At 35.0% G+C, this 120,905-nt stretch overlaps 3 protein-coding genes across 25 annotated transcripts; 2 read left to right on the plus strand and 1 right to left on the minus strand.

Moving 5' to 3' along the window:
- The first annotated feature begins 5,423 nt into the window (after window positions 1-5,423).
- lin-28 (protein lin-28 homolog) lies at window positions 5,424-22,740 on the plus strand. Of its 3 annotated transcripts, none has more exons than XM_076114465.1 (6): window positions 5,424-5,605; window positions 7,052-7,204; window positions 17,331-17,461; window positions 18,104-18,261; window positions 19,668-19,788; window positions 20,097-22,740. In XM_076114465.1, exons 1-6 carry the CDS (start codon window positions 5,599-5,601, stop codon window positions 20,172-20,174), a joined length of 648 nt encoding a protein of 215 aa, XP_075970580.1. In that variant the 5' UTR covers window positions 5,424-5,598; the 3' UTR covers window positions 20,175-22,740. The 3 variants fall into 3 exon arrangements, with proteins under 3 accessions (XP_075970580.1, XP_075970579.1, XP_075970581.1); XM_076114464.1 differs by having other exon boundaries at window positions 5,444-5,605; window positions 18,104-18,276; XM_076114466.1 differs by lacking the exons at window positions 5,424-5,605; window positions 7,052-7,204 and adding an exon at window positions 11,333-11,711 and having other exon boundaries at window positions 18,104-18,276.
- Window positions 22,741-23,304: 564 nt separating this feature from the next.
- sif (guanine nucleotide exchange factor still life) lies at window positions 23,305-106,474 on the plus strand. 21 transcript variants are annotated; one of them, XM_076114469.1, is made up of 44 exons: window positions 23,305-23,441; window positions 23,952-24,033; window positions 38,258-38,369; window positions 39,757-39,904; window positions 41,546-41,730; window positions 43,913-44,031; window positions 44,896-45,026; window positions 45,832-45,917; window positions 46,255-46,404; window positions 46,749-46,879; window positions 47,176-47,364; window positions 47,547-47,670; window positions 48,116-48,320; window positions 48,781-48,988; window positions 49,361-49,556; window positions 51,630-51,683; window positions 51,895-51,960; window positions 53,621-53,735; window positions 54,013-54,084; window positions 54,932-55,000; window positions 61,527-61,727; window positions 62,537-62,669; window positions 78,830-78,978; window positions 81,037-81,316; window positions 82,459-82,590; window positions 84,201-84,383; window positions 85,409-85,609; window positions 87,527-87,751; window positions 89,408-89,594; window positions 90,002-90,116; window positions 91,315-91,469; window positions 94,885-94,997; window positions 95,984-96,157; window positions 97,081-97,275; window positions 97,355-97,463; window positions 97,553-97,732; window positions 97,825-97,962; window positions 98,043-98,200; window positions 98,434-98,621; window positions 98,803-98,977; window positions 99,114-99,200; window positions 99,352-99,463; window positions 99,815-99,959; window positions 100,329-103,463. In XM_076114469.1, the coding sequence occupies exons 4-44, from the start codon at window positions 39,795-39,797 to the stop codon at window positions 101,110-101,112; spliced, it is 6,729 nt and encodes a 2,242-aa protein (XP_075970584.1). In that variant the 5' UTR covers window positions 23,305-23,441; window positions 23,952-24,033; window positions 38,258-38,369; window positions 39,757-39,794; the 3' UTR covers window positions 101,113-103,463. The 21 variants fall into 21 exon arrangements, 20 of the variants coding, with proteins under 20 accessions (XP_075970584.1, XP_075970585.1, XP_075970599.1 ...); XM_076114484.1 differs by lacking the exons at window positions 23,305-23,441; window positions 23,952-24,033 and adding an exon at window positions 35,501-35,838 and having other exon boundaries at window positions 100,329-100,432; window positions 103,321-106,474; XM_076114488.1 differs by lacking the exons at window positions 23,305-23,441; window positions 23,952-24,033 and adding an exon at window positions 35,501-35,838 and having other exon boundaries at window positions 49,361-49,544; window positions 98,824-98,977; window positions 100,329-100,432; window positions 103,321-106,474.
- A 243-nt stretch (window positions 106,475-106,717) lies between these two features.
- On the minus strand, window positions 106,718-118,044 carry LOC142972994 (uncharacterized). The gene is made up of 5 exons (XM_076114490.1): window positions 117,270-118,044; window positions 114,120-114,223; window positions 110,896-110,967; window positions 110,557-110,676; window positions 106,718-110,464 (listed from the first exon to the last, which is right to left on the minus strand). Exons 1-5 carry the CDS (start codon window positions 117,478-117,480, stop codon window positions 110,030-110,032), a joined length of 942 nt encoding a protein of 313 aa, XP_075970605.1. The 5' UTR covers window positions 117,481-118,044; the 3' UTR covers window positions 106,718-110,029.
- Between the last annotated feature and the right edge of the window lie 2,861 nt (window positions 118,045-120,905).

Here is a 120,905-nt window from a genome sequence, read left to right on the forward strand (position 1 = left end):
ATGTATGAAAATAATAATTTAATATTGTGTTGAATTAAATAGTCTTAAAAATTCGGAATAAACTGATACTTAACTTGTCTGTAAATCGATCACAAATAGTAGATTTACGAGTATAGCATATTGAGATAAGTAGAGAGAGACAGCGGAAAAAAAATACAAAATTCACTTACCCTAACACAAGATACTACTCTCCGAATCTCTAATAAAAGTTATATTGACATTCCTTTTTAAAAGTACAATTCAAACATATATTTTCCTATCATTCTTTAATGTTTATCTAACACTTGAACGCCGGCATTGTTCACGCCCTAAGTATTATTCAAATATTAGAGCTAAACCTACCAATAAACAAACTCACCATGACTTAAACATGTCAGTTTTGAATTCGTTCATTGTGTTTAGTTTGTTTCGTGAATATGTGACTGTAGACGTGTCTCGATGATTGAACGGATGAGCGGCATTGTGGGCACAGAGTAGTTGGTGCGAGGGTGCAACCGCCCCCATCTCTCTTGTCGTTCGAGTACGCGCCAACGTGACATTCTGCCGATATGATGACTTGTCAGAACTTTTATGTATAAAATATATCTTTATTAGATGAATTTGTTTACTGTTGTTCAATATTCTTAGGAGTATTTAAACCTTATCGTCATTTGTTCTAAGTTATAATGTTGGTTTTTATAAGGCGTGAATATATTTATAAAAAATAAAGTTATAAAGAAATCCCACCAAAAATATTTCATGTAAAATGTTGCAAGACGACCACATAAGGTTTGCTCTGAGAAAAAGATATCAGATCTCATATAGAGCCAAGCTTGTGAATCTCTCTGCCGACCTTAACTTCACTAATACCAAATATCAGTAAAAATGTATGGCTTCGCCGTTTTGCTACCGTCGTGGAGATGATGCGAATATTTAGTACCTGAAGTAAGTTTCGCAACAGTCAAGCCATACATTTTGACATCATATCCTGAGAATATGAACTATTTGGTTCATCGAAAACCAACTCTATGAAGTTTAAAAAAACGATGAAATACTTAGAAAAGGGGTAGTTAGTGCCGAGAAACGTGTGATGTTAAAATTACGCTAATTCAAAAGGATAAATAATTTTATTTAAAATAGATTGTTAAAGAATATTTATGACTAGCTGACCCGCGCACCTTCGCTTGCGTCACATAAGAAATAATGAAAAAAAATCCCCGTTTTTGTAACATTTTTTGTTGCTACTCCGCTCTTAATGGCCGTAGCGTGATGTTATATAGCCTAAAGCCTTCGTCAATAAATAGGCTATCTAACACTGAAATAATTTTTCAAATCGGACCAGAAGTTCCTGAGATTAGCGCGTTCAAACAAACAAAAGAACAAGCAAACTCTTCAGCTTTATAATATTAGTATAGATATAACCTAGTACATACCTTCTGTCAAGATTTAAGTAGATAATCTTGTGATCTTGATTGGGTAACAATACGTATGTATTGTATTTATGGGTATTATTACATACATAAAATCACGCCTTCTTCCCATAGGGGTAGGCAAAGACCAGAGAAAGTCACTTGGTACGATCCTTACTAACAAATATTTATTTAAAATGCCAAGTATATTATGAACGAAAGTAGGAATATTATTTTTTAAAGGATTTTCTATAGATCGACTCGTTTTTAATGTTGTACGAGTATCGAACGTAAAATTGTTTACAAAATATTGTTTTATTGTTTCGATAAATCGATTGCTAATTTTAAAATATATCAACATTTTATTGCCTGTCTGTGGGGTGACACGCGACTCAATTCACTGAATAGTTTTCCTTTAATGTGAGGGTTTATTCGCAATCCTCAAATTGGTTTTTTGGGACCATTGTGATTTTTTTAGGGATTTTTTGTGGATGGTCAACGAGGGGTCAGTTTTTTACAAGCTCCCCTGCCTCGTTCAGATTGATTGACAGGCAACGGTCACTTGCAAATTGCCATCTGCATTTACGTCAAAATAATAAAAATAATCACTCCCTGATATCGGCTGGAGAGATTCTTTTTTGACGTGAAATTGACACTGTAGTAGCGGCTTAAGTCACGAATTTTCTTCACAATGAGGCAGGCACTTTAGGCAACAGTTAAACTTTTGACTTTCGATTAACATCTGATTCATCAATCCATCTGATTCCAAAATTCTCTTCGACAACTCTTTCTATGCTATCTGGCAACATAAATCAAAATGACTCTCAGAATTCATACATTTTCTTCACTTTGGTAATTTTATTCCCATCATATTTTTATCTGTCGTAGGTCTCATTAACGGGAACGGACAGCTCATTGTTATCTGCGAGGCCTATGACACGCGTCTGATCTCTCTTTTTTACGTCCATCTATAGATTTTTTTCACAGCTAATATTTTTGCCTTAATAGATAAAAAACTCCCCTATTTACAAATAACAGGGACCTTTAATCCGGACGCTTATTAAATGTAAATATTTCATGACGCATTATCAGGATGGATTTTTATGGCATTTTTGGTCTTGTTGAGTAACATTTTTTATAATGATGGCCTGTTTTGTATCTGAATCTGATATCATATAAATAAATAACACAGAGCTGAAAAAATATATAATTTTAAAATGTTTATTTGTTATTTACTCGTAAAATAGCAGGACACGTTGTTGAGACATTTACTCATTTGTAAAGTTAAAAGTTGTTAAATCACTTATATCTTAACAATCAACAATTGTTACAGCATTGCATTTTTTGAGTACAAAAATACAAATTGGGCCGATTAATCGGTTGTAATTAAATGACTATTTGATCATTATTCGACTATAATTTTCCACCGAAGTGACAGTAAAGAGCAAAACATATAAAAATTCTGAGCAACTTCAAAGCCAACAAAAATAAAAAAATACATCATTGTGTTTTATTCTTAACTACTACATTACATTAAAAACGTAATTCTATTTGTCCGTTTACTACTATTAGTTCAAAATCCATTTAGATACAATTAACCAAGGTTTATACGCAAAAAAAGGCAAATAAAGTACAGAGTTGGAATCGCGAAAGATATCTGGAATTATTGAGATAAACGTGTAAAACATTAGTTCGTAACTTAAAATCTCGACTCATATGCATGCTGACAGGTCAACGATGTTATCGAAAATGTGCAAATCAAATGCGTTGTATTAGGTTTTGGCAAACTGAAGAGAAAAAAAATTGGAGCATTGACGTACGCGCGCCTAGCGAACTGCGTAGGGTGGGTCAGGTAATAGTAGAGTAGCCATCATTTACTGCGAATGAAGGATCATGAGTAGTTAACTATATAAAATTTTTTAGGAAGATATTTGCATTATTTAGTGTTTTATGGTTTCTGTTTCATCAGTCTCACCCAAGTATTTCTTCCAACTAGGTTGGAGTTGGCTACCGATCTCATTGGATGCTGCTAAATACCCGTACTCCATGGACTTCACAGCCCAGTTCCCTGGGCTATAACACGATGGTAGGGTTTCAATTTCATATCTCTTAGAAATGAACCCATTACTGTTCGAATTAAGTCTAGTCCCGGAACGAGGGATCAGTTATGCCTTGAATCTATCAGGCCGGCCAAGTGTAAACCAATAACTTCCTAAATTGATTGTTTTTGTCTCAATAAAAAGGTTTGCATATGACAGAGGATATCGTCAATTTATGTGCTTGGGCCTGAAGTGGTGCAGTGTGAGTTTTCCTATTTGCTCATCTGTTTCGCGCGAAAATCTTTTAAAATATATTTTCGCTTACAGTATTGCCTTGCACCACGTCAATTTATTGAAAAGTAATCAAACTCTACTATAGCACCACTCTAGAACAGCAGCAGTTTGACATCAATACTAAACGCTTTAATTTTTAATTGAAACAACTTTTACAGAAGATCACAAAATTAGTCCGGCGGGCGCTGAGTCGTTACTTAATTCCCTTAATATATCTATTAGTAACATGGAAAATTTCATTAAGCTAAGGATATCAATCGAATGTTTGAAGCAATTTACAATTAAGATGTTTTGATAGTAAAAAATGTTAAAAAATCAAATTAGCCGATCGTCGTACAAAAGACATAAACGCAGTACGGCGTTGAATAAATAAGGACAATTTAAAATGAATAGAATCGAGTCCATACCGTCGTGTCTACAATCCTGGTTTTTAATATAAAATTTTGGTATTCATAGCGAGCATTGTGTCCACGAGCTGACCAGCAGATGTGCGGCCGGCTGTTTGTATTCAATCGTCGTGTGCAGTGCGCATGCGTGCCCAAGCCGAACATTCGCAAATATGGCCGCCGACCATCTCACATACATCTCATATAAATTATTTTATGAACAGCTTTGGTTAAAAATAAATCACGGTATTTGATTACTACAGTTTTTTAAGTATAAGAAAATGAATTTATTGCTTGCATATAATATTTTCACGTAACCTAAGGGTATGGATGTCACATTGTTTAAAAACTTTCTTTTCGGTAGAATAGGTTTTAAAATGTCTGATGCTGTGCGAATTATATTTATATTTTACGTGCAGGAAGTTAGATATTTTACCCGATGTTCGCAATTGTACAGAATGATAGAGCTATGATTAGTTTAATCATGAAATAAAATATATCCACTAATAGGCTACTGAAGATTTAGTTATAGGGTTGGTATATTTCGATAATGATAAAGATGTTATTTTGACGTATCTTAAATCAACGATATTTGCACGCCATCTACGGAAAAACATGTTGACTCTTTAATTATAACAATCATTTTATAGTAATGATTTTCTATGAACCACACATGTTGAAGCAAAAAATATATATTTTTCATCTTTAAAACAAGTCCTTATTATTACTTCTTCAAACAATTAATGTGTTATTTATTGGCTGCTGTTCAAGTTTTGGGACAAAGAAGGAAAATAGTCTGCACAGTTATCAATGGGACGTAGACTCTTGTGTCATTGTCACTGTCATAAAAGGAGTAATTTAAATTTTGTATACACCACACCTTTCTCGCAAGTACTGATGTATTATATCTTTATTTAACGAAGTTATTACAGGTTTATAAGAATTACTAATCGTTTTTTTAATATTACGCGTGTATCGTTGAGATTTTATATTTCAGTTATAACTTCGCAGAATTTTCGCTAGAAGTTTTTTCTAATATTTTTATTATTTTAGAAGCTATATACTGAAGTGGCATAAACAAAGTGTTACTATTGTATTTACTTGTAGTAAATGTAGGCAGCATCCCCCGTCCATGCGCGTCACCCCAAATCAAAACGCACCACGCAGTCTTTCGGTAATCGCCACGCGCGTCGCAGCTCTAGCATGTATACCACTCGCGATACACACTTACGATACAATAAAAAACCTAATAAATATTCCTTACAATCAATGAGCACCGTCTAAAAAAAATCGCAACACGTGAATTTTATTTTCTTCGCTATTCTTCGCCGGCGCGGGTCACCTCGTCGTGTAACAAGTGCGGTGTTATTGTGTTTTTTATCGAATTATGTTACACCATAAAAAGTCCCATATATGAATATTTTTAAGTAGCAGTGCGTATGTGATACGCTCAGTTGGGGTTTCTCTCTTGAGGGGCGGCTCGCGGCGTACATGAAGGGTGAGACACTTTTATATACCTACACATTAAGTTTGAAGTCAGTAACTTGATCGATTGCAAAATGAGACAAAAGAATGGACTCTAACCTTTGTATGGTTTATATGGATGTTGACTAATATGGTTTTTGTTTAGTATATATCTATTTAAAGAAAGAAAATTTGTCATTTATTGCTTATACACCATCCTACATTTTCATGAGTTTTTAAAAATAATAACAATGTTTATAACGTATATAAGTATCTAATCAGAACTGATAACCTAGAACCGGCTAATTCTCTTTTCACAATATATAAAATGCAATTTATGCATTTGCGATAACCTCTGTTCTAAATACAAGTTAAACCTGAAAATATTGTAGTAAAATACATAATAAAAATAATATTATTATGTGTACGAAATGAATAAGTAACTGATTTAAATACAAAGATTATTATCAAGCGAACTATACATTTCGTAATGCTCTACGATGTTCTTGAGAGTCAACTTCTATACATATATTTTATTTCATGGAACAGCCAGTAGACTTATATTTCCAATAAGGCATCATAATAAGAATTCTAAATAGAAACGTTAAGGAATATACCAATAAGAGCCAAATGCGTAAAACACTTCCATTAAGAATGAAAAAGCATAAACGAAAATTTAATAATTTAAGGTCTGTAAAATGTTAAATCTAAGACTTTTTAAACCATCGCAGCTTATTGTGGTTATATTAGAATTTAATTAGAAGTGCATTTTTATTACATATTATGCGCAAAAAAATATTTAGAATAAAACCTCATTTCATCCTCAAATAATATAGTTATTTTCAAGCATGACATTAATATAAGTATTTCAATGCTATTTTTTATTGTTGATCAAAAATAATTTTAATCTTAAACTATTAATCTAGCCAGCTAAATCATTAGTAATGCAAAATGTTTTTTACAGCAAAATATGGTTGTATTTACGTATAAAGCAAGAAAAAATACAAAAAATGTTGTATAATTATAACTTTAGTGTACTAACTTCTACTACCTACCACAAATAATATACGATCAGTGAATGCAGTTAATTATATAGAGTTGGGTACTAAGTTATCTTCGGCTAATTTTGAACGGGAAATTGATAAAAGTAAAGATTTGCAAGCAATTTCTAGTTGTTAAACCATACCAAAATCAAATTACTTATAAGTATTTTTCGGTTTTAAATAATACCTAGTTTAACGTAAATTGATAATCAGTAGGGAAAATAGAGTCAATAGAAGGCCTGGAAAACTCAAGACGCTCTAGGTACCAAATTGTTTATTACTAACTGGGCATAGAGTATCTCCAGTTTTTTATTGTAAAGTTATCATATCCAGAGGTGGTATCAGAAATTCAGTCACACTCACTCTGATCACCTAGACGCTTTGTATCATTTGATAATATTGTAATATATAGCGTAATTTTAACTGTTCTGTTTCAGAGTGTAGTGTGTGTGCGGCAGCCGCCGCCGCCGCTGCTGCAGCCGCGGCAGCAGCCGCATCGTGGGCAGCGAATCACGCGGCTGAAGTCAGCAAGTCCTCAACGATCGTCACCAATGGCACTGTCAACGGAACACCACAGTACAATGGAAATTGTAAGATATACCGTATAGAGAACGTAATCTTTACTGACTCTACATGCCGATTTACTTATACTCTCGATGAAAAAGCTTATAATGTCAGTCTGTCGACCTGCCTGTAACGCCGACTCTACTTTTAAACTAATTCGGATGAAATTAGACGTGATAATTTGTAAAACTCTCAGCTGCGCGTGCAACCCGCGGGCAATATCTAGATCCGATTGATATTTCTGATTGTATATTATTTATCCAAATTTTGTGAACGAAAAACGTGAAACGTGTTTACCCAATGAAGTGAGTGTATTCCGTTTTAATTTTTTTTTTCTATTTATATACTTTTCGCTGATTGTTTGTAAATATTGCAGTTATTGAAAAAATCTGGAACACAAGCATTTTTCATATTGGCACAACCCTTAAAATAATTATTTTCGCGCTTTTTATCAAAAATATGATGCCGCATATAACAGCGAAAATAAATTTGTGTTTCATAATGTGTATGGTAAATCCTATAAAACGGGGAATAAAAAATTAAGAGGAATTATTATGTTTCCAATAAGATTTTTAACTTTTTCCTATAGGTGAATCAGTCAAACACCATTTTATATAATAAATTTTACGTGTAAGTAACTTATTAGATTTATTGCAATCAAAACAAGGAATAGAGCTCTATCAAATCTCACAAAACTTGTAGTTTTTTACAAATACCTACATTTGTAAAAAACTAAATAAATTGCATATTTTTTTATTTAAGTAACATTTTTTTTTCTTTGCTATAAAGAGTAGTAAATACTCTACTATAACGTAATCCATGTAAAGTTTTGATGAAAAACCTGTTACTCACAGATTTATAATTCAAAAAACTAATTAAATTATTTGGTAGTTCAGATATACATTTTTTTATTATTTTTTACACACACGTCTAACGGTCTACAGCAATTGTAATTTCATGAAATAATATCAGCAACTAAAGCTCCATCCCAAGCCAATAAAAATAAAATAATATGTTTCAGCTTATTAACTTAAAAGTAGTTTAATTTATTTTGTTTAAAATAACATTTTCTGACAAACTCTACATTTATCTGATTTTGTATTTTTACAAACTATAAAGTATTCATGCATTTATGCAAAATTCATCGTAGATTATGTTGTTATTCCCTTTTATAAGCTAATAACTAATTAGACCTTCGGATGTCCAATGCGATTAATAATGTCATACTTTGCCCATTTTCTGTCATTAAAAAATCGGCTAACAATCTATTTAATAATTTCGTTCTGACTGAAATATAAAAGAGATAAGTTAGGAATATAATTGAAAAAAAAAATGGAATTCGAATTTAGTATAGGAGCATAATGACTATGCTTCCGTTCCTAAATTTAACTAAAAGCCGGAATTACTCTTTACGAAAGCTTTGAAAATATAAAACGAGTCAAATACCTACTGCTATATTAAGGGTCTTGTAAGCACCACCCCTCATTGGGAACGCCTCTATTGGAAAGTTCACACAATAGATAATGGGGTCGTACTTACGAACTCTACGTAGAGCGCTCTACGCGGACCCACTGTGCGCTTGCCTTAATTTCGGTTTAAAGTTCTCCCAAATAAATATAGATGGCGGTAATATGTCTCCTCTGGCAGAGCCATCTACAGTTAACATAATGAACTATAGAATTCGGGAGTAACCCAGCATTCGAGGTCGTATTGTGTTTAGACGCTAGATGACTCTATCAGAGACATCTCGTTAATTTTAGCGACACGAGGAAATAAAATTAATTAAAAATCAATCACGCATTTTACAACAAGATTTTTTAAGCAATTATTATGTCAGTCTAGTACTTGGGGTTTTATGGACACAAGTTAAATTTCAGCATCATTTGTACCTATTGCTGAATAGATAAAATGCCTCTAGCACTATGCGAGAACCATTTGAATTATTAATATTTCATCCAAGTTTATACATTGTATTTGATTGACCTTTATTGTAGGCAGAAACATCAGAAGTAGGTACCTATACGTAACTGTGTAGTTATCATTTCAAGGTCGGTAAACCACAGCTAGCCCTTAGATACTTATATGAATTATTATTCATCATATTTATTAAGCAATTTTATACATTATGACTCACATTTCTGAGAAGGGAAGAATAACAATCGATTAATCAGCTAGTTTAAATTTACATCGTGTTATAGAAATTAAAATTTTAACTAGCTTTAAGTTAGGGTGAAAAGATGAGTGAAAGTGAATACGACAATTGGTCGAGTTACATTATTTCCAAAACTTGTTTTTCTTGTGAGGCCGCTATTGTCAAATATTGTTTGTGCATAATCATACGTGGATTAGATCAGTAACAATAGCCCCGGCCGGCCAGGACGTCACAAACTGACGTCTTTGAAGGGGACTCCCGCTTACCGTTTGAGGATACGATGCAAATTTCGCCAAATCTGGTCCATAACCTAAATACAGAAAATTTAACGTGGAACTGTCACACTACAACAATGGACACGCAGCTTACTAATCTGAGATAATTCAGGGGGAATAGTACAGTTAAATAAGCACGTTTATAATAATTGTTATTGCCTTCAAACAATTATATGACGGTTTTGCAAGTTTAGTACTTAAACTTATGAAAATTCCTGATCCTTTCGTCTCACATCTATATCCATGGCTCGATGAACACATTCTCCTGCAGATAATGCATAATTTTTTAGATCACTAGGTGAAAATTTATTTTAGGTTTAAAAATAAAATTTGCTGATGTAAAACGAAAGCTATTATTTTTCTCTAAGTAAGAGTATACTATTCGCTATAAACTGTTGGAACTAATCTGATTTCTCTTCGGAATTCGTTCTTTACTTTGTATATTTAAAAAAAAATTAAGCAAGTAGTTGCATAAAGTAACTGTGACGTCTGAAAACAGAGTTTTGTGGCGCTAGAATTTACAAAACCCGAATACTACGATGATGACTCTACCTAATAAGAGTATGCGGAAATTGAATACTTAGTATATTAGCCAGGCATGTGGGTTGCGGTTTTAAGTTTTATTCAATGAAAATGGACTTAATTTCAGACAGGAGTATCTTTCATTATTTTCGACTTAAAGCACCTCAGTATACATATAACATAAAACCACTGACGCGAACTCTACATTCCGTTTAAAGTACCTTGAAGTGGTCTTCCAAATATTATGGCAACACGTTTCGATACTCGTTTAAATTCTTTGTTATTTTACTCTCTCTCAAAGAGGTAGTCGTCTAATACCGATAATTTTTCACTTCAAAAATCAAGACCTTTGATGTTTTGTCAAAAATACCGATTGCAATAGCATCGATGTAATTTTATTACATGAAATATTCAGACTGAAGAACGGTATTCGCCAGATTTTAGACGTTTTAGCAAGACACATATTCTATGGTATTGTAATCATAACATGGTTCAACTTAATTCTAAAAGTAATAAAATGTGCGCTATGAACGCAATATCTTTCAAATGTTAAATTGATAATGTTTTGTCTATGAACTCTTTATGAGATCATTCGTTAAAATTACACTTTATTATTGTGATTACTTATTACATTGAATATCTTATTATTATGTAATCTTATTTATTGACCTCTTACGGGTAAAATAGCAGCAATTTCAGCAATGGATTTACTACTGAAAACCGCATCCCTTTTTTTGAAAATTGCTCTTTGACAAAGTAAACAATAGTTATTAGTGAGTAAATATAACGTATATTTCATCAGTAAAGCAGATAGGAGCGATATACGATCATTCGAGAAATACTTCATAGAATAATAGTAAATGTGTCCATGGTCATCGATTAAATAAGTTATTATAGACTAGGATCTTATAACCCCCAATTCCGAAAACAGCGTTACAAAAACAACTCAACGTGGATATAAAAACAAAAGGACTTAGAAAGTTGGACATCCCCAACAGATCCCTTCGTAGTGTGTTGTACGCGGCTTCTATTGAGATTTTTTGTCAAGTTTGAAGATGTTGGGTGTTTGTAAGCAATATGTGGTAGGTAGTTGGTGCCGTTCACCCTGCATCGTGCTCGTTTCTGTCGGTAGCGGCAGGGAACTAACGTTCACCACGCTGTGCGCTGCGCCGCGCCAACAAGTGACACATTTTGGGTTGGGGTAAAGCGGCCGGCGCTTTCGGGCGGTGTACACGTTTCGTTAGCTTCTCTATTTTAAAAACTACTTGCTTGACGATATCCGGGAAGGGACCGACCGCATCACCGCGGCGTCGACTCCGCACCACTGTCACTCATTTTCGATGCAGTCGACCTGCGTACGCGTCGTTGGTCGCTTCGCGCGCACGCGCGTTCGCTCTCATGCACTTAACACATTTTGATAGTTAATAAGTTTTTAAACGTGCAAAGGTAAATGAACTTATCCTAAAAAAAAGTGCCTTTTTCAAGCAGAGGATGTATGTTACGAAGAGGTGATATTTGTGGTGCCAGTTGATAATTTAGTTACCATGAGCGGGAGGGAAGGCGGAAATGCAGTTCCCTCTTCGAGTAAGTAACTACTCAAGATTATTTTTTTCTTAGTCTTAATAAGTCTTCCTTATTTTTTTGTTATTGTATTTTACTTGGACATACATTTAATCGTGTAAGGGAACACAATCAACTGACGTTAAAAGCGGCTTCATGTGTTGAAACTTAACATGGCCCTTATCGAACGGATGTGTTGTACGCAGTGCCCAGGGAGGCAATCACAAACAGTTCATCATTGAAATTATTCAAATTGAGGTTAATAGAGTCTCGTTTTACTGATGTCACACATATGTGTACCATGTTTACTGAGTATAACGTTGATCAACAACAAGATATACTAATTATAAATTCGTACTTCCTAATTAGAGATTGTCTTGTATGGTATGACGTCAGGTTATACGCAATATTTTATATTTATAATGGTATTTAATTTTGGAGGAGAATCGCAGTATAATATTTAGTAGTAATCAAGTTAACATATCGTGTGTCACGATCGTAGTACGCAGATATATTCATGAATGAAGTACCACCAGTCCTTGTATAACGAGAGTATCAAATATTGAATTGGAAACATGTGACGTGAACATTTTATCAAACAAGGTCTACGCATCGAGCAGTTAATTGTTTACTATTCCTACGATACCGTTTTAGTTACTCGCATGCGTGCTGGTACGACTTGGCGCCATGGATGCGCCGTTTTCGACCCTAAGAATACCCATGATAAGTTTTATAGTACAAAAATACTTTCTCTATTTATTTGTGTGAGTGATAAAAGCTTGAATGTGTTTAGGTAAGCCGACTGCATTTTAAAAGGACCTTAATCTCGCTCCCCACTCCTCCTGCACTACGTGTTTTTGTCGTCGGCATACCAGAGCTCTAGTGATGAACGCATTATCGATATTTTTATGCTGATTAGAAATTTTGTTTACATTCTTACGCAACAAAATAATATCGGCCGAAATGTATATTTCCACTTCAATTTTATTACCATGTGTTCTAGGTTGTGTTTACCTTTTTATAATAAAATATTAGTGGTCTATTTTACCGTTAAAATAAGAAATAGAGCAGTATAACACTAATAAAACTTGTTATGGAAACTTACAATAATATCTTAAAAATTGTCCACATGCATAACATCATATAAATTAATACCGTGTGAGCGGTATTCCAAAGAGGAATTATCATAGAGAGTTATTGAAGAACCATCCGGAATTTTTAGAAAGTCGATGTAAGGTGACGTGACGTCCCTACGGCAGGGTCCGAGTTCGTAACCAGTCAATTAAATCCGAATGGTGGTACGTTCGGTTGTCTCTTTCCCTCCTAGTTCAAGATACCAAAGCACAAGCGCCACTTGACGATGATTCACGTTCAAATTCCATACCTACGATTGATAACAGCAAAAACTGGTGAATGGCACAATGTTTTAGGTCATTTGATTTGCTTGCTGAACATGCGTCCCGCAATTATATTAGTATGCGTTTTGTTTACTATCGTCACTTTGTGGCAAGTACCTACTTACGTGATATTGAAGTCATGAATGAGTTTTAAACTGACTCATGTAGGTACCTAATGTTATTTTTATTGTGTTGTTTTCTTAAAACATTGCTATTCTCGAATCATTATCAAATACCATATGTATTAAATTGTTATAGGTAGGTAGTTAGTAACAAATAATTCAGTAAAACTTGAGCTTACTTTGTTTACCTAATTGCGCTTAAAAACTGTAAATATACGTATTTCTTTTCACCTTTAACTATGGGTACAACCACTGTTTTGGTATCAATACGAAATCTAGATAGATTTGAGGAAAGAGCCATTCATTTGAATTGAGCGACAATAATAAATAATAGTTAGCGTGAGCCACGCTGCGCGGGCGCATGTCACCACTACTCACCACCGCGCTGCATCTAATGTGTTGCGTTCTCAACGTCTGATACGAATCATCGACCCGCATTGGGGCGCGTACTACATTCACCTCAACAACTACTAGGTAATACTAGGAAATTGTGGTTACGTGTATTAGACGGCCACGTGGGACGATGACATCCGAAAGAGTCCTAGTAAATACAAACAAGAAATGCGCCGGGCGAACTCGATGACGCCAGGGCCCGCGATAAAACTGTACGTATTTTTGTTTATCATTACTTATTTAATCAGAAATTACGTTTATAGAACCTTTATTACGAGAAAAAATATAAGTCAAATACATATATACGAAATAGCACACTGTGTTGTGGACGACAGATGCGCGGGTCAACACGTGTTCGTTTATTGACTACACTTTATTTTCATTCATACCCTTTATCCTTACATAATTTGTGAAGATGATGAATGAAAAGGTTATTGGCATCTCAAGTTAATTGACACTAAATTTTCCGTTATTACTTCCCTATAATAACATCCTGTTATATTGCATCAATCGGTAAACAAATTGTATGTAAAAACGCCAATGTTGAATGAGTAGTAGGTAGTAATATAATCAAGTGTAAACAGAGAAAGTTCAAGCGCCCGAGGCTACGATACATATTCTATGTAAATTATTATAAGTAAGTACTAAGACATTGGGGTGCGCGCGAGCAGTAAATGTTCCACTAAAATATGCGTAGAATTTCCCCTTCCTGTTTTTAAAATACCACGAGCTTAAATTTAAATTCCAGTTTAAAAATAGTGTACCTAATCGCTTTAGGAACTGACAATAAACCAGAAACTTCACGATTTCTGTCTCGTGTTTTGTTATGAATGTTGTAAAGCCAACATTTTTTCGTTATATTTAGTCCAAAGTGGGACATTATAACCTACAGTTCGTTACACAATAGCTTCGAGGGTAATTTAATATGTAGTAGAGAAGGCAAAGTAATGGATAAATATTTGAAGAATGGAGTGAGTGTTGCATTAGACGAATACCGTGTAATGCATCTGTTGCATAGAAATTCCGGCGCATGTTGAGGTGTAGCGTGGAATGTGCGTAGTTGCGGGCGGCGCGGGCGCGCGGGCCGCGGGGCCGCCCGCTCACGCGCACCATGCTGAGTAAACAAAACTACAAAACAGGCACATAGTACACCAGTCGGATGCGCCGTAAGTGCTGCGCTACCACACTCCCAGTCCCTGCGTACATACACCACTACACCACTACACCGTACACGTATATAAATAACATGCTCATAGTTCCCACCAATCCCACCGCACGCTTGCACTCATTAACTGCACACATTATTGTAATCACCTAACACCATTTACATTCGACTACTGGGTAATATTTGTTATCTTCCCCATTATCATCATATTATGCTTATTTTGCAGATGAAAAACCGCAATTCAAGTTTACAAAATTAATTGATAAATATGTGAAACCTTTATTTATTCGAGCAGCAAAATCATTATTATTGTGAATGTGATTGTTCATTGAACTTTCAAAAATCGAATGTAGAGTCTAATAGAAACATATATACTTCTGGCAAGTATCATCAGATTTCGACTTTAACCCAATATTGTATGTACATAAGGGCTTATTTAAATAGAAGAGCTATAAAGCAAACTTTTCTACTGCCATTAGACCCTTAACACACTGTCACGATAAAGTCAATTATCCGAATAAAATATAAGAAGCCGACAAATGAATTTAAGAATGTTTGAAAGAAATGTAGAGTCTGTGCTTTCATTGACTGTGAGCTTTTTGATAGCAAGCTAGTTATTAATGAAAACCGTAAATTCTTGAATGACTATTATGTTATCGTTAAAGCCTTCGAGAATTTACCCATTTTGTATGTAAATACTGTGTTCACTTTTATAAATATTTAAACACAAATATAAAAACAAGTCTTCAAAGAAAAACATATTTTTTTCGGTAACGGCTAATAGTTAAGATACAAGTTGGTTTTGGTATACATATTAACTAAGTGAGTCGAGGTATTGAATTTAGTTTATTGTTTGTAAGTATTAGATACATGTAAAAAGCGATCCCACGTAATTTAGAAACAGGTCTCAAAGCTTTCTCATTAATGTGGATAGGGAATAATAAATATTGAGTACGGGGCGCAAGGTGAGGTAGTGCGGTGGGTCGGCGCGGTGCGAGTGTGCGACGCACGAGGCCGGCTAGGTGCAGTGTTACGGCAATGAATGAAAAAGGTACCAGAAACTCAACCTAAATACCGAACATTCTTCCAGTCCCCGCCGTCGCCACGTGTGCCTGCCAGCACGCTTTTACCGCTGCCGCCGCCCGAAATAATATGCTTAGCTTACATACCAACACATGGAAATGTATATCGAATTAGCAAACCACCAATAAATTCTCATATAACTAACATTTGAGTAAGCCTCTGCGATACTAACGCTCGATTGATGAGAGAGCGTCGTGAGAACTTTGAGCTTGTTATTTAAATGTTGTATGTTATGGTCTAGATTTCACTTATAATATATACTATTGGGTCGTTTTTGGGATTGTGCGGTAATTATCACCTAAACATATGGCGTTTTAAATTAAAATAAACTGCGCAGTATTATCAGATTTAAAATGATGACCAAGTTTCAAAATAAAAACAGAAATATAAATCGGGTGTTTAGTAATAAGTAATGGTGATTAATACTTTCTGGGAAGAAAAAACGATGATAAACAGCATGTAAAGAATCGGTGTTTGTCATCTAAAGTATTTCCGGATTTTTCACTAAAACATGTTAGTCACATTATTTTTCAAGGAAACGCCGTTATATTAGTCATCGCTACAATTGATATTTGACGATAGCTGATCTACTGCGCGCCTACAAGAACCATTCAAAATAATACTTAACATGAAGTACATATATCTACGTTGTTGAAATTTAATACGATTAAATACTTGTAGAATTAATATCTATAGTGTAAAAAGGAGGTATCTTTTATTTCGTTTGGTTCCCACGTTGTTTTTTGTGTTGGTGCCCGATAAGGGGAACAGTGTACCCTTTCTTAGTTCAGTATACGACTGTAGGCCCTTATTTATTGCTAATAGATTTCCGAATGTTTAAATGTCTTTGCTTGTACGTATGTGTTTAGAAGCAAGGGTCTTCGACCTGCCTAACACTGTTTTGTTAGTGATTGGTTTTATGAACTTTCTTTGAGATAATATTGTGTAAATGCAGTTAAACTTGGACATGGTGTGCTTTCACAATTAATGACATGCATAATCTGTATAGATTTATACATATTTGTAGTAATTTTACATAGTAAACAATACCGTCTATATTTTTATGTATAAGTTAATAAAATGTTTAAGCAGTAATTAATCTTTTCGCTATTTATTTATTTGGAGAGTTGAACATTGCTAAAGTTAAGTAACCTATATGTATCAAAGACACCATTACAAACGACCATGACCAAATTAAACATGTCGTAGAGCTGGTCATTACAGAGGTAAAGTACATTGTACCACTAAAGTTATGTGCCGGAAACGGGTAGGTAGTGCGTAAAGGAACTAAGTAGTAAAATTTGATAAAAATTCAATTAGGCGGTGGAAACGTAACAGGTAAAAGGGGACGCGTTGTACAACGGCGTGAGCACAAGCCGTGAGCGTTACGACTGTTGCGAGTTACGAGTAGGCAGTGGAGCGGCAGGCGGCGGCGGGCGGCGATGGCGATGTTGTATTAACAAAGTGAACATATTATTTGCAGGTGCAGCGAGCGCGAGCGGCAGCGGCGTTACAGGGGTGACGCGCCGCGGACGATGCAAGTGGTTCAACGTCGCGAAGGGCTGGGGGTTCATTACCCCTGACGATGGCGGGCAAGATGTTTTCGTGCACCAGGTGATTGTTATCACTTCATTCCACGCTGATGCACGTTCCCTCATCGGTTTGATTCCTTATTTCGCGCCAAAACCAGTTTAAAACAGAAACGTAGTTTATCAAATCGGTCTCTACAATAGTTTAAATCCATTCAGAAAAAAATATTGTATCGTATCTAGCGGTTGACCCGATAGTGCGCTTATTTGTTTGTACGGCTTATCAAGGCCGGATGTTTTTTCTATACATTTGCGCCACCAAACGTGTAGTTGGTTCGGCTGCAGCGACGCGTTAGCTGTAAAACTTGTATTGGGTCAAGTCTATGTTACTGGAGGCCGATAACATTGATTTTTTTCTCATAAGCGATAAGTAAATTTATAGCTCGTTTCTGCTCGAAGGGATCCAGAGTCAAATAATAATAGTTAGCATGAAGTTGTTATTTTTATATTGAACTAGCACCGGCCTTGTAAAGCTCTGTTACAAATATAGTTATAGCTAACTTACTATTCAATTGTGTTTTCAAAACGGATCTGAAAATATTGGAACATGTAAAACATTTGTGTTCAGATCGTATATGCATGGCGTTCAGGCAGTAATTGCTCTTGAATTAGATTCGGATAGTTCAGAAGACATTTCCTAAAAATAACTCATTTATTGTTTTTTCAGAGTGTGATTCAAATGCCAGGATTCCGGTCGCTGGGTGATGATGAGTCAATAGAATTTGAGTGCAAGGAGTCAGATAAAGGCTTGGAGGCAACTCGCGTGTCCGGCCCTTCGTCCGTGGATTGCCAGGGATCACATCGACGGCCGCTCTCCAAAAAACGGTTCAGAAAGATACGGTAAACATTGCTACTCGGGAACAGAAAGTTGGTCAATACGTAAATTTTACACTAATAATATGCTGTTCTCCTTAAATTATTTAATTGTACTAATATCAATAAAACCTATTGAGACGGTTTATAATATTAATAAACTACAGGCCGTCCGCGACTTCGTCCGCGTGGAAACCCTTCCCGTGTAAATCCCGATTCCTCGGAAACTCCAGGATAAAAAACCTATGTGTTATTCTGGGTCTTCTACCTTTGTATTCGGTTCAGTTGTATTTGCGTGAAGGTGTAACAAACATCCATACATACTCACAAACTTTCGAATTTATAATATTAGTAGGATCTTTCTGCTCTACTTTTTTTTTCATAAATCAAAGGCAAGGTCTGTTTAAAGTCACATATGCAACGCTAATTTGAGTGAACCCGTGTTTCTTACGTTACGTTTTCTACAATAATCTTAATTTTAGAAAAGGTCTCATCCATTCAAGCTCAATAAAAACTTTAAATACTTCAAACCTGTTATATGGGAATATTCATGTTACAAAAATAAAATATCCCTTCTAACAACAACATTTTTAAGCGAAATATTTGAAAAATTTGAAGCAAAATAAGTGAAGCAATTTTATAAAATAACAATCAAAGCATATCTAATTGAATTTAACAGAGCTGCCATTAAATTCGGTTTTAATTGCCATGAGCAAACATAGGCAAAATATTTGTGCGATCGACACTAGGAAAATGTTGAGTGCTAATCAGAATTTAACCAAGTAAAATTACAACCTCCGTAAATATTATATTGTTTTACTATAAAAGCATAAAGAGTAACTGCAGTAAGTTGGCGAACACGGCGGAGAACCGTGTCACATTACGTGTGTCTGTATAAATAATACTGTCATGTTAGATTTGTAACTATCTGATTACTTGTTGTCGAGTCAAATAGTTAAACAAAGGTTATCGCATTATCTAAGCATGGGAAAGTCAATGCTTCAAATCTACGTTATTAACTATTCGTAGAAATAAAATTTGACACTTCTATTTTAAAGATAAGAAACTGTTAAAAACGGTTAATGAAACAGCATACATACTTCTTCCTTTAATACTAAGTTAGTTATGTCACAATCAACTTCTCTTGCCAGAGATTGTAACAGAAGTCCTTTTGGAGTTTTAACATGTCACAAAGAATTAATGCATCTTAGGCATATAAAATACGTTTCGTTCACTGGCGGAACTGAGCAATAGCATAAAGGATATATTCTAATTGAACAAAATGTAATCAACACAGGACGACTTGTGCCCTATAACAAATGTATAGACGCTTTTTTCCAATTTGTGGATATTTATATTTAAAGAGAACAAAGCTCTAAAACTATTTTTTTACCTCAACATTATTGTATTATTTTCAGTTGTTACAACTGTGGTGAGTTTGCTAACCACATAGCGGCCAAGTGCAGTATCGGCCCACAACCAAAGAGATGTCACAACTGCAAGAGTGAGGATCACCTCATCGCTGACTGCCCCATCAAGGTATACTTCGATCATATATTATTATGTCTTAGTTCACCACGAATTGATAATCATGACATGTTATAACGATTACCGCCTTTAATTCGAAGGCAATTGATTTTAAGGTAGTAATTGGCTTCTTTGAAGTGCGCATCTCATAGACACCCAATCTGCATTCTGCCCAATTAGAACAAAAACGTCTCGGATCACAAAAAATGCACAAATAATATTTTTTATGGCCACGTTCAACCCTTATATGTAGGTAGATTAGCTGCACAAATAAATGTAGGTAGCATGTCTAAGTGAAATATTTTTTTAATATTTTAAAGGTCGAAAAGAAGAAGGACGAGCCGAAGAGTTCCAGCAGCTCCCAAGGCGGACAGCCGGGCAGCCCACCACACTCGTAATTTCATCAGAAAACATACAATATTCCAAATCCTGACGAAACTTGTAGACTTTCTAACGGCATTTCTTCGCTCTTACTATGACTACGTTGTAATGATTTTATAAGTTTAGAAAAAGCATATTTCCGTCTAGAAACTCCATTCCAAACGATTGACTTGAATTTACTGATAAATTTCACAAATAATTTTAACAATAACATTTCTGATTTACCTAGTTAACATTAGTAACGAATCTACCTCACTATAGTTACAATAAACTAAACAAATAAGTACAAGACTGATCAGTACAAATCCATAACTTGTAGTACAAACTATACAATATATTATACTTTTACATAATAATTTTAATGATAGTAATAGTACAATCTAAGTTTGCAAACGTAACGTAAGTACAAATTTTATGTGTTCGAGTGTCAATATCTTAATTATTTTACGTATATTGGTATTTATCCAAAGTTAAGTGTGTGTTTATATTATTATTATTAATTTTGTTGCTATATTCTATTATGACAAACTTTATGTTATTTTTAGATTATAAATGTAACATTAAGTTAGAAGTATTATGACTGGCTATGAAAAACCGAATGAATTGAAATCATCTTTTTATGTTCTTTAAACAGTGCTTAGTGTCAAGTTCAAACATCAAAGTCTACTTTATACAATGGTTTGATTATAACCAAAACTTAGTAGCGTATAATACCTGTATACCTGTAAGGTAGAGTCTCTGTAGAGTCACCAGGCGCCTATGATGTACGAATTAAGTGTAGGTTTCTAAAGTCTAACATTAGATGGAGATAATTTAGGAAAAAAATATCAAAAAAATATTTGTATATTTTACAGTAACTAGATACAATGTAAACGCTGAAGTTGATGTGCCAAAGTCAAATTAACATTGTTGCAATAATTGTAAAATTATTTTAATTAAGTGTAGTTTCTGTGCGAGATTTATCTTAATACTTGGTGTAGCATAAATTACGCAATATTTTATAGTGACTTTGTCAAAACACAGTACAAATATAGTTTCAACGAACATGCTAGAATTACTTTTACATCTGTCACATGTCTGACATTTACAATTTACGTTTGCTCAAGAGTCTAATTATAACTAAGGAAGGAGATCAAGTTTCGATTGAAATGAGGGTACTTAATCAGTGCTGTAATATGACATTTCAGACTTTTTTATTGTAAGTACATTTCTGATTCATATATGCCCGAATTTAGTAGACAAACAGCAAGGCGTATACTGAACAAAACAATTGCAAATTCACAATTAATTTGAATTTTCGAGGATGAAGTCATTAACAGAAAACTTCGTGTAGGAATACTGTTCTTATCCAACTAATCTATGAAATTAAGTACCTAACTAGCAGTTTTCTTTTACAGCACTTTTACTTTTTGCCTGATATAATGTAAAAACACTGACTGAGCATTTGATAGAAAACAATGCTAACTCTGCAATCGCAGAATTTTGTAGTAAGTAATTATGTTTGCCCATCGATGTTTTAGATTATTTTAGACTTTGCTTTTTACACACAATAACTTAATAGGTAGTTTATACCAGAAATTATAAGGAGTAACAATCTACCTCAATAATTATATATACTTAGTTATTATAGTTAAGAATTCTTCCTGTGTTTGATTTTTAGAATACGAAGCCAATATACATAGTTGTACCAACAAATGAGGGAATGACCGTTGAGATGTATCGTTGTGAACAAAATATTTTATATAAAATACATAAATAATACAAACATAAAAATAGTGTCCTATACAAATGACAAAATAATCATAAAGTTAACAAAACTGGCGTTCTCCGAGTAAGAATTAGTATAAAGTCCGCCTGAGTAATTAGCCAATGAATTCGTAATTTTAGTTTATTAGAATAATTGCCATGAAAGTGTTGCTGTAATAATAAATAATGCCACATGTTACATGCTAATAATTCATCATCTCGTTACACCTCAATAGGCAGCGGTGTCTACCATCTTAATATGATATCTTGGTAATTTTTCTGTTTCTACATACATATTTCATTTATTTAACATTGAAATAAATATATTACGGGTCACTGAATTATAGTAGTTTTAAGATTTCAAAGTAGATATTATAGAGTTGACTATTTTTATTTAAACCGCATTCACTTGTTCTATTAAATAATAATAATGTTATGCCAATGCCAAATTGGCCATAGAGCTGTCATGTAAAAGTACTAAAATCAATTAAACTTAACGAAATCAATAAAAATAGTATGTAGTATGTAGCCAGTGTACGATCATGTTAGAGACAGAATGATTTAGAGATAAATGAATACTACGGGTCTTTTTTGCATTTCTTTATAGCATTAGTTGTAATGTAGTTATTTATAAGATTTAAAGAAAGACTATTTGAAAACATCTACCTCATAATTTAATTACGTTAAATAGAGTTTATTGATAAGTTAATTAACATTTATAAATTCTAGCAATTATTTTTCCATAATTATCTTTGCTGGATGCCGAATTTCTTTCTTAGAGTTTAAATTTTGTTTTTTTTTATTATTATTCAAAGAAAATAAATCATAAAAATCTTCCCTCATTGTTTTCTTTAATACCTTCCTACCCACACTTCCTACACCAAATACCCACATGACATACATAAATTAAAATAATAATAACTAACGAAGGCACTAGCTAGACGATAACAATACCAAGTAAAAGTTCACTTGCCAATTTGCACTCTACAAAACACTGATCCAGTACTATACGAAGAAACAAAACTTAATGTCAAAATATTGTTGTATAATTTAGAATGAACAAATAGTTAAAAAATGAATAAATTAGTTTCAATGTAAAAACGGTATCAGTAATTGCATCAACGTAATGAGTTTCTACAGAAAATGACCACGAGTGAGTGATGGTACGGTCCTTGGAGAGAGATGGAGCCGCGCGGGGTGGACGGGCGAGGGGGAGAGGAGCGGTCGGCGCGGAGCATAGATGTCACGTTTTTCAGCGGAGCCGGGCGAAGATGGGCGCTCGGAGGATGCAGTAGTGCGGGGCTCCCCTAGAGCGGCGCTCCCCCCGCGCGGCCCGCCGCCCGCGCCCCTCGCTGACGTAACGCTGCCGTGTCCGCCGCCCGCCCTAGTGTGTGCCGCGCCGCGCTCCGACCGGGCCAACACGCACGCCGCGCCCTGCACGACATCAGTGCTAATCACTTGACGTTTCCCATTTTTGCGCTCTGGTTCTGAGCTTAAAAAGTGAATGAGGTGCATGACGAGGTTGTGCATAAGCTTATGTACGTCCGTATATTTATTTTCTTATTCGTTATTGCCGTAAACACTCGACACCGCCCTTAAAGGCCGGATGCATCGGTGTCATTCTCAAATGAGTTATCGCGTTGCAAAATCTCGGTTCTTTAATTTTTTTTAAGGCAAGGTAGAAAGTTTTCGTAAATTGGGCGATCGGAATGATTATTTTGAAATAGTATTTGTCTGTGTTAGGCGAGCGGATGCGTTTTAGGGGAACGAAGTGTATATGATATTGGTTTTTTCTGTAATGAAAATGAGAATGATATCTTCTAACGCAAGCTCTTCATATCTCATGTAGTAATAGGTCCGTTAAACATAAATTCGATAGTAACAACACAAGTAAAATGAAGTAGTTCAGTAGAGATGGTTTAGTTGGTAGAGGGACAACCCGCAGAAATAAGTCTTACATATAATACAAATAACGTATGAAATCCGAGGTTGTGCAAGCTTCACAACTTAACGGATGATTATAATTGATCAATTGTGTTTCTCAGCAGAAATGTGTATCAAATAGAGCGGCAGTCAACTCTATACACGTATTGATAGTTGGATAATATTTCGCATTGATATGATCATACGGTAAGTTCGATGTGATCAATCCTGACAAGCGTATGTAGTGTAAACATTAAAGCTTTTTAGTGATTAGAAGCATCATTTACTGCATTTTATATCTTCGAGCTTCCCAGAACGAGTCATCTGGTGACTGCCTCGTGCATACCATCATCCATTTTCATTGTAGTTTTATATATTCCAGCAGCATCGATGGCCTTGAATTTAGATGAATGTATTCGATATTTTTACAAATGTAATGCAGCAATAACTCTGCCACTCGAACTAACTTCGAGTGGAACGATGTTCTCATTGTAGATTTATAACAAATGAAAAGGCAGCGATGAATACGTTTAGCACGAAGACAGTTAACATAGTATCGATCTGTATATCGTTATAACTAACTATTTATTTACATAGTTACCTAGGGTTCTTCGCTGGGGTTCTTGTATTAAAGTAAAACACGACTTGTTGCACTAATCACTATCATGTTAATTGTATACCTATTTACATTTCTGGTTCATCAATTTCTACTTAATCTTGAATGTGAAATTATATCATAATACCTGATAATCTATTAACCTATATTTCATATTATTGTAATGTTACTTGATAGTATCTATTATAATTTCGTGATCTCGATTGTTTCCCATTTTCGCTCTTTATGTTAGGTACAGGATCAATAAGGAGATGTTACGATTTTTTTAAATCTAGACAACATGATTTATTATTCTCATTTTCAGATTAGGTACCATTTAATATTTAGTTGTCATTGCACGTTGTTAACAGAAACTATAGCATGATGCATATACCGTGGTATAGTTGCGCAATATATATTTTTAATACAATATCTAAATGCTTATCCTAATAAAAGATGCGTGTAAATAATGGCGTACTTCACTCGAGTTAGACTTGATGCAGTTTGACATGAAGTAAGCGGTAGGTAAGTGCCTGAAAGGAGAAAATCATTACTAGACACTTACTTCCGTCAGGTGCGGTACTTCAATGTATCTTTTATGAGTTCTGACATAAACAATTGTGTTTATTTACTTACAATATACGTATAATTAGTCTGGTAGTTCGTTTTTTGTTAGTCTATATTTAAGTCAAATTTAATTTAATGACGCATCTACATATCACCGAGAGCTAATCAATATTGTGTAAAATTTAAATGTGACAGAAGTTGAAAATTATGTATGTAGTTCTTATCAAAAAAAACTGTAAACTTGATAACCATTGTCAAGTATAGCCAATTCCATGTATCCCATAATATGTTGTGCAATTTTCTACAACTCAAAGGCTAAATTATTTAAATGATATAATTAAACAACAATTAAAAACCTTTTTTAATAGCGCCATCTGTTAGTTTGGATGGTAACTAAAGCTTTGACATGTTTATAATCTCGACAGTAGAGGTCGCTATGAGCAGTTAATTACTTGTTTAATTCATGACTTGGTAAATTCACAATAAGATTAACCAATGAACAGGAGCGATTTTACTTCCAGTTACATATTGTTATAATGATTCTTTTAAACGAGCACGGGAACAAAATAAAAGGCGACGTAAATTTTTCTGCGCTGATAATTTCTCAAGTACGTATGTATTGTCAAATCTCATGTCTATTTATCTGTTATATCGCGAGCATACCTAGTTCCATGAAGACTTTCAGTTTGGCATAAATACTTAAAAATATTAACCGTCTTTTTATAATATTGATAGACCGAATATGAAAAAAAATACGTTTTGATAGTACAATTACACCTCCCCCTCCTCTTAGTATTTAAGTATTTTAATTGTAACACTCGATGTAACGTCCTTTCTGGCTTTACTCAATCAACTATCGGAACTAATTATGTGATAGAAAAGAACATCCTCAGTAACCAAATGGCTTAAATTATTAAAGCCAAAAACCTTTATTTTTTCATTGAGGTATAAATTATAGAGACAATAGTTTTATTCATAAATGGCCTCACAACAAAAATCATGATGATCACGAGACCACTGTGGTTGTCAATTGTATTCATATAAGTATTCACGGTAGCTGTAGCCTGAACTGGAACTGTTAAGGTGTACAAATGTTTTTAACGGGAGAAAAACATTAAGCTATATTGGTCGACCGTACTCTTGCAGCTTTAAACTAAGGCAAACTTGAAAGCTGCAGGAGTAAGGCAATGTTTCCACTTCAGTTGCCTCTGGAGCTGCAGTCGCTGTAACGAAGTATAACAGACTCCTAATGAATTTGTTGAAAGTCGAGTCATAATATCAGGCTTGTACATCGCAAGCTGATATACATTTGTTATTACGTATTGCGGTCTGTCTGTTAGATATTTAGGTGTTAGTAGTAAAATAAACATGGTCATTTTTACAGTACTTAGGATTGTATAACCCAGTCGTGTCGAAATCAAAATTATAAACCGACGAAATAAAAAATTATTAATTCGGCGCAATTTTTTCAAAATGGCTGTTATTCCTATTTTTAAAGTGAATTGCTAGCGAGGATCTTACTTCTAGTTTTAATTTTTTGATAACCTATAAATGTTATCTCGGAAACAGTTTATAATTCACAATTATTTCCAGGATATGCTCTACATAGAGATCACTTATTGAGTTCTGTTCAAAGCTTATATTTTTCCAACAGTTACTCATCGCTAAAATACGTGTTTTTGTTGGATTCAACGAAACTTTACCTTATCGATCCATTGCATAGTGCAATAACTATTTTCCTTCGAGCCCTTCGGGGAAGCTCCCTCTAGTGATTCTTCTTTGTCCTATTAAATATTTACTGTAGTTTCCCTTTATTTACAGTATTCTTCCGGTGATCAGTTCTAGCTTTGCAATACACTGAGTGGTTGTCGAAGTAAAATACAACACCACGGACGTAATAATTTCAGCGTGATCACATCTGCAACCAAATAAAATGTAGTATAACAATGTATGTTTAAGATCGTTTACTAAAAGAAAATAATAAAAAAAATATAGATTTAACACATAACGGCCCCGCTGCTAGACTAGGATCATAGGAATTAAGGAGAGACCGGGCTTTGAGTTATCTGATGATAATAGGAGTCTATTCTTAATATGAGACTGTTTCTATTCCTAACAGAAGTTAAGAAACATTGCAGTAAATATAGGGAATAATAGGGATGTGATCTTTTTAGTTTGAAATGTTAGTTCTCTTCAAATATCCTTCAAATATAAATTACCGCTCAAATCTACTAGATTTCCCTGGCACAAAAAAGTGTATACAAAAATATTCATGTTTCACAAAGAGTATCCTCCTAACGTGTACTCTGTGTAGAGCATACATTTTTTTATATTAACTATCAGCCTGTTTCAATAACATATCCTCAGGTAGCTATTATTTGGTTGCAATGTTTACCATCTGCATATTCTCTATTTTCATATTATTATCTAAAACTACGTAAAAATATAACATGGGCATTAGTTGTTAAAGGGAGAGACATTTTTGACTTTTGTTTCTTAGTAAAAACACACGTAAAAACAAGGATTCTTTGCGATTTCCAAACCAAGTAGAGAATCACTTTTGAATTTTTGTAGACAAAGCGTGGCAGTAATTCTCCGAATTTTTGTTGTTAGGATTAACTCATTTATATATTATTTGTTATTTATAGTTAATACCACGATAATAGTTAGTTTTAAATAGTGAGTCTAAAAGCGATTGGAAGAGCAATATGATTTTTGTTATTATTAACTATTTTTTTACGACACTACTTGAAAAGTTTTCCTCGGTTTTATTTTTATTTTACTGAAAAATAATAAATATATTATGGAACGGAAAACCTTGCGTCTATTCGGAAAAACATTTTTTATCTGGATTAGTACATTTTTATAATATAGAGGCAGAAATAGTTTAAAAGGTTACACACCAATAGATAGGCCAATGTATCATTTACATGCACTAGATTAATATTTTTTACAATTGTACGCAATATGCTATATTACGTTGCAATATGCAGTGATGTTTTGAGAGGAGCAGATGAGTGAAATGATAGGGCATTTGGGCTTAGCCTTGCGGAAATCGATACTAGTAGCCAGACCTGCAACTCACACATATTTATATCTACTCGTATAAGCGAAGAAATTTGAAAGGCTGCCTCGTAAAATGTATCCACCTCTGTCTACGTAAGTATTCATAATATTCGCCCATATTTTGCTGTATTGGCAATAAAATACAGTAGTCGTATTTTCAATAAGCATTTATACGACACATTTATAATACCTACTGATTTGAAATCTTAATAATATGTGAGTGCAACATATGTTTTCAATATTTCAAACCTAAGGGAATTCCGTGGTCTTGAGAATGTTGCTCGAAATACTACCTTATATTTCCTTGAGATACGTTATCACTTTATATCACTAGAGCAATATATAAGCACAACACAGTGCTTTACGTATTGCAACTTTTGTATCTTAGAGTGCGTGTTGTTAGACTCCTAGCTCGAGATACGGTTACGGTGGAAAGGTTTTAGGTATTTTGATGTTGTTAACATTTTAGACAATGTAATACATAATGGTAGCAACTACATAAAATCTCTGTATTTTTGCGGATTATCGGAATACAGAACAAAATAAAATTATTTTCTATATTTTAAAGGTTTAAAACAGAATTTAAGAAAAAAATGAAATGGTAAAAAACATGTGAGGCAATTAATGAATCTTTTACAAAACACAAATAAAGAATAGTTCCGGTCCATCCGTTGTACTCGTTAAATAAATAGTAAAATGAATAAATACCACAACTAACCAATCAATCTGAAAATCGTTTCTGGCAATATGTAGGTATGGTGTATCGTTATTGAAACCACATGAAACCGCCTGGCGACAGATGTGTTTAATAAAATGCACTGCCCAATCTCTATATTGGGTGAAATTTTATTCTTTAACGTAATTAAAGTTAGTAAATGACTGCCAAATTTTGATTTTGTTTCTGAACCTAAAAAAACTGTTTCTTTTAATAGTTTTCTACGTTCTCTCATCCTAATAATTCAGTTTTAACATTCCAATACCTTACCGCGAATATTTTAATTATACTTAGGCATATTTTTTCTAGTAATATTTTGAAAACTTTCACCAAGCTCAAATAGAGTTACTTACGAATCCAACGACGTAAATTGCAAGATAGTATCTTCACACATTAGTTTAAACCTTAGTTTTCCTATTTTAGAACCAATTCGGCTGTCCTCTACCACATTACTTTGTTTTATTATACCAAGTGCTATATTTGCCGTGAGTTTCGAGTGTGGTGAGGTGTCATATCATACATAATAATTTACTCACTTGCAGTAGAATTCGCTCATGAGTTCATGACTTTATTATTCGTAGTGTACCGTTGACCTGTAACGTTTATCTATGCGGCAATGTTACAAAACTCGGAATCTAGTTGCTACCCACTTCTGTCTGGGTTTCACCTAATATTCAAGAATATAAAGCCAAAGAAATGATTAAGGTGATTCTACATCCAATTAAATAAGTCATGCGTTTGTATGCACTTCATTACGAACTTTCTCCGTTCAAGGTGATGTTTAAATAAGCTTAAAGACGTAGGCAGTAATTGTCATTCAGCCTATGCTAAAAGTGACTGGTAAATATATTATTGATATATCTTTATATCAAAATGTTTCTATTGCTGTCGATATTAATAAGATCAAAGACCATTGCCAGATGAAATAGGTTTTTCAATGCATTTATACCGTGGTTTCGGAGTAGTTCTTGATATAAAGCTGTACAAACAAGATTTTTTTTACTAGTTTTCTACTGGGTATCTTAACTCTGTTCTTACATTGATATATCAGTCTGCTAACGATTATGAACACATATGGCTAGTAGAGCTCTAAAATTAAAATAACTGATACATTTGTGTCTAATAAAAATTTCTTGTATGAACGGCTACATCTTCGAGAATTTTTAGGCCAGTTTCACAGTTTATGAATAACGGCATAGTAGTGGATAACCTATCTGCTAAACACAGTGTCAGAAAATATATGAATTTAATGAACGGTCAAGATTCTATCTGCCAAGCAATCTGATAGATATTTGAAAGTGAAGAAACTGAGCTTTAATATTCTTTGACTGGCACTCTAACTAGTGTTTCATAGCGAGACAAATGTCGTTTATACTGCTCATTTGCAACCTGCGAGTTACTTGCTCGAGATAATTCAAAGTTGCCTTACTGCTTTCAGTTATCATACTTAGTGTTTGACCTACTCGCGCCTGGCTGTATAGAACTATAGAGCAAATGTTTCGAATGGAAACTGGCGATACGATGAAAACAAAAGGGTTTTCCATGTTGTAGTTCATGATTGATGTGGACATTGAATGTGAATAATATTATGCAAGTAATTTAGATGGGACACTCGTATTACCTGAAAAGAAAATACTTTTGCAATGATTGTCATTTTATTAAATATTTCAAACAGTTAACAATTTAAATTTACAATTTGTACTACATGTCAATAACACAGACGATTTAAGGTGTTTCTGAAAAACTGGAGATGCTATTTCACTTTCTTGGTAAATTAGTTAAATAATGATATTTTACGAGGATGAGATAACGATTGAAAAAGATTGAAAGTTTACATATATCAGTCAGACTCTACTCAAATCTAACAATGTTCTGCAGACCAAAAATGGTTCTTCTGGCTTAACTTAAGTGAAGACCTGTTTCTAGTTTTGCTTAATGTAGAAATACATACACTAAGTACAACTTACGAGATCTATTCAGATGTTAACATTAAATTATAGTCAAAACATGCTTTGTCTAACATAGTTATGACTGTAATCGAGGTCCAAAACATTTGACTACAAAAAAACGAATCCGGGATTACGCAGAAATTTAATACTTATCAGTTCTTTTAATTCTGTTTAAGACTATCTACAAAAATACTTATCGCGTATCGTTTTAACACATAAACAACAGATACACAGGTATCGACGAACTATTTGTAAATCCTAATACAATTTTTTAGTCTCATGTCTATTTGAGGATTAAGCTCTCGACGTTTCGCGCTACAACCTTTTAAAACCCGGTACCATGAATGCAGTGCTTTTGTATGAAAATCGTATTATTTGATTCACATTCTGACAAATTGAATTCGTGCTATTTTAGATATCTGATATTAATAGGTGCACTAGGTTGTAACTAAGTTTGAATCTCTGGAACTATTGATCCGATTTTGAAAATCCTAGGCTTGTTCGACAGGCTCTCATTGAGTTCGATCACCGTTTGTTTTATTACTGTAATATTTAGTAATATATTACTAAAATGAAAGTGATACGTATTAAAGAAGTATAGTATTGTAATACTACTATACTAGTACTATAGTATTGTATTGTAGTTATAACAATAGCTAGATAAATTTACCATGCCAGCTTTGCGTTCACAGCCGACATGTAGCCTATTTGTATGTGTAATAGAGAGGTAGGGCCAACAGGCTTCACTGTGCTGTGCTACAGCGATCAAAGCAGATCTATTATGACGCCTCTGCTCTGCCATGTTCTACATATAAGTACATGTATACAACATACGGATAGATGAGCTGTTATTGACTTCGAAATTATAAAATAACTAGCTGACCTGGCAAACGTTGTTTTGCCATAATAATTAAAAAAAAATAGTGTCACTTAGGGGTTTGAAAGATAGATGTTGACTGATTTTCAGACCTACTCAATATGCTCACAAAATTTCATGAGAATTGGTTAAGCCTTTCGGAGGTATACGGTAACTAACATTGTGACATGGAAATTTTATAATAAGATAATATGTACATTTTTGTGCGATATGTGCTATCTATGATCGAAAACTTAAAATGATTAGTAGCATATTGTGAAATTGTGATTTAATATCGTTAAAGATTTATTTTGATATTTTGTGGTAATGTCAGGTGGCGAGATAATTTAGTGTTCACGTAGAGGACTTTTTGGTAAGAGTCACAGGTTGTGCAGATGTCAATTAGTTTGAACATCAGTATGTCATTTTACCTGAGCTGACTAGTGTACTCGAACCGTTTCTCGTAGTCAATCTTCATATTTAGTGTTTTACTACACTGCATATTATTATTTACGAAAGTACAAAAAATCTATCAATAATAAGATTGCTTTAAAATAACAAGCAATAGTCCTAAAAAGCGTGAGCTCATTCCCATTGCGCGTAAAAATAATTCATAATTTAAAAGATTTTTGGGTTAAGAAGTATATAGAATATGACATCGCACAAATAAAGTTTATCATTTGAAACCTTAGCTAAGGGCACTTTCCATACCAATCATCCTTTACAGTCTATAGCTATCATAGCAGGTATTTTACGCATTTTTTGGAAACAGAGGGATGATTTCCTACTATTACTGGCAATGGAAAACCGGTTAGCTAACATAAAATTTTGTATGGAAAACCTGATCAGCGCACCTAGCGGTTGCCGTAGGTACTAATATTTCAGTACATTTTAAAGTCAAATTCTCGATAGTTGTTAGAACCAACTGTAGAGAATTTCGTTACTGCCCTCCATGTAAACTAGTGCGGTTGATTACTGATTTACACAAGCGAATGCAGTGTGACCTCCGCAACCCAATTACCGGGGACCGTCAAACTAAGGTTAGACGAGGTGCCAGAATTTTTGAAGCTCCTTCCTATCTGTTGGTACCTGTCGTAGATGTTTGTATGACAAGGATCGACCGTTTAACGTGTTCATTGAAGCTTACCTTCTCGGCCATCCTTTCATGAGTAAGGATCGCGTCTGTTGTCGAATATCCGAATAGGTTTCGATAGACATAAGTGACCTATAACCGTTAAATATACGTCACCACATAAAACTGGTCATCATGTATCTCCTTTATTAACTTTGGTTCTCTTTGAAAATAAAATTTAAAATATAAGAAAGTCCTTTAAAGTTTTTTTTTGGTTTACTTCACACAGAGCATTGCGACAGCATACCATAAGAATTTTATTAATAAAATGGTCATGCATATCGCACATTGACGAAACGACGATTAATACTGTACGGTTCAAAGTTCAATTGTTGCATAGTAAAGCCACATACTAAAATCCCATATAGGTGTAACCAGAAACAACACAAGTATTGCCCCTATCGGGATTGTCATTTTTTTAAACGTTGAAATATAATCTTTTTTATTAATTACAACGTAGATATAGCGGCCAAGTAGTCAGACGTACTGTTTGAAACAACATTTAGTTAACAGATAAGTAGATGTTAATGCTACCGATAATTTCGACTCAGAAGTATCAGGTATCTACAGTTTTTTTTTATTTATTGTTATTTTTTTATTAGGAACATTTTGCCTAAGTCACGGGAACAAAAATAAGCCTATTCAACCTTTTTGATTTTTTCAATTTTAACCGTGACATTTAGTTTGCCACCCCGTTGACATTCCGTCATATTCTTCTGTTGATGTTGACTTTTTCCAGTCGATTTTGTAAACAAGAAGCGAAGGCAAGAATATGGTTAGATAATTGTTCTTTTATATGATTTCCCTGGGCAAGTCTGAATATTTAGCAGAAAGTTAGTTGTATGGCATTGCTTAAAAAATACTCCTGGATACTGATAGAAAGGTTAATTAAAAAAATAGAGGTCTATGATAATAGGTACACATATGTTTTGACTATACCACACGAGACTTTTATTATCATTATTTAAAATACGCTATACACACTCAGATTGAGTGATATGTTGAGAATACAATTAAAGTACTCCACGATGATATGTGTATTGTACTTATACCTGAACTTTAAAATTGAGCAGATTATAGCCTTTTTTTGTATCGCGCGTTAACACTTCAATTTATCATTGTATGCAGTATAACGATACTTACACGAGTTAAATGTGGTCGAGGAATAGTCAGTCTTCATCTGATATGCATTCTACCACTCTCAACTATGGTCAACCGAGTACTTATCGAAAAATATTATTTGTGAAACCGATCACTTGATTAGCTCCTGTATTTCGCAAGAACTAGATTTTTTAAGTAATTTTGGATATCAAATTTGTACCTAAAGGTACCGAACGTAAAAAAATCTCGCTTGTGGTATTAAAATCATGAATTAATTTGATATGTTTAATATAAATCGACTTGCTGGCCTAACCACTTTAATTTTCGAGTGTAATAAATAATGTATGTGAAATTGATCACCTTCACGAAATAACCAGCTGTGCGGTAACCTGACCTAATTTTGCAAATTTTTGCTGTTCTCGCGAAACCATTCCCGACTTCCGTGCTTGCGCCCAACAGCTGACTATGAAAACTGCCATCAAACAGTTCGGTGAATGGAACATTGCAACTTACTGTTCGAATTTTGATCCTAATATCGATTAAGGCCATCGTTATTGATTTCTTTCGGTAAATTTTAACACCAGTTTTCGTGAATCGTAAAACATTTATGTACATGAGCCTACATTATATTTTCCTTTACATGTGATGTGGTTAGCGTTTCAATTCAATTTCAAAAGCACGAAGGAGTACAACATACAAAATTTTAGGATAGAACTATGAGCTACGTATTATGAGCGTCAATACCACATTGCTGTTCATTGCGTACTTTGTACTTCGGAACATATTTTACTCTCTACATGTATTTGAATCCTAGCCTCATGATGAACCAGTTACTAATAACATAATGATATCATATTACATAGTTTGTAATTAATATGATTTAGTGCAGCATGTTGTGTGTTTCGAAGAAAATGTTGTGTTTGATTGGGGTATTTGAGTTCTTTGCGACGACAGGTATATTAGGTTCTAATTGTATCGTGGTAAAATGATTAAATGGTCGCGTACTCGGTCGTAGTCTAGAATGAACTATTAAAGGCTTCGTTGGGCCACAGTAAGCATCCAACAGTCATGGACCAAAATCGAATGTTGTCTCGGGGAGAGTGCGCGCGCAACTCCCGCCCCACGCCGCACCGCTCCGAACGTCCATTGATGATCTTCTTAATCTCGATACATGTTATTAATACAATTCGTATGCAAACTCGTATAAGGCGTATATCTCCCTATTTTGTCGGCAAAGATTGATTTTATTGAGGAAGTAAGCCGAAATATAGGTACAGTGATACGAGGGCGACTCATCTCAGTGAGATGGAGGGCGCTGGCCACCGTATCGTTTGCTAGGTTTGGGCGTCGCTGCGTCTCGGCTTTCGGCGGGCGGCTGGTGCGCGGCGGCGGCCGGCGCGACTGTGCGCACACAGCGCCGCCACGCACGCTTGTATCGCGACCCAGTCTGCTCTGACGTTTAGCCGAGCCGCCGGTGTCGCCCTGCCGCACCGCGACCAAAATCGTATCACCGCACATTATATTCTGCGCACTTTGAGATATCCCGAGATAATCGAAAGTGTGAGCGCGTCCGGGTGTTAGGTAGGCAGCGCTTGAGGTGTGCGGGTCGGACGGTGGCGGTGCGGTGCCCGTGCGTAGGTCGGGTGCGGGCGTGCGGCGGCAGCGCGAGCAGCCCGCAGCTGCGGAGTGCGCGCCGCAGCCAGCAGCTGGCGGTGTTTACACGCCGCGCCTGCATCCGCGCCGCCCTCGTGCGCTGCTCGCTGCAACATACAACACCCCTCATTTACTATTCAACGCTGTGAATTTTTAACTTTGCGAACGACCGAAGATAGAGGTATTTAAATGCTTATTAAACCCGACTCTCCCAGAGAGACCGGCCGTAGTGCACATTAGTGTCACGAGCTCAGAGCATACGCATCGAAACCGACTTGTCATAGTTCATTCGAGTGATTTCACTACTTCGTAAATATGGGTGCTAAAGAGAGCGTGGAGGCTGCTAAATTTTCTGCGCAAAATTGGAACAATTTCGAGGTTCGTAAATACCTTTAAATTGATTTGCACATGGAGTGTTTGTATACCCCTACCTCCCTCGTGAATGTCTGTATTATGGGGCGTTTTTGCCATTAAAATAATGATAAATTAACGTCATGTGAAATCATAATTAAAATTTCATGCACAGTAAAGTTGTACCGAGCAATCAGTATTATGCATGTTCACACGTTCTGTTTAAAATATAATATTAAAATTAATGACGTGCTAAGCATATGTTAATTACGTATTAATTATTATGTTATATGTAAAAGTATATGTATTATCGCTATATAATATGTATTATATGCCCATTTATTATAATTAGACAATTCCTAAATATATAATTACCGTGTAACACGTAATCTATACTATTACAGCAGCGTAGCGCACCTACTCGCCAGCTGGGGTCACGCGGATAGTTCTGGACAACGTGTATAGATTAAACCTTCGGCTTATTACCTTATTACCCGAGATAACATTATACCTTCACAGATTATTTACACCATTACACGACCAGTAATGTGCTACTACCTTGATGTCATATGATCATTTGCATATAGTGTGTGTACTCTACCGTTGACACATCAATATCTGCATTGAACTATAAAATCTAGTATATTTTTCAAAATTACAGACATTATAATGCCTACCTACTTACTATTAAAAATGCAAACATACAAAATATAGCTCTTATCACTTACATAATAAGTTCAGTTAACAAATATTTATAAGGTGAATATAACGGTAACACACAATGTATAGTACAAAAACTAGTTATGTATTCGTTTGTGGTGTGAATAGACTGTTTTAAATATGAAGCCAAACTAAGCTGACCCACATACAGTCGGTCTAATCTAACATGATTGAAGGCACTGCCGTCGAGATCGAAATGCGGCGTTAGAATTTTAATTACTATTTGATAGGATAGAGTCGGACTTGGACGTATCGATACCCCAGATACTAGATTAACTCGAAACTTTTTCTATTTACTTAATAAGAACTAATGAAACACTATTTACAGTTCTTCATCGACTAAACTTTCGAACTAAAATTGGTGGCTATTATAGAATAGGTTATATGTGGCATCGAAATACTTCAATAAAATAGGAGGTCGATTCTTAAACTCTGTTAAGCCGTAACACCATTACCAATTAACGTGTCAGTACTTATAAAATAGATAGTAGCACGATTATTAGGTAAAAATATTATAATCTAAACAAACTTGGCGACACTTGCAGTTTAAATGACAATCTTAAAGATATCGAGTTATTCTTAGTCTAAATCCCTTCTCAGTTTATATAGTCTGATCGCTTGAAACGAATTCCACTTAGAACTGCTTCACGTTTTTTATCCCGACTAACAACGAATCGAGATTTTCCTCTACTTCATTTATTCGAGACGCCGCAAAACCACCTGATCCGTTTCTAATGAAACTTGCATCTTAGTAAAAACTCTACGGGGGCAACATCACATCTAGATCGATGAAATTCAAGCCTTCTAAAGTTTATTGAAGTCCTATCAGACTATACGCAGACTAGTCTTTATAGATAGTAATAGCTGTACTAATATGTAGAGTATTAAAAATAGAAAATACATATTCATGAAACATATCCCTAGATCAACAATTATTTATAGGAAGCTAGCTGTGTGTGATATAACCAAGTGATTACTATAAAGAATTGAATATAATAGTATAAATGGTTAGATGATGCCATTGGACAGGTAATTTAGCATGGCGCATTAGTCGATGACTTAATAATATTCTCATGAGTCACGTGGTCGATCAAGACTTGATAGACCTATACACTTGAATCGCTGCTGTATTGATGCTCAGATTACAACGTTTTACCTCAAGGCAAGAGTTTCACGTCCCTTTCTTTTTAATTATTGTAGTGAGAGTTAAATAATAGAGTTGAAATCAAGGTGTAGCTCAATAGTGTAAGTCAATTTAACTCCTTTCAAATTCCTAATAATTGTCGAACATTATTGTAAAGATGATAAGATCCCAGAAACGCTCCTTCACTAAGATGTTAATTAATACCTGTATTATCACATTTTGGCCATGTTATAATGTAGTATAGTATCTGTAGTTTTATATAATATTTTATTGTTTCCATGATGCATGTATATTCGCTTCACCTCCTTTCCTATCAACGTATATCATTTTAAATCATAACACACTAAATAAAATTTATAAAATATGTCCTGATATTTTTTAAATAAAATATTAAAATAAATGAAAACCTCAATTCCCTTAATATTTGAAGATGGTATTAAGTGAGAATACAAGATGAAAACCGTACGTAAGATGAAGAGATTGCTCCTGGAACGAACGAAGTTTATTGGTATTAGTGTGTTGCGTACGTAGACATGGATGAGTCGTGTGTTAGATTGCAAGAAATGTTTGGTTATGTTGCAGCATGCCGTTGTGAAACACCCGTACAGACACGGCACGCAGCGCTCGCAGAGCCTGAACCGCGGACACTCGCTCTCGCGCACCGATGGCACCTGGTGACATCACGGGACCGCGGGTAAGTGCACACACATACACACACACAGTTCACACCACTACACCATTACATATAGAGGTACAAACAAGTAAGCAGGTAATTGAATGAATTAGGCAAATTATATTAAAAAACATAGTTTAACCATACAATCACTTACGTTCATAAATATCTAGAAAGTTATAATTATCAATCAGCAACATGAAAATATTGAATAAGTATCTCGTACATTTTCGTCTTAGCAACATAAACGACTAAATATCTAAAACACTTCTATTGAACGTTTATGAATGAGGTCAATGAGGAATTATCTTTATACAACGTCATTATATTCGTTTCCCAACACGACGCTGTATTGATGTTATAGAACTATACACTGAACTGTGAATCAACAAATCTAGAGCGTTGACATTATTTATACCAAGATACGTGGGATTGACATATCACTCTCTAATGTGGGCAAACACCTACATGGCGATTATTCATTATGCTTCACACAAAGTACCTACCGTCGTGTGGATGGTAATTCAACAACAAAAAACTAGGCGAATCTGTTGTCCCAAATATTTATAGTTTATTAATAACTCTATTTACAAAACACTGCAACTGAGTACCTTAAAGCTTGGTGCTCGTCAGATCACGGTGAAGGTGTGACGACATCGGGTCTGTTAATAAGGCGAACCAAGGCGAGCCCTCCATATCTGATGTATCTATATTAATATGGACATTATAACTAAAACATTCGATATTTACAACCTCACACAACAGATTTATCAGTTCGTAAATAGAGAAAAAATTGGTCTTTTGTATTCATACCAAACATCTTGATGTGTTATAGATGGTAAAACGTCTCAGATGATTAGTATCATGTGGCTATAACATTAAAAACTCTATCAGGTACACAATAGTTTACTGCGGAGTCAATAGGTTTACACGTTTATGTTAATTCTATCCTTGCGTAATCGATTCTAAGAATATACTTGGAAAGACAATACTAATTATGGTAATGAGTTAATGGAAAGAGACCACACTACGATCATGTTCAGGGTTCGGTCTTTCTAAAGTGTTACTTATGCTGTGACCAATTTCATATCAATTCAATTTCATCCTGGTTTTTTTCTTCAAGTAGGTTTAATAGCTGACATGCATCAAATTCTTTTACTATTTTTGAAGGTATGGGTTCATAATTCAGAGAGAAGCGTAGAACACATTATCAATAATTTTGACACAATTTTCATGGTAATATAAAACAACTACAAAACGAAAAAATTCGTTTCTTAATAAATCAATAGGTTGGAATCTTTCATTTCCTAAAGATAACAAATCACTTATTACCTCTCTGTTTAAAGGTAAACAGCAGAAGCCGTTCCTAATAAATGAGTATTATGATTGACAAATATAAACATTGCAGGCAGCATAGTGCAGTGCGCCGAGTGCGGCACGCGCACGATGGGCAACAAGCTGTCGTCGTGCTCCTGCGCGCCCATCCTGCGCAAGGCGTACCGCTATGAAGACAGCCCGTGGCAGAACTCACGACGAAGAGACGGACATTTACTAAGGTAAATTATTATTTACCTTATGTAAAAAGTGGTTATGCCTATGTGGTTACTGCACAGACCCAGCTACCAGCTATTTCTTAACCCAAGTAGTAGTCTATGCAGTATCCCTATGATTTAAACCTTGAAAACCAATGAAATAAGTAGGCAGCACACAAGGACAGATTGCTTATTAATACCAATATTTAGCGCATTCGTACCTGTCAATCAGGTCAAAAAAATTATCAGAAGTCAGAAGAAATGAATTAGGCAATAGAATGGAGTTAAGATTTTAATCTTTTAGTAAAAAGTCATGCGATAATCTTACCATGTTCAAAACTGGAAACGGTGATCGGGAGTAGAACTAAGTAATCTCCTTGTTTACACATTAAAAAAAATTGTACCTATCCAGTTACAAAATGTTTAGTTTTTTAAACGACTCTAAGAATATGGAATGTAGTCTTTTTAACGGAATTTGTTAATCATGATCAGAGCAAAATAAACGGTTTGACTTTACCGGTATAACTATTTACGTACAAGTCAGGTTGCCCAATAGCTAATGTGGACGTTAGATTTCTTCGAATCCAATACAGTGATTTCCCCACACGAGCGTTGTCCCCGCCCGCATGTGTCGTTATACCAACTTCGACATACAAAATGTACATTCACTGTGTAAACAAAATGTATCACGAATACTTTATTGGTTGCATCAAAGCGACTACTACGTATTTGACTTGTTAACATCTTTAAGTAAACTTTATGCAACTGAATTAACCGGTTTAACTTTTAACGATATTTATCTTACCTGCACTGCGTAACCCGGTTTTCTATTGCCTTCCTTATTTTTTTAAGTATATGAACAGATCAGAATACATTGATTTTAAAGGATGTTTGTTCACAAATTAAAATATAAATAAATAATATTATAAAAATGCATTTACGTACATACCTAGTAGTTATAAATTTTATAACCATGTGTCATAAAAATGTTTGAAAAAACTGACTATCTTTTAGAAAAATAATGTCTTATAATAGGCATGATGGCATAACTATGCTATGTTGTGCGTGATAATTAGTTTGATAGGATAGGAGTTAAATTCCACAGACGAGTAACAAATGTTTCAGAAGCAATGTATGTATGTATTAACTAACTTAAAATATTGGAAAATTATTGATAGAGAATGGTTAGTTGTGTCAATAGATAATTATCTTACGTATGTTGATTCTTACAGTCTCGTCCTTGCGCTACACTGAAGGTAAACTGGATGTGAGCTCACTTATTTGCATTTGATACTAAATCCTTAGCTGGTTTCTTAATAACTATTCTAATTCTTAATAACTCTTCGGCTCGAAATGAGAACTCACACAAACTCACTGTATTAATCTTCGATTTTTTATTGGAATTGCGGAGTAAGTGCTTATGCCTATGTCTGTGCCTGCCGACATATTTAACATAGGTTGCGAAAAGAACTTGACGGCTCTTAGAGAATTACGAAAATTGATTACCATTAGCTAGACGTACCTCCATACGTATAGTTACTACATACTGGTGGCTAGGGTCACCTCCCTAGGTTGTCTTAAGTCCACTACGCAGCCCAAACATGCGCTTAGAAAATTAGATATAAAAAGGATTCTATATATGGCTCACAAGTGTAGCGCTTGCAGACTATGGGCGGAGGTGTTCCACGTGTCGGCGAGCGGTGCCGGCACGGTGAAGTGGCAGCAGGTGTCCGAAGATCTGGTGCCTGTCAACATCACGTGCATCCAGGACTCGCCCGAGTGCGTGTTCCACATCACCGCCTACAACTCGCAGGTCGACAAGATACTCGACGTCAGACTATTACAACCCGGTACGTATTATACTATGTAGAGACGAATGAGACACGTGTAGAACTATCTACTTACGAACAGCTGTCTCCATGGAGCAGAGATTTGATTGAGTAAAATGCTTTTAAATAGGTTACACGAGTTGCCAGTTTTTAGTCATGTTCAAGTAGAACCGTCACATTTATAAATATTTCATTGATTTTTAAGATAGAGCTGTGTACATGCTATTAAATATGAAAAATAAAGGTTTGTTTTGTTACAATCAAGCTAAAGACAGTACAGATGTTTAATTAGCATTATTAATTTTAAAGTGATACCTTATGATTGATTATTACTATATTAAACATAATTGTAATAATCCTTCGAGGATTTGACCTGTTTAAGATTCAATCAACTAATATGATATACAATCGCATCGTAATACTAAACTAATCTCTAATTTTTACCTACTGACAAGGTGTCCTTAAACCAATATAAGGAATAAATGCAAAACAACATTTCTTTCTACAAAGTTACTAGTCATGAAGACCTTCACCCAAATTAGCTAAAAATTAGACACAAACATCTCACGCGGTAAATATGAATTAGTGAAAAGTCCATTATTATTGACTACTTGTTTAATAACACTGTTGACATAGTACATAGTGTTATTTACTGATAGCAAATAATCCTACTTCTGCAGTGAACTGTTTGTTTTACATCATTAATGTTAATTCATTTTCGTCATACATCTCATATATATTTGTGTAAACTCATAATTTATAGCTAGAAAAACAAGCAGTTGATCCAAATATAATAAACTAGCTTCTTGGGATTTTAAAAGTAGGCCGCGATGAAATGCTGTGCAGTTTGCAGTACATTCTGTTCAATAAACGTACAGACAAATATGGCATCTTAACTTTATAATGGTAACTGTAAACATTGTTTAATTACAAAAAATAATATGTTAAAGTTTAATGATAAAGTAGAGCTTTGTTATTAAACTTAAACACTTAACCAAGACTTTCATGAAAAAAATGCAAATCTTTCATAAAATCTACGAAATACAAATACCTCTAAATATGCCTATATTTTTCAGTTGGTAAAGTTAGCATGGCAAAGTACATAAGCCATAGTTGATGGTACTATATTTTTGCACTTCTTACAAATTTTATTACAGTTCAATATTATAGAAGTGTAATAAAATTTAGCTTTGTTTGTAGTTTAGTGAAACGAAAGTCTTAAGATATGAGATGGTAAAGTAACGTAGAAATGGTAAAAAGCTGCGTCAATGAATACATCACTTTTCCTGTTTACAAAACGCATAAACGAAAAATTGTTCCCGAAATAGAAACTTGTAACAATCGGCAAGATCACACTGACAGTACAAGTATATTTCACTAGAGCGATTTGGGAGATACGACGGGAGCATACTGTAGTAACCTAGTTTTAAATTTACACTGGTCGGTAAGACGGGTAATGGACCGAATTCAACAGTGCGTACTGCGCACTAACGTCCGATACAGAAGTTAGCTTCCGTATTGTAGCAGTATTTTAAACGTGGTTATTCAATTGATGTTATAAGCAACGTATGAATATTAAAATTATTCTACTGTATTGATAGAAGTCTTTATAATCAACATAAGTTGAAATGTACATGAATTCAGGTACCACAGTTTACTGAGAAGTATAGTTTCTTGTAATATACCATTCTGTGAATTTTGTTGTATGATCATTAAGCACTGATATATATTATGTTATCTTTAAAAAGCTTTAATCAATGACATTCCACGAAAGTATATTGGTGTCCAACGTTAACGTATAAGACAGAAAAAGAAAAAAGCTATAAACCGCGTTTTCTATTTTTGATGTGTTAATTCTATTTGTATTTTGCTCGAATGGTGGTTTTATCACCAGTTATTCAAATATGTGTTACTTGAGCTTGAAATGCAATCTTTTCGTAAAGATGTAAAGTATTTTCTGAGAAATTGTTGTTATCAATATTACTGCATATTATAAATTCAAGTGGTCTCGCCCCTGCAGTCTGTCTGTTCGCTTTGAACTTAAAAAGTGGTAAAGAGATCTTTATACGGTTATCACTAATATATAAAACGGCTTTAGTGCATAATTTTTTAAAGGCAAACCCAGTGTAACTTGGGTAAAGCCGAGGCAAACCTCTAGAATCTAAATATTAAAATAAGAATGTATAAAAATGTCCGTTTGCAGGCACTCGCATCGGCCAAGCTTCCGAATGCTTCGTGTATTGGAAAGATCCAATGACCAACGACACCTGGGGATTGAACTTTACCTCTCCCATTGATGCCAAACAATTCAGAGAATGCTGTGTAAGTATAAACAATGCTAGTTAGTAAAACAATCAATTAACTACATAATTTAACTTATAATTGAATAAATTGGGAAGCAAATATTGCATTGATTCAAAACAATAATTAGGGATAGCTTATTTGGGATTATTCTAAATGTATTCTGTTTTATGTATTGTAGGAAATCACTTATGGTTATACAAAAAAAGTAAGTTGTTATATCGAAAAATCAAAACCACGAACTTTTGTCTCATCTATCGATAGACCCCTATTATTATTTTGTAGTGTTTGGATTATCAATCAAGTGGTCAACATTTCAGTTTCGTAACCGTGATACATATCAATGTGTTATAGAATAACATAGGGACTTTAAAATCTACGTTATCTTATAATCCTTACTTGCTAAAGGCTAGTTTTTAGATAAAGTGTGGCTAAGACCATATGGCTATGAATGCGTTGGACGAAGAAATAAGCAACTAACTAACGTCTAACGCATTCCAAGACTTACGCCATGGTTTCCTAACAAGATACAAGTATGAAACACGTGGATGTATGTTAAAATACCAGCAAACTAGCTCTGACAATCGTGTAATACCTGTCCTTATACTGTTGACATAAACACTTGTTTCAATATCTATATTTACGTCAGTTATTCGTTAAAATTTTTATCAGTGCAAAAATATTTGTAGGCGAAATAATTAAGACGAATTTATTATTATTTATACCTCATAAGCCTAAACCAGCTTCCCAACAAAGTATTCAAACTAACCCCTAAATGTCTCAACGTGAAATAAATGCCATAGATGTTAATAAACCAATAATGATCGTGAGACCTCATGATACCCTTCATTAGACAAACGCCTAAGACATTGTTCATGTTTCCAGTCTCCGTCTTTCAAATTTTCCCGCAAGGCGTCCTCGAGCTACAGCTTGAAGCTAGAACCTCCGGGAAATAAGCAAAAGTTCAAGGGTAAAAGGAAGCCAGTCTCTACACCAGCTAGTCCTAATCGATCCAGGTAAACTTTTGACTATTATACCAGCCTTAGATTGAAATTACCACTCGAACGTCACACCACGTGAGTTACTGCTTAAAGAAATGCTTTTAATCACAATTTTTAAAAATCGGGTGAAGGAGCACTACTTATCACTGCAAAACGATTTTACTTGAATACTTCTCACTCTTTGCTTTCACTAACCTAAGTTCTTTACTTTCCCATGACTGTCTAAACTCCTCTTGCTATTTCTGTATGAATATAATTACATGTATATTTAAAAATATATATATATATATATATATATATATATATATATATATATATATATATATATATATATATATATATATATATATATATATATATATATATATATATATTCTATGTATTATTTACATATGTGGTTATTTATTTATAGATGATGTCTATTCTATTCTATTTTTTTTATTTTTTATATGTATACGATTTGTATTTATTCTTTATTTTATATAACTCACACATTTAGGTTAACGTGACTTGTACGCAGTACTACCTCTTTTCTGGTAAACATCTCTTTCCATCCCATGGTTGCCTGTAAGAGATTGCCTTGTGCGATAAGGCCGCCGATTGTGCATAGGAATTGTATCCAGCCTTAGATTATAGTTTTTATCTACTCCTATATTTTACTGATACACTGTGTACAATAAAGAGTTTTATTATTATTATTATTATGTAAGACAAAATAGCAAATGAGCACCCGTTTCTTCCGTGTTGTGACGTGGACTATAGGTTTATGCTTTTCACTAATGAAGCTTGATGACGACTAATTTGTTACGTGTGATTGTAGTCTGACGTACGGCCGCGAACCACAATGCACATGCATGACACAGGAACAATACGCACGATTGAGAACATCACAAGATCCACGTTATCGTAAGTATACACACGAGTTTCACTTTATTTGTATCGATGGTCATAAAGAAACGACCGGTACACAAAATACATTAACAAAAACCAACGGTTTACATATTTATAATAGATATTTACCAAATTGTTTGAGGTTTTGATAACAAATTGCTTTACACATAAATCAAAACAAAAGCACTGCAATCTGAACAATCACTGCTCAAATCATACACACATAGTTTATAATTGCATTTATACATAAAACCTTTAACAGAAAACTTTTGCAGTACATATGATTATTCATCTATAAGTAAAGAGCATATTTGTTAACTTCATGAAATAAATGCATGTCTCGTGTATATAGGTTCGTCTACTTTGCCCCGCACTACAACCCGTGCTATCGAGACCGAGACAGGCGCAGCAGGCACCACAGGACGTTCTGAGAAGGTCGCTGCAGCCACTTCTTCCACCTCACTGTACGACAACGTTACCAACTCACAGCCGCCTCCTAAGCGTAAGTTATTCTTTATTTAATGACAACACAAAGTATTGCTCACAGTAAAAAAAATGTGTTAATTCTCCACTAGATTGTAATACTATCGTAAGAGTCAATACCCTTGAAACTGACCATGCTGTTCAAACAAATGATAAACTATTCAGTTGTGTCAATAGTTTGCTGTTTATATTGAATTTTGTTTAACCGTTAGCTTACTTAATATGTAAGTCATTTACCTAGCTCTTTTTAAAAAACAACAAGGCTGGCAGACAAATTAATACCTATAATTAGTTATTAGATGAGCATTATGAATTAGCAAATAAGGTAGCCTTTTAGTCATGTTTTGGTTTGTTATATTTCAGCGGCATCGCGACAGGCTGACAATCAGCCACCAACTCGGCCTCCAAAGTCTCAAGAGACATCGACCATGACAACTAACACTTCTACTGCGCCTAAAACTGTCACTGCATCTGTGGGAACACACGGCACTAGCGTAAGTTTTAGTATTTGAAGCAGTTTGACTTATTATAAAATATTACTAACATGATCAAAGTCTTTGCTATCCCATTGCCCTCTTCCTTTGATAGTTATGTAGTAGTTGCCAGAAGCTTATTTCTGTCTGAGATATAAAACATACATACATAAATTCCTTCTAAAGCACTCAGCGTTATAATAGTAGTAAGGTACCTTGTGTTAGCGGAGTTCAGCAAAATGCTTTTATATAAAAAGCTATTAAGACTAAAAACATAGTATTATTTGTTTTTCTCACAATATTATTTCTCGTAACAGACAACAGAGGAACCTCAAGCAAGCGGCGGTGGGCAAGGATCGCAGCACACTCAAGATCTGAAGTCTGAGGGTGTGCAGGCAGGAGGTACACTCACTTCATCCAAGTCTTCTGCGACCTCCACCCGATCTGGCAAAGAACATCTACAACACATGCCTAAGAGCGTTGACTATGGAGATGGAAATGAATCTGTAAGTATGATTTACTACTAAAGTCGGGGTTAAAACGTAAGGAATATAGATGTCACTACCATAAAACCTTCAATTTTTATTTGAAGCTCGTAAGCTTGGTTTATCATCAACTTATTTTTGTTTGCGTCATACTCTATCCACTGTTTTCTAAGTTAACTTTAATCTAAGTACTTACTCAACAGGACTGTATGAATTTTCAGTCCAGAGAATCGGACAGGCACAACGTGCACCATCACAACGTGATTAACAACAATACTTCGGGATCTCGCCGCACCAAGTCTAAGAGCACTGAAGATATGAATATGGGTAAGTAGTTTAACCTATTCAAGTATGGTGTAAGCTAATTGTTTAACTCTTGTGTCTGTTTTGTGGACAGTGAACCTCACTAACTTTCCTCATATTATGCAATTAATGCAATATAGAATCTCCACTTTCCCAACAGTCATTGTACTATAGTAAATTATGAAACGCTATCTATTATGTATGTTATAATTAATATCAACTACCGACACATACTAGCTTTTAAATAGTAGGTTAAGAGTTACACGAGGTAGCTCATTTCGAACCATAAATTGGTTGCTAATGGAAAGGATAATGTAAAGCACAATATGAATATGTTTTACTCGTAAAACAACACGATTCTTGTAGAGAATCGTGGGACAGAAGTGTATACTTTTCATGACATGTAGTGTATGTAGCCGTTCTTTTACTTTGAAACGTAATCAGATTTCTCACGCAATGTCTATTGCAGATTCGAACACACTGAAACGCATGCTGAAGCCAATGCCCTCTACCGAGAGTCCCGTGACGTCGCCGGAGATGGGTCGGCGTCGTTACGGCGGCGCCGCGCCGTGCCCGCCGTCCTGCGGCTCGCACGGACATCGTCATCAGCAGCACGTGCATCACGGACACTACTCACATGTCGTCAATAATAACAGCAGACAGAGCTCGCAGCGGTAATTATAAAGCATACGATTTTCCCTAGATTGAAAATTATTGTTTAATGTTTAAGACTAGTATGCAGACCATTTGGTAGAACTAGCCAAACTAAACTTGTCTCCAATACAGGACCGGAAAAGTATCAAAGTAAATTTTGTGAAATAGTTGCTAATTATGAGTATTAATAGGGACAAAACGAGTTGAAATAAAAAACTGTCGAGGATTTTCTGGTCTTGAAGTCATTATTATATTGAAAAATATTAATGTCTAAATATAAAGTAATGGTGTAAACATTGTTACTTCTACTTGTGTGTGTTAGTTCTATTACTAGAAATGCTAACTTGAATTTTACATACACCATTTGCAAAGTGTAATGTCAAGTTACAAGAAATTCTGTAATCTCTGTTTGTCGTTATAAAATTATTTTAATACACTCTAGAATGACGTCAAACTAAAGTTTAACATTATTTCCCTTAGTCGCGGAGTGGGCGTCGGTGCCGCTCCTAGTGGATATCCAGGACGTGGCCTATACTTGGAACTGGGTGGCGGCGACCGCGACATGTCACCTCCTTCAGACAACGTGATGTTTGACAACCAGTGCTACGCCACTACACCGTCGTCGTCTAACGGAAATTCTGACCAGGAACCTTGTCAACGCCGTGATTCGCGACAGCATCATCACGCGGTTAGTAAATGACTTCATTATTATATTTATGTATGACACATGGAATTGTAGTTGAATCAGGCTTAATTTTATAATATTCCCTTAAGAAACCACATCAATCTCACATTATTATGTTATTGAGGTCATTATAAGAGGCAAGATTTCATAGAGTTTGTATTGTCTCACAAACTTTCCTTTATGTTAAACTTTATACAACGCTTGAACTTTCACAGCATTCTTCCTAACTAATTTTTGGTGACAAGTATCCCTTTACTAATCAGTCAATGACAAAGTATAATCATCATTTACCGATTTGTAGACGTTTACACGTCATTATCGTTTTAGATAATATTTTGGAACATAATTTAACTCTACTCTTGTTTGTAACTACAGAAGCCTTGTCTGTCTCGACAAGCCTCTCAGTCGAGCGCTACTCCGGCTCCTGGCTCGCCGACTTCTCGTCTTCTCCTAGAGTACGAGATGCACTTGAGGAATACTCTCGCCAAAGGCATGGACGCTGAGAGTTACAGTCTGCACACTTTCGAAGCACTATTAAGCCAGAGCATGGAGGATTTAGGTGAGATCCTAGGTAAACAATTTTTAATTAACCCATTTTCATCCCAGTGTTGTAGAACAAGGGTCTCCTTTCAAAATGAAAGACGAGTCAGTCGTTAACACCACCACGGTCGTCTAGTGGTGTTTGTGAACTTGTCATTTCTTCAACTAATATTCATACATTACAAACTATCCCGACGTTTACCTTGTTGTTAATACAAATGGCATTTATATTTTAACTTCGTTCGGGTATCAATGCTTCCAAATTTCCTCTTAACAATGGTTTATTTGAGAACATAAGAGCCCTATACCTGTTCAATAATGTTTTAAGTCGTCATCGAGTTTGAGGGCACATGTCGATATTATTTATATGAATGTCTCCCCGTGTTTGTTGTTTAGCTTTCGTGATGTGATGTCTATTATTAGTAGACATCAAAAATGTTACAGTAAGGATCTATAAAATAACCAAACCAGCCTCAGAATAAATTATTATTGATAACACTTAAAAAATAAAACCATTTTAATTAGGTATAAAGGAGACCCTTTGGAATGATTAGATGGATTCCATAGATGTTGTATATTTATTTATATTTATTGATGTTTTATAGTTTTGAAGTTTTAATGAACTCAAACACATATATAGGCTCTATGTACCTGCTAGAATAGTATAGAATCAAAGTCGGCATTTTGCAATATTTTATAAAATGTCGGTTAAGGGAATTCATAATAACATTACTACACAATTAACTTGATCTTTATTATAATGTCGAAAATCAGAAATAGTTTCAAATGCGGCAATCATGGACAGCTAAAACAAACTTGTGTTACTGTAAACATTTATGTAAAATGTTGTGGATAGCTAAAACTTATCTCAAGTACGTATCGTGATTCTCTACAGTCGGTACTGTCGAGTATCAAGAGTTTGACATTTATAATATCGTGTCCTAATAGTTGTACCACAGCCGTTAGTAGAGAATCGAGGTACAAATTCTCTACCAATATCGACTACCGACAACCGGCTAGTTATAGAGAAATGTTGCATGAAAATTTGATCAGCACCTCTCATGAGTCGTAGAAAACCAACTTTGGACGTTAAATTTCAAGACTGCCTAGACATTTGAATTAATTTAATATTTCATATATGAACTAAGCAAAATGCTTTCCACGCATTGAAGAGTCGTATAATATAGGTACAATCTTTCTCCAAGAGTTTTAAATAGTAAATACGCAAACGATTAAAATTTTAATTACTGTTCATTTTACAATATAGTTGAATACTGTCGATACAGTAGTTAATTCAGTATTGAGGGATAATAATTAGTTGCTGCGATTCTCGTTGCCACAATTATGTCAATAAGATCAAATTAGTATTTGTCTTGTTGTAATTGTAATGTATAAAGAATGCCTGCCTCTATGACACGGTCGGTAGTGTATCCAGCCGCTGACCATGAGGTCCAAGGTTGTACAAAGTGCTATTGGTATTTTTCTAATTTGTATTCGATTGTTCTTAATCATTATAGTAGTCAAGAGTTTGATACCGTTTCCGGTATATGGAAATAGGCACGTTCCCTATTACTTGGAACTCACATTGTTAATGGCAAAACGCGGGTGTATTTATTCTACCTCCCCGTATAAGAGATATATGTATGTGTCTAATTAAATATTATCAAAATGATTACCAGTAATTTTGAACCCTGTTTTTCATATTGCATAATAGTTGTTATTTCGATATATTTTATGGCAGCGAATATAGTGCCTCAAGCCCATAAACACAGATAACTCCTGATTTATGAAAGTAAAACAATTTAGTAGTAGTAAACGCCAACATGCTAATCAGAGAGTGGTTCAGCTCTTTCTTCGACTCTTCCGTTTCTGATTAATTGTAGCAATTTCAGTAGAATTTCATTTTACACACGTGATAAAATGGTATTCATACTTACATGCGATCCCTGGTGGAGATCGCTATAAAAATACGAATAAATACTACGTTGCTATTAAAAAACTACCGCGTTTTAGAGTAATGTAGAGTAGCTGAATGTACCCGATTTAAGAAATCCCTACATTTAGCCCAGATCATATATAAATTATAATGATGTTTTTTGCCTAGAATACAACGATAACCTGCCCCCGAATCAACGAAGTCCATATCCACCTCGACGACGTAAGTATTAAATCTACCACACAAGCTAACAATTCAGCTAATTTTCAATCTTCGTAGATTTTGCCACATTTAATAAATAAAAAAAAATTAAAAGCATGCGGCCTAATTTATAAATTTGACTTTAATAAAACATAGAATACTTTTACAACATACAGCACACAATTCAACCTTGTTTCAATTTAATTTCAACCCTGTTTTTGTTCTTGTTGAGGACCGACCCAAGAATCAATTCTACAATCTTTGAGACACCTTAAGGAGGCTGCGATAAGGGATAGAGGTGAAGAAAATCAATTTATTATTGTGTATTGGTACTATGTATAATATGTATTTCGTGTCTATAATAATGTATACATAATTATACATATGATATTTATATTATGTAATCATCCTTAATCCATTTTTGTTGAATGTATTGACCTTATTTTGTTTTGTTATTTGTATACGACCACCACGAACATCTCATAATGGTCTTATTAGTATTATAAACTATATTTAAGCATGCTACTCATAATACTTCAGATATTAGTGCGGGTAAACTAATTCCTGTTATTTATTGATTCCTAGTTTTTATAGCGTTATTATATACTTATTTGAAACATAAAATACTAATTAGTTTACCCCTTCCTAGTACCAGATACATCATATTTGTATTTTGCGGAATATACTTAGTCAATACGAACATAAACATACAGTTTTCGTTTAGTGACATACCTTTTTTATTTAAAAATCTCGCTCACGAAATGAAAATTGGGAACAAAATTCATAACCTTTCATATTAGTGATTTCGTCCACTGCATTAAATAACCTTAACATTGTTTCATTTCAAGACTATAGAATATTACAGAATTTTTACGCAAATACAGTAACATAATTTGCTTGTCTGGGCAGGTTTCTAGATAAACAATATATTTTTTCTTTTAATAGGCAGTTACAATGATAAATCGTTGCATTGATAACGATAAACATATTGTATTTCATTTATAAACAAAATTTTAAAATGTAAGTTATATGTATATAAACATTTTTATGGTCTTTGTTTGCTAAGTAATTATAGATTCCTGTTCGGTAGGATCTTTATATAATTTTGGTTATAACAGACATACCTACAGAGGTTTAGATGTTATAAATGTCTACTTGCTAGACTCATTTTACGGTGTTTATAAATAGCACCATTCTTACAAAACATTAAAGACATTCTGCAACTTATGTACAATTCCTTTAAATAAGAAAATATGTCACATGCGGAGCACATACCCAACAATATTAATGCAAATAATATTTCCAAGATAAGCTATAATAAAAGCAAATAGAAGAGTAGATTTCTTAATTTGTATTATAAATCTTTATATTTCATTAGGCAATTACAATAAGCATTTACTTTTATAGCTGTAGGCTCACTTCATGCCATAGGATTCATATATTAATTTCCGTATGAAGCTAAGAGTCTTCAAATGCACGAACATAATATAACATTAGTCGTCATTTATTAGGGAGTCACTTGGCTTAAAGCCTTTTTTTAAGCAAAATAGTACAGCTGCAATTTAAAAAATAATTTAGCTATAGCCAGCTATATTCACATTTAGATATAGTCGCTTTTCGATTATTGAGAATTTTGTATAAAAAATTAGCTATAAAATGGAATTAGCAGTTTTCATCAATCAGCATAGAAACAAAAAATTACAACATGATGTCCAAACCGAAATTGATTAGGAAAGTAAGTTGGCATAGCAAGAATTGTATGAAGAACTGCTTTACGAATTTTAACTAAATGTAAAGAAAAATAAGTTTTTAGTTACAATATTATTTTCTTTTCACAAGCTGTCAATATAATACGTTGTTATAAATCAGAGTAAAATATGTTCGTATTGATTGTATTAGACATGTTTCGAATAATGAAAAGAATTTAATTACTAATGTCGTTTTAAAATTGGCACAAGGACCAGCATCCCAATGCTCGGGTGGCGGCAGTCGTTCTTCAACCTTACCTCTTCCTCATCGTCTCGGCGTGGAGCGACAACACAGCGCTAGATCTGACCGTGATGGATACTACAGGTAAAATATTTTAATTATTTCTGTTTTGAACGTACAACCTTTTTATTGAACGATCGTTGAGTCTTAACAGCATAGAGGCCATAAACAAAAAAAAAAGGTGCCGCCATTTTTAGCCATTCGCGCCATTATGCTACGAAGCTACGTGGGTACCTAATGGTGCCACACACAGCTTATACATTTTTTATTATACCTATTTAAGGAAGCCCCTGTAAAGTAAATTGAGCTCCTTTTTCTTCTATTTATATTTTCTACGTATTATAGGTTATTATTTTTACAGCGATCGAAACGAGCTCATGCGTGAACGTGAACGAGATCGAGAACGCGGCTATTTGAGTGATCATAACTCCAGGTAAGAAATTTCTAATTCACTATTAAAGAGCACCTGTTTATAGTAGGTTTCTTTATAATTAGTTTATTTGACAAGAATTAACGGAAGGCTCTTATTTAACAAGAGTTAATGGCAGGTTCTTATTTAACAAAATTAACAAAAAATAACGAAGGGTTCTTATGCGCTTCAAATTAATGAATATAGTTTTCCTCGAAATTGAAAAGAAACTCATATTGATGGAGGACATTTACTCGGTCACTCTAAGCCACAACCCATTATTGTTGTGCGTTTAATATTTGTCCGCAGATTGTACATTGACAACGATTTTCATAGTTTCACTAAGGGCCTTTTTATTTTTATTACTAAGAGCCAGCTTCGCAGATTATATTAAATTGTTTAATTAACTATCTGCTAAATAAAGTGTCAGCAAATGTATGAAAACAGCTGTAAATTTTTCACCTGATGCTCGCCGAATTAAAAATGAAAGGCATTTAGAAGTGTTGAAAGCGTGTTTCAGTTACGGACAGATTTATTTATTTAGGGAAAACAAACAATTACACACTTTTCTTAATAATAAATATTAATGAAAATTTTTATGCAAATGTGTAGCTGAACAACTATGTAGTGTGTCAGTCGAAATGCAGACATAATGTATTGCAACATCGAAGCCAATGGTTTACTTCGTAATAGTGGTGATAGCTTCTAACTGGATGTATATTTAGCGATTAAAAAAAGTGGCTAGTGGTTTCCAAATAAACAAACGATTTGCTTGATTTGGCTGCTAAGAAACAAAACGTAGAATAATACTTATTCTTAATTCGTAAGATGTAACTAATAGCATCTTTACTCATTGAATCGTTATTCGCAGGGAAAGGTCTGGAAGAGACCGCGACCGTGACCGCGATCGTGAAGGATATCTCAGCGATCATCAGTCAAGGTATGTATGGCTGTAAACTCATATTCATGTGTTATGCTCCCTATTCACATGAAGTTTTATTCCATTGAACCGTGATTTTTGTTCAAAGTGATGGCTGGGTCCCGTATTTTTTTTCAATGAAGGGCACCTTAGTGTTGTCTTTTGTAGTCCACACATATAATATAAACTTTAACTTGTGTTCGAGTAGTACTATCGCGTAATTGTATATGTGGTTACGGAGCATTCTATTTTACAGCTTCTGATAAACAGTTTGATTATTGACAAATTAAAATCGTGTTTGCAGCTAAATTAAAATTTGTATTCCATCCAAATGAATTTTTGCAGCAGATTTGTAATGTAATAAGGTAAACTTTCTGTACCTGTGTTACAATGATATTGGTCATCTGTCGATCGTATGAGTAAAATAAACGTAACTCGTTTATTTAAAAAAGATAAATTACAGTTTTAGGTAAGTAGTATTTTTAAAAACTCCTAGGGTAGTGGTGGAGATGTTGATTAGTAGACATCTGGGATATAGGCAAAGGCGTGTTGTTGCGATGATGGGGAAGGAGTTGGCGAAGGCTGCACAGAACGCAGTAGAGCTCACCTACTCACCCAAGCCTCTCCTCATGCTCGAATGTCTCTATTCTGTGATCGGGCAGATCCATAGACATCTCTGACCTTTTGTGGGAAGATAAAATTAAATTCAGAAATATTTAAAAAAAAAGAACATAATCCTCCGACTAATTGAGTACTTTTTACACAAGTGGGAGCATTCAAGTGTGAGCTAACAATATAATAATATAATTTTCAAAGACCCTTAAGACCGGGATCTAACAGTACTGCAACTATGCTATATATACAGGGTGTCCCAAAACTCAACGATAATCTGAGACCGGATGAAAGGCCAAGTTATACCAGTTCTGGGAAAAATAAAAAAAAAAATCCATATCACTTAGTTCAGCAGTAATAGACATTTTTCAAAAAAGTTGAAATTCCACACCCTTGGTCGCATTTTCAGTTCCTGTGATCACCAATGTCACAATTTCGCGGTGTTTTTTTGAATTTCGTGATCTTCAATAAATATGCTATCAATCGTAAAACAAATTAATGCACAAAACATTGTTACTTTAATAAAAAAAGTTAAGTTTTAGTGAGTCATGTTTTTCAAAAATATCGTTAGTTAACTTTGACGCTTCATATTGAAAAAAAAATGTACTACACTAACCTTGGCAAGTTATTTCAAAAGTTGGCGCATTTAATCAAGATTTCAAAATGGTGCAACACTTGCCACTTTTCTTGGCATTAAAAATGTTATTTTTAATTGAACGAAGAGTATCCTCGCAGATGGATCGGACGCAGTAGGTTAATTTTATGACTTTCTCGTTCCCCCGATCTAAATCTAGTAGATATTTTTGACTGGAAATGCATAAAAAAAAAGTCTATTCGAAATCAATGCAAAATCTATCAGAACTTCGCCAGAAAATTGACCCAGCGTCAGAAGAAATAAATGCAAGGAATTTTGCTTGACTGGTGAAAAGGTCTTTTGTAAGGCGTTGCAGAGCCTGTATTCGAGCCAGAGGCAAACGATTCGGAATTACTTTAGTTTAAGGTAAATAATGAAGTAAGAACGATGGTTCGTTCATTGTTTTTTTTAATGATTATATTACCTATTATGTTTATTACATTAAATATCGGTTATGGACTGACTCAATTACTTCTTTACTAAAAATAATTCCTTCCCTCTGGCACAAATACAGGCTCTGCAACGGCGCACAAAGGATTTATTCACCAGTCAAGCAAAATTCCTTGCATTTATTTCTTTCGACGCTGCGTCAATTTTCTGGCGAAGTTCTGATAGATTTTGCATTGATTTCGAATAAACTTTTTTTTATGCATTTCCAGTCAAAAATATCTACTGGATTTAGATCGGGGGAACGAGAAAGTCATAAAATTAACCTACTGCGTCCGATCCATCTGCGAGGGTACTCTTCGTTCAATTAAAAATAACATTTTGAATGCCAAGAAAAGTGGCAAGTGTTGCACCATTTTGAAATCTTGATTAAATGCGCCAACTTTTGAAATAACTTGCCAAGGTTAGTGTAGTACATTTTTTTTTCAATATGAAGCGTCAAAGTTAACTAACGATATTTTTGAAAACCATGACTCACTAAAACTTAACTTTTTTTATTAAAGTAACAATGTTTTGTGTATTAATTTGTTTTACGATTGATAGCATATTTATTGAAGATCACGAAATTCAAAAAAAACACCGCGAAATTGTGACATTGGTGATCACAGGACTTGAAAATGCGACCAAGGGTGTGGAATTTCAACTTTTTTGAAAAATGTCTATTACTGCTGAACTAAGTGATATGGAATTTTTTTTTTATTTTTCCCAGAACTGGTATAACTTGGCCTTTCATCCGGTCTCAGATTATCGTTGAGTTTTGGGACACCCTGTATAATCCATGGTTTTACAATTAGCCATCTGCTCTTGAAGATTTCGTTCTAATATCGCTACGTTTGCTTAGGAACTGGTTATCTTAAAGTTTAAGAGAACCAGTTCTAAACCAACATTATGTTTAAGACTAGAACAAACAAAAAACTTCGAACCGAACTTCGATTTCAGCTTTAACTATATTCCGGTGAACTCTATTACATGTCAATGTGCGCGAAAAATCCTGAATACTTTAGGCGGATAGTTTCTTTCTAGCCAAACCAGAAACTTTTTATAAAAAATCTGACATAATTATGTCACAGTTAATTGTTTTCACTTTTAATTGAATTAACAAATTAGCAATAATAAGTTGTTTTTATTTAATTCAATGGAATACATAAACAGCACAACTCAACTTAGGTATTTTGTATGTATTTATGCATATTAATCCAGAGAGAAATATCCTAACCCATTCGAGTAATAATTTGTCATAATAAAATTTCGCATACGTTACGATAAAGCGCCTAGCTTATTCGAAAGTAAAAGTATTGTTAGTCAAAGTTTTAATAAATTTAATACTATCTTTATGAGGCAATAGATTTTTTTAGAGTCTGTACTCAAATTATATGTATTTTCAAAGAAAAAATAAGAACATTGTGTATTTATGCGCTCCGCCCGCTAAACGTCTTGTGCAGGTTAATCTGCTACAGTATACACAACTCCACACGTAGTCTCACTCATCACTGCGTGTATCAAACTGCAAAGTCCCGTTCCATTAATAAATCTAGAATGATAATTCTAAAATAAACATGTAGGTGCATGTCTTGAACCAATTTCTATTTTAATTTGCTATAGTCAATTTAATACATTTGCCACGTATAAAAACAGTACAAAATTGATTTTATTAAGTACCCTTTCTCGTTATCATTTACTTCATGTGCTTAAAAAGATCTGTGGTATATTCTGTCTTTTATTTTTGAAACTTAACTGGAACCATATTAAAATTTGAGCCGGGCCGCCGCCATTTACTTTGAGGAAACCATTCTGGGTGAAGAAAGACTCTACTTGAAATGTAAAATTGTATAAGATGTTCCCTACTTTTTAATATCAGTTTCTCAGTCATAGTCTGTCCAGCAGTTAAGGCATTTATTTTATTATTCGGGTAACATATGTAGAACTGAAGTACCGGTTAAATTTAGATAACAATTTGGTCCATTTATACACATACATACGCCGCGAAACATAACAAAACCAAAAAGGATTGTATTGATTTCACAGAATATGGTGATACAGAATTGGTGTTCGTGTTTGTATTCTCATATATCAATCGACAAAAAGGATTATGAAACAATTTTGTTTCAATGTCCTGCTTTTTGAAAATAACAACGTTGACATTCAACGTCATAGATAACTTTCGCTTTTATATTTGCATACTTTTACATAATAAACGTAAGCGTTAAATAAAAAAGCAAGAAAACAATTCATTGTAGTGACTTCTTAATTTACGAACAGATCGTAATCACTTTATCACCTAAAGCGAAACCATGAACCGTTTAGTCACGTTGGTTGCCGCTTGAAAATATCATGCATATTTCTACTCGTAAAATGTAGAGAACAATAGAGTACCTACTTTTTAGCCGAGCTTGGCCTTTTAAGACCCTTTATGTAATTATACAAAGGATAAATCAAGTCCGAAATCCAAAACAAAGATTTCGTAGTTACAATCTTGAACGCAAAATTACTTAGATCTCCGTTATGGCAGGGTAATTTGTTTATTGCAATTAAACAATCTAAAATAATACGCTACAATAAATCCGACGGTCACTTGTTAATTATTATGAGTTACAGCCAGTTTACAAGAAACGCTCCGGGATTTCCTTCACGTAATTACACTGGGCACCCGTGAGAATTTCATATTTCCCGTAGAAACCATTAACATTCGTGAGCTATTTGAATGCCTATATTTATCAAGGGGCGTAAAGTAGGGAATAGTTCTACATTTTTGGATAGCAGAAAAACTACTATGTAACTCATATTTGCTATGCTTTTCATGTACCTACTACTAATAAGAAAAAATATGAAAAAAATCATGGATTTGTGAAGTTAGGATTGACATTCCACAATGAATATTACCAACGATTATTAAAATATATATCCAAACATAAAGTGATAAAATGTAATAAGCGTGGAAGTATCTAAATGGATTAGTGAAAACGGTTTTGAAAACAATAATACCCGATAGAGTACAAGAAATCCCCGTAATCGGGGATACGAAATCGTACGTGTTTACGATACATTTATAGAGATAACGATTTCGATTCATCCCTCGCTCAACCACTTAGCAGAGGGATTTACTTGAAAAATAACAATAGTTAGCGTGAGGAAAAATATCTCTTACAAAGTGGCCAGTTTGTAAAAGGCGTGTTAGACCTCCTTTTCGAATAAAAAAGTAGCAAGTAGGTACTTACATTTTCAACCCCAACGCAACGCTAAACAAAGGTAAGATCGAAAACGAGCAAAGTTCATTCTACCATTTTATTTTGTACCTAATGACACACATAGATATTCCAGGAACATTTTATAAAGGAATTTATTTATTGAAACCAGGAATAATTTGGTATGACGGGAATTGGGCCCTTAATATAATGCCAATAGATATTTGTAGGCAGAGCCAACCGATCAATGTTACTCTCGTTTATTAAAAATGTTTTATTTTAGACTAGATGAAGAATGTAGCGGAATAGGTGATTTATTGTAGCGTGAATAAACATAGATTTGTCAAGAAATAGTTTACACGCTTAATGAATACAATAACTTGTTATTTTACTTTCTGCCCAACATCGGATTTAAGCAGGTCCTTTTCCGCAAAATGAGACAACAATTTGAATACAAACGTAAATATGTATTAATAAAATGAAATGACGAGGAAGTCTGTAAATAAAATCAGAATTAAATACACGATGAGAAGAGCTACTTGTATCGGTAAGTTGATTTGTCGTCCGGTATAAACTATTGTACGCGTAACTAGGGTTAGTTATTGATCGTACGGCACAATTATTTTCCAAGTTATCGTTTTCCTCAAGTCACGTATGCTCCAGGGTATACTCTTGGGACAGAATTAGCCATTCGCGAAGCAAGCAATTTTATTATTACTGAAGGGCCGACAATAATTTATGATGCTTTTGATATTATTACACAATTTCACGATCCGTAATCCTATTCCTCGAGGTCTATAAGAATATTAAGTCTGGGAGACGAATCTTATTAGATGATTGGAAGATGAAAAAAACGTTGAAAATTATATTAAAGTTTTTGCTTTATTGTAAAATACGAGTAAGTATAGTATAAAGCTTATTTTATATATACAATATGTTTAAATAATTATTCCAGTTGTTAATAGAATACAACATTTAAATACCTTAGTGTTAGATGTCGTTTGACGTTCATTAGTAGGTATAGCCAGATATATGACAAACAAAAATCCTTAAACCCTAAATAATTATGTTGTTTCATAAAATTACTTTCGCGTTATACCTCTTATGAAGACTTACCCGTATAATATATTAACTACACTTATGCGGTATATATTTATTTAGTTAAAAAGCATTAAACATAAAGTTGTTCATTACTAATAAAAGACAGGCCCTAATGGGTAAAAATTGCACCTCGTAACGGATTCTAAAACTGAAGCCTTTAATCTGACATGGAAGAATAGCTTCCAATCCCATCGGACCAGTCGCAAACGTCCATTTCAAATTAGTTTAACTTTGGACGGGTTGTTTATTTTTCATTTATGTGAGGCTTGGAAAACGGAACTTTTACTTTGTATCGTTCTATTGTTTTAACCAAAAATAACAGATGGATGCAATTTTTAATGGAAATATTTTTATTATGCTTTATCAATCTTCCTTCTTTTTATTTAAATATCAGAATTTTATCTCAACTCTGTAAAATGTTGTTGAAGGTGAACGATTTTAATTTGTGGAAAAGCGGACTTGAGGTATTCCATCGCTTGAAAACATAATCTTGTTACATTTGAGTAAAATTAATTAACGCTAGCACTCCAACTGTCAAAGGTGGTAGTACAATAATCTACGTTTTATGCAGTTTCGCTGCTACGTCCCGTTGCGCTTCATGCATCGGTGAATCTGCCCGAGCAGCTTGGTACCGTCACTCAGACGGGTGGCGCGGCGTCCCACCGCCCGGGCCTCGCCGCTCTCCCTGGGACTCCCTCCCCAGTCTCCGACATAACGACAGCATTCCTGACTCCGGCTACAGAAGCACCAGGGCGGACAGCTTAGAACAACGGTACGTTTACTACTTAATTAGTGTAATTAACATTTACTCACGTTTCTTATTATTATAGTACATCTTTATGTGTATAGGAGACCCTTAAGAACAAAAAGCGTCTTGTACTTTTAATACTGGTATTTACAGTTAAGATTTATGCAGTCATTAATTGAAATCTACTGAATAGATTTAAGCGGCTCTAGGCTTTCTAGGCTAACCATTTAAGCATTAAATATCAACGACCTTTCGAAATCGATGCTCATTTACAATTCGTGTCAACCAGTAGGATTGGCAGTGAAATCCGAGTCCAAATGAAGTTCTCATTACTGACTGTCTATCAGAGCCGATGTGAAATGGAATGAACGGATTTTGATGCCCCTTGACAGGTCCATTTTTAATAATTCATTAGGTTGAAAAGTTTTTAATACGAATAACTTCAATAAGTTCAAAAGTTAAATCAATTCGACGTGTAGTAACATAGAATGATGTCATTATTTATTATTATTATGCATACGCTTATATTGCTACGTCATCGCCATAGGATGCCATTATTATTAAGTAGAAGAATAGGTAACGCGAAAAAAAAGATTAATTTATCATTATACCAATAAATTATATATTAAAAATATACTTGTAGCTATAATTGCTATACTCTTGCAGCCCGTTTCCGTTCAATTAATTTTTAATTAAATAGCATCAGATTTGGATAGGCTGCAAAAGAAAAATAAATATCCGAGGGGCCGTTATTTCCATCATTAATTGGAAACCTTGCGAAGAAGAACAAGCCTAATCAAGTAAGGGAAGTTAAACATTAGCCTTTGTTCCAGGGGTGTTTTCGACAGGCAAGATAGCGTTCGTTCGGAGTACACAAGCGATCGTGAGTCAACACGCTATGGAATTGTTCAACAAGCATCTATTGACAGCACTGATTCCCGGATATGTTACCTGACATCAAGTGAGGTAAGCACTTAGTTTATATGTATACCTGGTTTATGTGCATACATCGTCTTGGTTTTACGTGACTTGTTTTGATATTCTTCTTTTAGTAAATAATATCAAAGGTAGGTTTGGGTATGTTTATAAAATAATTGTATTGTTCTTTGTGAGTTTATGAAATCTGTTTTTGAAAAAAATATAAGTAGATTAGCAAAACAAATGTTGAAATTAAGAAAGCTTTTTTAAAAGCTAATATTTATAATTTATTTTAACACTACATCCTTAATATTGATCGTTGTCCATATTTTAAGGCTTCTAACAGTTATTTAAAAACAAACCTTTCTATCTAATTATTTTTAAAAACTGTGTCCAGCATTACACAGTAAATTATTTAATCATTTACTAGTAAATAACGAATGCATAAGAAAGACAACTTCCTGCATTTAATTTTAATACAGTTTACAATTCATGTTTTGTGTAATTATGTACTCAACAATAATTAACAACGAAGTTTTGATATTAAAGCACGAAGGGTCCAATCGTTAAAATGTGAAGGGCAGGGAAATCTTCAAAAGAAACTTGATAAAACCTTCTGGGAACAGAGGTCACGTTGAAAGAGATTTTTACTCAGTGTAATTGCTCCGGTAATTACGATGAATGTGTGAACAGGAACCTACGGGAGCTTCGGTAGCCGTATTCGAGTGTCCATCAAGACTTCCGACCCTTTAATAATAATACCATGACGTCAAATACCTCCCCACGAACATATTATTACATTGTCATATTTAATATCAATATACCCAAATTCAGCGTTGTTACATTTTTTAATGCAAAACTCACATAATTAAAGCAAGAACAACTCAACCCTTTTGCATTGACATCAATGAATTGTAACACTAACAAGTAATCAATCATAGTAGATACTTATATTTGGCTTACCATGATAATTATTTTAATCAAATCATCGTATATCGTAAACTGTCACTAATCCTTCGAATTTCGGTTGCTAAAGAAATTTTACATTTATGTCGTAGCTACGTTCGTTAAGTTTTGAAAAACGGGCATGATGTGTTTTAGTACTCGTAGATGTTATTTCAGTTTAACGTAGAGCAATGATACAACGTTATTGATCAGTGATTCTCCAAAAAGAAAATATCTTTAACATTATTTTCATAAATTCGCCCCGGGATGTCAACGATTCCTCTAATACCTCCTTTATTTTAGCAAGATCTCCCTAAGAGTTTAATAAATTACCCATTATATCGTTACTTCAAAGTAATGTCTACATTAAGGTATTAAAATTCAGTCAAAATACTTCTTTAAAGCTTTATGAATCTTACACCTGAAGATAATCTATAATATATTATGTTAAACAAACTGGCGTTGGAATTAAATTTAGTGTTTTATGGTACGATGTCGCATAATGAAATTGTTTTCTTTATGTTTTAATCGAAGGAAACAGTGACGTAACATATTTACATAAATACTATTACAGTAGGTAAGCATTTTTCTTACAACAGCAAAATAAATAAAATGCTTCGACATCAATGGAAAGTTCACATGTATATTATTTAACATTAATAACTCGACTGTAAGTAATGTTAATGTTGTACGAATGAGCACATAAACCTAAATACGAGTACGTCTCAGGAAAAGCTTTCTTTTGTCTGCATTTCACGAATGATATAAATACGTAGGATTCGGTAGTTATGTAAAAGATAGATACATAAGCCGAACAAATGAAATAGTGATGCTCTCGAAGAGCGAGATCTGGGAGGTTCGCCCGAGCTCGGAGGTAATCGGCGGAGCCTGCGCGAATGCAGCGCAGCGCGCGACGCTGCGCACTGGGCTCCTCCAATCGTATCCTGAACGTAGTATTAAAAATATTATTTTGAGGTTAACTTCTCTCACTTGTAACATAATGAAAAGAAACCAATCGTGGGTTCGAAACGTTTAAATTCGTCACAAAATAGTCGTGTCGAATGTCGCGAAGAAGAACTTTGAACCGAAAATTGAGACGTTTTGTTTGTGTAAATACAAAGCTTTTACTGTCAAGTGCACGGACAAAGAAGAGTTGCGTCGACCTCGCTACGTTTAGCGGCGATTATAAATTTTAAATTCGATGGTTGTTGTAGCTAAACTTTAAAGCAAAAGAGAACTGCTGTGGAAATACGTATTTTGTCTATAAACATATCCTGCGTGTTTCAGTGAAGTCAATTCAAAGGCCTACTGTACGAGTGAATTGTTGACGTTTATACATGTTCCATATTCCATTAACTATTAGGAGTTATTTAATTCGATTAATATATAACATGTTATTACTTAAGTAGAGTTCCTGCCTGTATATCGCTTGATCCACCTGTGATATTTCGTCTTGATAATGAATGTTGACCTCTGTGTGTAGGTATTTTCTAAAACTGCCAATATAAAGTAAATACATATATTTTATTGTAACTCTTAGAGTGTTCAATGTTATTAAGTTTATATTGTAAGAAGATTACTCTTTAGCGATAAAAATAGATTCTTTTGACGCGCAAATATTTACTAATGTTGGTTATGATTATTTATAAACAAATATTTAAGTAGATATCGGTATATTACATCGTAAGAATCGCTAAGCGACAAAAACATTGAAATGTTTGCACTATAAGTTGCATGGGGGCCATCAAATCTAAGAAAGCAGTATTTCTGAAGGTATTGTTATAATTACTATGCTATTGTTTCACTTATTAGATGCTCAGTTTCTACTAGATTCTTATTCAAAACTTTTTAAATATTTCAGTAGTATTTCAGTCTCATCTCAGTGATTTTCAACGAAGTTTACTGTTACAACAATCTAGCAGTAGCTACGACAACGCAGCGACACAACGTAATCGCTTAGCAGTATTATGATTTTGTAATAAACAATAAAATAGATGTCAAAACGAATATATTTAAATTGATTTCCTGAGAGCTTGTACTTCCTTATCTAGATAAAAAGCATGCATGGTGACTTGATACCTTCTTGTCCTGTCATTTTTATGAATAAAACTTGCTTACATATATTTCCATACATTCCATCGCAACATGCGTTATTTATAGTTTGTTTCGCGCCCACCCCCTGTTTCACTGTAATGGGATACTGAAGGCCTAATGTTTATTCTTGAACGCGGCCGCGAAGGTACGGCCACTGTAAATCGTGTCAGGGTCGAGTTTCTATTGATCCCGCTTCTTTCGTAGCGAGAGCCGACCCGTCCCATGTGTTTTCCGGTTTATACATTCTGATGAGTATAATTATTTCAAAAGGCCCTACGGACAAATTGAATAAAAAAGGGTTGGAAGTGAAATTCTTATTGTGTATCTACGACATTTTTGTTCACTTCGTTTCTTTATTCAAATTGCGCACCTCTGCTTTTATTTTAACAAAATATATTTGTGTGTGAGAGTACTTTCACATTTTTAATAATATAAGTAGTTGCTCCTGGTACCTATGTTCTGCAAACCATCTAACTTGAAATGACATATTATTGTCCCTGATTTGTATTATGATGTTTTAAATGTATACTATTACAAAATAAGTAAACATAAAAAGACCCCGGCGCAATCTTTTTCATGCCTTAAATGTATATTTGAAATTGGAAATGCACCAAATAAGTTCGGTTGTCGAATCGAATGTGTAGAATATAGCCTTGGAATGGGTATGAAAGCCCCCTGAAACAAAGGGTCCCAACAGTGTCCTCCGATCTTAACGACTGGCATAACTCAAACTGGTTTTCAGGCACATTACGTATCAAACAACATTTGTTAACATCAAGTTTATTCAGATTAAGTACAGTAATAATATACCCAATCCGTCCTTCGCAAGAAATGTGACGCTTTTTCCTCACATAAATAGTAAATGTATCTTCATTCAACACACAAATAACACTTGAATTGTTTACTTAATATCACTTACATTTATAAGCGCCTTCAAGGCAAATATAAAACATTTTTCGCCAGTGACTGAATAAATGGTCGGGAAAATAGCTCAACATGATGTATATCCGCAGGAAGCATGTAATACGTTGAAGACGGGCTATATATTGTAGGTAATGCAAACCCCATTTGTTGTGGAAGCTTTTAGACGTGACCATAAAACAACAGTCGGCATATTTCTTTCTACAAAAAATTGGTTACTTTGTTTCCCGATTTTCCTTAATATTACTAAGAATTCTAGACGGAGTTAATAATAAAACTTTATTGTTACAGGTAAGTTACATTCATTAAACTCTTCTACGTATGACATGGCGGTAAGTACTTAGCGTAAGCCTTTTGGGTCCTGGTATTTTCTTTTGATCTGAAATATTGATCATGCAATCAATTTGAAAATTATTCGTGGCCACCGGTATCGAGATTATCAGGTACGAGTAGAATAAAACATATTCCATAAAATATTATAAACAACAACAGCAAAAATAGACTTGGTAGTCTATTCGTATACATATGATGAATTAATTATCTTTACACCGATAATTGTTAACTTTGAGGGTATTTTAAACCCCTCAACAAAATTTGATATCTATAAGAACAGGTCGCTTATGCGATAAATTTTAGTAAGCGAAACTTATTTAAAAAGCTGTTTTCTAAAAAAATACCATTGTAGTTTTCCGAGTCCCATCATGCATTTTTTTAAGTGCTTACTTGCCAGATACATCCATAAGTGAATAAATTGTGTTCATAATAAGAACATTTACAACCAGCAATGGCTTGAACTATTTAGGTATAGCAGAATATTATATGACCTTAGAGGATCAAGATCTCTCGAACTATAACAGTTCCTAACTGTAATTATAGTGATATAAGAAAAACAGCATTTCCTTTTCCTAAAGGCTCTTCGTATAAAAATACATTTGAGAGCTATTACGTGAAAGTGGTTCATCTGATATTGTTGCTATTTATTTTATACCAGCCCACCGGCAATGTGTGTGAAAATACTTTCTTTCCCTTTTCGGGTTCTGAAGAATAAAAGCTCGTATGAAAAAAAGAGTTTCTAAATAAACGGCGTACACGCTACATATTAAGGAAATACGTATTTGATATTCAATCACATTTGGATAAATATCTGGGAAAATATTTACAGTACTGAGAAGTAACTTCATATTATCAGGATTTTATTATTGAAATAGGGTTTCCGGAATAAAACTAAATCGAAATACGCATAATACATCTTTCGATTTACATTACTGTTGCTTAGCTATAATGTTTGTCTTAGTGATCTGTCCTCAATTGGAAGTCATAGGTGGACTTTGAAATCAAATTGAGGACACGAACGCGCAGTGCAATTGCCTCAGGGCCTGTAAACGCTGATTGCAATGGCGAAGGCGGCCGGTCGCTCGCATCGATGTCGCATCATGCTCTGCTCGGTTCGACTTGATACGTGCATTGGCGTCAGCAACGGTAGCGCGGGCCGGGCGCTAGGCGGGACGCGGTAAGCAGGCGGGGGACCTGTAAAAGCCTTACGCCTGCGCTCTACCGTCAACGCCATTTATCCTCTTGTAACGTACTCTTGGTTCGTTTGCTAGGTCAATTATCTCCAACGTATTGAAGCAAGGACGAAACCTGTTGTAGTTATGGATTTTTACTGCAAATAAAAGCTATCCAATATCTGATTTTGAAGACTTTTGACATTATCTTAATACACTTACTTTACTCGCTATTTCATGACTCGCCAATATATTAATTACATTAGTTGATAAAAGCTTAGTCACACCTGCGATCTAAATTTAGTACGATAAATTTGAAAAGGTAGGAGGTTAATTAAATTGATTGCGATGCTCAGCCAGAAAAGCGATAATAATTTATGATTCATTAACTTTGCTTGTTCTCTACGTCATTTTCTCATTTCAATATATAACGTTAAGTAAGCCGAAAATATTTGCTAATATTTTAGCTAATTAATTTCTCTCGGTGATTAGCTCAATAAATTTCAGCTGATCGATTTCTTTAGATGATTAATTGATGAAATGAATTTCACTTATTGCTTTAAATCTGAAATATTATAGTGTTCTTAAATGACGTAAAATTCTTTACTCAACGAATTGTGTAAAGAGATATTTAAAGCTCTGGCTCTGCCTACTTCACCCCACAGCAGATTAGTACAGATAGTGACAATTGGCAAGGTAACGAATTCGAATGAAATGCGCCAAACTATTTGTTATCGTTCTAAATACGAAAGAGAATAAAATATAATTATACCTTTAAATTGTTTTTATTTTTCTTTTTTGATTTCCGATTCGGCTTGAAATTAACGATCATTATTTAAGCGGGAAATGTTCAGTGTTACTTATCTATTTCCTAACATTGAGCGAAACATAATCTTATAATTATTCTATGTTCAACTTCAAGCTATATGTATCATGTAAGTTTATTACTATGCTACAATAGATAGGGCCTATATTGGTAAAAGTGGATAAAATATTTCTATGAATAGCTTATAAAATTACCCCATAAATTGTATTAGAAAACATGTATTTAAAAAGTTAGTTTATTGTTATAAGTTCAGTAGGAACAACGCTTATTATTGAAACAATACACTATTAGCCAAACGATTGGCTGCATGTGATTGATTGATCGGTAAACAATTAAGTCTGTGAAGGAGTAATATTTAGAAAAAGGAAATATTGCGGAAGAATGAGAAAACCTATAACCAAAAGAAAATACTACTGACATTTTTGTGCGTTTAAACAGTAGCAATTAACATAAAATCTATGAAAATAAATTACTTCTCCGAACCTATGCAATAAACTAAAGATAGAATACCTAATCAACGGGATTATAGTACCCTTTTCAATCCAAAGCAGGTACAATGATTGTGAATAAATGTATGTGTTCAAAAAGATCCGCCGGATCTGTGCTTCTCCCAAATAAAACAAAAAGAAAATAATCAAAAGGATTTCACGCTGGCCTGGAATTCATATCGAAATGAAGTGCCGCAATTGAATCTCATTGCCTCTATAGCTAATACGGATTTGAATTGGAAGGTAGATTACTGTAATTTTTTTTTTGAATTGTTGCTACATTATTTGATGTCAGTCATAAATCTATGGATGTGACATTTATTTATTTTGAAGCGGATTAAAACAGAAACTTAAATTACTAAGTTATTATCTTTTAAATAACTAATCCTCAGAATAAACTTGATTGTTCTGTACCTTCCCAACTTTTCAAACTTGGTGTATAAATAACGAGAGACTCGGAAACCGTGAGAATCGATTGTGACCACTAAGTACTTATACTATTCAGTACCTTTTGGACACACTTGCGCTTATTTAAAATATATGGCATTCTAGCTTACTTTTTGTCTAACAAGAGTGTAAAAGTCTTAAACAAAGATTTTCACTGTTTCACTGGGACTCCGTTAGATTTTCCAATATTATTTTGAAAGAGCGATATGCCTGTATTTATGTCATACGTATAAATCTAAAAGCATTTTACTCGTAATTAATTTGTCATGAAATTTCTTAGTTCAGAGATTATTTGTAATATTATCCCCGTTTGTTAAAGAACTATACACAATTCATCATGTTGGAAGCCAAAACGTAGTATTAAAGGCAATAATTATTTCTATACACACATACAAATTAAAATTACGATAATATAATATCCTGAGGTGTGGATTAAGAATTAGGGAAACTTAACGTATACTAACCCGAGGTTCGGGTGAAATACACAGATGTGACTAACGGCCGCTCTGTCGTATTAGATAATGTTCTACACCACAGAAACCCTAATAATAAGCTCTTAAGGCGCTCGTACTCGTTTCACTGATAAAGGTCTTCATCTACGAAATGAGTCAGAGCGCTTAATCCACTCTCACCTTAAATGATTATATTAAAACTGTATTTCTTATGCGTGGCATATGTTCGTTTTTATTTCAGTGCACACAATCATACATTGTTTAATTTATGAACACTTTAGTCAAATTTAAAATGCGGATGTTTGTTATCTCGTAATAATCATAAACAGGCTACATGCCGTCGCATATTACAAATTATTAGATATGACAAATATTCGCCTACAACTTTAGAATATAATAGGAATATTGCCCTGGTAGACAGCTCTTTCTGCAAAATGAAAATACTTTCAATATGAGCAACGTCATCCGGAATAGAGCAATGCCGTAGGCTATCTCAATGTAAATAGCTAGACTGAATTGCCCTTCTTAAAGAATCTTTTAAATATGTTTGTAAGTATTATGACAAGTTTTATCGGTGTTTATTCGTTTAAGCGGATATTTAGATTATACGAGATGTTTTACATAATATGTCCGTGTTTGTTACATTATCGTAAAAACTTTATAATCTACACAACTACCTAGCAGTTTTTTTCCACTTTTAAACTGTCAAGATTGTATACGAATTTGTAACTGATATATAATATTATATCTTATATGTTATAGTTACTATAAATGCTAGGCAAAAGTTGTAAGTCATGTGAGTTGTAAACAATTCCCGAATAACATGAATAAATACTTAAAGTTCTGAATTAGAAGGGAGGCGCCGTGTCTCCCTGTGGTTCCCGTCCCCAGACACATTATTATTTGCTTCAATACACAATCCGCTATCAAAACGTAAAAATTGCCTCGAGGTAACTTATTTTTTGCAGTTTTTACGCTACGGTAACGAATATTAAAAATGATGGACGACTATCACTAACGGACCGTAGCCGTGTAGTTCGGAGTTGATATTAACGAAATATACGAGGGACATCAAAGGCGGAAAAATTGATATCAATCAATAATGTCCCATGGCGTGCTCTACTAATCTCAGCCAGAGTAAATAACCGCTCAAAGTGCATTCACCTCTACTTATAGATGTATATTGTAGATATATAAAGCACACGTTTTATGTCTTTTTGCTTCTTCATCGTAACATGAAGACGGCAAGAATATTTTCCGCGTGGGAAAACTCGGTAGCGAAGCGTGACAGGCGCGCGATAACGTTCTGCTATGTTGTACTCTAATTAGATTAAGCCGGCACTGAGCAAAACTTCGTCTGCATTTTACTTTTATGTACTTAATATTCGTTTAAACCAGGTGGCTCTATTTCCTAGAATTCTTTTCGTTTATCTTAATTTAAAATAATTAAGACATTGTATCTATCGACATTATGCAAGCAATACACGCTAAAAATTTATTCGACCTAGACAAGTACACAAATAATTGATTTTTAATAATTCCCTTTAATTTATCATATTTTTCGTTACCAATCTTAGTTAAACACAAGTAGTGACTCCTTCCTACTAAGCCTTACTTAAAAATAAAGTCCAAATGTCTTAAAGAATTACTAACATCAAGAACCACGGACAAAACTAATTAAAGGTTTACTTAGGATGAGTTATAAGCTTCTCCATGTGTTATGACTAATAATAAGAGAACAATTTTGTCAGCAGATAAATTAAAAAGAAGCTGACTCTTTCTTATAAATTTTAAACCTACCACACACAACGAAAAACATTTGGTTTCAAATGTCAAACTCAACTTTTACAATTATGAAAGTAAAAAGTTTTAGCTTTGTTACAACTTATGATAGATGTAATTAGATTTGAATTGAGTTTTATGAGTCTTCCTTTTGCAGGCCAAGTTCTTTTACTTACTTATTTTTCCTAATTCCGTTTTTTTAATACTTGGAATTAAGCAATAAAGTCATTTGGCTCCATATTAATAACGTATGTGCTCAATTTATTATATTTTATTTCACCTTTGCCAAATTTGTATCAATTGTATTGTGTACTTGTAGCAATATCCTTTAATTTTAGCAGAAATAAATTTAAACAGTGGGTTGTTATAGCGTGTGGTAGGCGGGCAAAGCGGGGCACACGGGCGCCGCCCGCCCGCAGGCGCGCTTGCTCCGAAAACGCCCGAGGACTTACGATCGTTTCATTCCGAATCGTAACGAAGTTCGACGATCGCGACCAACCTCCGTTGACGCGTGCTGGATCCAGTCGCAGCGAGGGCCGCCAGGGCGTTGGAGCGGTTCTGTGTGTGCCTAGTGCTCGGTTATGTAACTCAAAAAAACTTATTTATTTATTAACTTAAAGAAATCGACTCGTGACTTTTCTGTACACTTGATAATGGCCGAAGATGCTCGTGATTGCAATTTCTATAAAATGTGCATAAGTGATGTGTACGCCTCTCCTCGCGACTAAAAGCTAGTACAGGTTTAACGTTTTGTTGAAAAAATCCGATTGCATTTTGTGCACATACACAATATGATTTCAATAACAGATACCTAAAATTGATCTTTCTTATGACTATAAATGTGATGTTAAGGCAGTTATTTAAGGTTGTGATTAAGAATTATATTGTTGTTTAACAATGATTAAACTGTTATACAGTGATCGTGATAACAACACAGATGTAGCGAAGCTTATTGCGAACTTACTGAAAATTGCCGCAAAAAATATGATTGCAGGTCACGCTTGTCGTTGTTGTTCCAATTAAAAGAACAAATAGAATCAAACCAATCTGAATTTGGCGCAATGCAGGGCGCTTGGATGAAAACGTCCACGCAGTTGCGGTGACTCATTCGAAATCCATAATTGCTTAGTGAATTCAACATTGAATGCAATTTCAATAATGCATAATGTTTTATGTGAATCTCTAAACCCGTAGTTCTACAATAATGCCAAAATGAAGTAATTGTTGTTTTTAGGTAAAATAAAATGAAGAAGTTCACATCGCCGTCGGTCGGCGTGACACTATGTTGCAATGTTTGTGAATGTTGATTTACAGAATACAATATCATTATTTTATAGTGACGTGCCTTTACATTTGAAGTTCTTAATAAGAGATAAAATAAGTACATCACAAAAAACTTTTTGATATTGCTCATAATATTAATTATTTTGTTAACAAAGTGTTACAATATTTTATTTCAGTTCTGAATAGAGTGCTGGCATTTTTAGGCAATAAAAACAAAGGTAGATAGTTAAATTTTTGATGTTGCAAAACTATTTTTTTTTAACTATCTTTTGTTGTATTTAAATGGACACTTAATTGAACATCTAAAGGCGGAATCATTTTGATTAGATATTTTGTAAAAAAATAAAATAATTCATTAACTACTTCATTTATTATGCCGTAATATACTGCATAAGTCAAAAATATTTAATATTTGTTTGAGTAAACCGTAAAATTAACTATAATCCTGTAAGTAATATAAAGAAAGCTAGATCCTAAATGCGTAACCAATAACAACTTATAGGAAAGGGCAAAAATATAATTGGACGGTCCTCGCTATTAAATATCTTAACTTTCAGATCACTCGAATACTCTTCTAACTGATATAAGAATTTCGGTAATTAGTTAGATTTGCGGGGTTTGATAGCCGTCATTACGTGGCAACGCTAACGTTTTGCCTAATCTAGACAACAGAAAAACGGCAAATGTTCTCTGTAAGTAATGTTTGATACATCATACGGATTAAAAGTCATCTCCGGCAGTGGATGAAACGATTTATGGCAAGAAAATTCCATCAGCCATGAATCTCAAATAATAAAAATAGCAAATAGGAGGTAATGGCTTAACGAGAGCAATTTATCAGATCCAGTTGGAAATTAAAAGCCGTTAACGTCCCGCTTTTTGCTTATTTTCAAATGATTTGGCTGGGATGGCTTTGTTCAAAGATTAAATAAATAATCGTAACACATTAATTTTCAGAACAGTCTCAATAGCGGACACATTGGCAAAATATGCAAATTAAAATAGAAATAGTTTTGCAATTTGAATAGGTACATACCTATCTATTTAAAGTTTAAATGTTTCAACCCAAACTCATCTAGTGTACGAGCTCGTATTGTATACAACTTGACATATTTCTGTTGGATTTCAACTCAAATATATTTCCCGTATGAAAGGAACAAAAATATTGTAACAAAACAATGATGGACACCTTTCGTTATTTATATGCCATATTTAGTTTATATTGTGTTCATAATAATTGAAACACTATACATAATTGCCTTTTCAAAACACTGTACTACAAGTTACCAAACTACTATATTCTTTCATATCATTAATCAAATATGATTAATTACTTTCTCCAATGCATTATATTAATACATTAATATGATATAGTACGTACATTGATTTGGTTCACAAAACCATACATTCCATCGTCCAACACGATGTCGCTTTGCTGTGGTGTGTCACGCCCTACTTCACTTGGAAAAGTTCGCGCTGGCTATTAGCGTAATTAAAACGCTACCAAACTACAGAAAGATTCATCACTTTCATACCGTGAATATGCTCAACTTATATTTAGTTAAGATAATAGATCGCACAATCTTTTCAGTGCGAATTTATGTGTGTATACTAACGGGGCTTTAGGGAGATTACCTATTACTTAGTACACATAAACTTTAATAATTCCGAGCAAGTAGGAAAAAATCAAAATTAACACAAAAACTCTATCACTCAATTATAAAAAATATATCTGGTAAACAATTATTGTGACAGCTTGTTAACGTCTCTGCCGCATGCCGGGAACAAGCCACTTCAAACGCAGCGTTTTATCGGAATTCTATTACCGACGCCTACCTATTTACTTAGGTACTTACTTATCATTTTATGTTCTGTTTTTCGTTTGTAACTAGACATCTTTTGCACCCGACTAAATGTAATATTAAACACTGAGACTCTCTTTAATTGTAACAATAACTGCCTCAAACATCACACAAAAATAGTATTTACATAATGAACGATAGGTATATACAAAATAAATCATGTTGAAAAAAATAATTGTTGATTGTGTTTAGACCACTTATATAGTTAAAAGTGCTAAATCTAATTGTTACTTAGAAAATAACCAAAATGCATTTTAATATGACTAAATTATTCATATAATGTGCAAGATAAAACGATAACGACATTACCGAGAGTGGGGTGTAAGAGGACGAGAATCGTAGTGGAGTGTGGTGGGTGCGGGATGAGGTGACGCTCGCGCGCCGGCCGCTGACGCCGCTCCTCGCCAATGATGGTGGAGACGCACCGTGCGCCGCCGCCTCGATGTGCGCGCGCGCTCGAGCCCCGCACCAAACCCGCCTCAGTGTCAGCACCTCCCTCACTGGCTGGCAGCGGGACCGTAATGCAAATCCGTCGCCGGCGACACAAGACTGTACACTTTGGGGAGAATCTATTGATGCAAGTTTGCGCCGACCGAGCACATTTAGCTGCACTTGGGGCGAGAGTGCCAGATGTTTCCTTTTGTCATAAAGCACACACCGGTCTTCGCAAAGGCGATGCTCGCTTCTGCTGTGTTGCTCACCATTGCTGCCTGGCGGCTGGAGCTTTAGTGGCGCTAACGTCGAACGGTCGACCGAAGCCACGCAGAGAACGCAGCGGTGACTCACACTCGAGCGGCGGCGAAAATGCGGATAAAGGGGAGGGCGGCGGCGGTTCAGTGTCAAAGGACCCGAAACGTAAATCTAAGCATCATCATCACCATCACCATCATCATAAGATTCACAACTGTCCCTATCATGATGTAGCTCCCCCGCCCGATGATGAGCCCGATGACAAAGCTATCGTTCCCAAAAAGACCGTATCGCCTTATCTCTATATACCCAGTAAATTAGAGCCGAATGTACAGCAGCTGTTCAGCTTTATAGAAAGCGTACTAAGTGCTTGGGCTGCCGAGGAAGGACTTACCAGTACAGGTGAATACTCGGAACCTGATGAACGCATCGTGAGAAGACGTAAACTGCATAAGTACAAGAAACGCACCGACGTACTTAACATTCGACGCATTGTGTACGAAGTATCGATCTTGCACGGAACAAAACTTCTAGGAAACGTCCGATTTCGTCATTACCACTGGAAAGGAACAGCACAAACGTGCAATGAAGCATTTCTAAGAAAGGTGAGATACTAAATTAATTTATTTTGTTGAATATCAAATGTAAACTTTCTAAATTGATGCAGCTCTACTTATTATTTGATTCGAGAAAATTTCTTGACGTGACACCAATTTTCCAAAAGAAAAACCAGTTAAGATACCTAACATTTTGACCTTATTTTAGTTTCCTCTTAATGGAAACTGCAATTTCCTTTTTGCTAATGAGGCCTTTTATTTTCTTACTCTATTTGAGTTTTATATAGCCTTTGTGAGTATTGTTTTCTTCAACATTAATTTATTGTTCTGTATTCTTTGTTTGCGTTTATACATTTTACCCGTATATAATGTTATTTTTCATGGATTTGGTGCATATTTGGTGCGTATTATATAATTTATGAAAGTTCTTCTATAATGATTAAGATGTAAAGGTATACACTCACTCATAATACAAAAACACCCATAAGTTAAGTATAAGTTATCCATCAATCCATCTAGCAAACGGCCTCGTTATCATCTATAACTTGAACGTCGGGCGCAGTTACCCATTATTGAACTATGTAGCTAAAGCGCGCAACTATATCCAAGTAAAAGTTTATTCCAGAGTTGCGAATCCCAGTTAACTGAGCGAGGTACAATTAAGTATTATATTAATCTATATACAAACAGAAATTTCCTGTAGCATACTTTGGGGTGTGAAAAATAAACTAATAATAAATGCAATTGAATTCGGTGAGATTCTATGATTCACAACGTCGCGTCGGAACAGCTACTCGTAGTTTGTTTGCAACTACGGATTTTTTTAATATCACCTTTTCTTTGGACAGATACGTACCAACAGTAACAATTTTTAAATCCCATTACAATAACTTTTAATTATTACTGGATATAAACTAATGAATCTGTGGGAAGAAACAGTAATAATTTAGGAGTATTCTCCAGTATATTGTCGGAACCTCTCTCCGAGGTGGACATTAGGTTATATAAATATTTATGTAGCAGTTATTAAGTAAGATAATATAGAATTAGGTTATAATGGGACTGGCATGGTCCAGTTCGATTATTGGATAAATGCCCCTAAATAAATAAAGAATAAAAAAAAACTGTATGTAAAGTTATATTTCTACATAGTCTGCTAATAACTATGTATTGTTACTACATGTTGTAATTTATTTTTCTTCACATTTAATAAACAGCATAGCTTGTGTTGTGGCACACAGGGAGACCCCGACTCAATTATAATAAATTTTATAAAGATGTAGAGGCACATATTCTTCTTTTTTCTTGTGAAAGGCGGTGGCGAGGGCGCAGCGCCGCGTCAAGAGTCATCGAGCCGAGAGCGCGCTACCGCGGCCCGCATGCGCCTCAAAGCAACTCTTTCCTTGTTATATTGTGTTGTGATTAAAAGCGCAAGACATCTACGATGTTATTATTACTGATAAAAATATGTGATAACACAAATTATTCTCTACGCCAACTTTCCAAATAAAAAATGATCCAATAATAACGTAACTAAATGATATTCAAACAAAAGTCATCTACTATTAACTATACAATAACAGTATTTATTACATTCGTCTTTGAGAAATAGGGAGCATATCTTATTCTCTAATAGATTGATAAATTCCTTTGAGTATGTTAAAACTGAAACTCAAAACGATTGTTTCATATAATATGAAATACCGCTATTTGTACAAAAGCTGTAGTGTATAATTTTAGAAACATTTAAATATATTCTTAAATATTTGACCATAGTTATGAAACGCTAAATAAATATTAATATAAAATTAGGGAGATGTTAACACCCAAGAAATAAATTTTAGATAAAGAAATATAAGTCTCGTTTAGCACTTGTTCCTGTGCTTTGCGCCGCTGCTGTGCACCTAGCTACATACCTGAGAGGCGAGGTAACAATTTTCAAAAGTGGAAACGAGGGTGGTCTGGGGGTGAAAACTGCGTTACACTGTAAATGTAGAAAGTATCCGAGCTTGAACTTATGTTGTTTGCGGCAGATTTAAATGACGTCTGAGCAGACTTTTTTGCATCTTATTTTGTAAGTCATTCCGCCGCTGTTGAACTCTACCTAAGAACATAATTGTTATTATGTGCGACTCTCTATAGAAACGGAAGTTTTTCCTTCCTTCGAAATGTACAAATACTATCGATGCAATATTTATGAAAATGACGACATGGTAACAATCAGTAGAATGAGAATTTCCCTATCCATTATCTTAATTACAAGCAAAGTAATTTTTGCACCGCAAATATGAATAATAATTCATAAATATTCTTAAAGAAAGAATACATTTTAACAATTTTGTCAATTTGCCCTAGATTTCGGATGATGATCGAATGTCGCTAACAACGGCAGTATCCGACGAAGAGGATCCTGGTGAGAGCGCGATGAATTCTCCTTACAAGGGAAAACAAACTGGCGCCGCAGCTGCCTCCTTCAACTGCACGGGGGCTGTGAGAAAAGCCGGGTAAGTACGGCAAAATGTACACAACATAAAAACCTACACTTCACACAATATAACATAAGAAAGTTTCATATAAATGAATCTTTTATGTCATAGAATTGTGTGACATGTTATTATTAAAGTTTTCTAAATAGTCTTACTGGATTACTTTGTGTATATTACAGAGATTAAGATAGATAATAATTATCACATTTATAATAACTAAAATATTTCTTATTACACACAAACATTGATCACGGAAAACTGAAATGAAAATTAAAAGATGTCAAAATGGCATTTCGTTTAATTTTGTTATAATGAGATTCTTAATTACCAAAATTATAACTTCTGTATCCCTACTAAAATATTGGAATTAATTAATGATGAGTTATAACTCAGCTTTGTTCATATTATGAGACGATTTTTTGTAGCATTTGCTTCTTCTTTTGTTATACTCTTGTGAAGGATTAATTGATTACAAATAGTTTATTTATTTTGGTAATTCTGTGTTTATAGTAACTTCTACTACACATATTTTAATTTGTGGTAGAAATAATTGAAAAAGCAAATATTTAACAATCAATGTAACTTTTTCAAAATCCAAAGTATCTGTTTATAATTCACAACTAAGACTTTCTTTCTCTTATTTTAGAATACCTCTTGTAGATGTATAATTTCGAGATATCAGGGGTATTTCTGGCACAAAATATCTAATATAATATCTACCTAATCTATTCATGAATATGGGCGTAATATATTATGAGTTAGTTATGAGATATAATATTTCAAAGCGATCACTGTATTAAATCTTAGAATATTATTGTATTACTTACGCAATATATAGAATAGTATGTAAATGAACAAATATATATTTGTAATACATTCATTTGGTTTAATATTAATATATTTGTTATAGAATCAATAGTATTTGTTTGCCAAAGAAATAGTTCAGGGATAAGCAAGGCTAGCAATATATTATTACAAATATCTATTGCTCTTATACGAGGATGTAATATTCTCAGTAGAAAACAATATCTAAGCTTCTATTAAACGACTCTCACGCTCCGACAACGTTCATATTCAACATCTTTTCATTGTTCACATCGATGCACTTTAGTGTCTGCACGAAGACAAAGGTTCAGTATTAATACCTGTCTACCAACTCCTTTCAAGAAGTTTTAATAAATGCGAGTAAAACAAGAAGCGAGGGAAAGAAAGATGACATCGTGTGTTCATGTGCCGTCGGTCGCAGCTCCTAGTCTCTATTAGGAAAAGCCTACGGCGTCCTTTATGTTCCTTGAGGCTACAATTCCTCTTCCATGAATTCCAAATGACCGGAGGGAAATCTTAGCCGTGACCCATTCAACGTCGTAAACGTATGGAACACGCAGACAAGATGATACCAAACACTATACATACTTAACATGCCACATAGTCTTGCAAATCTATTGTTTACGCGGACTCCAACATCACTAAACGCGCACATAAATTTATGTCAGAAATGTATGAAAGTAAATCAAAATCCATCGTAATTGATTCTCAAAAGCATTCATTATAATTATTATTTAGTGAAGAGTGATGACTGAAACGCTAATTTTGCTTTGGACTTAATAAAGCTGCTTAATTTGCAGTTCTATTATTCATTTTGTTATGAATAACGTCACTCCTTATAATAAACATTAATAAGCCAATATTTTTGTAATCCACCAAAACGTAATTAAATTTATGCCGTGTTTGTTCTTTCTCTCGGAGTATCGTAACTTTGATTGTGATGTAAGCAAAAAAATCGACGTTTGTTTAATTCAGACATACCGATGCGGACGGCGACGCAAAACTACTGAAATGTTAATTACGCAAAATGAACGTTGTAAGCTGACAATTTTTTTTACATCTATCTTTTTATGAAAACATTGTTTATCATATTTTATAACTTGAACGTACTTACTTTGTACATCAATAATTGCAAAAAATAAAATTATTAGTGTAAACTAATATTCTGTCATCATGATGTGATCATACTTCACACACAATCCATTGCGAAATTAACAACCATCTGTATTTTAATTTTGTTATCCCACACAGGTTCTTGAGCGTAAAGAAATGGCTGCTACGTAAGAAACATCAAATTGAATTAGCACGTAAACGTGGATGGAAGGGCTATTGGGTGTGCTTGAAAGGCACTACTCTGTTATTCTACCCATGTGATTCTCGTGAGGGCCGCTCGGTAGAGGCCGCTCCTAAGCACCTCATCATCGTAGACGGAGCCATCATGCAGCCAATACCTGAGCACCCGAAACGCGATTACATCTTCTGCTTGAGCACCGCCTTTGGTGATGCATACTTGTTCCAAGCTCCATGCCAGGTAAGCTACCTTTGTTATCTACATATTATCAGTTTACGTACTGAAGTTAACCTTTTTTAGATATAATTTATAATCTTTAATATAGTAAGCTTTTGTTTAATAACATCACTCTCTTTTTAGATCTTAGTTTTTGTGTGTGACTGATATGAAATTCGTAAATCCAAATCTCAATTTCATTTTATACAGCGCTAATAAAAAGATGTCCATAATTACAAAATAATAAGCTGAGTGGTTTTTCTAATCTTTATAAAGCTTTTATGAAAGTGATCAATAACCACATTGGCGGAAAATTAGACTCTCAGCAGCCATTTTAACAAGCCAGATCTTTATATTGCAAAAGAGGACAGTATGATCGATAGTAGATGCTGTACAAAACCATTTGCTTAATATGTTGTTTACTCAACAACAGCTGCTCTGTAATTACAGAAAGAGTTTTAGGATTAATGTGAAATTGTTATTTTGTAATGAAGTCGGAATACATTCCTATTAAAAATACCGATGCATAGAACTGCAGGAAGTTTTGAAGATCCACATTTCGAATTTACCACAACAATTTGAAAAGGATGATAGGACGGAACCTTTGAGGAATAAATCTAACCAAATACTACTTGGACATAGATACATGCTACGGCGTAAAACGCGGGTGATAAGTACATAAATATATCATGCCGTAGCCGGAAATAATAATAATATTTTTCAGTGTCAAGATGCAGAAATATAGAGGGATATTTACAATTAAGTTTTAAACTGATACTCGTAGCTTCAAGTTTTTTTTTAAGTTTTAGTTTTAAAATAATGGTGTAAAATGTTGAACATATTCATAACTGCTTGAATTTAAATTGTTAATTATTTAAAAACGGTAGCCATATTTCGTAGAAACAGATTTACTGACTCTTAATAGTTCTTAAGAGGTCCCCGCTGACTCATCTTGTAAACAAATAAATTTGGCTTAAAATGTCACTTATCTTTCTTCGAGGGCTCAGGTGTAGCATGAATAAGGCAATAAAACTTTTAAGACTATCTTCCGTTTTCGAAGTTTTGGTATGTTGTGCGACACTTTCAGCTGTGTTGCGTTTTCCAGTTTCCAACTTGGAAGTGATATTGCTTTTCAATAAGGTTTTATCGTAATATTTATCTCCTAGGTGGAGCTTGAAAACTGGGTGAATAGCATACATAGTGCTTGTGCTGCGGCATTTGCGCGTCACCGGGGCAAGACTGGGACGCTTCATTTACTCCAGGAAGAAATATACCGCCTCGAGAAAGCTATTGAATCGGTTAGTCTTTTAGTTTAAATATTTTCAAGTACTTCTCAAAAAAAACTTTTCTATGCCGTGTTAAGATTTTGTTTTATTCTTTTGTTTCGTTTTTGGCGTTCCACAACATGATCACTACTCTGCCTTTGATTGATTTGAAATACACGTAAGTATGTAATTATTGAACACAAGGCCTAACCCCTCCCTCGTTCGGAAGGAGACACTTGTCCAGCATTTATTGAGACGACACGTTACGAGTTTAAGAAAATGTAGTTGTCTGTTGAATCACATAAATACTTACGAGTATCCTTGACCTGACTTTAATTGCTCATTTTATTGGTCTGACCCAAAACGAGCATCTTATATAAATAGATTAATTTTCAGAAGAATCCAAAGCACGTCAAAACCACAAACTAAAAAGATACAGGAGTTTACTTCAATTTAATATTGTTTAAGACGTACTTTATGATTCAATTATTTTTCTCGACTCGTTTATTCCACTGCATTCCAATTCAATATAAATAGTTCCTGAACATTCGCTAAACCTTTGAGTAAGCTGTGAGCTGTAAGTTGGCTGTAAGCGGAATGTTTGTAATTAATTAGTATCGCAGAGGAAATATACCCTCGCATTTAAGAAATAGAACAAAACGACCAACACTTTATTTGGTTGAGTTTTAATATCTACAATCTACATCTTTTATTAATATTTATAATTAAAACATGTTATCATTTTGTAACTAGAGCATTGTAAGTGTCATGATTATATAGTACAATGTGTCCTGCAAGCTATATTTCATTTAGGTACAACTGTAGGTATATACCAGATAGGCACATACATTGTATACATATGTAAGCGACAGCCAGAGTCGACGGCGTGCGGTTCGAAACGTTCCTCGTGTAAATCGCGCCAATTTCTGACCCGCACCGGGTGACCGCAGCACGCATCAAAGCCTTTGTGGCCACCTCACACTACTACATATTTACCACATGTGAATATGTGCTCTGGCAGACATGTTTGCGATTAACTGTACAGCAAATAGCGGAAATGAAGCAATTGCAAACCAATTATCCACAATACTAGGGACAGTTACATTTGCATGAAAATTGCCATTGTTGAAGCAGGATTAAAGGAAAAAGGAACCCTTGAATCTTTTGATATTGGGTAGTTGATATGAAATACGAAAAGGGTAAGGGTCACAAACATGAAAATATGTTTGAGTTTAGTGAACAAGTCATACAATACAAAAAATGTGCTTTCACCGAGCCTGTTTGTAATTTTCCACTTTAATTACAAGCCACCAAGTTGTACGACTTTATGAATTTCAAATGACTTCTTGTGTTGCAAAATATTCAAAATAGATACCGTAATTAAGGACGGGAACACATGCTTGTAGTTTGAAACAATCTATTTTATCAGCGTGATAGTTATCACAGGCAGGTGGGAGCACGCGCTTATTAATATTCATAGCACACGTCATCCTCGGGCGTGAGTTCGAGGACCGCGCCCGTACTATTCAAAATACACAACTTACTTGCTCATCTTTCTTACATACGCCAACGTTTACGGTAATCCAATAATTTTGAAACGACCTATTTTTCGTATGAATAGTGCATTTACAACTTTTTCCTAGGATCATAAGCTGAAACATATGGCGGATCTGCAACAGTCTGTAGTCTCTGATCCCGAGACTCGAGCACAGCTTGCCGTGCAAATGCTCCAGTGGGAAGAAAATTTAGAGCGTCTTCATTGTGAGCAGTTCCGTCTACGTTGTTACATGGCGAGTCTGCAAAGTGGCGAACTCCCTAACCCCAAGGTAAATGTATAACTAAATTGAGTTTTCCTTCTTTCCGCACAAAATTGTGACCTTACCTAATGAAGTAGTAAAATTTCCATAACTTTTTTATTTGTCCGTTTCCAACTACAACTTTGGTGGTGGAAATAGTTTTTGATTCTCACTTGTGAGACTCAACTGCCCTCCGACGAGGGTAACTTTGTTAGACTTTATTGTTTTTTTTCCTTTTTGTTACACTGAATCAGTCAGTCTATAGTGATCATTTATTTATATTGTATATTTACGAGCCCAGTAGTCATTTGTAATCATGTTTTCAAAATATAACGAAAACAACACATCGGCCGTAATTTATCACCCATAATAAGACAGGAGAGGGGTGTTGAAATTGTCGAGTGATTTCATCGAGGTGACAGAGAAAGGAAATTTGTTGGCTTCGCTATCAAATTGACAGTTCCGTTGACCGGGGGAGCGAGTTTGGAATCTGTTACGGCACGACCCATGTCACTGGACGTCATAATGCTCCCCAACACGCGAATAATAAAAATTGCTCACAATTTTACACAGAGACGGGTCTGATTAGCGGATATATCAATATCCTCCAGGTGATGAAATATAATAAATAATACATCACGTGTATTACATTTATCCGTGTGATATCATGATAAACATATTGTACATTGTAATATACCGTGAAAAAGAAAAACTGTACAGATACAGTTAGCCGTATATTTTTACAATTCAATAAATGTTTTTTTTCAAAATTAACTGTAATTTAACCTTATTCATGTGTTTAAACTTCTACAATTTTGGTAATTTCTTTCATGTAAATAAAATTAAACGAAATTAATGATACAAAGTGGCCTACGTAGTTTATTCATACTTCTGGATAAAATTTTATAAATCTTCGTGATTCCTCTCCTCTTAAAATTTTTTAACGTGAAGCTATCCCCAAGGTAGTGAGTTCACAGCCCAACCTCCTCATTCCTGGAAGAGCACCTTGCCAAGCAGTGGAAAAGTAAAACTAAAATGCTGTATATTTGTCTTAGTCGTTGCTGACACACGTATCTCGTGGCACGAAGAGTACTTTGAACAAGCTGGGCGTGTTTACGGTGTCGTCATTCCACGCGTTCATCTGTGCGCGTTCGCCATCTCTGCTTAACAACTTGCTAGCAGGCCGTGGCGCAACTAAACGACGAGCACCAAACTTGTCACGATCTAATTCTGGCTCTAGCAGGCGATCTATGCAGGTAAGATTTTTATAGGTTTTTGTTAACTGTGATTTATGAGTGATAACATTCATATGCTACGAAAGGGATGTAAATTTTGAGACCGAAGACAACTTACTAATACCGTTTCGAAGTAGTGTGTACTACTTATAAATTAAGTATCACTTGGTATAACTGTGAAGTAAAAATATCGTGATTAAGTTAGAGTTAACTTTTTGAAGGGGTGGTAAAGTCCCGAAGCTCACTATTCCAGCACGATAGGCTTAATGCACAAACCCTTCACTCATTTCGGAAGGAAATCTTGCCCAGCAGTACTGTAATGAGTATATGGATAAGAGAGCATATATTTTTATAATAACTATTCACTATATTTAATAATCATGACATATTCATAATAATCCAAATGGCGATCTAGATTCGCATACTTTACGCCGCAATAAAATTTTCTCAATCGTGTAAAAAGGAGAAGTTAAGCCCGCACTGCATCATTAAAAAGTCGTAAAAAAGCAGTTGTTCTCCTGAACACAGTCGTAAGTAATAAATGTTAGCGTTTCAGCTAAAGGTTGCTGCGTCGTTTGAAATATACAATAGTCGCTTATATAATATTTTAGACGAATACCTAATGTGCTGACACCGTAGCTTACTTACGTACATATTTCAATTATAGTATTAGTTATTTTCAGAGGATATCCATCCTTTACAGTGTCTATATGGTTGTCTGAGAGGCTCAATTAAAAAAAATACTTTTATATGTAAATATTTCAATGCTCTTATTATAAAACCGCGCATCGGTCCGTAATCTGTGGGAAGGTATTTCCCAAGAGTAAAGTATTGTATCGTATAATAGCGATTCTATATTATACGTAGACAGACAGCCTGTTGCTATTTCTTCTTGTGGCATAAAAGTCTTACCTTAGAAGTTTCTCTGAACAATTTCTTTAAAAACAATCAATCATTCGTCAGATTTTTTTAAAAAGAACTGCTTTTCATTAATTTAATACCCGTATAGGTACATTATATTTAAAACTTTGAAATATATTATAATTTAAATTTAATTCGTGAAAAGTCTAAAAATAAATACGACGTAAAAAACAAAACTTTAGAATTGGAAATGTCGAAGTGGCGTGCCTCTTAATCCTCGGCGAGTTCGTAATATAAAACGTCACGAAAAAGGACTATTATGTTCTGGGCTTCGGCTAGTCGGCACCACAATTCTTACGACTTGTCGTTAGTCCTTACTTATTGTCTTTAAGGTTGATAAACGGTCAAAATAATTCAACTTATTACCTCATTTTACAGTTCATTGTCATAGGTCTGACAGTATAGGTAGAGACGCATAATAATTAATTTTACACCTATCACAATAATGCATACTGTAAAATTTTGTAGGAAGTCATTCTGCCTCCATAACCGGATACAACTTTAAAACCCAGAAAGCTTTTAAACGAGCTGCAAAGTTATTTTGTTTACTTTGTTAATTAAATCATTTTAGTTCCAAACAATATAATTCGATTACTCTAATTATGTAACCTATGAAAACTTAACTCTTATAAGTCCAACCCATCCCGAGGTTTGAAGCTATTTAAACAGAAGTGTCGGCACGAATGAACAGAAAACGAAGCTCGTTCCTCAACCTGCCTCGCTATAATTTAATTTGTGATAGGGATTTGCTTCCAAGTATTCAATCAGTCGAGTTATATTGTTTGTTCTGAGTTAAAGTTTAGTCTTTGAATAATTTTGTTCGTATAATGTTTTTTGCTATTGATTTTACATTGTAAATAAAACAATTTAACAAATAGGACTAATAAAAGAACGTATAGACAAAACGGGAATTATGACTACGAATAACTTGAACTGACAGTTTTCAGACATTAAAGACTCCTATTAAAATAGATATATAACGATCAGAGTTAAACATATTTTATCAATGCGGAATAGATGTCCCGTGACGACGGTGAAGCAGCTGTACGCGTTTCTCTTCCTGAGGGCACGACCGCCACTGTTGGTGTCCGTGAAGGCATGTCTGTTGAGGAGTTCCTCGCGGCTGCATGCGCTCGCCGGTCGCTCAATGCCCTCGAGCACTTCGTCAGAGTTAAGAAAAGACGTGACATGGAAGACCACAATTACTTTGTACCACATCGCAGCGATCTCATTGAGACCTACGTAAGTGACATAATAATTTGACGTGTATTTCTGTAATTTACGTAAAATTTTCACGATTATAAAATGGTGTCAGTAAATTAGTCAATTATTATGATATTTTTTTTAGCAGAAACTAGTTTGATAGTGACTTATAAAAACTTATATACATGTTTGATTCAATATATGTAAACGAATGAATGTTCCGTCCACTTTTTAGTCAAACATGACAAATCTTCCATTGTAATGGATACGCAGGCAACTTAATTTGTATTCATGCAAAGATTAGACGATAAGCCCATAAGATAGCCAATGTAATTAGTAAAATCACGATAGTGTTCAATCTTGACATGGGGTTATTTTTAAATTAAATATTCGCACAGTTATGGACGTGAAAATAAAAGTATAAATGTTTTGTGACCGAGGTTGACGTGAGTAGGGTCTGACAGGGCCCATTCCGTCACAGGCTTTGCGCGACACAGCGTGGAGAGGTTATCAAAAAGTTATATTACTGTTACTTTAGGATCAGCGAATGCGAAATGCATATGAGGAAGTTAAATCCCATTTTGCCTGTTGTTTCAACAAAATATATTACATTTGCTGAGAGACCTTAATCCTTTGAGTGAAAAGTGGAACAGAGCGCCAAGTATGTCAGTACAGGTATTATAGCTCAAATATAATGTTATTAAACTTATTTTGGCTGCTTAACTCACACATGTGAGTGTCGGCGCGTACTACCGTAAACATACTTACGGAAATGTATTCCATTTAACTTTACCTGAAATTAACTCACTACATTTTATTGTTAATTTTGATACGGCAGTGATTGGATTAAATTTTATATTTCATTACATACTGTGAGTTGCTTATAGACCTCATATAATCCAAAATATATGTAATCGGAAGGGTGTAGGTACCGCAAGTGTTTTTTTAAGAACAGTTGTTGTGTTGTAGGTATTGCTATAACCCAAAGCCTGCTTAATTGAAATATCGCCTTTTTCAAGTTTTTGATATGTGACAAATACTTATTCTTCTGAAAAGTTTTATTGTCCGACTCTACACATTTTGAAAAAATAATGATTTCATCAGCAGCGTTTGGTAAAAGTAGCAACCTGTAATTTTTTTTTCACCTCAATTAATTATAATGTGAAGGCAATTTGACGAGAGTTGTAACGATTGCAAAAGTTATTAAAAACAGTACCTACTTTTTTCTCATGGTACCGTATTACTTAGTTTCTGTATTGAAATAAAAAGTTAAACTATTCTAATGTATAGATACTCTTATTCTGTCTCTTATTGTCTAATAAATTGAAGGTACACAACCTTAATACTCCCCAATAGATTATAGGTGCCGACTGCCGGTGTATCGCACAAAACTGTCATAGCCGGTGATCAATTTTGGGTCCTCGGTCCATGTGGAGAAACTGTTTAGAAAATAAACACAACTGTAATTTCGTAACTATGTACTCGGCGCTCTGTTTGTTTTATTCGTTCGGAACTCTGCTTTGATAGAAATGTTATAAACTCATAACATGTAGCCCCTTTGACGTATTTTTATCAATGTTTTCTGTACCTTCTTTTTATATTTGTTTAGTTTTGTGACTCTCAGAGCTAATATCTACGTAGATATCTATAGCCACATCTGATAACTTAGTTGTATACAATTTGATTGTTGTATAGTTACATACACATGAGGTTGTGGAAGTGTGTGCCAAGATCCTGTATCAAGTAGAATTGCAACGCACAACCTTAGAGCAAATGTGGGGCTTCAGCGTGGAGGCCGAGCTCATTGAGAACTCTGAGCGTCAGGACGAACTGTGCTGCTACGTGAGCCGAGTCGAAGACAAGAGTGTCGCCATGCAAAATGGTAATTTATCGTCAATAACCGTTGTACCTACATATGTGCTCACTATATTTTATACTTTCATTTCGTCTCAATTTGATCGAAATGCAAGTATATTGGTTTCTATAACAATGAAAATATTTTGTTTAATACTTCTTGAGATTAATGTATACCACGTACTTAAGTACAACTGTCATTATTATCTTGTTTTATAATGAGGCACCTGCCTTGTTTACATTTGTAACAAGAAATTGAAGCGCTTTTTATTTTTGTTAAATGACGTCCGTCTATACATCGGAGCAATGCGCCAAATCGAAATCCTACCGGATGGAAGCAGAAATTTTAATCTTCATTGTAGGTATTCATCTCTTTATAATCCTGATCTGAAAAGTGAAAACAATCGTTCCAAGTATAGTTGTTTTCTGTGTCAGGTATAATCAAAGGCGACGAGATAATGGTGATCAACGGAGCGATCGTATCTGACCTAGATATGATGTACTTGGAGAGCGTGTTGCAAGAGGAACTCTCCCTCGTCATGATGATGAGGTATTTATACACACTGTTTATTTTTATGTCAATGTAGCCTCGCTCACTGGAAACTATTTTTAATCTGCACTGATTAAACTTAGTCCATTCTGGGACAACGTTTACTCTATGTTAAAACCGCTACGACCGTCATCCAAACGATGACGTCGGTTTTTAGTCGACCTAGTTTTCTGCTTTCGTTAAAATGGCATAAATCAGTTGTCTGCAATCATTTACGCTGTGTTAGCGACAATATTTCTTGATATAAAAAGTCGTCCGTTCCCATTTAGCGAGGCTCGAAGTACCTCTGACAAACAGGAAAGCGGGCGCCTAGCACCTAATAAAACGGAAGTTAAAACGCGCAGTGCCGGGGCAGGGTGGAAGGCCTGTTCATCGGCATTTCCCGCCCTCATACACCTGACCTTTAGGCGCGACAAGTTTACTGAAGCGCTCGGCGCGACCTACATAGTCGGTGGGCCTGCAGCGCTCACGGCTCGCGGCCTCTCCGCGCCTCTCCGCGCCTCTCCGCGCCGCGCCGTGCCGCGGCCATTGTGAACGACCGCAATTGAGCTCTCCACGTTACCGCGCGCGTCGAATAATGTTCCCCAACAAATGTCATCTCGAAACAAGCGCTCGCGACACGATATTATTATTGTTGTGAGTTGTTCCACCTCGCCCGTTCAAATAAAGCCTTTCCGGCTTAAAGTCGGTCGCTTTTATTGTCTTGTTAAACCTGGTGAAGTTTATGAGAATAATTAAAGCATTACGTAAGTTACATTACAGACGAAAACGCGTGTATCTACCTCACTACAGTGCACACCAATCACGAACACATAGACACAAAAGTATTATGCCTACTACAAGGGGGATAAATTACTTTTAAGCGTAAACACTATACACGAAAAATCTCTGTAATTAAAACAGAAAAGCACAAACATTTTGATAGCTGCGATGCCGTCGTTGTTGATGTTGTTCCGACTGCTGTCAGAAAAGCAAAGCATTTTCGTTTCATTTCCATTATCGCGTCTGTGCTTGAAGCGACTGATTCGTACGATATTATCTTTTGCGTCAGCGTTTTATCCCTTTTTTTCTCTTTCGCCCTTACGCATTCTTGGATAAACGGATCACATGTTGTGACTGTAAATCGGATGTTTATGTTATTTGCCTAGGATTGTGTTACGTGACGTAGATGGTGTTGAACACAGATTACCGTACACAGGTCGTCTCGCACTGAACCACCGGAGCTGACGGGGGTGATGCGCGCGGCCACAGACGACATAATCGATTCTCTCGTGTGCCCGCCGCCGCCCAGCGAGCCGCCAGTCATCTCCGACGACATGATATCCGGCCTCATCGTGCCAGCACCTGCCTGGAGTGAGTACAAACGCTTTAGCCACCTGCATCATCTAACTGAAATCATATCCACCAACAAATGATTAGTCATGAAGTCACATTCAAAATAAATATATTTTCTTAACATAGGAGTATTGAAAGGAATTTATGGATATATGGAAAATTTACAAAAATCTGACCCGAGATTGAATTTCCTTACCGGAAGAGTTTGAAATTCTTTAGGGAGCGGGACCTCTGTGATAGACGAAATTCCACACTAACAACAAACAATCTAATGATAAAACTACGATCTTTATGTAATGTTAGCTATAAACTACTACTTTACTCATTCTTTGAGTGAGAAAAATATGTAATCAAAGTTTTTATATTATCATTGTAGATGTTTTGAAAAGAGACGCTGTTAAAAATTTAAGTTAATTGTTTAAAGTTATAATGGAAGGTTCATCAATCCCTATGAACTTATGATCGAAATAAGTATTATAATAAATTATTATTAGCAAGTGGATATGCACAAGATATTGCTGGCTTACAGCCACAATTCGACAATGAAGGTTCAGGGTGGATACGGAACGATGCCAAGTATTACGTAAAGGATATATTGAAAAGTTGCTTGACAAGCGTTATCCTCGGTGTGAGTGAACATACCTACATATAACCAATATATTCAATAATTTCATAAACATATCTTAATTCTCTGCGTATAAATTCAAGCACGTGCAATTATTTATTGTATGACATCATTTTTAACTCAATTAAGCTAATTACTATGAAGCGGTTAAATGTTAAAATTGATGAATATGTGGCAATGAGGCCATCAGGTAATTATTATATAATTTCAAACCAAATTGTTTCAATACTGCATTATCGAAATGATCGCTACGATGCAGCAAGTAATATATCGATGTTTATATTATTATATACATAGTGGAGTTCTGTAGAACCAATAGGTGAATACAGAGCGTATAACGAAGCTGAAAACATTTCATCGAATGTAAGTGTACTGCTTAGTCATTGGAAGTATGAATTAGCTCGAATTCTATGGAACACATATTGAATAGTCATGTTAGATACACATTCGTGCCTTTAATACCTGCGTTGTACCATTATACAAGTAATTCACAGAATCATGCCAAGTGATTTTGTGAAACCTTCTAATAATACATTTTACAAAAGCATTCATGTTTGCCTTATACACAATCACCACATACTCTGAGAGCCACAATCAGAATGCGATACGATAGCGATGTGTAGTTACAGCAAATAAACCCCCACGAGCCTTGGCAAATGGAAGATATTCGAGTTCGCTTATTGAACGTTTCTCTCGCTCGTCATTATTGTGCGCTAACTTTGTAACATAAAAGATGATTATGTAGGGGGATGAATGATCACAATAATCACATATGTATTCTTGAACAACATACGTCACTTAATAGACTATTACTATACACTCTAAAGCAAAATAAAAACTAGGTATTTCACATTTCACAAAACGCTTAATATATTTAGGGTGAGAAAATCTTAAACAGTTTCTGCAATGTTTTCATTTAATTCACTGTCGTAAAATTATTATAAAGAGAACTTTATTGTTACGGTCATTATTTAAGGCTACCGATCCGAAACTTACTGCCCGCTATAAAGGTTTGCAGTAATTTATTTTGCCTTTCGTGTTCCAGCTATACGAGAGGCAATTATGACGACATATTGACTCGACGTGTAGTTGTTGTTTGTTTTATGACGGCTATAGGGTATCGGGGAGCGGGTTGATACTGCATTACTTTGAACAGCGAGAGATTGTAACAATAGACGGCACTTCCAATTGAAAACACATTATTTACTTACGGCATTTTCATCTTAAATTATACACAGTAAGCCTCTACTTACAATTCAGTATTAAAATACGTATCTTCCTCTAAACTCTTTAAAATACTAAAGAACGATGTTATATAATATGAATATACTTTAAATGATATTGATTTGACATTTAAGTACGTCTCGTCTTAAAAATAGTTGGTTACAGTGTTGTGCTAATTCTGCAACAAAAATAACGGTACTCTAAATAAAGGCCACGACCCCGCCTAGGGCTATTTGCTTGTGCCCGATGTTGACTTACCGCGGCCAAAAACTCATTGTGTGACTTCTTGTCATAAAGCGGCCTTTACATGAAAGTTTCATCACGAACATTGTAATTTCCTCTCGTGTTATTGAAAAGTGAGCATCTCTTTTGAAAACAGCTATATTGAACATTTTGATTTCACATTTCTTAATCTTTACGTATTAAGAAAGGATTTGTGGATATGGTGAAAGGAGATGTTTAAATGATCGTTAGCATTTTACTGACATTTACGTTTGACGATGTATGTATTTTTATAGGTTCGATATTTATCGGGCGGGTTTGAGTTGCAAATATCAAAGAGATGCGTAGTATAATAAATATAGAAACGTTTGTAAGTAAAAGGTAAAGTCGGGGCAGGAATATATCGAAATGAGTTATTCAATTTAGCTTCGCGGAAACTCTTACGTACGTTAAAATTTCGTTTTAGATTATGATAAAACTCTGTTGTTACCGACTGTAATAAAGCTTTTCATATTGATGTCTACATTGTATTACATATTGCAACTGTACAATTATTATAACTTAACGTTGTTCAAGTAATTAGTTCGATAAGCAAGACATCTTACAATCTTACTCCGATAAGTACATTGTTAATCATATACACGTGACTGCCAAATATATATTGTTTTTACTATAACATACAACTTATAAAGCAAAAAAATATTATTGTCTCTACAGATGTCAGATTTTGAAGTACTAGTTTTTTACAAATTAATAATAATTTTTTTTGAACTATATTATTACCTACTTAAGTAATTGTGAGAGCAATATAATAAACTATTTACAGTAAACTGCTTTTACAATAAGAGTCATTGTTGTTTTTTTACACATTTATATCTTCAACTTTATATGTTGTTTGTGATATATCATATTTCAAGAGATAAACCAAACCGTAACAATTAATTAGTGTAAGAGTTAGAGCATCGCTACTCAAACCGCGTAGTGTTATATAATTTGTAACAAAATATCTCTGCCACTTTCCACTTTGGTTACAATACTTACAACCACCTAGGAAGTTGGTAAATATAGTCTACATCAAAATAAGTACCTATAGAGTTTTGTTTTGTTTAAAAAGAGATAAATATCTTTGAAATTCAATACAAATAAAAATGTAATTTACATAATGTAGAAATTACATTTGGGAACAAAAGAATCCCATTACTGTTACCATTATCCGTTTAACTTTTATTATTTGACGCAACACACGAAAGATTAACCAAAAGCTGGAGATAAATTCATTTTGTCTATTGATTTTGCGTAGCGCGGTCAATTATAAAGTTAGAGAGTGTTTAACATAATTATATGTTGTTGAATTGCGCACAGGTAAGGAGTTATACAGCCCCGAGACTGACGCGCACGGCGGCGATGCGGTCAACTCCGGGCCGCCTAAAGTCAGCTCCAGAACTAACTCCTTCGAGATTGAAAATCTACTAAAGGTATTTTACAAAATAGTAAAAATTACATTACCTCGCTCGTCACATGCACGCCTCTGCGACTTAATCCCCGATTCAATTATCTATCTCTCCGAGAATATTCCCGTTTTATTTCGTTAGCGTACCCGCATGGTAATGTCTCTCTCGAAAATAATAATCGTCTCTGGAGATTCAGTCAGCGTCCCCTATTATATCCCTTCCTCTACCTTTAGGGATTATCTATATCTATCGATTATCTTGCTGAAGCTGTCTCCAAATATAATACACATAATCCTTCAAGTACAGTTCCTTCGTAATTGGATTCTTGTTTCATGAGAGATGTCTTTAAACTTATGTAGCTTTGATTCTCAACACAACTATTCCAAAGTAATAATGTTATTATACCTGATGAGTTACGATTATCACTGCAGTCGTAAACCAAATGATAAGTGGACATGAATTCAGGTTTTAAGCAACTTTGGACAATACCGTTAGCGCACTATTGAAACTTTGATCATTAAAATACTAAACTTAACGGCAATCGCCTAGCGCTTGGTTACGGGGAAACGGGGTAAACAGTTAAAACTAAGAAATGTGTAAAGTGGGAATACAACCTACTATTTGTACCACCGGTTCTCAAAACTTAGTTTCGCGAGTAGTTCTTTATGTTCTGGGAGTCGTAAAACTTTATCTATCAGGAATTTCTGAACACTAGTACAGTTAAAAACATTGTATTGTACATAATCAGAACAACTATTCGGAAACATATAGGCTCAATATGTCAGACTGCCTGTTGTCTGTTTCATGATTTAATATCTTACCGATCGTTATGGTCTACCAACCTCCCATGTTATGATGGTAATCGCAAACTAAGATGTGTGTAATTATCTGTGTTTCCTTATCTCTTGCTTATTTCAATGAGACTGGCCAGTTTGCCAGCACTAAATATTGATCAGAAGGAGGTAATTAGTGAATGTGCTGTTGGTGACGCTTGTGTTGTGTGACGTCAGAGTGCGGAGCAGGTGACGGGATGGTGCCGCTCGCCGGCGGAGACGCGCCGCGGAAGTCCCACGGGCAGCGTAGCCAGCGCGGCCGCCGGCACTCCCTCGCGACATCTCTCTGACGCTGACAAACTCAAGAAAGTTCTTCTCGAACTGGTTGACACCGAACGCGCGTATGTCAAGGTACCTATGATACTATCATAAATAACGGTCATAGCTCTGTTATCAAATTAAAATAACTATACTTTTACTATTCCAAAGCTGTGTGCTGGGGAATAAAGTGTCGAATAGAGCCATTAGATTATTTTAATTTCAATTGCAAGTTCTTATCTAAGTTTCTGTTATCTAATAGCAAAGTGTCAAATAGTTATCTACAGATGTATTAACCACCTTAGTAAGTTCAAAACACATTCGTGGATAGTTAGCCACCTCGAACTTAAACTGAAATAACTTGGACTGCGGGTAGATTGCTTCTTAAATTGAATAAATGCTTTAACGTTTTCCGTGTCTAATAGCTATTTCACAACTCCATCTTGCAATTCAGATAATACAGTGGAAGATAAATGAATAGTCGAGAGTCACCTTCGCGTGTATAAATATTCATCAAGGCGTAAAGTTTTGATGGATTTATAAAACGTATTCAAAACTTTGTAAAACTGGTCGCACCTGTTCTGCGGACTAACTACCGGTTAACGATTAAAAAGTTCGTTTCAAATTTATAAATCCTTAAAACGAGTTAATTTGAAATTTACAGCCACGTTAAGGTATTCATAAAAACTTTTAACTGCAGTCAAGACGCTTATAAAAGTAATGGATTAATGAAGTAAAAAAGTAGAGCCGTTGGAACTAAAGTAATATTTTTTAAGTGTCCGTTATTTAATTTCTGTGCGAACTTTCTGAGAGTGAAATAGAATCAGTCGATGTTTTGCTGTTTTATGACTAGATGATATGTAACTATTGGGTTGTTTATGACTTTGTCATGTATACATGAACATTTTAATAATGTGCAATATCTATTATGATAAAACAAATGATCTTAAAACTTTGAGATAGAACGTAAGGATCGATTCATAACAGCAGTCTATACGCAATGTTATTGCTTACAGCATCTTAACAACTTATTGGAAAACTACCTGGAGCCATTGAAGAAAGAAACTTTTTTATCAAACGCCGAGATCAATGCTTTGTTCGGAAACATTCAGGAGATAGTGACTTTCCAAAGACAATTCCTGCAAAACTTAGAGGAAGCGCTCGAGGCTGAACCTAACTTCCACCACTTTGAATTTTCTAATCAGTTCAAGGTATACAACATTAACATTTGATAATATTATCTATGTAACAGTCATGTATACAACACTTAAATGACTTTATTTTTTTCAGAATGTGCTCTTCGCAGTTGGAAATGCTTTCCTCTACTACGTTAACCATTTCAAATTATATAGTTCATTCTGTGCCAGTCATAGTAAAGCTCAAAAAGTATTACATCCAAGTTAGTATTTTTGCCTGAATTTTGTATTTTAATTAGGTATGTGGTCTTCAGCATCGTGACTTATACCTCTCGATTTTTCTCTATTGTAGACGAAGGCAATCAGGCTTTACAAGAATTCCTTGCGGCTAGAAATCCAAAACAACAGCATTCCTCAACTTTGGAGTCGTACCTAATTAAACCTATACAACGGATATTAAAGTATCCGTTGTTACTGCAACAATTGAGAAATTTGACTGATGTTAATTCCGAGGAGCACCTTCATTTAGTGGGTGAGGAAACTTGTCATTAAATTAACATTGTTTTATAAAATAATTACGCAGACTGTAATTATAAATTTAACATAACTAACGTCTAATTGCAGAGGCTCTAAAAGGTATGGAAAAAGTTGCGGAACACATCAATGAAATGCAACGAATACACGAAGAATATGGTGCTATATTTGACCACTTGTTTAGACAACATCAAAAGTCTTGCAAGCAACCTATAGATCTAAGTCCTGGTCAGTATTTTAACCAACATTTATTAATCGAGATATATTCATACGATTAATCTCGTTACTAACTGTTTTTTTCCTTTCAGGTGATTTGTTATACTACGGAGGTGTAGAATGGTTAAATATTTCAGACTTTTTAGGAAAAATAAAAAAGGGTTTGGAATTGCATGCAATGTGCTTCGTATTTAAATCAGCAGTTGTCTTCCTTTGTAAAGAAAGACTGAGGCAGAAGAAGAAACTAATGGTAAGTCGGCGCTAACTAAATAAAATTACTTACATCAATACAATGTTTTCACCGTTAATCTATTTCAAATTGGAATCTATTTTAAATAGGAATCCCTATTCCTTTTTAAAAGGAATAGGGATCCCTATTTAAAAGGATTGGTCGCTACGAATTTCATAACTTCAAAACGGTTATATTTTAATATCTCTATACATTCAATAAATACAATTGAAATTGAATTGGAATGTGTTCAGGGAGTATCGTCTAAGAACAACTCGAACGAGGTGGAGATCATTCGGTATCAGGTGTTGATACCGGTGACGGAGGTGCAAGTACGCGCCTCCTCCGCCAAGGACATGGACAGTCACTTCCTCTGGGAGCTCATCCACCTGCGGAGTCAACTACAACGACGCTCTGAAAAGGTTTACGTACTCTCTAACAGGTAAGTCACTCTTACTAAGATATAGTAGAACCCGTAGAGCTAGTATAGTGTGTACATTTACCACAATAACATTAACTCAATTGTATAATTTTAATATCAATTATTTATCGATTATCGCACGTTAGATTATGAACGTTATGCAATGACTACTACATAATCACAAAGAAAACATTTCCAAAAGAAGTGTGACTTGTTCGCGCAGCACGGCGGACTTCCGCAACGCGTTCCTGAAGACAATCCGTCAGATCATCCGCGAGTCCGTGCGCAACATGTCGCTGCCGGCGTCGCGACCCGCACCCGCACCGCCTCGCGCGCCACACACCCTCGACCGGGACTCCGTCAGACCTAAGCACCAGGTATTATCACGACACTTTTGTTCGATTTAGCTTATTTTTACTATATCTCCATGCAGCTAAGTTTGATATACTTAAGCATTACTACTGAAGAAATTGCATAACTACGCCTCTAAGTACCTCGCTTTCCAATTCTCAGGTACAAGTGATGCAGGGATCCCAGACTCTTGGTAAAACAAAAAAGCCTAAAACTATGGGACAGCGGCTCTCAGCTGGAAATATTGAGGCTAGTATTGTATTAAATACATTTTATTAAGCGATACACACATTTTAATAAAACCTCAAGTATAGATGTAATCATAGATAACATTTGAAATATTTGTCAAAGAGTCTATAATGTTTTTTTATTTGGTAAAACGGAATGGTTGTTTTTATAGGTTGGTGAGTTATCCCGCGAAAATTCGCAGGATGCGGAGGAACCACCACAAGAACCTCCACCAGAAGAACCAGCCTTCAGGCATCGCAGTAAGACGCTTGGAGACCCTATAGGTTAGTATACAATTATCCACGCTTGATAAACTGTATTATTACAAAAGAAATTAATATATTAATATAATATAGGTTTAATTCTACTTACAATATTTTAAAATACGTTTGACTAAGAACACAATGCATAATTTCCAATTTTTTTGTTGTTCCGTTAATCACCGTTTGACTAAAACATTGCTCGGTACCTACTATCTTGTTATATAATGCTAATGACTAAATATTTGTATATATTGCACAATATAACTGTTATACATTTTATCGGACGAGCCTGATAAAGTCGAGTGGCTATTAAATAATGTATGCTTAGAATATTGCACGATTGTTGTACTAACACGCTGGCCACTAACACAGAGAGCAGCGCTAAGCGCGCGCCGCCTCCGCCGCCGCCGGTGGAGGACAAGGCCGAGCCCGGCTCCAAGTCCGAGGGCGAGGACGAGCAGCCGCCCCCGCCGGCCAAGCGAGGGTTAGGCAGAACTCCCAACCACCTCACGCTCAGGTAAACATATGTATGGGTTATTACACAACCACACTCCGTACCTACACCCAGTCAGTCGGCAACAGTTAATTCGGCACACTCTACTACGAGGTCTCGAATCATCCTCCAAATTGCAGTAGGTTTGCTTGTTTCTACTCATACATATGTCACCATTCTTTCGTCAGTGTTGCCAGACTCTTATTCCTGACCTGAATTAAAAATAGTCTAAATCTATTGAATTAACTATGCAACTCAGAACTGCAGGTATATTTCATTTAATAACAACACTTATACACTTTCAATTAAAAAAAGTAAACATCTGGCAACACTTTTAATCGCGTTCCCCTTAACTAATGGAGTACGCTTAAATAGTTCGTATTTATTTCGCAGTACGACTTCGACTTTGAGTGCAGGCAGCACCGGCAGTCAGGCAAGGCTTATCCAGTCTTCGCATCAACCCACGCAGTATCAACCCACAATGGTCAAGGAACTAGGTAAGCAGGAATCGCAGTCTCTTAAATCATCTCCAGAGAGGAAAAGTTCCTCGGCATCGGAAAAGAGAATCAAAGTGATTAGATCCTGTAGTGGAAGCAGCATTAACAGGGATAGGTCTCCAAATCGCTCTATAGACCATACCTCACCGGACCGGGATCGCGTCACCAAAGTTATTGTTTGTAAATCTCCAAATAAATCAAGTTTGAAGCAAACGAAAACACTTCATCGTTCACCTAGAGGAAGCTTTGATCAATCCAAGTCTCCTCGCGGATCTATTGACAAGTCACGCTCCCCTCAGCAAAGTTTTGACGGGTCGCGATCACCGCGTGGTAGTATCATGAAATCACGCGAGAGCAGTGTGGACCGTTCGCGATCACCTAAACCCGCTCCTAAGAAGGGAATTATGCGTACTCCTCAAGCTAGTTTTGACAAATCGCCTTGTAAGTCTCCTAACCTAAGTCGGCGATCTTCCAAATCGGGAGGAGAGAAGCTGGCAAGGCTCGGAACAAATTCTTTGGATAGAATGACTCACTATTCACAGCTGGCAAAGGCTGAAGACAAAGCTATGAAAATGGGAATCGTAGTATCAAAATCGACTGAATCTATCGCTAAGGCAATCGAACATCCAACATGTGTTCAATGTTACCTGTCTGGGAAAAAACAAAGTAAAACCTCCTAGCATAAGGGGAAGGGCAAGTCCCCCAAATCTCGTCGTAAATCTATGACAACACAATCGATTCTCACCTCGTCAGATCGCAGCAGCATCGAAACACTTGACGATGCTCCAGTACATGATCGTGCTCACGGCACACCCGCGCGTCATCATGATAGAAATGAATTGTATCAGATACACGTTTAAAACTTTACCAACGATTCAATATTAGCCAATAAATATAAACCTGGATGTTACACTTCTACCGGACTATGACAATATACAGATATAATAACTTTTGTGGAATTAAACTACTGGAACGATTAAAGAATATTACAAAGACTTTGAAATTGTGTCACATTTAAGTGACAATGGATTGAGAAAGCTAAATTTTAATACGATTAAACCTGAGTCAATCCCAACAATGTGGATTTCAGTGAAATAATTAAAAATTCTTTCAGCATGTAGACGTTCAAATAAATGGTATACGGGATAAAAATTTATCGTAAATTCGATGTCACAGTATAACTAGAAAATAGCATAATTCCACAACTTTTAATGTAGCAGTGTACCTCCGTAACTTATAAGTAGACACAATATTTATGACAACCATCATATATAATGGCATATTGTGAAGATAATCAAATTCTAATTCTAGATAAATCCAAGTGCTAAGTGTTACATAATAATGGCTGTGGTATAATTGTACTGATGTTAATCCTTTAATCACCTTCGTCATAGTATTCTTCTTGTTAATTTTATTTATACTGTTATTATACATCCCAATAGATTTAATATATTATTACGTAGACGGCCATGGATTTGTATCGTTAATTAAGTCTTCCATTTCTAAGTATCTATAAGTAATGATATTAATTTATTTATCTCTCGCATTTCTTCAGTACCTGCTCAATTTAGTATTAAACTTACAAGTTATTAATTATATTCCACAGATATTTGGTAATCCAAAGATATTATAATATATATGCCATTGCATGCTAAGCATAAAAACTTGTTCATTTACAGCATGGTCATTTTGTTTTAAATCTATACATACAAATATAGATAGGGTAATATTTCAGAATATTTGCACCAAACATTTAAAGTTGTTGTGGCCGACATTTAAGCTTCATCTAAATACATAAAAGTAGCAACATAGGCTGATTGTGTATTGTATTATTGTAGCAAATAACAACTTAGTGTTGTCCATTACTCTGAAAGTACCTGAAACAACTCCGTATTTGTGCTCGTTGAACGGAACATGACCGGCCTATAACTCTATGACACATTTGCTGATTGTTCCAGGTACTTTATCATTATAGGGAATGGTTATAATCCGTTATAGTAAAATATTATGTCGAACTATATGCATTATAAAGATACTCACACCTATAATAAATATTGTGCTATACAATTTACTGATAAATAGGCTAGCTAATGTATATCCAAATTATAATCTAACAAAGATATTTAAACTCTTTGTTCACGTAGTGCTTTACCTAACCTCCGTAGCTGTGCACTGATTCTCTGTCAAAGTAGGTGATGCACTCAAGAGCAGAATATAAATGTCATCGTTAATATGTACCTATTCAATAGCAAATAAAGTTAATGTATTCAAATCCTAATCGGTGCACCGTAGAACCTAAAGTTAACTGTGTGTATCTAGGCTACCGCTTAAGTAAAGTAAGTAGATGTACCTACTGCCGACCACTGTGGTCAAAGCCACAGGGCTAGGGCCTAAAAACTTAATACCGGTTTTTTTTTTCAATTAAACTCGAGTATAAAAACATGCTATCAACCGGTTTACTTGTGCGCTATCCCTGAAGCTTTCCTGTTCCTAATTCGAAAACAACCATTGTTAGTATTTCATTACACTATAGTGCCAATATTCTTATCACTACTCTCATTACGATCACGCTTGAAATAAATATTTTACTGAACCTAGATCGGATTGGGAGTTCCGCACTGCAGTGCGTATTTGGACATAACAAAGGTGGCACTCACGAATGATTTTCAAGCCTTGCCAGGGCAGAGCGGCGCTGAGCACCGCTTGAATGTTCGATGACTAGGTCTCGCTCGCGGTGGCGCTCGGCCCCCGCCCCCCCGCCAACACTCGTCAAACATTCAACTCTTTGGTCGCGCGCGCACTCCCGGCGATCGGTCCGCCCCACCCGTCCAAATTCCGTCGTTTTGCCGAGAGGTGATATAAAGAGTTCGGTGTTTGGTGTGTTGTAGGATCGCCGGTGTGGAAACCGCGCGACATGTCGACCGAGGCGGGCGGGGGCGCGGGGGGAGCGGGCGCCACCACGCTGCCGCGCTCCGGCCGACCCGCGCCGCGCCACCACCACCTGTCGGCCAGCCGCAAGTCGCTCGCGCCCGACCACCGACACTAACACCACTGTACACAACTCCCATACCAACCCTTTCTTTTTTGTTCGACGTAGCCGGTCGGAGATGTCTATTGCGCGGAAGTGGAACTCTTCTACCGTTTCTCTGGATGGTAGTTCCAGTTTCTTCTCAGAAATCTGATTTGGGTGATTGTGTTGTTGTGATGTATGACTTATATGACGTCAATACGCCACTGAGATCAACTCCCCTTATCGGGTCCAAAGATGTAAGCAAAAGTTCTACAGCCGCGCCATTGCCATCGTCTAACTTGTCCGCCAGCTGCCACACCAGCACTACTCGACCGTTTCTACCATGCTTGTTTTGTATCCCCAAGTTTTGTACGTTCGGTCATTTTCTACGAGTCCTTGATCAGTTTATGCTCAAATTTTCCGAAGTTCATGTTATTTAAGCTCAAAGTTTACATGTTTATCTATATGAAACAGTCGTACGTTATTTTTTTCCTTGAGTACGCTTTTGGGAAAAAATAACTGTTAGGTGCATAATCCTGTGCCCGTAACGAATAAGACTGCGTGCGGCTCTTGTGTGAGGTATAGTGTACCTAATGATACATAATAAAATAGTTTGACAATACCCACAATAAATTCACCGTTTTCAGTGAGAACCCAAGTTTTTGTAAAATACCGCGTTCTGACTGATGTTTGAGAAACGAATCCTAGTTACTTGCACGATCCTTCGAGATTCCTAATGTGATAAGACGTATTAATCACAATGCATGATTAGTTATGTGTCAATAAATTAAAAAATCAAGGTTTGACTCAAAATGTTCTGCAGTACAGTGTTGCGTCGTCGTATGGACGTCGTACGGACTTCCATGTTGAGTCAAATTTATTATTTGAATATAATGTCTGCCGTACATAAAAATGTACTTTATATTAATAGAAAATAAGTTTTATTTATAATCGACCTACGTAACACGTTTACTTAGGTAGGTCTATTTTATAACTACAAATGAATGACAATATCAATAGAAAGTCGAGGAAATAATCGAGTCACTCTACATACATTAGTTTCAGTGTTGTTAATGGACATTTTTTTTATATATGATACCATTTGTTACCTTCGCATAGACAGATACTCTAGTCCCTACACAATGAAATGCAATGTATTTAAATGTAAAGTGTAGGCCCGGTGCGCTCTACGACTCTACGGTATCTATCTCTCCTCGCGATGACTTTCTACTTTAGCTTAATTTAAATTTTAGTTTGATATACTTTAAGTATTTGACCTTTATATACATTCATTTTGTACGGACAGCTCTGTGCCAAATTAGGTACTGTCTACACCTCCCTATGCTTAAATACTTAACGTGAAGATATTACTGAATAAATAAATATATCGTGAGAGTAGTTAGCTGTAATGTATTTGCGTTTCATTTTCGTCACATTGGCAATGCAATACTCACTACCCTATAGTTCAAAATGCACTCACCCAATGGAAACGTACACTAGGTAGTTTTGATAATAATTTCTCTTCGTGATCAAATTCGAAAGTTCTATCATAGGCTAGGTGAATGATATGACATGTATCCACAATTTGATTTTTATAATTGAATGTATTATAATTGTATGTATATGATTGTTTATTTGCTGTAATATATTGTAAATGTTTTGACTGCAGTCGCGGAAAACTGTAAACTGAATCGAATGAAATTCTGTGAAACAGCGATGTAAACACAGTCGCGGAGAGTGCCTGTTTGTAATATATTATTAAAATAGCATAACTAAGATTAAGTGCCATATAGCTGTACACGCATGACGCATTGATAACATAAGCGAAATGATCCAGGCGAGTAATAATGTATTACAATGAGGATGTACGGCTCTACGCTAGGTCGGTAGCATTTGGTTAGACTTGATGTCGGGACATATCATCGGCGGTGGAGCACTCTCGTTCAGTTTATGAGTCTTCCAGCGACACTCATAACTGTTTATTAAGTATTTAGCAGTTATCTGGTATATATCTATACACAGTATATATCTACGACGTTTACATTATACCTGTGTAATTTATATAATTATCGTCACCACACATTATATTTTCAACTATTCATATTATTTAAGACTTTATTTTGTGACTTATCGAAATAAAACCTGTTTATTAATATACATATGTTAAAATATTCGAATTTAATAATTACGAACTTATACAATCAATTTATAGATATTATTATACTAAGAAAATTATAATTAATAAAATGAATAAACAAATATGAGTGAAAAATGAAATGAAGGATGAGCTCATTAATTGCGATTGTATTTCATACTTCAATGACATTTGAAAAGTAATGTAGGGAAATGAATGAATATTTAGAAAGACTTATTGAAGTAAAATACGAAAGTAACTAATGTTATAATAAGTATTGAACTTTTATAATTTGTCGTCGTTATCGTTTGCTGATTCAGTTCATTTTGTTATCACGTTAAGTCTGTGTATTAAAAAGATATTCTCCTATGTACAACGTTAGATATGATCGTTGTCAAACTACTTTATAGATAAAGAGTTTGAAACTTTTGATACGTATGAAACAGTTTCGTGCACTCTTAATGTCAATATATTATTTCTTGCTTTTGTTATGTCAATTTTCAATTTGTTTCATTTTATCCTTAATGATTTGTAAAGAATATCTGGATCTGTTGAACACTGTAGAAATGGTTTCGTTTCTGTTCGGTGTGTTCCACTCTGGGTTACCATTTTGTTGGATCGTCTAAATTTAAAGTGCCTTCACATATTTTAAACGAAGTGTGCACGTTGCTCGGATGTTTCATAAGTGATGGTAAGATGATCTTCGAAGTAGTTTGTCAATGCAGGCTAATGAGAAATAATATTGAGTCTAGTATCCTTTAGTGGCTTCCAAAACGACTAGTCTAATTTACAATTTTAATGTATTTATTGTTTTCTTAAGTATTTTATATGTTAAATTTTGTGACACGTATGAAAATTACTTTTTATTGCTTATGAATAAACATAAAATATAAACTTTGTGCAGTTTTTCTTTATCAAACATTACAAACCTTTGTGCTTATACCTATCATAATAACGTGTTGGCAGTAACGGTATGATATGAGGCCTTGACTTGCCAAATAAGAATATATACAACGCCTAGCAACACCCTCATTCTCTGTTACTTATGTAGAATTTTCATTTCCATAATTTAGGATATCAGTGGGGTTTGACTAAAAGCCTATGTCATGGTTGGGTAAATGAAATAAAACATGAATAGTATCGGTACAATGTGTTTATTAAATCGTACATCGACTTCCATAAATCAAACATTTCTGTGTTTCCGGATTCAAAACCTTACAATTTGCTAATAAAACAGATTTTCTAAATTGATATGAGTGAAACATTCAAAATATAATTAAGTATGTATTTACAAGGTTTATAATAATTATAACTAGATAGGTACACAATAATTTTCTCATTTAATATTTTTTGTTCAGTAATTTTTACTGTTTCAACAAATTTACATAAAACTTACGCGTCTAATTTTGTTGGCCTAATACTTTATAACAAATGTTAAGGAAAACTAAAAGAACATTCACTCATACCTGACCTCAACAATAGGTAAAAACTATGGAGGCCTAGAATCTACGATATTTCAAAGGATTTAAGTTCATTATACAGTCAAGTTTATTTTCCGCGTAGTCGAATATTTCAGCTATTAGACGGCAAAACAATACATGTATATTTAGATAAACTTCTACGTGACAGATGCTCTAATATAGCTATTTGTGGCAAACTAAGGCTCATTCAAAACAATACAGATTTATTAAATAAGTAAGTAAATATTCATGTCTATTTGTAAATGCCATAAATAAGTGCAATACATAGAAGACCTAACGGACAAGGGGTCCGAAGTTGAAGGTATTTAAATGAGACTTGATATAGAACCTACCAACGTAATGCTGAGACCTAACCATAAGCGTTAATATAACACACAAAAACTTTGATGGTAGACAAAATTGTGAGATAGTCAATCGGGAAGCTCTATTTGTGAACACCTATATTACATCATTTTTTAACTTTATGTTACGCTCTTTACATCTCTACTGTAGAAATTATATCCCACGCTAGTACTTAAACAAATAACAATAGGACTATCTTGGGAGATGTATGTATCGTATATACGAGTACAACATTTGTGTGGCACTGGCTACATTTTATAATATTATGTTTTTAGGTGTAATATCACCAAGATTACATGTTGTTTTGATGGCTTTGGCTAACGATTTTAACTAGCAGCATTATTGACTCTCATTCGCTTATGTAAGCCTTGTATACACGTATGAAATTATAATTATTCACCTAATAATATTTTCACATTTGTAATAATATTCAAAATCGGAAGAAATGGTGTACACGCTACTTAGACAAATTCATATCTAAATCGAATGAACTATAACTAAATAAATACAATTGGAATAAGTTCATTAATCTTAATAATAAACACTAGACGCTAAAATCATACTTCGTTTCATTCTACTAATTATCAATAACAAAATACTTTTAAATCAGTATACTTTGCAATAAATTAATTCAGTGCACACCACGATTATTTATTTAAATATATAATAGATATTTATGTTAATACTTGTAAAGATAATCATTAAATAACTCTTATTACCTTCATTACAATATCTAACAATTAATGAAATATTCGGTTTAAAAGAAGTTTCATTACGCTATTATATTATGGTGTTTCATCAAATTATGCTAGAATAAAATTCATCCTTCCTAATTTCATATCATATTAAATACGTAAGGCACTCCATTAATTTTGCTGTTTTTATCGAAAGAGATCGAAAATACTGACACACGGGTTTCCTCTATAAAAATGAAGACCACTGGAAGTTTATGTTATCCATGCACCGCATATTATAAGATAATTTATTATTTCAAGTATTAAGCTCGAAACAAATTAACGATATCATAGCATTGGCTATGAATTCAGGAAAATATAAGAATGACGTCACAAAAAGTAGTCCAATGTCACTTGGGACTGTTACCAGTGCAACAGCGTGATATTCGTTGTGGATCAAAAGCATAAATAATTCGGGATGTTTAGGTTTTACTACTTAGAGTATTAATTTAGTACTTCAGTATCCTCAAATACGTGAGGTCCAGGAAAGCTCTTCACAGATAAATGAGAACATGCAGATGAATATTTTGATTGTAAATTAATACACTGACGGATTGTGAGTAAAAATACCGATATTTTAATAAGTAGTACTTAATTCAGCAAACAATAATAAAACATTATACATACATGAGCACAAACAATTCTATCACAGACACTAATTTACATAAATCAATAATTATACTCTGTTCCTATAAAAGAAACAAATCTGATTTGTGAACATTAATAAACGATATAGTAATTGTTCTAAATCATCAACAGATATTGTATAAGTGACTATCTCAAGCACATTGTACTTGGCCACAGGGTGCGGACCCCTACATACAAGATGTATACCTGTCATGGGTGTGATTCTAGTGGGAAATTAAAATCACGACAAGCAGTTTACATCAACGTTGTTGGACCCCTAAATATTCAATTAAAAAGCCATTTTATTCATAAGTAATCTCTTTAAAAATTTTATCAAATTTAACTACCTATTTATACCTACCATACATGACTTGTTTTATTACTTCCTGAAAAATTTCGAATGTTTATATTAATTCCGCGCGGCGTCTTAAAGCCCCTTCATTGATTTGTAATGTATGATTTTCTACACTATAAATACTATTCCTTGAAGAAAGAATCAAGAATATTTTTAACGATATATTATATTAAATTAAACTAATTCATACGACACGCTTAAGACCAAGCAATACAATAGACAAGCTATTTTGTGTTGAGGGAACAGTTTGTAAGAAGAGTGTGCAAGATCAAGATTTTACTTTACTTTTCAAGTTATACTAATTAAAAACTACATATATTATGTATTTTTATTGTTCTTTGTTTCATTATTATGTTATTTTTGTAATAATTTTGTTTAATATTCCAGAACTTTCACAAAGGGTTTCGTTGAGTTTATTGCGCATCGATCGTGCACGCAGCTGGGTCGTGTATATTTGTCTAAACGTTGGTCCCTATAATTGCTATTGTAATTTTATGTCGTACATAGCAACACAGAACGGGGCGAACGACACCGCGCGAGTAGCGGCCGGGCTCTCCGAATAAAGGCACATTGAGTCATGATTTGTTAACCTATATGCAGTACCTAACATTCCCACTTCCCCATATTAACAATATTTCTTGTTTGTCAAGGTCGGCCTAGAACTAGTCAAAGGGAATAACTAATTAATAGTCTACTATATATATGAATTAAAAGTCACACCACTATTTTATCCGGTCGCGTAAATTTTCGTACACTTTAATAATTTTGACATCACATCATAATAGTCCTATGACATTCAACTCTTCATCTCTCAATTCTACTCATTTTGGCAACATGGTGGTGGAACTACAATTTTTCTAAATTATCTATGAGGCAAATTTGCCCAAAAATTAGTACTAAAGCGAAGACTATACTTAAAAGTTGTCTTCGCATTTGATTTCCCGCGATGCGGGTTGTGAGGACCACTGAGGTTCGATCGGACCGTCCCACTCAGGGTACGACTCATACATAAAACTATCGACGGAGGCGTCGTCCACCGCCACTTCGGTTCGACTGAACGCTTCGGCAAATTTTCCGATCTCAGTAGAGCCGAAAGCTTGTTGGAAAGCAGGCAGCGGAACTACAGGCGGTGGGCGCTTCTCCTCGGGCGGAGAGCGCCGAGGCTCTGCAGGGAAACGCTCGCGGACAGCGCGCGCTATATCAGTCTGTGCCACGCTGGGCGTAAACTCAGGCGTATTTCTCTGTCTTGTATTATTTTCTCCATTAAAAGGCGTATCTTCGTAAACGGGATAAGGTGTAGATCTCCCGTCTTGTTGGCATGCTTGATTTTGACCATGCATGTGAGTACCCTGTAATTGTAAAAGGAAAATGATTAGAGTGGCTTTTAATAAAGGTTAATTATATTTACACTGCAATATCAAAGACAATATTCATTAATTACCTTCATTGGTCGACATTCGGTTGGGTACCGCATGTGGTCACGCGAGCACGCACTTCGCGGAGTCCACCCGCCGTTGACTGCATTACCGCCATTCCAGCTACTGGAGCCCATCACACCCATCTGAGGAAAATACCACTCATATAATAATTGTATATGTGAAAGATATGTAGGATACTCCAATGTACTTATGTCGGACTGGTTTTATACGCTAGCTAGAGGCAAATTCTACTACGTTGGATAAACTGCAAAATCATACATAATAATATAAATATAATGTATATTCATTAATTAGTTATGGAATAAAATTCGATTTATCATAATATACATTTGAGATCGTACCTGATAATGCGGCCACATCTGCGGTTCGCAGTACGCGGGACCCCGACCGTTCATTCCACATTCTAACGGTGGCTGTAAAGTAAATACAATTATTAAATCTATCTCACTTATGGGAACCATCGCTTGGTGTTTTGACACCAAATAATGGAACCCGCAATTTTAATTTAGTTAACACATTCAGTTAGTATTATTGATGTTAGTATAAAGCGCACTCTATAACTACTATCAAAATTAAATTATTATTCGTTTCAGTGAAGTAAAATGAACAAATAACCTCAGCTATTTCGACCGTAACATTGATTCTGTTACTATTTTTACCTCTTCTTGTTCATTATGCACAAATCGATATTTACAAACAAGTAGAATATGTGAATGTTTTAACATAAAGCGTGTTCTAAAGTTACATTTAAAACTATTCAGTATATCGTCACAGATTTTTGATTAAAACAGTATGAAGTCGCATTTCTAAAAAGCTTATTAAATGTATGTACTTAATTTACCAATGGATCTGCGAGATTCAATACAAAATAACTAGCTACAAAATATACTTGAAGGTATATTCAAATACCAAATAATCCGAATTACTGCAAATGTAACAATCTCTTATCATCAGTGTACAATGTTATAACATTACGCAAAAAAACACTACAGTGATAGATGATAATTGCGTTGATAACAGATCCTGCATTTATTCGCCCTTGGGACGTAAACTCATTTCACACATCCTTCATTCCAAAAGAAGGATTATGTCAATAATATTTTTCACCTCATTAATTCATTGAATAAACTTAAATGAATAGTTACGAAGAGATCGTCAAGGAATAGTTCGCAGCGTCAAAACTTTTCAGTTCATAATATTTACATGGCGCTAGAGTGAAATATGTGCACACAACCTGTATACGAGATAATGTTTAGTGTGGTGGTTGCGGGGTGTGTGGGGAGGGGTGCGGGGTGGTCGCGCCGCCGATCGATGTCCGTTACTCCCTGTGCAACGTTGCGTTGCACCAACTGCATTCATCATCACACATCACCGATAAACCTCACATGCTTATATCTGAACTGACTTTACCGCTCTTTTTACAAATTCATTTGAGTCTTTAACGAACAATATTTAAATTTACTAAAGCTAAATGTTATGAACGTTACGATTACCAGAGTACGTCGTAATGATATTGAACTACAGCACCAAATCAATGGTGCTACGCTGCTACGCCGTTGCTACGTCAAAGCTACGAGATTTTGCCCGTTTTATTATTTTGGTTTACATAAGTTTGTTAGTTATAATATTTAACATTTTAGTTTTGCAGTATTCTTATTCATAATATACCTATTGAATTATGAATATAAACTTTAATAAGTAATAAAAGTATAAAATTCTAAAGTTTAGACTTGTAGTATTGTTTTGCAAATTTATCATATTTATGCTTGCAAAAGAATAGTTTTAGCGGTGTAATAAGAGGTTAAAAAAGTTACGTAAACTTGAAACGGCTTGAAAACTGTTCATGTGTGGGGGAAGTAGAATAGTGACGGGAGATTTGCAGAGGCTAACTAACTATCGAGCGGCAAGCGGCGAGCGCGCGGCGCGAACCACGTGACTTATCGATCAGCGCGGCGCCCACGACACTCGGAAAAATCAACCGCTGACAGCTTTCATAGGCCACCTCCACCTCTCGGCTCACGCCCGCGCTCCACCCTGCCTCGCGCCGCGGCCCTGTCCCCGCCCTCATTAGCGCCTTTGTGACGCTCACTTGTCTCGTAATATGACGCCGTAATGATACCACTTACCACTCGATTATTCGTTAACATTCCTACTAGTTGACTATCCAAATCAGGCGATATAAAATAACAAGCCAACCTCCTTATTTTCTCAATATTTTTTTGGCAAATATATAAACACGTAGATAAAAAAGTTTGTAATGCGGCAGAACTTTATGAAAACTTGTATGAAATAAAGCTAAATATAAATGAACACTATTTTAAGATTGACTTTTTATATTCGGTGTACGTAAGTGTATTTTTAGTTACTATGTAGAAATGACAACAAACTTTCGATTTCAAAGAGCAGTCATTTCAGTATTTACACCACAAACTTTCCCAGACTGAATTTTATAGTGTGTCGGATGAATTTAAACTCTATCCGCAATGCTTACGATTGATAATGTATATGTATGTGGTATAAAGGAACGAACGCTTGTAGCGAATGAGGATGTCAACTGTCCTCTGACATTGACCTACATAATTTTAACTAGTCTTTTTGTGTAGCGTCGACCTGTACTCCAGGTAATTAACTAAAAGTTAACGCGATAACTTCTAATGTTAATAACGCGATGATGCTCTTAGGAAATTTTATTCTTTTGTCATATTTGATTGCAAAATGCTAGTCGCGGGAAACGTAGACTTATTTGTATTATTATAGAATGTCATTGTATTTAATAGGGATATGGCTTGAAATGAATTAACATGTAGATCTTTCCCTAAGGTTTTATATCCACAATGTATCTGATGATGAAAGAAAAGTTGCTGGTTCATTACTTTTGCAAAATAAGTGTGACTTATTTATTTCATTTTAAACTACAAACCAAGAACTAAGACGTTGAAGGTTACATAACTAGGATACATCATTTCGAAATCAGATAGGTATTACTATTTCAAAACTAATAGATACAATAGATATGTATCAGTTGTTTGACGTTCTAACTCGTATTGTAAAGATCAGGGTAATAGGGCATTTATATTTATTCTATTGTTGAGAGTCTTCTCGCTACGACCATTATTCTTATATTTTATTGTTGTTTATTCCTGAAATATCGCTACCGTGAAATCTTACAATGTTTCGTTTTGTCACGTGGAACTCTATTCAGCCATGAGGAAAAAGTTAGTTGCTAACTTTGGAATTTTTACTGATTCCTTTTTACGTTGAGTACAAGGAATCTACCTACTGCTACGGAAATCCTTGAACCATTGGAACGGCAATATAAAGGTTACCTTTTTAACATTTTGAAAAACATAGCTTGTAACAAACATTATAATCTCAAATTCACAAAGCAGATCATTCACATGGTTTACTTTACACATAAATATTGGAATGTTATATTAGAGAATCTTTACGATTGATTGCTAATCGAAGATTTTAAACACTAGTTTTTTTTTATAAATAAATCCTTGCCAGGTTAATGATGGAAGTGTATAGTGTGGAATAGATGGGTTAATTTTATGTATCTTACCGTTGGCGGTAGGGGCAGGTGCTGAGCAGGAGTATGTGTGCGCTGATCGCGCCGCGCCAGCGCCCGTCGCACGCGCGCTTCCTTCGACGCGTATACGCCGTAATCTAACAACAAGCAAATAGATATAAATTATGAGATTACCCCTATTATAAAATACCCTATGGGAAATTCTGCTGTATGAAGTAAGTGTGGTTGATGTGGTTTTTGTGTTAAAAATAAGAAGGATTATCTTGACATAATCTAACATTTACAGAGAAATTGATATATGTGAGGTCGGATTATATTTGCTGCCCGGAATGTATCATTTATAAAAGCATATAATATATTAGAAAAGGTCACTAGCTCAGACTGAGAACTCCCTAAAACAAAAAACCCAAAGATACAGTCTCATGAACTACCCACAGCTATTGGCGTGAAAATAAATATCCTTTAGATTTATTGTTTCATTTAAGATGAATGACTTTTCAACAATGCATAAACAATATCTTTATTTGTTTAAGATTTGTGAAAGCATCTCTACAATTCATCAATGGGGTATTTCTTACGACCGCAATGCACAAACAATGCAGAACGGCCATCGATAAAGGTTATTTCATTACGTCAGTATGTTCTCTTAAGACTCTTACAGACACTGTAGGAGTGTAGGTAGGTACTGAATATACAGATTTGTAAATAGTTTCTTTGGTTATTACTAAAAGACGTTTGCGTGACAACTTATTAACAGAAATAAAATTGAATGACAGTTTTTTAAGCATAAAGTTACTTTTTTTGATACACTAGTGATAATGTGATTATTTAAATTATTGGAAAATTACAAGTAATATGCTAATAACTTCCAGTTTTGTCATTTTTGATGTTGCTATTATGACAATATTAGGTGGAATAGGTAGGGCTAGCAGGACTGTGAAAAGTACCTATAATATAATCGTCTTGCGATATTTACCTTATTAATTTTACAATAGTAAAAGTTGACGAAAACATCTATTAACACATGCACAGTTAGGTGTGCCATATTATTGCTACAAGCAGAACGCGCAAAGGGAAAGACAGAGGTATCGCGTATCTCTAACAAATCGATGACTGTATTAGGTCACGTATTGAGCACAGTTCCTGCCCTAGACTACACTATAAAATGTCGCAGAAGTAATTATGAGCGTTCTAAAAACTATCTGCAACGCAAAATCGGAATGCACAACACGGATTGAAAACTGCGATTTTACTTGTCAAACGCTTTTTCCGTTAATTCAATTATACTTAGTAAATTTAAACTTACGAACACACACGTGAAACTTTATGATCCTATATAGACGCTGCAAAAGCGTCTGCCAAACGTAAGGTCCATACTTCGATTTCTTTTTAAAGCTAAGCAAGATTTCCTACAAAAGTATTGACGCATATCTTTTGGCGATTGAAATAAGTAGTTTTCTTAGTAGAATAGAGTAGTTTACGGCATTAATATAAAGTAATTTAAACGGTAGAATTAATTTTCTAAAATCTCTACTCTTATAATTCATTATACATTATAATGTATTCACCCATATTTTAATTTTGCTAGCTACATCGACTATTCCTTGTTCTCTTTCTACATTCTCTTTAAATAAACTCGTCGTTATAGCAGTTACATTGTGAATCATTTAAATTATTGCAACAAAATTAAAATACGAATTGTTTACTGTCGGGTTCAATTGCGCAAAAAACTTCATCTGCATATTCATTAATCGCTGACCTGACGATGACGTCCCTTTTAATGACGGGTAAATGTATAAAGTTGAATTATAAACAAGACTATTCTCGCTCATTTAACATAATACGATTGCAAGTAATAGTATAAAAAGCAAGTTATAATAGTCGAGCACCGTTATCGTTCATGCGAAACTCGTTACATGTTTTACGTAGCATTTGTAAGGAGTTGACGGTGGATAGCGGCACGGGTGTTAGTACCCCGGTCAATATGTAGAGTGGCTGTGCTGTGCAGGCGATCAATCGCGTTGCGGCGTGGGGGGAGGCCGGGGAAGAGGGGGCGAGCGACCACCTGTAGCGCTCCCTGCCCGTCCCGGCCCGCGCCCCGCGGCCTCTGACATCGACACGTGACGTAGACACCGAGAAATCCGCCCAAACGTAAACATTAATTCTTACTTCATTCTTCATTGTTCAGAATGTCGCTTCGCGCCACGCGCGCGGATTCCGATCTCTCTCGTATTGGTAAACAAATTCAGCTCGACGCACACTGGCGGTCGCTAGGCATGTTATTGTACTTACTAACTCGACTGTAATGTGGAATAGACGTGAAATAGTTCCATGCTTGTAATTCAATTACGTTGAAGGAATTAGTTGCCTACGATATTTTATTCTTACAGCGGCTACACATTATAAAACAAAGAAATAATTACACATTCTACATACAGTTCATAGTCACACTAGCTTTGATTGTAGAGTTCTGCGTTTAATTGTCAGAAATATAAGAACTTATATTATTTGAAAAGGTTACTGAGTTTGAGATGTATTTTCCAACGCTTCAACATTGATAAAGACCGGGAATTATAAATAATTATGGACTTTTTTTAAGTTTTTTGTTGCAGAGTATTAATCCAAACAGGTCCGACTCCGCAGTTACAGTCACAGTTTTAGTATCAACACACCATGCTAAAGTTAGAAAAACACCAATATAGGAATAAAATTATTATTTCAGACTACATTATATTATTCTATCTTTCAATAACCGCATCAAATAAAATTATTAGAATGGGTACATGTCTAAAACGCATAACAAATGTTTAATTAGTATTAATATATAAACAGGCAGCTTATCCTACAGAAAGTGAATTTGCGTACTGTTTCAACTATATTAAAGTTAAAATTTACGCCGCGTTGAATGTTAAATAAGTATCTACTGTCAAATCTACTGGTTAAATACAGTATAAAGATTTTTTCATCCGTTCATTCGATAATATATACCTAAATAGATAACAGATATGAGGTTAAAAATATAGAATTTCAAAGTACGTGTATATGTTAAGGGGAATCTAAGTTACTTAAACGTGTATAAATAACTAAATTTCATATGTGATTTGGAAGTGCCAAAAGAGCCTTTGGTGTAGTAGTAGAATAGATGAGGAATAGATAATATTAAATTGCAAAAAAAATACCAACCCATAGGCATGACATGTTCGGCGTGGTGCATGTGGTGATTGGGGTAGTCATAGCGGTAGTAGCGCGCATAGGGGTCGTGCGCGTGCGGCGCGTAGTAGTGGTGCGCGTAGGGCGCGTAGGGCAGCGGCGCGTACGAGCCATAACCGTCCCAGGCTGCGCCCGCGCCGTACTGCCCGTGCGCGCGGTACTCGCCGTAGTTGCAGCAGTCCATGGTCCGCGCGCCCTACGCGCCCTCCAGCGCACCCGCACCTCGCGCCTTCCGACATCCTGGACGCGGCGCGCACCGCCACATCACCGCACTCTTGCCGATACTCTACTCTGCCACTAATCTCAGAGGAACCGATCCAAGTCCATCTCTATTAATCCACTTTCTAAAGACCAAACTTCGATTACATTAAATTTATTCTCTCTCGTTTCAATATTATCCAATAAAGTTTCTTTAAAATAAATTTCCTGAAGTCTGAAAAATATTTAAGAGCGCGGTGACTAGTCGCGTAGAGATCGAGCGCAGTTTCGCGGCGGGAATCGGACGCGGGTGCGACGTTAGTTAGCGAAAAGAGGTCGTTCGAGTTTGCCGGCGACGACGAGAGATTCGATGGACGAGGGCGGTGGCGGGGCGCGGGCCGCGAGGAGGGGCGACGCCCGCTCGCCGGCGGCTCGGCGCAGCGCGGCGCTCGACGGACGCCGACTGAAGGCGCCGCGGAATCGATACGTCGCCGCCGCCCGCGGCCGCCCGCCGCGTGCCCTCGCCGCCCGCCCGCACTACCTGCCTGCGCCCGTATTGCGCGCGAACTTTGTCTTCCCCGACGGAATTTTATATTTAGAACCATGGTGAAACGATTGATCGATACTTTGCACTATTAATTAGTACCTACACACTTTCACTAGATATTCCTCTAGGGGAAATAATAGGTAGCTTTGTTCGTACTTCCCTTCACTTTATTTAAGTTTTTGCGCCTAGCCTTCCGTTATATTGAATTAGTGGCGCTCATTGAACCCAAAATTGAATTTGTAAAAAAATTTGAAGTACTTCCGTTACTTTGAATTGGTTTTTAAAAAGTTGATAATAAGTTTAAATGTATCAAAAAGGAGTGTCGCGTCGTGTAGTAGTCAGGTGGTTGGTTGATACTTGCAAAGTTTTATCGAATTGCGCGTAGGCGGCAGTGACCCACATCGGCGACAATCATGTGGCGCATCACCCGCGCCCTTCGTCCTTCGGCTGGAGACCACACTCAACTTTCAATAAAACCGAGACGTTTATTAATACTTACGAGGATATCTGTTAACGCCATAATTATACTTTAGTTAGTTTCTTGTTAAACTTTACTTATATGCTCTTAAATAATATTGCTGATAAAATATAGCATATACCTACTAGCTTTTATCGATAGCCCAAACATTAAACGATATAACCTTGCCAGATGCATCAATATACGACTAGCGAGGAAATAGTTTAAGGGTTTCATAGTAACTCTTACTTAAGTTAAGCTAGAACACCAATTAGTTGATTAGGACTTTCTTCAACATCTTGGCCAATTATTATTTCTTGGAATTAAGTAGCGACGTAATAAACCAAACGATCGTAGCATTCGTAGAATTTCGTAGCCGCGTAGCACAATGTCTGCTTATCGCGCCAGGGTCGTAGCGTGAAAGTGTAAGAAATTGTTCAATTTCTGTGAGATATTTGTTTGCGTTTTTGGCTAATATTTTTTTAATTTAGGGCTCATTCATTTTAATTTTATCAAATCATTGCGTACAGGTTAAAATATTGACTTTTAGGGAGTTTTAATAATATAAGCCAATATAAACAATATTGTTGTTTACTAAATACTATTGTTACATTCTTAATGTACTTAAATGTACCATTATTACGAGCCCTTGTATTATTCATCATACAAAGAATTTGTACACTTGTCTTTAGTTGTGGAATAAACCACCAAGTTTAGCAAAGTGCTGAAAGACTAAACTAGAAGAGTAGAAATATTCAAATTGGTAGTTGACAAACTGTGATGTTAACTAACTTATTTATATTAATATAAATAAGTATATTAATATACATAAGTTTTCGTAACTTTTGCGCACATGAGGCAATTGTAAAAGCCAAAAAAGGAGAATTTGATGACAATTTGCCACTTTCTTGAATCAAAAATTAAGTTATTAAATTATTGCTTTAATTGTGTCGTTATGTAAATATTTCAAGCATTTACACTTCTTCATCAACCGGTTAAGTTAAGAAGCGTTTCGTCGAACATTACTTGAGCATCCGTGCGCGACAACTTTTTCACCGCCAGGAGTGAATGAAATCAACTCTCGTTCCATGCTAAAGATCGTTTGAATATATTATACAAGTTTTGCAACTCTCCGAAGTGAATGAAAGTACTGAGTAAGATGTTTATCAATGCGATAGACTCTTTATATTGCAGCCAATAAGTAAAAAAGACACGATGAAAGCAGAGTATACATAGTATAGTGTACGAAACAGAGTACCTATAGTATAGTGTATGAAACAGAGTAGGTATAGTATAGTATTTGCTACAATGTTAATACTGTATTTTAACATTAAATAAAGGTTTATTAATTCAAGTGATGCGCATTGTGTACTATCTATTAACAGCGGTATTACCTAGTAGCAACCTCGTGTACTCAATAGAGCTTGTACTAACGTTCCTTGTGCTAATAACATATGACCGCAATCACCAGCCTGCCTGCCAGTCTTGGTGATTAATATACTATGAGCTTAGAATCCCTTGTTGTGGCTCTCCGCAAGGGTAGCGATACACATTTATAGGTTGACGTCAGCTAACGAACCGGCGCGAAAATTTGAAATTAATTTTAATACATTCACAACTTGCTCGTTTATTATTTATAATATTGAGGGAATAATACAGTTTCGTTACACAAGTCAATTTAAAAATGACGTGGATCAAATAAAACATTAATATTTGTTTATCTATTACTCGAACAAAAATTTCAAAAATAATGTTACAAACAAACGGTATTTTTTTTTCGATTTTCACAGTTATTACAGTAACGATTCGAAATCTCTCAGTACTAGGTACTAATACCTATTCATCGAGACGGGATGATCAACAAAATATCCATCCCTTCGTCGACCTTTTGCTAGTTAGTGACGTCTATAGAATATGAAAGTTTTCATGGCGGTACAAGTGCTTCGCTAATAGATAACAATTACTTACAAATATATGTACAAGTGTGAATGTGTCTCGGTAAGTGTGTTCTAATGTATGTTGTGTAGTAGAGAAGCCAGGCGCGGGTTATCATGCAGATTGCGGCGAATCAATAGGGGCGCCTCGGCCACTGACGGCGGATGACGATCAATAGCGTCCCAGCGGAGCTGTCTCCGCATTAAGGGGCTTCCTCGAACGCCCTTACACCTACCCACAGTCTACCTACACTCCGTACATAACTTAGTGTTACAATACGACCAATGTCGCTACCGTTTGTGTGGAAATTGACACAAAATTGTCGCCAAAGCATTGTTATGTCTGGAGTTTTATAGTTTTGTATTAAGTAAAAAGTTGTTTTGTTTTTTGTAGGAGTTATTCTTTGCATTAATTATTGATAAGTGTTGGAAATAGTTAACCATTATAACACTTCAACGGAAAGAAAAAAAAG

Source organism: Anticarsia gemmatalis, chromosome 5 (assembly GCF_050436995.1).
Source record: "Anticarsia gemmatalis isolate Benzon Research Colony breed Stoneville strain chromosome 5, ilAntGemm2 primary, whole genome shotgun sequence".
Taxonomy (NCBI): Eukaryota; Metazoa; Arthropoda; class Insecta; order Lepidoptera; family Erebidae; genus Anticarsia; species Anticarsia gemmatalis.

Excerpts from the sequence above, each read along its gene's own strand:
- lin-28 (XM_076114464.1), top strand. Across the intron at positions 17,462-18,103 it reads AAGATGTTTTCGTGCACCAG|AGTGTGATTCAAATGCCAGG; the intron begins GTGATTGTTATC and ends TTGTTTTTTCAG. Across the intron at positions 18,277-19,667 it reads AAACGGTTCAGAAAGATACG|TTGTTACAACTGTGGTGAGT; the intron begins GTAAACATTGCT and ends TATTATTTTCAG.
- sif (XM_076114469.1), top strand. The coding sequence starts at position 39,795 with ATGGGCAACAAGCTGTCGTCGTGCTCCTGCGCGCCCATCCTGCGCAAG. Across the intron at positions 97,276-97,354 it reads AATTTTCTAATCAGTTCAAG|AATGTGCTCTTCGCAGTTGG; the intron begins GTATACAACATT and ends TATTTTTTTCAG. Across the intron at positions 99,960-100,328 it reads CCCAACCACCTCACGCTCAG|TACGACTTCGACTTTGAGTG; the intron begins GTAAACATATGT and ends TTTATTTCGCAG.
- LOC142972994 (XM_076114490.1), bottom strand. The coding sequence starts at position 117,480 with ATGGACTGCTGCAACTACGGCGAGTACCGCGCGCACGGGCAGTACGGC. Across the intron at positions 114,224-117,269 it reads CGAACATGTCATGCCTATGG|ATTACGGCGTATACGCGTCG; the intron begins GTTGGTATTTTT and ends GCTTGTTGTTAG. Across the intron at positions 110,968-114,119 it reads ACCTGCCCCTACCGCCAACG|CCACCGTTAGAATGTGGAAT; the intron begins GTAAGATACATA and ends TTTACTTTACAG.